The sequence below is a fragment of the Trachemys scripta genome, chromosome 1 (genome assembly GCF_013100865.1).
Source record: "Trachemys scripta elegans isolate TJP31775 chromosome 1, CAS_Tse_1.0, whole genome shotgun sequence".
NCBI classification, from domain to species: domain Eukaryota; kingdom Metazoa; phylum Chordata; order Testudines; family Emydidae; genus Trachemys; species Trachemys scripta.
This window is the reverse complement of record NC_048298.1, coordinates 156,150,103-156,275,576: the sequence shown is the minus strand read 5'-3', so window position 1 is coordinate 156,275,576 and position 125,474 is coordinate 156,150,103. Positions and strand designations below refer to the sequence as shown.

General features: G+C 43.3%; 1 protein-coding gene across 3 annotated transcripts; it reads right to left on the bottom strand.

Annotated features, from left to right (window-relative positions):
• Positions 1-17,403: 17,403 nt before the first annotated feature.
• Positions 17,404-116,915, bottom strand: BBX (BBX high mobility group box domain containing). Of its 3 annotated transcripts, none has more exons than XM_034790550.1 (14): positions 116,747-116,915; positions 115,962-116,204; positions 110,007-110,205; positions 89,031-89,098; positions 78,783-78,863; positions 75,895-75,975; positions 66,722-66,802; positions 62,415-62,495; positions 59,213-60,143; positions 58,045-58,183; positions 53,387-53,535; positions 30,047-30,244; positions 29,124-29,316; positions 17,404-18,367 (listed from the first exon to the last, which is right to left on the bottom strand). In XM_034790550.1, the coding sequence occupies exons 1-14, from the start codon at positions 116,906-116,908 to the stop codon at positions 18,280-18,282; spliced, it is 2,694 nt and encodes an 897-aa protein (XP_034646441.1). In that variant the 5' UTR covers positions 116,909-116,915; the 3' UTR covers positions 17,404-18,279. The 3 variants fall into 3 exon arrangements, with proteins under 3 accessions (XP_034646441.1, XP_034646450.1, XP_034646460.1); XM_034790559.1 differs by having other exon boundaries at positions 30,047-30,166; XM_034790569.1 differs by lacking the exon at positions 62,415-62,495.
• Positions 116,916-125,474: the final 8,559 nt, after the last annotated feature.

Below are 125,474 nucleotides of genomic sequence, written 5' to 3'. Positions count from 1 at the left end.
CTTTTAGATAAAAGCTACACCTTTAGAGGAAAGGTTGCTTGGAATCTCTCTGCTGATATGGCTAAGAATTGTCATAGACAGTCGGGTCCACCAAAGGGATATCTGAACAATGAGCGACGGGGTTATAAAAGGCACAAAAGGACAGTTACAAGCGCCCAACTGCCAGTGGAGCTGGGTGCAGAACTACCCCTTTGTGCCTTTGAAAATGTCACCCCAGATTTTTAATTCATCATTTAAAGAAGGAAACAAACGGAACATTTAAAGTTGCATTTATAAAAATGGTTACGATATTTATCTGGGGTTTGATCTTGCTGCTAGGTCCTGAAGTTAGCAGCTTGCTAATTTAGTAAAGTAGGGCATGCAAGACACTAGCTATTTCCTATACTGTTACAATATGGGATGCCTATTTAAAGATCTTGACCAGCTTCCTAATTCTCCATCTACCTTTGTATTCCATTAATCCAACAGCATATGTACACGGTTCCAGGATTCTGAGAAGAGTCTATTTAGATTTTCTTCACATATGAACACTTGCCAGCTACAAACCTGTTCAACATTTTTTTGGAGTAGAGCTTGTTGAAAAATGTAAAAAGAGTATTAAAAAAAAAAAGCTTGACAGTTGTGATGACAATTTTTTAAATCCATCATTTTGCATTTCTGAAACATTTTGACCAATCTATTAGGTGGCTGATAAACAGGAACAAAAAAAGTTTTCCAAAAAGTTATTGAAAATTCAAAAATTTTCAACCAGCTCTAGTTTGTAGTTGGCATAGTTTGATATTTCAAGGAGGGCTGATTTTGTTATTTTTAAACTAACCATATAAAATCCCCACACTATTCCCCAGCATGCTTTTTAAAGAACTCATAATCCTTTTTGAAAAAGATTTCAAACCACTCCACACAAGAGCCTTAAAGAGAGACACTCATAAGCTTCAAGGTGAGTGATCGCTGACAACTACTGACACTTGGAAGATATTTTGCTGCATAGAACATGTACAACATTTTCAAACTTAACCAAGTCAAAAGTTGGCCTCACTAACAGTTTTCATCAGCTGTTTGATAGAGGAATTAACATGATGATCTTACTAGTAATTAGCACCAAAGAACCGAAACAAACACAAAACCAAAAAAAACCCCAAATGCTATTTGTTGTATGGGATGCTGAATTGATTTATGAATGGTTGTGGGGATTAATTTACTTCTCACTACAAAAATCATTCATTATAATATCATTAATCAACCCTTACAATGACGTGGAAAGGCAAGTATATTTTGCAGAATTTAATCTGTGTGCCGTGCTTTTCTATACATGTTACTCCTGATTAACTGCGTGTGTGGATGCTCTTATTCTGGAATACTTAATCAGGTGTGTAGACAAGCCCTGAGATAGCATAATAATGGTATTTCGAAGTTATGGTCAGACACTATATATGTAAATATCTTGGTGTGACTGTAACTTGTCAACCAAGCAAATGAGCATGTATTTTTAATTAGTTACCATTCTGTATTCAAAACCTAATTCTGGTACCTCTTCCTCTGGCACTTCAATTTACAGCTTAACAATGACCTGTTATTTTAAACGGTACGTCTACACTACCTGCCAGATCAGCGGGTAGCGATCTATCTATTGGGGATCGATTTATAGCGTGCAGTGTAGACATGATAAATCGATCCCCGATCGCTCTCCCGTCGACTGCTGACCTCCAGCTCGGTGAGAGGCAGAAGCAAAGTCGACAGGGGAGCCGCGGTAATTGTCCCCGTGCTGTGAGGACGCGAGGTAAGTTGAACCAAGATACGTCGACTTCAGCTACGCTATTCTTTGAAAGGAAGAAAGTTAAACAAGCTTCCCCTTTTGTGATTTCTTAATAAACATTTTGGATAGTATGGTTTAGGCCCAGCGTGAAATGACCAGTACATGACAGAGCTAACAAATGGTTCTGGAAAAAAACAGAAGAGGCCAAATATATTGTTTCAGTGTACACTAATTACCACAACAGAACTTCAATTAAAAAATGGGCCAGATCCTCCCAGCTGGTGTACATTGGTGCAGATCCATGGAAATCTAGCAGAGCTATGCCAATTCACACCAGTTAAGGAGATGGTCCATTTCTCTCAGCAACAAGCCATTGGGAAATGGTGAGAAAGAACTTAAGCTCATCCTGAAGAAAATTGTTCAGTTTCTTGACTTCAGGGAATATTTTTAGGTTGATGCATGAGCAGAACTCAATATTTATTAGAGTTGCTTGTGTGTTTTGAGGAAGGTGGGGCAGAATAGATCCATGCAGCTTTAGTAATAATATCTGGCTATTACCTAGTGCTTTTCATCTTTAGGTCTCACAAAGAAAGTCAGAATTATCCCCCTTTTATAGATGGGGAAACTGAGGCACAGAGTGGTGAAATGACTTGCCCAAGGTCACCCAGCAGGTCAGTGACAGAGTCACAGATTGAATCTAGGTCTCCCAAGTCCCAATCCAGTGCTCAATCCACTAGACCACACTGCTTCCTTTTTGTTAATCTCTTTGGAATACTTGTCCTTTGTCAGCAACAGTGGGTGGAAAGATCACCAAACAGCATAAAGAAATATTGAGCCTGATGTTCAGAGTTGCTGAGCATCTCTGAAAGACCCTTAAAGGACCTGATCCTGCACCATTAAAGTCAATGGGAGTTTTGCCATCGATTTCAATGAGTGAGGGATCAAGCCCTTAATTGCCCAAGGAAAGAGGAGGAAGACATGGAAGGGGGCCTGACAATTTTTAAGCAAGGCCTGACATTCCTATCTTACAATGAACTATAAAATAATAAGCACTTCCATCTAGGAGAATCTGATTTCATAACGTAAATGGTGGCTCGAGCTGGGCTGTGAAGTTGACAGAGATGACAAATACCAAGAACTGATTTAAACAAAAAAAAAAGGCTTTAGTGAAAGTTGCTCTCGGAATGGCAATGGAATTTCAACAGCTTTTGTGATTTCTAGGACGTTATGGCAGCTGTGAGCTTCACGCATGTTAACATATCTCAGTGGAAGTGCAAAAGAGCAACGTTGCCAAGGGAATTCATTTCGTTTGGACACTACATGTGTAATTTTAAAACACCATCCATTGTTTTGTTTGCACCATTGATTTAATTGAACTTTGGAATTTTATCCAAACATAATAAAATATACTTAATATGTTAGTTCTCCCTTGTGTCCCCTGCAAATTATTGTTCCAGCTAATTGATGGGAATATTTTTCTTCTAACAAATATCAAAACATACACATTTTGGTCTCACTAAGAATATATTTTTATCCCATTATAGTTGGTTTTTAGATCCCAGAAGGAAACAGACTGTAAAGTTATGTACATGTGGAAAGGATAATGTACGTATGTTATACAATAGTATTTGGGTTTTTTAAAAATATAACTGCACTAATTATATGTCTGAATTATGCTATGAAAGGACTGCTTTCATTTTAGTTCTTATGCATTAGTGTGATATTATCAGTCCCATATATAAAGTATACAGCATTCACAAATGAGTTACATATATTGTTAAGCCATTTGGTAGACACTAGCTGCCTGAACATGCTTATGTGCTAATACAATTTTACAGATGATCTGAAGATTATTTGTATAATTACCAGGTGACAAAGTACAACAGTTTCTCTCACTCTATCACAAATATGTAATGTGCACTCAGTCTGCATGTGTGGAAAAGGGGGGAGGGGAGAGAGAGTCTTAAGAGTAACACAGCCATCCAAAACTCACACCAGTAAAAATTGCATACCACACCGAATGTATTCCATTAGGTTTCCACACACATGTTGTAAAAGAGTATTTGGTCATCCTGTTATCATATATATGGGGATATGGAACAAGAGATCCACATTTCCAAACCACATTTTCTCTGTGGAATGGGCTAATGCACATACACTTATTTGCAATTAGGCTGTTGTGTGAATGTCATGGAAAAATGTGTACAGGTACCTGTACTGTAGATGTATATGAGGCTTTTGTTCCAAAAATATTGGTAACCGAATAACATAATTTGTTTTATCTAGAAATGAAACTGGGTTACAGACAGAGGCCTCTGATAAAATAAAAAATAATAATAATAATATCGTCCCCATTTTAATGGTGGCTAAGAGGCATAAAGTGACTAGTAGAAGGTCACATACCAGGCCAATGGCCAAGCTGGGAACAGAAACCTGGTCTTCTGAGCACTATCCAGTATCCTATCCTCCCAACCATGCTGGGTACTACTCCCTTAATGACAACTTCTTTAGTTTTGATGTAGAGATAAGCCCTAATCTCAGATATTCCCAAATTTAGGAGAAATTCTATCTAGATTAAGAGCCCAATTTTATAGCTCAGCCCTATCTCAGGTTTTTGAAAGATAAACCACCCTACATAGAATGAGTCCTGCATTGTTGTCTGCCTAGATCAAGAGATGCTCTCTGCAACTTATTCATCTATTCTACAAGTTCCTTTCATTCCTATTAGAATACAGATTAGGCCTGCACAACTCGTAAAGTGGTGAGGGCCATATTACTCCAAAGAAAACAGCTGAGGGCCAACCCCCCCCCCGCGCCACCCGCCCCACGGAAACAACCCCTCCAGCGCTGCTGAAACACACCACCACCCCCCCAGTGCCACCTGCCCTGCGGAAACAAACCCTCCTTCTCTAGCGCCACCCCACCAAAACAGCAGTATTGAACCTTGGTAATTTGTTATAGCGGGCCCATAAGGTAGTATAATTAAGGTAAAAGAAAAATGTCTTTTTGCTAGAAGCAGAATAAGATCTTCCCCCACTTTGTAATCAATTGCCCTATTGAATGAATAAGGTGTGAACGAGGAAGGCGTGGAAGGCAGGCACCTCCAGACAGCTGCAACCCTTGTAGAGGGCAGGGCCGGCTCTAGGATTTTTGCTGCCCCAAGCAAAAAAATTTTGGCCGCCCCCCCCCCCTTTTTTTTCGTGCCCCTCTGCCCCCGCCCCAACTCCACCCCTTCCGAACCCCTTCCCCAAATTCCCAGCCCTGCATCCTCCCCTGGCATGCCGCATTCCCCCCCCATTGCTTCCTGCAGGCCCCCCATGACCTTCTGCCCTAGCTCACCTCTGCTCCGCCTGCTCCCCCGGGCATGCTGCCGCTCCGCTTCTCCCCCCTTCCTCTCAGGCAAGGGAGGGGGAAGAAGCGGAGCAGCGGTGTGTTCAGGGGAGCAGACAGAGCAGAGGTGAGCTAGGGTGGGGGGCGCAGGAAGTAACGGGGGGGTAGAGGAACCGCTCCCCACTCCAGCTCATCTCCGCTCCAACACCGCCGCCTCCCCCGAGTGCCCGCTACTCGGCTTCTCCTCCCTCCCTCCCTCCCAGCCTTGCTGCGTGAAATACTGGTTTTGCGCGCGGCAAGCCTGGGAGGGAGGGGGAAGAAGCAGAGCGGCGGCGGCGTGCTCAGGGGAGCAGGCAGAGCGGAGGCGAGCTGGGTCGGCAGGGGCACTTTTTCCCCACGCCCCGGAGTCAGTGCCTATGATGGCTGGCGCCAGAATGCCGCCCCTAGAAATGTGCCGCTCCAAGCACCTGCTTGTTTTGCTGGTGCCTGGAGCTGGCCCTGGGAGAGGGGATGGGAGCTAGACCAGATCAGTAGAACAGGTCAGCCACTGATTCGCCGCTTGCCTCCTTAGTCCCCCTCCCCTGGCTCGCCTACTCACTCCCCGCCACTGCCCAACCACTCGCCTACTCAGCCCCCCTCCTTCACCTGCCGCTTGCCTACTCACCCCCCCACGGGCTGCACAGTGAGCCCCCTACTCAACCCCCGCAGGCCACACAGTGAGCCCCCGCAGGCCGCATGATGTGCAGGCCTGATATAGAGGATTGCCTGTTGATCCACACGTAATAGGCAGTAAGGGAATCAACTTTTAAACCATGTCAATGTAATTCAATCTAAATACAAATTGGTTATTTTACTATAAAACACTGGCAAGAAGTGCACCTGCTGTGCTTTTAACTAATGCTAATTATAAAAATCATCTTGCTACTTGAGCCCAATGTCCTTGCTCCTGGAATAAGATTTTTAAGGCTATTTAGACACGACAGTTTTCTATGCAAAGCTATTTGCATCCTATTCTGAGGCATAGTACTAAATTCTGTTACTCAGGTGTCAAACCAGAGTAACTCTCCAGGTCAACAGAGGAGAGAATTTGACTTGATCTGCCCTTGATAGGTATGTATATACCATTAATGTTAAAGGGATATATTCATGTACAGAATATTTTCTCTGGTTTCTTTTTGCTATGCACAATACAGACTACAGCATAACGTGAAACCTGTATAAGAGACCACGCTTTTTAGGTCAGCTCAAAATATTCCCAAGTGTATGGCATACAAATCTGCTCCACCTTTATTAGGTCAGTTTTGTTAACCCAATCAATTTCTGTTGGTCCCTTGAATAGATTTGCTTAAAACTGGTTAATTAGCAATTTAAGGATGACCTCTCTTTTCTCTTCTGTTTCTACAGCACCCAGCACACCACAAATAATAAAGATAACCACTTAAAAAAATAAATCAACATATGGTAACAGTAACAGCCTAGTGGCATCTGAGATCTTCCAGTTATTACCTACATTTCTATTCCCTTAGAATAGAAAACAATGGGATTGGAGACCTCACCCATCGGGTAACTTCTGGCATGTGTGGACTCTTTAACGATTACCACTTTTCTGCCCCCCAGTTTGCAGTGGCGCTGTCATACGTGTCAATGGGAGCTGTGCTCACAGTTCTAGGGCGAGGTATAGCCCACTACTCTACCTCCCACTGTATATCCTGTGGGAACTTCACAATGTTCAGTTGTGGAAAACAGGGCAACACACAAGAAATTCCTGGCAATGTTACGCTATATTTGAAACACAAAGTATCATTAAAACACCAAGGAAATCTGTCTTAATGATCCTTGAACTGCCTAGGCAAGACCACTATGCGGAGTGTATCGATAACTTTGTACATTTGGTTTTAAATAAGGCTCTCTCTAACCCAGTCTCATTCCTAACATTAAGAAACGTAGGCCCAGGTGGTTGGCTGGAGTAAAGTGGCATAGCTTCACTGATTTGAATGCAGCTATATTCATTTACACCAGCTCAGGATCTGGCTCCTTGATCGATGTCATAAACATTTACCAAACAAAGGCATTCTTAAGGCTATCAGGAGTTTGTGGGTTTCACATTTAACTAAGCATCCTCCATATTTAACACGGTATCTTATTTTGATTTATGCATGAAAAATCAAGTAGTCGACCCCACTTAAAAAAAAAAAAATCTCATCATGGCAGAAACCGTACTCTACAGCATTAGAGTGAGTGAGGTTTAGGAGAACAATCATAGGCCAAAACTAAATGGTCAAACTGTTTACTTCTATCTATTCCTTTCCAAGGAAGATTATGCTGTCTACCAGCCCAGCGCAATATATTTTACAGAAGCCTGCTGTGCAGAGTTTGCATAAGCTGTAATTAAGTGCTTCACATAGTTAATGAAATATGTGAATGAATACATTTCTTAACTGCACTCTGGCCAGATGCTGAGTGCATATTTCATGGGGAAGCCTCACTGTAACTTGGAAACTGCACCACACCTCTTTCTGACATATAAATTATTGCCACGGGCACTAAAACAAACCACTGCAGCTGTTTTCCGACCACATACTAGCTTTAATTTCTCTCTTCTTTTAGAATCTGCTATGTCTAGCTCTTGAAATCAGAACCCCCAGGGGGAAAAATTGGCTACGATGGGGAATTTTCCCACTCTCTCACTTCTAATAAGAAACGCTGCTATTCCAGGAAGCAACCTATTTTCTTGATCTAATATGTAATTTCTGATCCAATGTTAGTGTGAACATCTTTGCACTTATATGCTCCGTCAGCAGTTCTCAAAGTGTGGTCTATGGAGACCTGGAAGGTCTTGTAGTACTGACTTTTCTCATTTCCAGCTGTCATTACTGGCTCTCTTTTGTAAAGAGCCTGGTCATCTGTAGGAGCAGCTGCAAAAAAGAAGATAGCCTGGCTGCACTAAGAAAAAAAAATGTTGCAGCGGTCACAGGAATGTTGCACTATCCTGAATGGGATTGTGACTAGAAGACTGGCAGAAGGGGTATTCGAGAGACACATCTCTTTATTAAGTAGTAATGAGCCTCACTGTGACAAAGCTTAATAACCCCTCTGCTGTGACAAATTTCATAAATTAGCATCCCTTCCTATTTCATGTTTACCCAAGGGAACATTTGGTGTTTGGTTGAGTCAACTCGAATTAGACTAGACAAAGCACTTCGAATGCAACTCAGGGAACAGTCTTTTATTGACAGAAGGCTGGACACCTAACACATTTTTCCGCCCTGTCTCCTTTCTGTGATGACAGAAATAATCTTTTGCAAACTCTGATTTTAAATCAGGGCAGATTACACCACAGGCATGTGCATACAGGTCATTTTAAAATGCCACTTAAAAACCCGGGTAAACAGTTTTGAGGAACTGAAAATTGCACTGGCCTCAGGTCCAAAGTTTACCATACAGTGTTTAGTCCTGGGCAAGTGCCAAAGAACTTGCTGGGTTAGTGACAGTTCCAAGATACAATATGTTGTGAAACAGGGCTAAAAATAAATACTTTAAACCATTGGGAAGCTGGGAGTACCAGCATTTCAGATAATTTAAACATTTGTTTCAAGTCCCTGAAGATCACATGCTTTATTGTTAAACATTTATATTACAGTTGTAATACCTACAGGCCTCAATTGGAATAGAAGTCCCACAGTAAACTTCTTGAGATTGTACAATCTGAGATACTAGACCTAAAACTTCAGATTAATTACCACGTTGTTTATTTTTAAACCCGTCAGTGGCAACATAATTTTAGCAGCCACTATCTTGATAACTCCTCAAGCCTAATGTTTTTCACCATATTAAGTCTTGGAATCCAAGTGTCGAATCATAACTCCAGCAGTCGGCTAGGCATGAGCAACTAAGCTCAAGTAGAAACTGAATGAAAAGGAAGAAACCTTTTGGTGGACCAGTACAAATGCTTTCAGTTCTGTTGTTTCTTAACACAAGTGCTGGACTAGAGATCAGAAAAAGAAGTTTCTATCCCTGAGTGTCAGAAAAAATAAACTGTTCATGATTATCAGCACTGGGATTCTCTTGAGGTTTGTTTTATCATATATTATTAACCAAGATAAATTCAAACAAACACTGTAATATTACCACAGAAATAACTGAATGGATGACAGAGAGGACAGTGTCAACTATTATTGGGTATTACTGGGAGTTTAACAGAAAAATTTCCCATGTCAGGTCACTAGGAAGTTATTTTGTGCTTAAACAATGGAGGAATGTCCTTCTTGCCTCACTTCAATACTTGAATACTTCCATGTGCACTCAAACCCTCTGTTCTTGCACACAAATAAGGACTGCAGACTGAGGTACCAATTTTGTTACATTCATTATATTTCAGACCAAATTCTATTCTCAAGTTCTCAAATGAAACCCACAAAAGGACCAGGAAACTTGAGCTGCTGTGGGGCCATCCCAGTTTGTGGAAAACAGGTTTTCTCCCTCAACCAGGCAGAGTATGGAGCCCTCCAAACCCACAGACATCCCAAGATCTACAGGGAAATCCAGCGAAGCACCTCCCTGTCACTTTAACCAGACCTTGCCAGAAACTGCCCTAAATTCCCACCCTTAAACCATGGAAGATGGTTTGGCACATGGAAGATGAATCAGGCAAGGTAATACTGACTACGTCAGCCTTGAATCTGCTGATTTTGAAAGGGAGGGATAATGCTGCTCAAATCCACCGAGCCTCAAAGAGGTTTCCATGGAATCTGAAGGAGGAGGATGCTACTGGAGCTAAAAAACCCCTCTAACCTCCTCCACCGCACCAGAAATTCCCCCACATTTATGGGCTTGCTACGCTTTTCCAGCCTCATGAGATTTTTTGTTAGCGTGATCTGGCCAAGGACGCTTAGATGGTTGGCTGCTCTTTAGGGTGCAGTGAGGAATGGGATTTCAAAGCAGGAAGCCCTGTAGAACTGTCAGTTTAATTTTACCGCTTGCTAGTTCCTGCCAAGCTCGCTACAGCTCTACCACTAGACTATATCACTGTTATTAGTCATCAGCTAACTTACTAGTCATTCAGTTGTGTCATTTCACACACAGAAACCTCACCGATTTCCGTCTCAGATTTTGGGCTGAGGAGAGGCTGAGTCACAAACTGTGCCTCCTCCCACACCAAGCAATATTTAGAGAGAAAGTCAGGGCTGCAAACCTACAGTCGAAAACAATTTCTTTGAAAATCCGAGGCCGATGGAAATTGGGAGATGTAGGCAGAATGTAATGTACTGGAGCAGAACACAAATGGAAGACCATAAGAAATATATGAGCAAAAACCATCTGGTCAATTATGTATACCTATAGGATAATTCTATAGGGAATATTTTAGAATCAGCACACTAGTTTCCTAATGAAGAGCAGACAAATTATTAAGCTATTTTAAGACATACAGTTAAAACTTTGTTTTTATAATGACTACTGACTAATGCAGGATGGGCAACATATTGACACAGAACATCGTCTTCTGTTAAACTTCACATTCAGCTTTTCAGACCAGATCCTCAGTTCTGACCTTGAGATGCCAGGCATAGCTCAGGAGACCATTCTGGCAACCGGGGATTGCCAGAGGATAGAGAAAACCTGACCACATCCTGTTTTATCTCCACCCAAGCACCTTGTACCAAAGGCTGGGAGTGGATTGAATAGGAGCCACTATGCTGACTCTATGCCTCTGAAGGATTCTCCAGCACAGGAGGAATCATGAAAAGCAGCCATAAAAGCAACACAACACAGCTTTAGCAGGACCAAGGATCTGGCCCTTTCAATTTTGGAATGCTTGAAGCTGAACATAAATATTTGAATGAGCGTTGCTGTCTCTTACACTGCGGAAGATGCAGCACAGTTTTACTATCGTGCATGTCATTATTCAGGTTTTCTTTGGTCTGAGAATGGAATTTGGTGTGAAATATAATGAAAGTAAATAAATTGTACCTCAGTCTGCAGTCCTTGCTCCCCTGAAGTTAATGGGATTTACAACAGCTGAAGATCTGACATACCTGTCTAGTCCTAATGGAAAGCCGTTAACAAAGGACAATTAGCTTAAATACATCAGAGTAAGTCTCAAAATTCTATTGTAACTGTTTAAAAACTCAAATTCTGATAGTTTCTGTGCCGGAAATGGTCCACAAAAGAAGTTCACACTGAATGGATTGTAGACTTGATATCTTACAGGTTTTATTTTTGAGAAAAAACACAAAACAAAACTTTGCGGCAAATATATAATGTATCTCATTTTGTTACAAAGTGCTAGTATCCTACTGAGGAATTGGTTATTCCATGATTTTTAGGCTGCTTATGGAATGCTCGCGTATATTTTTTGTATTCAAACTATGCTTTTTCCACTTGGAAAAAAAAATTCTGTTAGTTGCATATTAAAGAAATGGACAAATGGTGGGAAAATGGGTCAACGGTGTAGAGTGACAAAGGGACGTGTCTCTCTCAACTGACAACGTAAATGTAATGCCATGTAGCTGGCAAACACAAGGCAAGTGAGAGCTGGATTTCAGAAGAGGTCTTATGCACTTGGAGCCAGTTTAAAATAAGGGCTTTGTTACGTAAAGATGATTTCAATTAATTGTCTGTGGGCTGTAGATGAAATGTGCAACCAGGTGTGTAAGATGAAATCCAAGGAAGCAGAGATAGACGAAGGGCCTGTTTCTTCACTCTGCTACTCCAGTTTTACACTAGTGTATTTCTACTGAAATCAATGGTGCTTTGCCAGCATTAGCACACAGTAAGAGCCAGATCCAAAGCCTGTTGAGATCTGTAGGGGTCATTCCACTCATTTCAGTGGTGCTGGATTAGGGCCTAGAGTTTTAAAAACCAACTGGAAGCTCAGCTTGTCAAAATGAGCAGTCTCAACTACGCTGGTTTGGGCAGGTTTTCTGTGTAACAACCACCAATATTTAAAACACCACCACTCCCAGCCAACATATTTTCGATTGACTACTGGAGTAGTTACATTGTTTGTTTGTTTTAAAGAAAACAGAAATTATAGTATGCAGTTTGGACAATCTAGTTCAGTTTGTTTCTGAATAACCTGTTTTTTTCAGGGGGCTAAACAACATTCTGAATTTTAGTAGAATTCATTCACTACCAGACTAATAAATTACTCTATTCGTCACATTAAGGTAAACAAGCACAGGTGAAATATCAAAAAAGCTCAACTTTCTTAAAGTATTTATTTGCATCCATTAATTTAAAATGGGAAATTATTTACAAGTACATATTGGATAGCTAAAATAGAGTGAATATAAAGTAATCTATTTGAAAGGTTGTTTTCAAATATTTTATTCAGTTTCATGATCACAGTTAATGTACTTTAGCATGTTAGACACATGAATTAACATGTGCATTTTAAAAAATATCAAATTAGGTATAAGTTTTTGAAGAAAGGCATTTTATAAATGTGATTATTAACTTTAACGACACACATCTCAGAAGGCAAGAGCTCTATTAGACCACTGAATGGAAATAATTACTACAAAGCATGTTTACACCAAACTTTAGAGCAAATAAAGACAAATTATGGACCAGAAGTCAATGGAATTATGTGTAAGAATAAAGCTTGAAGGATCAGGCCCTATGAAAACAGACAATAGAAATTCAGTCATGTTTCAGCTCTTGATAGACTGAAAGACGTGATGGCCAAAGCAAACTCTGTTTAGGGGTAGGATTTTTTAATGTGGCTAAGTGAGTAGCTCAATGGGGTTTGTATTCCTTACTCACTTTAGACACTTTGAAAAATCTCATCCTACCATTTGATATGCAAGGGAAAGATTGAAACCTATGAAAATAAAGTTCATAAGACAGTGTGAGAAACCTCAGGCTGTCTTACAGTTGAACTCCCGAGTGTAAAATACCTAGTTCATACAGAAAAAGTTGCAGGTCACTGCTCCGCATTACATACATTTCTTTGGTCACTTTCAAAGTTCCAGCCACTGGTGTGAAGATGATTTGGGAGGGGATGGGGAAGGGGGATTGTTTTACTTCTGTGAGTAAAAAGGATAGGCTTATTTTAGGAGGCATGTTTAGGCAAGTAATTTCTATTACAGATTGTGAGGTAACACATCTTTTTCCACTGAAGCATACGGAGAGTTTCTACCTGGTACTTGATAACACAATCAGAATCCAGTAATTAGCAAATAATTCTCTGGAAAATCTTAATGAATGTTAGTATTTGTTTAAAGTCCAATGTGAATTAAGGCCCCAATTCACGGAAACATCCACAGTCATGACAGCACACAAACACATGCTTAACATTTAAGCATGTGCTGAAGAGTTTAGTAAGTTTGAGTTTACATACTTTGCAGAATTAGGGGATAAAATTGGCTCTCTCTGGATCGCTGCCTTAATGAGCTGCAGACAAGTTTAAGTACAGTGTGTCCTCTCTACACTCTTCTTCAAAGATATAAATTTAATTATTAGAAAATTTGCAAGACTAACTTGGTATTTAATTGAGAAGTGTAAACCTCACTGTGACTTTTTATTGGGGAATTGAGGGGAAGAGGCAAACTTCTCTGCCACCGCCTCAATGCATTAATTTACAGCTCTGTATGACCTGAAATGACTTCATGTTCTGACAGTTGTAGCTGACTCTTTCATACATGTACAAGGCAAAGAGAATCAATGCTGGAAATATTACAAAATGTGACAAAGATATCTAGAAACTCTACAATCTAACAAGCACAGGAAAGATTGTCTAATGGATAAAACATGGTTTATGACATATGAGTTGCACAATTATGTTTTCAGATGAAATCATGATATAGTGAATGTAACCCACTAAGTATTAAAAGCAGCTTTTGGATTACTGCATTTCCTTTGGGAATAATCTGAAGTTAATCACCTGATGAGCTCTACATTTTCTGTTGTCACAAAAACCATCTTATTGAACCAATAAGAGCTAAATGACAATGTCTGACAATCTATATGAATATGACACAAGTCAAAAGCATAATAGCTATATAAATAGTACAGCTTTCACTGTATATCTTGTGTTACACTGTTCCCTCTGTATAAATATTGTTCTTGGAAATAAAACATACCATGATATAAAAATGGCATTGATGGCTGAACAGATTACATTCCATTTAAAATGAAAATGGAAAGCAAATGGAAGTCAACTAAAGTAGCCTTTTAGTAGAGGAAGCCCTATTAAAATTAGCATTCATCAGGGGAGGTGCAGCCAACAATCACAATAGCATCATGCAAACCCAATGAATTATTTATCATCCTATTTTTTCTTTTACAGAATGTAAAGCCTTTTACCTCTCCTTTGTTGCCATAACTTCACTATGCTGAGAAGAGGCCTTCTTTTCTTTGACACCCTCTTAACTGTCTCACGTTTATGGCTTTAGAGCCTATTCCAGTATTTGTCCAGTAGCTAAATAGGCAGCACAGTTTAGAACTGGTTCACATTAATGCCTCATACTAAAAGATGTCCCCTTTATCATTAAAGATGTCATCCAGATTAATGTATGTCCTTATTCTGGGGCAAGTTACAACTCTCTTGGGTTTTGACATGGATGCAAAGTGGCAATACATAGAGTCAAAGACTGCACAGTGCCTACCAGTTTCATGCTACATAGACAGAGTGTCACTCAATTAAATAAGGGGGTAAAATGACAAAAAAGAGTTGAAATTTAAATACCAGCTCATATGGTTCTGTCAATCCCTTGTCCCTGCACCCAATGTTTATTTTCTATTTGAAAACTCATGCACTGACACTATAAACTGGGAATTGAAACTAACAAAAAATCCTTTGCTCATGACTTTGGGACACTGTATTAATATAAAAGAGCATTCAATCTTAAATAAATATATTCGATGTCTGGAATTACAGCACATTCAAGGGATAAATACTGCCATAATTACAACAGCATGATTTAATCTCCATACCGTTTTTGATCAATTTTGGTCTAATCTGGACTATAAAACAACATGGGGATCAGAACCTGCATCTCAAATGCTCTGCAGAACATTCTTCCTGTATTCATTTACAGTACTGAAACAATTAAAAAAACATTACAGTATTTTTCTCCCAGCTGCTTATGTCTGTAGCTTTAGCTACTATAATACACTTTGTATACCTCAAAACTACACATAAAATATCAAAGATCACCAAATAAATAAAAGCAAAAGAAAACTGGAACAGTACTGCATTTTACACTTGAGACAAGATTCCTCACTCCCAACAAGAATTCAGAGAGGACTGGGATAATTGCTTTTTGTTTTTTAAAAGAAAGATTTATACATAGGTTCAGATCCAGAAATTAAGTTTAAATGCAAAAATATCTACAGGTTTAGCTAAGTGAGAATGAGTTCAGTAATGAATGATACAACATAATTAGAATAAACAAAGCAGAAAAGCATCATATTTTGGTTTGCTTGAGATATACATAAGGTGCAACAATTTCTTCTCTAGAAGCATTTGTGGACATATGTCAATGGGTGAAAGTATTTGCTGAAGTACATACCACAGCAATCCGATTTTCCAGAATGAAAGCAACTGAAAATAATAAAAATTAAAAAACAAAAACAAACCCAATACAGTAAAATGTTGGTCTGAAATTTTCTTGTGCTAACAAATTTTGTTACCTGAAAATACTGCAACCCTTTCCAGTAGATTCAGGGAAAATTCTTGCTATTGAAATCAAGACATCACTCCGAGAACCAACAAAGGCAAATGCCTAATGAACTATAAAGCTTTGCAGGATTTCTGCTACTCTCAGTGCCTAACTGCTTAAAAATTAAGCATATCTACAAAAAGGTTTTTAAGTATCTGAAAACAGTCATATCCAGTAAATTGACCCAGCCCTAACCCCTCTCTAAGGAAAAGCAGATCAAGTAAGATTTTGATTCACATAGAAAAAAGTAATTTTTTTTTCTTTTAAAAAAGGTACCATTAATATACAGAAATATCTTAAGGAACAATACTGAAATTTAAATTGAAGAATGATGGGGTGCTCTGGCAAAAATATATCTATTCTACTGGGTTCTAGAGAAATAAGTTAGTACCATTGTCAAGGTGAATGGCCTGCACCATACAATATTTGGATTTCAGCTAATTATAATTTATAAAGTGGTCCAAAACGTCAACAGCCACCTCACTGTGACCCAACAGTTTTAAATGTTGACAGTTTTTCTGTTTTGTTAAAATAATTTAGAAAAGGTTAATAAAATTTTAATAAAAATATTGCCACATGCTACAATGGCATAATAAGGGGTTCTTTACCAGTCTCATTTCTACCTGAAGTTTAAAAAGCCTTTTAACTCTCTTATTACTATTAAAGTTTATTTCTTTTTTCTTCCCTTCCTCCAACATATCCTCCTCCAGCATCTTTGAGGGTGATATTTTACATGCATTTTAATCATATTTTCCAAGCTATCTGCTTTTTATCAATACGTCATCATTTGTTACAACTAGTGTGTTATGTTGTATAGCATTTCCCAACATTTAAACTGAAGATCTGCACTTATCTACAGCAACAAAAGGCTAAAATCTAGCAACTATTAATAGTTACTTTCCATATGGCTATTACATCAAATTAGAATTACAAATCCCTCCCCACCCCAAAAAAATACATCAATTCAGTCAAGTATAAATAAGAATGCCTGATAGAACCATGTAAACTCTCATTATTTAAAGACTTAATTCAAGAGCTTCAAACTCAACCTAATACTATCAAAACTTCAGCCAGTATGAAGAAGACTAATAGAAAGTTATTGCTGGGGTCCAATCTGGTCAATCTTTGTGCTATGACGCAAAACGTAGGGAAACATCTTGTGCTATGAAAGAAGTACCCTGTTGAATTTGTAGCTTCAGATTAATTTCTAGTAATCATTTTGCATCTGTTGGTAGGAAACAACCACCTGGCTTATGCAGTATTTTAAGTCAATATAGTGAAGATATAGTCCAAGTGATACACTTGGTGCTGGCTTTTGGGATGTATTTATGAGAGCAGAATACATAAAGAAAACAAAAGGACAGGAACTGGCAGGTGGATCTCTGCTTAATAGCCTAACTTTAGTCAAACATTATTCTTCAATCCTGGTTTTCTTGCATACAACTTACCACTTTACTAACACAAACTATAACTGGCTCTTTTTATACAATCTACAAAGCCAATTTAGATTGCGCATAGTAATTACAACAATTCCAGTGTCTGTCAAATGTAAAAGGTATGTATATCAGTGTGCATGTATACTGAAGTCATGTCTTCAAGGTTTTTAGAATAGTGAAGTAATACTAAGGTCACTTCTGAACAATGTATTTGTAGTACTTTTTTTTTGTTTACATGAGCATTTCACCCAGTCATTTAGACCTCTATGCAGAATAAAGGAACCCTCCAATGCATGAAAGACCAGTCCATAATCTGCAGTATTGTTCTTTCCCATATGCCACTCTCTTTTCTAATGCAAATCATTCTGGTTATTCAATGCTAAATTAAAAAAAACAAACAAACAACAAAAATCAAACACAGCCTGTCAGAATTTTTGCCAGTAAACTCTACCACTGTGGTAGCAAATATAAAAGTGCAGAACATCTGGACCACATGGTTGAGCAAACACCGCTAACAATGGTACATCTGTCCATGCTGCCTTATGTTCTCCAGAACAGGTTTTTAAATTCATTCTACAATATAAATGTAGGCATAACCTATTATATAAACCATCTTAGAACTTAAATCTTCATGTACAAAAATGACTAAGAATATCTAATAACTAGTGCAGTGCGTCAGTGTTTTTTTTGTTTTTTTTTGTATTTTTGTTTAGAATAACTAGGTATTATATGAAACTAGTTTCCATACCCTCTGGTTGATAGAAGAGATGCTGTGTGAGCTACTGTAAAGGCAGCCTTTTTCACACAAACCACCTATTTACTGTTTAAAAGCCTTCAATAGAAAGCAAGCTCCAGGATCATTCCATTTCTTTTCATTATTAGACAAATAACACCACCTTCCTAGATTCTGGGTTCCAATTGGAGGACTTGGCCCAAGTTGCTAACTTCTGGCTTCAAGTGAAATCTGGGCCACTCACAGCAAGAAGCACTTGTTTGCAGGTCTATATTTTCCATCATATGGACTGACTAGCTTCCCTTGGTAAAGACAAGGCTAGGATATTAGGTAAAGCACAATGTTTTACAATAAGGTAGAGCTTCACTGGTCGGCGCAGGAAATAAGCACCGGAGCCTGAGACATTTCTTTTGGCTGTCCGTCACGTGGGAGAGGCGCTGCCCTCTGACTTCTACAAAACAAAACAAAACAGAAAAACATCCATAATTATATGCAAAATGGTAGATTTTTGAGACTAGAAAGGATGAAACGCGTGGATGAAGTCATTTAATTGTCTTATTCTACAGAACCATAAACTGCTGCTGCTGTTGCACTAATACATTATCTATTTTGTGGCATGCTACAAGGAAATAGTCACGGAAAATGTCCTATGAAGCCAATGTGAAACAAATTTGAAGTCTTGATGGCATCTGAGTAGGCCACAGAAGCACAACAGAAAATACAGAGCTAAACAATAAATTACAAGCACACAGGGGCAGCCGTTTATATTGTGACACAGCTGGAGACCTGAGAAATAAAAGAATATTGATTACGTGTGGAAGAGAACGTAAACACACAAGGAGGCACATGTTGAAAATAAACACCAGCTCTGGATTTGAGTTACAGCAATATGGTGAAATACTCCCCTCATCCCATTTACACTTACTGCATTTCAGGAAGCAGTAAACAGCGCATCCAATGACTTGCAAGTGGCAAAGTATTTTGGTTCCTCTAGAATCTGCTGCCAACTTTTCATGACCAACTCCACGTTGTTTACTATATTTACGTTAGTTTGTACAGGATACCCCTGTACAGGACTTCGTAAAGACGAACTCCAAAAGAAGTCCATGTTCACTAGTATTATGTGCTGGCATTCAACGTAAATCGTGGAAGCAGATGGACTTTGGAGATTTCATTTGTAGTTCATCTTTTAAATTTGCACAGACAGCCCATCTCTGCATTTTAACTACAAAAATAGTGATGACTTCTGAGGGTAATGTAACACATCAAATATATATTAACAAAAGCTTTGGGCCCATGTGACCAAGTGCAACCCTGTATTCACACCCCACATACTTGTGTAATAATCTTTGCACAAAATATGCCCTGTGAGGTATAATTTGAAAACTAGTCATTCACTGGTCAATACTATCATGGTGAAATGTATGTAGCAACATTATAGGTAGAGTTATGAGTTCCCCATATGAGGTTGGTAGCACATGTTCAAACCCACATAGCCCTGATTAGGCAGCAGGTCTATCTTACACAAAGGAGCATGTGTTTACCTAAAGTGACTATATGTAGTAAACAGGGTCCTTGAGACAGCAAGAGGGAGATGAGGCAAATCTACATGTCAGCATACACAGGAGAGAAGAAAAAAGCATGGGTGCACCTTCACCCCCAGACTCCTGTCGCCTTCTTTACTGTTTGGATAAGCTTTGCTTTGAGAGGAAACCCTCAGAAGAATCCACTTCAAAGGGGGACTGGACTATAAAAATGAGGTGCAAAAACACACCAGGGAATCTCACTCTCTCTCTCATTCACCCAAGATGACAAAGGATACTCCTGGGGGAATTCTGTGCCACTGCGTGCGCTAGGGTAACCAGATGTCCCGATTTTATAGGGACAGTCCCGATTTTTGGGTCTTTTCCTTATATAGGCTCCTATTAACACCCCCCCCACCACCACCACCCCCATCCCGATTTTTTAGTCTTGCTGCCTGGTCACCCTAGCGTACACACATAATTCAAGTGCTGTGCATAATTTCCCTCTCCCCCCCCCCCAGAAAATAACTTCTACCCAGAAAGTTGTTGCAGTTCTGCCTTTTTCCCCACAAGAGGGTGCTGTGGCGCTAGAACAGAGCAGCCGCTCCCAGATAGCCCCAGCTACCACAGGAAAGAGAAAGGCTGCAGTGCCTTCTTCACAGCACCTCTCAGTCCAGGTCAGGAGACACGGGATATGGGGAGACGGACAGCATGAGCACATGGGGGGGCACAAACAGGGGTTCATAAGGGCTAGTGGAGGAGGACAGACAAGGGCAGGGGCTGAATGGGAGTGGAGGCACAGGGCCACGGGGGGAATGGAGTGCAGGGCCTCATGGGGGAAGTGAGGTGACTGAGTGGGTGCACAGAGACATGGGGACAGGGGCGGGGTGCAGGGACACATGGGGGAAGGAGGCCGCTATGCGATGGCATAGAGACACAAGGACAGGGGGAGGAGGTGCAGGGACACATGGGGGTGCAGGACACATAGGGATGGGCAGATGTGCCTGACTGAATTAGAGAGGCTAGAGGTCAGCCAGGGTCTGCATGGGGGAAGCTCCCTAAGAATCCCTCCTCCTGTCCCCTCCCCCAAAACCCTGTTCCATACTTTTCCACCCATATCCAACAACCCTCACACCCAAGCTCCTTCCCAGCAATTACTTCCCTCTCCCTCAGCTCCTCTCTTACCTGACTCCCCCAAGCCTTTGCACGGCTTCTGAGGGGTGCGGAAAATACGTTTCAGTAGTGTAGTTTAAATTAATTATTACTCAGAGTTCTGTATTAATATGTCTAGTAAGGAACCTGTCCAAAAATAATAAATAAAAAATCCCAAATCTCTTTTTGTTGTCTGTATTGTTACAGACATACTTCCTGACAGGTATTTTTAAATAAATTGCCAAAATAATTGAAACTGGTGTGATTATATTGTGTTATTTTGACAACTAAAATACACAGAATTTTTCAAATTTTAAAATATTGTGTGCAGAATTTTTAATATTTTGGTGCACAATTCCCTCCGGAGTAAAAGGAACCATCCTGATGGACTTTGGGAGGGGTTCTGACCAGAGAATTTGGTCAGCTCTGTTGCAGGGAACACGTGGTAAGGATTTTACCTTGAACCAAGTCTAACCTGTTAAGTTTTAGTTACTAGAAAGCATTTTATCTTTATTTCTCGTCATCATTTCTGACTTTAACACCTTATACCTGTACTCACTTCTGATATCTCTCTTTATCGTTAAATAAATTTGTTTCATTCTTTAATCAAAACTAATCCAGTGTTGTGTTTAAACTGAATTATCTGGTAACGCCAGTAAAAGTAGCACACTGTTATACATTGACCCCCTCGCAGGGGTCATGGACCTGTACTATCTGAACTGTTCAGGAGAGGACTGGATAGTGCACAACACACATTTTTGGGGAAAAAACCTGGAACTGGGAGTGTGTTAAGGCCATCCTGCAAACAATAACCAAGGCTGGTGGAAGCCAAAGTGTTGACTGGAGGGTGGCTGGCAGGCTGTAGCTATACACAGACACTCAGGGAGTGACCTGCATGCTGTTTGAGAGGCCCAGGTTGGGAGCTACAGCAGCAAAGCATTGGGAGGAACCCAAGGTTGCAGGGCAGGTGGTGACACAGACCATCACTGGTCTGGATTGCACCCCAGACTGTGACAGCCTCATTCTCCTTTTAAGTTACTTTACACCACTCTGGAAGCGTTAAGGTGCCTTAAAGTGGGAGTAGGTGCAGATGTGTTTTGCGCCCATTCTAAGGCACCTTAACACTGCCAGCATAAAGGAGAATTGGGTCCTTTGTATTTAGTAATGATATATGCTAGGTAAAGGAAGGTTACTGATCTTATAACAACTGGAGTTCTTCAATATGTGAGGTTCCTATGAGAATTCTCTGTGGGTGCGCAGTGTGACTCCTATTTGCACTTCTTGATATGACTGTCCCTTGAGGAGCCAGATGTCTAAATAGGATAATACATGATAGCATTAATGGCATAGATGTGCTGTCACTACAGACTTGACCTTTGTAAAAACCCGCGGGGCTGCTGAAAGGACAAAGTGGAGCACCTTCTATTGGAAATGGTCTCATGCACCATAGAACGCAGGTATCGCCGGTGCGCTGGGTGGATAGCGTGTCTTAAATCAAAAACTGCAAACTAGTCACCTTCATTCAGAGAGGGAATTATGACAGCCAGGGTAATCAGCCTGCATGCTGAGTGGTGGATGAAGACATTCAACTGCCTGAGGTCCAGGATGGGTCCACCCCTCCTCCTTTCTGGGCATTGGGAAGTATTTGGAATAAAAGCCCTTCCTCTTGCATTGAGAAGCTACTGGCTCTATAGCTGGTAGGTGGATTAGGGAGTCTACCTCCTGCCTGAGAAGCCTCTCATGAGAAGAATCCTTGCAGAGGAATGGTGAGGGAAGTTTTGGAAAAGGGGTAGACAGGAACTCAATTGTGTTGAGGTGGTGTCTAAGACCCATTTGTCCGTAGTTAAGTGCTGCCACATTGGAAGAAAACAGGCCAGGCGGCCACCAAAGGGGGTGGGGAAGACTGGTTGTGTGAGGACTGGTTGATGGCTCTTGATCGTCCCTCCAAATGACGGCTTGGTAGACAGCTGTGTCTGGAGAAGGAACAGTGGTGCAGTGTGTCTTGCACACTATGCCATCTGGCTCTTTCTCAGTGGCTCATTGGACTCCTGGGGATAGAGCAGCTGTGGGCTTGGCTGGTATCTATACTGTGGCAGCTTAGAATATTTTCTGTGATGTGCTGGGGTGTATATTCCAAAGGAATGCAGGGTGGCACCCGAGTCTTTAAGTGAGTGAAGTGATTCATCAGTTCTTTCAGTGAAAAGGTTGTTGCCTTTGAAGGGGATATCTACCACCACCCGTACATCCTTTGGGAAACCCAATGCCTGCAAGCAAGAAGCCCCTCTAGCAACCACTAAGATCGCCATGGAGTGAGAAGCTACGTCTGCTGCAATCAGTGAAGCCTGAATGGATTACCTGGCCTCTAGTTTTCCTTCATCTAGAATAGCTGGAATTGGGGCCTACATTCCTGGGGTAATTTACTGATGAACTCCGAGAGATTGTTACAGTTAATAACGTCATATTTCGATGTGGGTTCCTGGCAGTTTGCAACATGGAAGAGTGGAGTGGCTGGAGAAAAGCTCTTTCTGCCAAAGAGATCTAGTCTCTTGTCATCCTTGCCCGTACCATAGTGAAATGTATTTCACTCCATGACCACTTGGACAAGCACGGAGTTTTGGGTTTGGTTGCGAGAACAAATATTCTGTGCCCACAAAGGGAACAAAATACTTCTTTTCAACCTTCTTCGGGGTAGGAGCACAAGTGGCTGGTGTAACGTCTTGATGATATTTTTCAAGATTTACAGGTTGGTTCAGAAACGAGAGCTAAAGCTGGAAGCTTCTTCGCCTTCATTTATCCTTTTGATTGAGTTTTTCTCTCGAGACCTTTGCTCGAAAAATCACATGCTTTAATTATATCTTTGCAAGTCAAGGACTTGGACATTGTTACAGCTTCTTGACTGATGTACGCCATCTTAAATGTCTGAACCAGATTACAGAGGCTGATATTGATTCCCAAGTTAAGGCACCAGTATTATTGGGAAATAAGATGTTTGATTATTTGCAAGTCATCTACTCTGAGGAATATGACCCTGAGCAAGAGTACAAAATGAGTCACTGTCCAAGCCAGACCCCTGCTTGGTTTCGAGATCCTACTAATGCATTCCCAAAACAGAAATATTTGAAGAGATCTATGGATTTGAAGTGGAGAAAGTGCTCGCAGTTATGGCGCAGGAGATGGATCTAGCTTATAAGGAGATGAAACAAAAGATCCTTCCAGTTATCACGTGCCTGAAAGACCTCAACACAACAAAATGAGAAAATTTCACTTAAGCATTTCCTTTTTGCAAAGTGCAATCTTAACAGCTGGTGATGGAACGGACTCAGTCCAAGCACACGTTGAGAAGAATTTCTGAACAAATTTAGTTTGCATGAACTAATCAGACATTCATCTGGGCTCAAAAAGGGACTTTAAAATTTGTGGGCTGCCTTAATTAGCAAAGACAATCACTGTAACTTCTACAATAGGAGAACAAATCTTTAGCTGGATGAAACTGGTTAAAAAGGTGCCGAGATCTACCTCGAGTGGACTATTTGTTCTTTCTTGCTTGTGAAACGGACACAGTTGACTCCCTGCACATGGAGAAAATAACGGAAAAGTGGAGTGCAATTAAATTACGGAAAATTTCCCTTGATTTAAAAACATTTAAAGTAATTATTACTTGCCTGTTTTGTTGCTTCATCATAGGCTGCAGGATTTCTGGTTTAGTTAGCCTACAACCCTGACACTATTCAGTTACATTGTGGGAACAGTTTGGTAAATTTTTTAGACTTCACCCTCCCCCCCCAATTTGAGATCCTAATTGGTACCCCTTGTGTGCCAAATGTCATTCCAAAATTACCTCATTAATAGGGAGTGCCACGTTGGAGGGAGCCATTGACTACAGAACATTTAGGAGCTTGTGTATGGGATCCTGAATCTCTTTCAATGGGATCTAAAGGGTTTTAGCAATCCTCTGGAGAAGTTCTTGTTACTGCCTGTAAGCATCTGGAGGGGTTAGGAAGGGGTCATCCCTTCATCCAGAGATGATGCTGCCATCAGCAGATCCAGTGGAGCTGGCTGCTCCAATTCCTCTGGAAAGTGTTCTGCTGGTCGTGATTTCTGTCGAGAGCAGAGCCCCGTCTGGTCAAAGTCTGGGAGTCAATAGTAAGTGTCCCAAGCACTCCAGTATGGCCAATGGGCAGGATCACAGGGGTAGGGGCAGACCCCTTGGGGGGGTATCATTGATTGCTGTCATCAGGTATGGGTCCATCAGATGCAAGGGTCTCCAGAATGCTTTAGAAACCCTATCTGGGCTGATGCTCAGCATGGGGACTTGTCGGAACTGGAGGTATTGGCTCCTGCTCTTCCTCAGAGTACAAGGTGTCTGACTCAAATGGCAGAGGCATCAATACCATGTGTCTTATGGCAGCTCTCCAAGGCATATTCTGGTGAGTATGGAGCATCCCCAGCTCTGCTCATGGTCAGGACTGGTGAGTAATGGGTGGGGAGTGTAGTGACGTGTCTCACTCGCACCAGGTCCAACAGGATCAATGATTCCTGGTTCGTGTAAATTGTTACATCCTTGAGAAGGGTGTACACCAAGGTATGGCCGGAGGAAAACTGGCCAGAATCGTTGGTATGGGATCTGTCAATGCAGCCTGAGGTATGGTGTTATGAGGTACTGCTGGAGGCAGATGGCGAGTGCTCTTGACTGACTGTCCATATACACTTTCATGGCTGGTTTTGGGCCACTGGAAGCTCATGGTACTGTCAGTGCTGTCCCGTGTTCCCCATGAGCTCCAGGCACACCCACTCCAGGGCATGGAGTCTCACTTAGTCACGAGCAAAGGGGAGATGCCACCCTCTTCCTCAAGGACTTATGGGAAAATTCTGACTTCTTATGTGGGTGTTTCTCTCTACCCTCATTATGTTTCCTCTTAGAGGAGTTGTTGGGCCTACTTGAAGATGCTGGAGGGGCACTGGTGGGAGGTTCTGGTCGATGCGGCGGAGAGCAAGAGAATCCCAGATCAGACAAAAGCCTAATGGAGAGCTCCATCAGATGCCTGAACTCCTGGGACTGCCTGCTAGGAGGGGAAAAGGATTGACAGATGTCACATTCTGATGGCAGTAAAGGTTGCTCTCATGCAGGTCACTTACTGTAAGACCCAGTAGGCAAGGCAAGGCTTGAAGCATCAGACCTGGGGCTTAAGCACTCCAAACATTGGGGGAACAGGGGAACCCCCTGATCCCTGTTAAGTAACTACAACTTATAAATTGACTAACTATCAGAGAAAAATGATAATAAAAACTGTTTACAATACGTACAGGTTAAAGCCCAAGCAAGTTCGAAGGCTATGGACATAGGAAAGTCTCGTCTCAGACTGTGAGCGGTAGAAAGGAACTGACGAGTCAGTCGGTCTGTGCCAGCTCTTATGCCTACAGTTTGCAGCATGAGGAGGCACAGATATGGAATTTGGATACTGCTATGAAGAATTTCTGGTCCTGAGTGTTCAGAGTACATGCACACCCACAGTGAATACCCAAAAGAACCAGCACTCAAAAAAGATCTTAAGCTAGAGCCGATCGGAAGTGTTCAGATGAAAATACTCTGGCATTTTCCAACCAGCTCTAATTAGAGAAGAGGACTTGTTTTCCATAGCCTCTGGGGCTTTGTAAAATGAGTTAGTAACTAAATATAGGCAACCAAACAAAACATGTTAAACATGGTAACCTTCCTGTGATGTTCTTCCTACAACTCCCAGGTATCCACAAAGTACTTTACATACAAAGAAAAGGGCGGCGGCAGATACTCGCAGGACAGCATGGGGTATAAATCAGGGCAGAATCTGGCACAGCAAATCCAAGTCTGTATTTTGTCTTCAATTCTCCAGATTTGTAAGAGGCATTTGCTTAGTTTCTGTTAGAAACGAGATCCCAGGCATTGTTTCCACATGTGATTGGAAACTGAACAGCGATTTGTCCAACTACTACTACATCTACATGTCTGTTATTCAGACATAAGCGGGGTGAAAGTGAGCCGGTACAGGCCGATATGGCGTACCGGTAAGAAGCCGTTACCACCCCGTATGCAGCCCACAAGCGCAATGGCAGTGCTTTATCGTCCCTGTCCCTTTTGTCTCCCCTGTTGGCGGCCCTTTTAAATTTTTGCCACGGGCCCTTTTAAATTGCCGCCGGAGCCCTGAGCGGCAGGGGCCAGGCAGCACAGATGGGCTGGCTGAGGGATGCTGACCCCCCGGCGCCCCCCTTCCACCCAAGGCTTGGCCCCCGTACTGGTAAGTTTATTATTACTTTCACCCCTGACCATAGGTAATGTGTTACTTGGCATTGCTATTAGGGGAGAATAAATTGTGAACAAAATAAGAAAAAAAATGCCAACAAGTTGAAGTAGCCCAACATCACTTCAGAATAGGCACTGAAACAGTGAAAAAGGTGGGCAAGGAACTCTTGGACAAATTAAGGGAATGAATAAGACTGAACCAACTTGACCTCCTTTTCTCCAGTGTAAATCGAGGCATTACCCTGGAATCAGAGAAGTTTAGTTTACACCACTGTAACTGAGAATAGAATTTGATTCAGCATCTCTCCTGGTCTCTCTTTGGTCTTTCATATTGCTATACATGCAAGGAAGCAGAAGTTGTTTCACACCTTTGCTTTTGTTATTAATAGGGTTGTTTTCTGCAGGGCTGCGTGGAGAGACCAAGGATATCACTGTGTGAAAACTTTTCTTATGAGAAATGTCTTTTTAAAAGAAAATGACTTCTGCAGAAGATAGTTGATTGCAAAAAGACTTCAAAGACTTATCTGATTTTTGTTCTGTGCATGTGTGATTTTCCAAATCTCCTTGCAATAGTCAAATACACATAGCTGAATATTAAAACCAATTTTATTAACAAGGGGACTATTGGCCTGGCCCATGAGATTGTCCATACTGTTTATAAAGGTCAGCAGCTGGCAAGACTGTCAATGTCCTGACATGATTTCTTTGAGCAGATTTCTCATAAGAGTTCCTTGAGCACAGCTGGGAGCGTGTCCCTCAGCCCCATTATGGATAGGGCCCTACCAAATTCACGGCCAGGAAAAATGGGTCATAGTCCATGAAATCTGGTGTCCCCTCATGTGCTTTTACCCTATACTATACAGATTTCACGGGGGAGACCAGCATTTCTCAAATTGGGTGTCCTGCCCAAAAGGGAGTTGCAGGGGTGTCACAAGATTATTTTAGGGGTGTCACAGTATTGCCACCCTTACTTCTGGGTTGCCTTCAGAGCTGGGTGGTTGGAGAGCAGCAGCTGTTGGCCATGTGCCCAGCTCTGAAGCCAGCAGCCTGCCAGCAGCAGCACAAAAGTAAGCATGGCAATGCCATACCATGCCCCCTTTACTTCTGTGCTGCTGCCTTCAGAGCTAGATGGCCGGAGCGTGGCGGCTGTTGACAAACGGTCCAGCTCTGCAGGCAGCAGCGCAGAATTTAGGGTGGCAATACCATATCACGCCATCTTTACTTCTGTGCTGCTGCTGGCGGCAGCTCTGCCTTCAGAGCTTGGCTCCTGACCTGCAGTCACTGCTCTCCAGCTGCCCAGCTCTGAAGGCAGCGCTGCCGCCAGCAGCAGTGCAGAAGTAGGGGTAGCAGTACCGCAACCCCCTCCTTCCCCACAATAACCTTGCAACCCCCCCACACACAACTCCTTTTTGGGTCAGGACCCCTACAATTACAACACTGTGAAATTTTAGATTTAAATAGCTGAAATCATGAAATTTATAATTTTTAAAATCCTATGACAGTGAAATTGACCAAAATGGTCGGTGAATTTAGTAGGGCCCTAATTATGGAGGAAGCACTAATTAGGGCCCAGAATTCCCCACTTGCCTTCAGCAGCTGGGAAGGACAGGAGGTCCTCCTCCCAGACAGTAACCAGTGGCACTAAGAGAACCACAATGTGCCTGTGGCCTTTGACTGAGAAGAGACACTTCTGGCAGAAATCTCAGGCTAAACCTGACCAGCTGCAGCTAATTTGTTCTTTTGACTCCTGTGCTGCCGCTGTGTGGGAAGTGAAGGAAGGTCTGTTTGCCTTCACCACATCTTCAACCAAATCTCACAGGGCAGAACCGTTGTACGTGATGCAAAGCCTGGTTAATCTGAGCTGCTCTTCTCCGTGACAGCACAGAATGTTTGTATGTCTTGCAGACAAAAGCACTTGGATGTCCTCAGCACTGTCTGCTTCTGCCTTGCATTGCACAGTTGTGAGGGCACAAATGCCAAGCCTTCCCTGCTCCCGTCTCAGCAAGCCAGCGTTGCTCGCTGTGGTTCTCTTGGTGTATTATTAAAAGGCAATATCACTGGTAACTAAGCCAGTGAGCATTTCACCCTTCTAAAACAGGACAGTGCTATAAACTAAGCAGTCAAAAGAGAAGCAGTGGTGGAAAAAAATGACAAAACCAATTGTCTCAGGTGTTAAATCTTTCACATGCATTCTGGGTAAGAGGGCCGTAATGCAGAACCTTATCAGACAACGCAGGAATGCAGCATACACTGACCTGTGTACATTTTCCATTGCTGCTACTTCTGCTAGAGCAGCTAGGCTAAAGAATGCAGACACAGCTGGCATGCCTGGCGTAATACTATGAGTGTCCTCTGCTTCTGTGCTTCTTGAGCATTCGTCGTTGCAATCGGTCTCCGCACTTGATGTTTTTTGGAGACTACTCTGTGGTAGCTCCTTTGGTTTTTCCTCTATAACAAAAGAAAGAAAGTAAAACTTGCAGGCAGCGGGGCAACAAAGTCAGCTACAGCTGTGTACTGAACAGTGCTTAGTATAAAGATGTTAACATGCATTTTTCCATCATTAATTGAGACTTTATCATCTGTAATCTAAATTTACTACTGGGGCTCTCTGCCTCCCTCTAATGGATGACATAGAAGTTTATGCTATGCACTGTGATCTAACACATTTGGATTTTTTTGCTCAGCCAGTGGAAGCTAATGCTTTCAAAAATCCAGAGATCCCAAGTTCAATCCCCACTGGTGATGACCTACCTATGGACATCACATTACCCCTGTCTTTATATACACTACAGGGCCCAATTTCACATCCATTAACTGCACCCGCTATGCAGGCACAGTACCTTCGCTTTGCTGGACCTGTAGCATGTTACCTTAAGAGAGGTAAACTATGTTCCAGCACTCTCTCTGTGTGCCTCTCCACTCCTCATACAGAAGTTTAGAGAGACAGATTTTTTTCGACATCTAAAATTTTTATCCAACAGTAAATTGCCTATTTGGAGCTTATTGAGTCCCTAGATGGTATGACCCAATTGGTACCTGTTTTTATAGAATTATTTTTCCAGTACAGACTTATGACCTCTTCCCTACTAGGGATATGTTTCCCTACTAGTTTACTTATACCTCAGAACCACTCTCAATAATCTAGATTTATCATAAATTTAGACTCTCGTCTCCTTACCCTGAGCCCCTCCTGCTGGTGACACTCGGCCATCTGCTGTCCGAACAAGATGTGTGATCTTAGTTTTCCTCGCTTTCCTCTTCTGGCTACCAACCAAGGGTTCATGCAGCAGTGCTGGCTCTGGAGTATTTGGGACAGATACAGAAGTTTTATTCTTCCGTGCAGGCTCACTGGGGTTTTTGTCTTCTGCAAGTATGGCTGAAATGGGACAAGTCAGTTACAATTACAAGTCAAACGTAAAACACTAGAATTGCTAACTATACGCACATTCATATCTGTCTGCACATGACACTTACAATACTCACTAATGGGACTGCATGAAATTTGCAGGGCTCGAGTCATGGAAGTGTTTGTGAGCTGCACCTTGTGTTTTGGATTTGCAAGGAATAGTATTGGACCAATTCTTGCAGGTTTCTCTGAGGTTCAAGTTTCTATTGTTTTAAAAGGATCTAGCGAGTACAAACTGTGACAGACTGACAATATCCTGCAACATCCTGGACACACCTTGTGGAATTAAGAGAAACTTTACTGAATTAAGGCTAATACCTTTGGAGTCCATTATATTAAAAACATAATAGTGCATGTTATTGGGGAACTGTATGCAACTCCTCTAGGAGGGGGACCCTAATGTAATTTCTCTGATTTTTGGTCCTTTGAAGCCATCCCTTGAAGAGGTTCGCATATACTAGTTTAAAATGGATTCTCCAGGGGCCAAGAGACAGAAAAAGGATTTTTGGATAAATAGCCTGGTTTTAAACAGGCTCAGGGCCTTCTTCCTGATCCAGAAAATGGCCAGGCCATTAGGGTAGGGTTGGAAAGACTGGGCTTACGGAGGACCCATTAAACTGTGAGCTGAAACTGTAATGAACTTAACACCAGAAGGAAATTCTTTGGGTGGGGTTCTGAAGGACTGCTCCTGCCAGAGTCTATGTTAGTGTTGGGGGTTAACTCTGGTAAGCTTATTGGCATGCATGTAGGTCCCTTTTATTGTTCTCTGTAGCGCTTTTAGCTTAAGAATTAAACAGGCTTGCATAAGAAGTGCTGTGTGGCACTTTATAAGAGAAAGTTACTTATCTTAAAATAACTGTTCTTCAAGACATGTGGTTCCCTACCTGTATTCCACTGCAGGTATGTAAGTGTGCCATGCTTGGAGCTGGAGATTTTGAAAGCAGCATCCATTGGCCCGCATATGCACCCTGGCTCACCTTGTGTCTCAAATGCAGGGGATAAAGGGTGAGGTGGACTGACCACCCCTCCAGTTCCTTCTCTATCGCGAATCAGAGAAGATCTAAAGCATAGGGGAAGGAGAGGAGGGGTAGTGGAATACAGAGAGGGATCACGCATCTCGTAGAACCTCCAGTTACTATAAGGCAAGTAACCTTCTCTTCTTTGAGTGCTGGTCCCTATGCGAATTCCACTTTGGGCGATCGACAAGCAGTACTCAGAGAGGAGGAGCATGTGAGGTTGTAGACGGCAGAGTCGAACGAAGGACTGCCATTCCAAAAGATGCTGAGGAGTCCTGTACCAATGCATGGTGTCTTACAAATGTGTGGTTGGTGCTCCTCATAGATTCCTTGCAGATATCACGTAAAGGCACCTCTTGAAGAGATTCCATAGATGTTGCTTGCTCTTACCGCAAGAGGAGGAGGAAAGATTAGACAGCTGATAGCCGAGCAAAATAAAGCCAAAGATTCCTTTTGCAATTCTTTGAGAGGATATAGCCTGACGCCTGACCCCTGACCCTAAACTATGGCGACAAATAGTTTAGGAGACCTTCTGATTGTTTTTGTTCTCTGCAGGTAAAAGGCCTCTGAACATTGAGGGGGTGGAACCTCCTTTCCACTGGGGATGTGCATAGTTTTGGGAAGTAAGTGAATTGAGAGTGTAAACATAATGAAACTTTGTCCTTATGGAATATAGTATACGGAGGATTTGGTATTAGTGCTCCAAGCTCACCAACCCCCTTGGCTGAGGTGATAGCTACCAGGAATGAGACTTTCCGGGATGGGAGAGACATGGAGCAAGAAGCTAATGGTTCAAAAGGAGACTTTGTGAGTACTGAGAGAACAAAGTTAGAGTCCCATTGAGCATAGGCTTTTTTATAGGCAGAATGGTTCTGATTAGGCCTTTCTAGAATCTGCTACTCAGTGAGGTGCGTAAAGATCAAGTAGCCCTATGAAGGTGGATGGTATGCACTGATTGCTGCCAAATGGACCCATATGGTGCTGATAGTAGGTTTGTCTATCATTAAGAAAAGAATATAGTCCAGACGGAAAAGAATATCTGCAGCCTTTGGGGGTATAAGTCTTCGATGCACCCAGACAAAAAAAAGCTTCCACTAGGCTAGGTAACATTTTCTAGTGGAATCCTTGGAAAAGATTCTGTACAGCTTGAGAACATGATCACTCTAAAGATGACATCCAGCCAAAAACCAGGCTCTGAGATGAAGTGGACGTGGGTTGGTATGCTTGATCTTGTCATTCTCCAGGTTAGGAGATTGGGAAGAATGACTGGTGCCTGAAACAACATACATAGGAAGTTCAGGAACCAAAACTGTCTAGGCCAGTTTGGGGCAATGAGAATGACTTGTGCCCTGTCCGGCCAAATCTTGTGTAAAACCTGAGGCAGGGTGGTAGTGAAGGGAAGGCATAGTTCAGATGATCTGACCATGAAAAGAGTAGAGTAGGATGAGAAAACAGAAATTCTACCCCTCTGGCTGAGAGACTGTACGATTTCTCTGACCCCTTCTGGGGTAGGGGTCAGGCTGCTCTATCTGGCTCCAGGATGGCTCTGTTAATAAGGAGCGCTATTTGACTGGAGCGGGAAGACTGAAGGATGCCCAGAAGCTTGTGCCCCTCAAGAGGAATCTGCAGCTCTCCTGCAATTCTGCAAAGGACTTCCTGGAATTGATTATAGTTATCGGGGGTGGAAGGGATGGGACATTGGAGTTACTGCCTCATCTGGAGACTAAAATGGCAATCTCATCAGTTCTGGTGCAACTGCTGGATCCAGCACATATTCCTCATCCGAAGTGGGATCTGGGGGCAGCTCCGGCTGTTCTTTCATGGGGAGGGAAGAAGCGACTCCCTAGCAGATTGGGCTGACTCTGTGGGATGGTACTGGTTCCATAGCCTCCAGTATGGCCATTAGGATGGATTGAATGAGGGTTGTAGAGGTCCCCATGGCATGAGGTACCGACGGCTCTGAGGCAGGTGATGAGGTGGACGTTGAGCACAAGCTGGTCCAGCTCTTCTGACCAGGAAGGTGCGTCTTGGAGGAGGGAATAACGGTTCATCAGGCACTTCAGAATCTCCCGATGAGGAGAAAGCCAATTCTGGTTCCAATGGCGGAACTGATGGTGCCACTAGAGGGAAATAATAGCCTAAAGATGGAATGGGAGACAGACTCCTCCCATTCCCATTCTCTAGCTGGAGTAATAATCTCTCTCAAGGGGAAGGGACTTGATAGATGGGGAGACTCCGGGTCTGGGAGAGCGAAGAAGTCCTCAGGAGGAGCATAGGTCTTGGGTTTTCCTGGAGTGAGAGGGGTCCTGTCCACCCAAACCACCAGAGCCACTGTAGAAACAGTCAGTGCCACAGCTGTTGAAGACAAAGATGGTATCATGGGTAACCAATGCTCTTGGTGAATGGTCTTCACCAGTGTCAGGGGATCCTGGCGTTTGTGTTTGGGGGTACCGGAGGCACTGGTACCACTGAATCAGATCTGGTGCCAATGGAGTCCTAGACTTGTGGGCTTTCTTGTCATGCCTCTGAAACCTAGACTGTACTAAGTTCTCTTGGGCTGAATTTATAGACTTGCTCGGTTTAGGCGGGGCTGGATCCTACATCTTCAAAGTGGATTTGGAGGAAGACAGTCTCTTGCTTATGAGAATGCTCCCTGCTCTCCAGATAAGATCCCACAGAGGGAACTGTGAGGGCAGACTCTCTCGCTCCTGAGTCGGACCTCCTGGCAGAAGGCGCATTCCTTGCTGAGTTAGGCTGATGTATGGGGGTGGGGGGGAAGAGGGTGTACCCAGGCCTGGGTCTGATTGCGGCCTCATGGGCTTTTCCAGTAGGTGCTTTCTAAAGCTAAGTTCTTGTCCTTCCTGGGTACGGCTGGGGAATGAGTAGGAGATTCTGCATCTCACCACGATGTAGGCTTCTTTGATGCAGTACAAGCTGACTGAGAAGGCGTGCGGGCAGGAAGCACTAATTTTGAAGCCTGGAGTCCTGGACAAAAGTCCAGTATCCAACTAGGGATCCAGTGGGATGGGGGCGGGGGAAGGGGGAGGCGGGGAGACAGAAGGGGGCCTCTCCAGGTCTGGGAGACTTACTACTCATAACTCAAACTAGCAGATTAAAAAAACCCTATTTACAGATCTCTAAATATATTCACAGATAACGGAGAAAGCTGAAGCTTTGGAAACTGGAGGTTCTGACCCGGACCACACGGCGGTGAGAAGGAACCGGAGAAGTGGTTGGATCATTTGTCTCCTCGGTCAGAGGCACGAGGTGAGCCAGGGCATATGTGTGGACCAACAGACAATGCTTTCAAAATTCTCTGGCTCCAGGCACATGGCGCGCGCATGTGTACCCACCCTGAAATACACAGTGACCAGCACTCGCAGAACAATTACTCTGGTATTAGTCTCTGCCTAAGCAGACCTGCTTACTCTCTCTTCAGAGTCTCTTACTGTATATTCAGGGCTGGGACTGTGCTGCCTGAAATGCTCTGGTCAGAAGGGAGTGAGAGATGCATTTCCACTCAAGAGAGGTGACAGCCAGGGCAACTTGAAGCCTAGGGGGCCTTTTCTAGACTATAGAGGGGGGAGTACAGATGCTGTTGCCCTGAACTGTGACACAAACAGTGGGTGAAATCCTGGCACCACGGATATCAATGAAAATAGGATTTAACCCAGTATGTAAAAGACCCTAGACTAGGAGTGGCTAAGTGGTGGTGGTCAGAGGACTAAATGCAGCCCAAGGAATTATAAAAAGCAGCCCACTTCTGTGCTCATCTTAAAACAGAGGAACTTGGGTACCTGGACTCTGTAGACACAAATTTGTTACACTACTGGGCTTCTGGAAAGTCACCAATGTACTCACCCCCACTCCCCCAAACTCCTTTGTTTGGCAAAGTATGGAAACTGCTTGCAGTATGAGGACTACTTTGAGTTGTAATCTGCTATAGAAGTAATACAACATTTGCAAATTTGACACCATCAGATCAGGATTAAACAAAGACTGTGAATGGCTATCCAACTACAGAAGCAGTTTCTCCTCCCTTGGTGTTCACACCTCAACTGCTAGCAGAGCACCTCACCCTCCCTGATTAAACTAACCTCATTATCTCCATATTGATTTATACCTGCCTCTGGAGATTTCCATTACTTGCATCTGAAGAAGTGAGGTTCTTATCCATGAAAGCTTATGCTCCCAATACTTCTGTTAGTCTTAAAGGTGCCACAGGACCCTCTGTTGCTTTTTACAGACTCAGACTTACACGGCTACTCCTCTGATACTAACATAATACTTAGCACTCAGAGTGCTTTTTATCTTCAGAGTGAGTTACAAGCATTAACAAATCACCTCTGTGACTGGCTAAGGATAATCCCCACTTTACAGATAGGGAAACTGGAGGCAAAGATAAGTTAAATGACTTGCATAAAGTAAAAGTTTAAGGGAGTCAAAGCCACAATTAAAATGCTGGAGTTCCTGACTCACATTCTCAATCCACTCTCCCCACTTTGCTGTCTACCCCAATAGATAATATTGTTGCCTTTTAAAAATAGTAAATACACAAGTAAGGCAATGGTTAAAAGGAAGAAAAAAACAAGACAGATTAAAAGGTGAACACTTAAAAGAGAAATCAGATAAGGAATAAAATACTGTGATAGAAATAGTGTATACCTGAATACAGACTGTCTATGTTACGACGGCTACAGCAGCACAGTTATGGTACTGCAGCTGTGCCTCTAAGAGTTGTAATATAGACACTTTCTACATAGACAGAAGGGGATTTTCCATCTATGTACTTAAGCCACCTCTCAGAGGGTACATCTACACTACAGCGGGGAGTCGATTTAAGATACGCAAATTCAGCTACGTGAATAGCGTAGCTGAATTCGACGTATTACAGCCGACTTACCCCGTTGTGAGGACGGCGGCAAAATCGACTTCTGCCGCTTTTTGTCGGCGGCGCTTACTACCACCTCCGCTGGTGGAGTTAGAGCGCCGATTCGGGGATCGATTGTCGCGTCCCGACGGGACGCGATAAATCGATCCCCGAGAGGTCGATTTCTACCCGCCGATTCAGGCGGGTAGTATAGACCAGGCCTGAGAGGTGGTAGCTAGATTGACGTCAGAATTCTTCCGTTGACCTAGCTACGTCTACAGTGGGGGTTAACTATATCACATAGGACGCAATATTTTTCACTACCCTGAGCAATGTAACTAGGTCAATCTAGCTACAACCCATTTTTGTCTTTAAGTGGGAGATATCTTAATTTTTCTTTTATTAGTTAAGGGTGTGTATACTGTATGCATGTGTGCATTAGCACTTCTCAAGACCTCAGGGGAAATGCCAAGAAATAATCTCCAGATTTAGTTCACCCTAAAAAATGGTCTCCTAAAAATAATTCAGTCTGCATGCATGCTTCTAGATTGGTAAAAGCATATAGAGGCTCTCAGCTAACACTTCTGCTTATCAGATGCTGTTAGCCTCCATGCATCAGAAGTGTGGTGTTAAACTCTGGGCAGGAGATGGAGGAGGGGCAGGAAGCAGACCAACCACTACATGCAACAGTGAAATCTAGTGAATCTAGTAAATTTAGATTTAGTGAAATCTAAAGAGGAAGTTCCACCTGAGTCTGAAGACTCCACTTAAAAGAGTAACAATAATTTGGCTTTAATACTCAGATCAGGGGTTCTCGAACTTCATTGCACCACCACCTCCTTCTGACAATAAAAATTACTACACGACCCCAGGAGGGGGGAATCGAAGCCTGAGCCCACCCGAGCCCCACTGCCCCAGGCGGGAGGAGGAGAGGGCTGAAGCTGAAGCCCAAGGGCTTCAGCCCCAGGCAGGGGGCCTGTAACCTGAGTCCCAACACACAGGGCTTAAACCCTCAGGCTTTGACTTCGGGTGGTGGGGCTCGGGCTTTGGCCCCAGGCCTCAGCCAGTTTAAGCCAGCCTTGGCGACCCCATTAAAATGTTTGAGAACTGCTGACTTAGATATTCAACCAGATAAACAGATTACACTGCCATGGGCAAAATCATAACCAGGGTTTATAACTGACTCCAAAGGCTTGAGAACCAAACTGAAAGATCCACACAGCTATTTTTAATGCGCTAGCTCACGCTCCACTAACAAAAGTTTGTCCACTTGGGCTGGGAGGCTGGCTCCCAGGTGCAGTGTAGACATACCCTGAATGGACAGCCTCCTCTTTAGATGTCCTATTTTGGGCTTTATAAGGACTGATTATGTGTTAATCTGACGATTTAGTTGGAATTCAAAAGTGTAGCTAACACTTGGATTTGGTGACTTGATCTTAATTTGACCTTATTTTGACAATTGTATTGTTTAATCCTTAGTTTAGAGGAGTTTGTCGTGGTTTAATCTGAACAATATGTTTTCTTGATTTTATTTTTGATTGTTAGCTTGAATAAAAAGTATACAAATATACCGAGTCATATTGCTTTCAAACAATTTGGATCAGAACCACTAAGGATCCATGTAGGATGGGCTCCTCTTGAAAGTAACCCTTCAGTTCTCACAATACAAAATAATAAAAAATCCGAGAACTAAAAAAGTAAAAACCCAGAAAGGAGAAATAGGCAATGGTTATAACAGAGGAAGAACCAGAAAGAGGTTAAAAACCATAAGAAAATAGGCAAAGGTGAAGGTTAAACAAAAGAGAGTAAAACATGCTTAAGAAACTGTGCAAAGTTTAGGCACAGGGCTAAGTACACGATTCTCTCCCCATACAGTTCAATCCAAATCTGAACAGGTAAACATCAAGTGATCCATCCCATCACCCATTCCCAGCTTCTGGCAAACAGAGGCTAGGGATACCATCCCTGCCCAGCCTGGCTAATAGTCATTGATGGACTATCCTCTATGAACTTATCTAGCTCTTTTTTGAACCCTGTGATAGTCTTGGCCTTCACAACATCCTCTTGCAAAGAGTTCCACAGCTTGACTGTGTGTTGTGTGAAGAAATACTTACTTTTGTTTGTTTTAAATCTGCTGCCTATTAATTTCATTGGCTAACCCCTACTACTTGTGTTATGAGAAGGAATAAATATTTACTTTCTCCACACCAGTCATGATTTTATAGACCTCTATCATATCCCCCCTTAGTCGTCTCTTTTCTAAGCTGAAAAGTCCCAGTCTTATTAAATCTCCTCATATGGAAACTGTTCCATAACACTAATCATTTTTGTTGCCATTTTCTGTACCTTTCCCAATTCCAATACATCTTTTTTGAGATAGGGCGACCACATCTGCACGCTGTATTCAAGATGTGGGTGTACCATGGATTTATATAGTAGAATTATGATATTTTCTCTTATTATCAATCCCTTTTCAAATGATTTCCAACATTCTGTTAGCTTTTTTGACTGCTGCTGCACATTGAGTGGATGTTTTCAGAGAACTATCCACAATGACTCCAAGATCTCTTTCTTGAGAGGTAACAGCTAATTTAGACCCCATCATTTTATATGTATAGTTGGGATTATGTTTGCCAATGTGCACTACTTTGCATTTATCAACACTGAATTTCATCTGCCATTTTGTTGCCTAGCTCTACCCCCTTTACAGTGCAGTGGTTGGGAGTAATCCCTACCTTCCCCACAAGTACCCTCCTTACAGCTCACCTCTGCCACTGTGCCTACAAAGCACAGCTGGCTGATAGTGGCTGGGAAGCTGATGAGGTATTATCCTCCCCTTCTCCCACTCCCAATTCACTCCCAATTACTTAGCACCACTGTTTTATTGGAATTAAAAAAGAAATCTTTCACACCCAAAGAAGAAATAGCTTGTATTAGCAATACTGTGTACAACATGACTATGATGAGACAAAATCCAAATAGGTGCCCAGTGCAAAGAGGATCCATACATCCCACAATCCCACAGCTGCAGAATTCACCATGGAATTTATCCTTGCTGAAGAATTGTGCTCCAGGATTCACACTTGCATCCCCCTCCCCAAGCAGAATCTCCCCCTGGCCATGTGGGTTATAGAGCAGGGAGTGGGAGGGGGAGAGGAGGAGCAAGAGGTTCTCTGGGAGTGGGGCACAAAGAAACTGGGGCCCTGCAGGACCTACTGCCATAATATCAGGAGCAGGATAAAAATAGAATGGGTATTTATATATATATATATATATATATATATATATATATATATTGTATTTATATATGATATATAATAATAATAAAAAAAAAAAAGAAAGGCCTTCCGTGTTGCAAAAAACACGAACGCCCCGGCCAGCAGCCGCCACTCTCTGGCCACCCAGCTCTGAAGGAAGTGCCGCTGCCAGCACTGCCACAGTTACTTCTGCGCTGCTGCTGGCGGTGGTGCTGCCTTCAGAATTGAGCGGCCGGGGAGATCATGTTGTCTGCAGCACAGGAGGACTATTTTTTAAACCCCGTTCCCGTCTCACTATACCCACTCCAATTGCTTGTGCATTGTTTGTTGAATTTTATCCTGCTCCCACTATTACGGCAATGGGATCGCAGTTCTGCTACGGGGTAGAGCCCTTCCAAAAAACAAACAGTTTCAGATTACAGGTAATGAAAGGGGAGGCATGACAAATTCCATGAATGGGGGAAGGGGGGGGGGGAGGGCAACTGGAAATGCAGGAACCTTCCAACTTCTGAACACTACAGTGAAAACTGTAGTATGTTCTCTGACTTTCACTGTCCTGTGCGGATTGGTTGTTTGTGCCAACCCTTCTGCACCCTCCTTGGAGTCTCTTCTCCTCAGCTTCATTCTACACTTGTTCCTCTTATTCTTCTTATTCCTTTTCCTTCCATTTGCTTTCCAGTTAGCTGATCCCCTTCTAAGTAACCAACCCTTCACCCCAAAATAAAATAAAAGGAATCAACAGTACATTTGCTGCCCTTCCATTGTTCACTCTGCTTGTGTTCTACTTCCCCCCACCTTGTATCCATCCTATTTACACAATGCTGTCTCACTGTTTCCTTGTATTCCCCTGTCTGTATCTATATGTTTTTTTCTTGTCTTTTATTTAGATGGTCTTTTTATTCTGTGTTTGTACAGCACCTAGCACAATGGGGTTCCGGTCTATGACTGGTGCTCCCAGGAGCTACTGCATGACAACAAAACAACATCTATTATACAAACACCCACACTTTTCTAGCTCTCCTGGTTGCCAAGAAAACATTGAAAACATGAACGATGAGTGAAATGAAGCAGCATTTTCCACTGAGAGGTGTAAACTGCTCCATTCATCTCCATGGGATCTTAAATCTAAAACCTAAAGGCAAATGTTTACATTTCAATATGGCTAACTCTTTCACGACTTATTATTTTTAGCAGAAACATCCAGCTGAAGGTGATATCCCACAATCATAAACTACCTCCCATGCCTCCCCAGTGGCCAAAAGCCCCACCTGTCCCTGATCCACTTATCAAAATATCCAGTTTCCCCCATTTCCATTTTTTTATGCAGTTGCGTTTGTCAATACAAAAAATCTGTGACACAGAAAACGAGGCCAGCACAAATTAACAACATTTCATACCAAATTAAACTCAAGGGAAATTACTCATTATAATATTTGATTATTTACATTAAAAAAATAAGAGGTTTTTAATTAAAGCTGCTACAGATTTTCCAGTTTGCTACACCAGAACGATGCAGAATCCAGGGCCTTGCTGAAAAAAATTAGGCCCAGCTTGCCTAGGAATGCATGGAGCCTTTACTATTAAGGTCTGGATAGAATGGGTGAGATGGCATCATTTTATCCCAGGGCTGTAACTACACTGAATTTTTGCTTAACATTTCTCACTACTGCAATAGTACCAGTGCACTTCCACTGGACAAGGCGCCAGATTTTTAAGAATTGTCTATTCCTGCACAGAGCATGTCTAGGAGACACTGGTAAAAATGCCAATGGTTGCCAAAGCCCTGTCTACACTAGAACGCCCACCAGTAGAACTGGTGATACTACAATGGCAGGACATTTTAAAAAGCAGCTCAGGGTAGACTGGGCTAAGAGTGTGCCCATAATCACACAAAATTAAGACATCAATTATTTGCTCCCTGCCTGTACTGCTCTTGTGTGTTTCTTTGCTCAAACTATTTCCATTTCTGCTGGGATTCCAATATTTCCGGATAGAAACATAAGAGAAGACTAAGGGTAGGTCTACACTTACCTGGTAGTTCGGCGGCATGCAAATCCAACTTCTGGGTTCGACTTATCGCGTCTAGTCTGGACGCGATAAGTCGAACCCGGAAGTGCTCGCCGTCGACTGCGGTACTACAGCTCGGCGAGAGGAGTACGCGAAGTCGACGGGGGAGCCTGCCTGCCGCGTCTGGACCGTAGTTAGGTAACTTCGAACTAAGGTACTTTGAACTTCAGCTACGTTATTCACGTAGCTGAAGTTGCGTACCTTAGTTTGAATTGGGGGGTTAGTGTAGACCTGCCCTAAGTCTGCTGAGCTGTTCATCCAAAGATCTCCAAAAGACTTTACAAAAGGTGGGTAAAATTCTTTCTTATTTTGCACATGAGGAAGTTGAGGCACAGAGTCAGAATGACTTGGCTAAAGTCACACGGTGATCCAATGGCTGAGTTGGAAATAGAAGATAAAATTTTCAAAAGTGTCTAAGTGATTTAATCTCCTAAATTCCATTTGCAAAAGTGACTTAGGCACCCGGGACCAGATTTACAAAGGTATTTAGGTGATTGAAGCTACAAATAGGTGCCTAGTGGGATTTTCAAAATCCCCTAAAAGCAGGTGACTTCAATGGGCGTTACGCACTTAGTGCTTCCGTAAATCCCACTAGGCACCTATTTCCATCTTGGGTACCTAAATACCTTTGTAAATCTGGCCCTTAAGGGTCTGAGTTTCATTGAAAGTCAATGGGACTTAGAATCCGAAAATGCCCAACTCACTTCTGAAAATTTGACACAGAATCTAGATCCTCTTAATCCCAGTCCTGAATTCTAATCAGTACTTTATATCAGCAGCTTTCTATAACAGAATCACACAGTTCTTTCCCTGATGACCTTTATATGACAAATAAACAATGTTGTGAAGTTCCAAGTTTTCCTTACTTTAAGATGCAACCCTGCATGGAGCTAACCAATCTGGCCTCAGTCCAGCAAAACACATAAGCACATTCTTAATGTTTAAGCAGTGGGACTACTCACATGCTTAACTGTTAAGCACATGCTTATGTGTTTTCCTGGACTGGGGCCAGAGTGCTTAACAGCTGGCAGGATCGAGTCCTTTATTACAATGTGTATTTCATCTTGTATCAGAAAATTTTTAAAAATCAAAGTGCTTTTGAGCTTTGGAGGATTTTTTGTTTTTTGGTTGTAGATACGAAGATATATATTTTTTTAAACTCATATTTATTCAATGGTTCCCCTATTTTTTCTAATGAGGATTCAGCAAAACAGAAACATATTTCCTAGCAGATGACCTATACAACTCATTCATAATTTAGTCATGGTAATTTGAAAGGTACTCAGTAAGAACTCTACCTACATATTATACCAATACCCAGTCTCACATCCAGCCATTAAGAAAGGTACTTACTTCTTGTAAACAACCACCACAACATATACTTGTGCAAGTAAGTATATTGTTATATACCACTGACCACACAAAATTTCTTTATCACTGAATGCTTCACAGCTGGGTACAGTCTATGCATTCCAATATAGCACAAATAGGCCACACAGGTCACAATGCAGCACACAGGCACAATAACATCGGTGGATGTGACAGGGCAGGGAATGAAGAGGGGCACCATGGCCAAGCTCCAGGGAGAAGGATTAAGCACAGGGAAATGGGGAGAGTTGGGGAGTAGGATTTAAATTGCATTATCTGAGAAAGAGGGTTAGGAGTCAGACCAGAGGAGAGGGGGAGTCTTGCAATGGGATCATCTGAAGAGATTCAAGGAGTCAGTTAAATAAAAAGAGGGAGAGAGGCTGCTCCATGCAGCAGGGTCGATATGGGAGAAGAATCTCCGGTCCACTGGTGAAAGACCAAATGGGTATGGGAAGACAAGAGGAAAAAATTTAATCTAGTGAAAAATTTCGTCAACAGCTTGGACTTTGATTCTGCACAACTTGTTCACTTGCAAATTCCCATGGGAGTTTTGAGAGTGCTGGAAATGCAGGATCAGACCCAGAGAACAGAGACAGAAATGATTTTGGAGAGCTGGAGGGGCTGGGTGAAGGGAGGGGCAAATCCACAGTGGAACTTGAAGATTAGGAAGGTGATTTTCAACTGGATTCTGTAAAGAATAGGAAGCCAGTAAAGATTTCTGAAGATGGAGGGTTGGCGAGGGGGATATATTCCTGGGTACTGGTGTGGAAAAAAAGTCACATTTTGTAGAACTGAGACACAGGGAAATCATTAATGCAGGTGTTACTCCAGTCAAGAGGTAATAAGATGAGACAATATAGAAGAGTTTTGACAGAGGAGTATTCAAGACTGTGTTTGCTATAGGGAGGATGGAGACAGAAGCAGCCAACATTAGAAAGCTGAGGTAGGTGAAAGGAATTCAGGATCAATTTCAATAACTCAGCTCCTGGTTGTAGAGGGGAAGGTGAGATTTAAGCAGAGGAGGTGGAATGATCATTAGGGGAGGTCTTCAATTAATCAGCTTTTAAAAATATTGAAACGAAGGAAGATATTGCTAGAGCCAGAAGCTGGTGAAGTTGAAGCAGACAGAAAGTGAGGTAAGGGGCCAAAAGTGCGAAAGGGATACAGAATTGAGTATCCTCTGCATGGAAGCATTACCCAAGACTGAGTTCAGAGAGAAGGTGGCCAGAAGCCTTGACTGAGTAATGCACCAGTACCTTTTTCCGGAACCTTAAACTTCTCCTTTTTGTGCTTATATTTGTTGACAATTTTGTGGAATAAGTTCTTTTTCTGAGACTGGAATGAACCTACAGACAATATTAATAATAATATATTTTTAATTAGAAGTTTTTATACAACAAAACAATTATAGCATGTGGAATATAACTCCCTCTTTAATGACTACAGCATGCCACTTCATTTTACAATGTAGTGCCTGATCCAACACTCACAGGAGTTAATTGAAGCTTTCCATTGACCTCAGCGGGCATTGGATCATTCTCCTCGAACGTGAAAGAGAGATACCAGTTTAGTTTAAGAGAGTGAGGATGACAAGAAAAGTTGACTATGTAAAAATAGCCCCTTTTCCCTCCAAACATCTGCTCTCTGTGTATATCCAGAGTCAGAGCTCTTTGGTTTCGGTGACAATAAGTTTTTACTAATTGCAGAGCTAACGCAGCTCTGGGAGCTGGAGTCTCTCCTGGCTCACACATCATCCTCAGTTTTGACTGCAGAAACTTTATTACTTAGGATGGTGCCTGAACTGCTTGACCTACAAATATCTCAGGGAAGTTTGAGCACTGGCAGTTAGAAAAACATCTTTCTGACTGGTAAATAACATGAAAGTGGCCAAGACACAACAAACAAGTAACTCCTCCACTGCAATGCCATTTTTATGGAGTCACTTTTCAGAGCAAAAGTGCACTGTAAAGCATTACCTCCAAAAAAGTAGCAGGGAACCTAGTCTTCATGCTAGATTCACACTAGATATAGATTCTCATACCTACATGTAAAGATAAAAGCAGTATAATCAAGCAACAAACTTGGAAACTGTAAGGTGCTGATGTACTTTGGTTTGGGAAGTTCCTGTCATCAGCCAATTTTTTCAGTTTGATATGGTAGTTAGAAGTCACAATTGAAAAGTTATAGCACTATGCAAAAAAGGACAGTCCTCAGCTGGTACCCATCATGGGTAATTTTAGCTCAAGTCTGAACTAATTTAATTATAACTGGTTGATAAAAGTTAAATAACTTCAACAGAGTAGGCCAAATTAGTTACACAAGTTCAATCCTTCTTCAGTCCGTATGGCTGCATTCATATTACTGAGCACAGAATTTGGCCCGCTTTGCATTTTTTACCACAGCAAGCCAGATGCCAAAGTTACATGGGAAGTTATTCTAAGGTGAGCAAAAATGTTAAAGCTATTCTTATCTACAAGTTTATTTATATCCAACAACAAAAAAAGAGCAGACAAATCTGCTGTCTGTACTTGGACTTGTTATTAATCTATTGTAATGGTTAAAAGGGGCAGAAGTAACACCATAAATAGATTTAGTCAGCACCACGGAATTGTTTCAACCTTTGATTTTCCTGAAGGCCTGATTTTCTTTTACAGAATTTTATATTTGTCCTTTTAAGAGAGATGCCTTCATGTATAACACCACCACGTGCCATCCTACGCCTTATCCCCTGAGCGGGAAAGACCAGGAGCATTAGGGGTGCATAGGTAAGCACGATCCACGCACGTTTGTACAGAAAAGTGTAAACTCATGGCAGTTAACATACACCGAAGAGTGCAGAGCGGCGACAAGGAGAGTAGAAGAAAGCCTCAGAATGATGACACGACCCAAAGCAACAAAGAGCTGAGTGGAGCTGATGAGCAGCCGAGAAAAGTTGAGACGGGTTAAGCAAAGCCAGGCTTGGAAAAGCACAGGCAGGCGAAGGGAAAGTTGAGGGCTGAAATCCTGGCTCCCTGAAGTCAATGGCAAAAATCCCATTGACATCAGTGGGGTTAGGATTTCACCCTAAGGCTCCAGCAGGTCTGAATATTGGTGCAGGGCTCCATGCTAGCAGATCCCAATGAAGGGCCAAGCCCTAAAAGATGGGGAAAAAATGCATTTGGAATGACCAAAGGGGTGATTTCAGTTAGGAGGTTATCGGGATATGTGGCACATTCATAGAATCATGGAATATCAGGGTTGGAAGGGACCTCAGGAGGTCATCTAGTCCAACCCCCTGCTCAAAGCAGGACCAATCCCCTGACAGATTGTTGCCCCAGATCCCTAAATGGCCCCCTCAAGGATTGAACTCACAACACTGAGTTTAGCAGGCCAATGCTCAAACCACTGAGCTATCCCTCTCATTATAAAATAGTACAGAGGTTTATACTACTATACTCTAAATCTGCATCTTATACCAACACTGCATAGAAAAGTACAGCTCAGCAGTGTCAGAGAGATTGCTGAGCACTGGAGCAGATATTCTGCACAGAAGCAGTGACTAAGGAAGCCACAGAAATAGGTTATAGGCTTTACAAATATTACACAGAATGAAGAATGTGTTTTGTTTATGATCCTCTTTCTACCATCCCTTCTAAAGAGCTCATCACAACCAAACATTGAAACGACCCCCTCAATGGGTAGAGGTTTCATGAAAACTTCTGTTCTCAAATGGAAACTCAAGGTCATGGACTTCAGTGACAGGGAAAGGAAACTCTTCTCTGTCCCCTCATTCTGGGTTCTATTTTTCCCAAATAGTCACTAGAACATCCTTCAGTGGGGATCAAATGACTGAAGTGGAGCAAAAGCGAAAGCAGGTAATTTTTGTGACATACAGTCCCAAACTTTGGCCCAACAGTCAGAAAGTTTTGATTCTATGAAAAATTCCTTCTTCATGTTAATCTATTTAGTTGGTTGATGGGCTAATTACAGATGCAGTTTGTATTGCAGGTGAGTATATTAGCATGGGATTGACAATTACCTAGGGAGGTTGTGGAATCTCCATCATTGGAGGTTTTTAAGAATAGGTTAGACAAACACTTGTCAGGGATGGTCTTGATCATACTTAGTCCTGCTTTAGTGCAGGGGAAGGGACTAGATGACTTACTGAGGTCCCTTCCAGTCCTACATTTCTAAGATTCAATGAGTCTAAGAACCAAAGCTCTTGGATTGAAACACACAAACATGCAAGGAAGAAATACTAAGATGATGATACCAGGTCCAGACCTCAGGGTGCAAGTGTCACCCCTGTTATCAGTATCAGTAGAGGCCAAGGAACGAGCCAGTCATGGAGATCAAAGAATCTTTCACTCTTACAAGCTGTCCTTCTCGGTCAAAGTGCAGACTCCCTGGCCAGGGAAGGTTACACAGCGGCTGCTTGCTCCATGGAGAGAGAGTCTCTAGGGAGGTCAACCCAACTCCACCAGCTCTAAATTCACAAAAAATGTAAGGTTGAAAAAGCAAACCTTAAAAGCTTGCTTGTCTTGAAATGATTTTATACAAGAAAAACTTTTGAGAACTACTGGGCTACAATGGTTTACTTGTCATTTTTGTAATGCCTTCTTGGTTTTAAAGTAAATCCTTTCCCTGCAGATATTTCTCAGCAGTTAACATAATACTCCATTTTTCTTGGGTTTTTAATGTTGCAGCAGTTGCTACCATATGGGAACTGCTTGTAGTTTACTTCTCGGTCTGTCCAGTACGCTCCCTGATATCAGAAGGAATATGCGCCACTCAGGGATTAGTGAGAATTAGCTAGAAGCAGCTGGAGTAAAGTAGCAAGCAACAAAATGAACAGACTGTGCGTGACTAACTCTACAACACTTGTTCAAAATTTCATGGGTGGATTTAAAAAAAAAATTCTCCTCCAAAAAAAAAAATATATCAGAAGAATGGATCAAATGGCTAGCACAGTGTATTCCAACAAACGAGGCATATGTACTTGTCCTATTAAGTCTCCGGTCTCGTTTTACTAGTGCTAATAGAGTCTCTAAGGTTTCCCGCGGCAAAGCTCCCATCTCAGACATTTGTAAGGCAGGTTCCAGGAGCTCAGTTCAGATACCCATTTTCACTGAGCTGCATTACTATCCAGTTTAATTGCAACTTGCTTCAGCCCTGCTTTGGGGAGGGCTACTTACTGTGAGCTAAACGCCAAGAGTGCCAGAGCTGTGCAGAATAATTGGAGTTCTCCGAATATTTGTCTCTACACTTACCAATCTATTCTCTCTCCATTCCCAGCTATCTTTGGAGATTCAGAACTCAAGTGCTGTTTTTAAAGGCGTTGTCTGTGAACCATTTGGCGCATGGATAGCAGCACATGATCGCAAGGTAGACTTAGTGCCGAGCAGCTAAAAAGCAAGCGAAAGACTGTGGCTCCATGAAAGCAATGCTCCAAAGGAGCAATAACTTTATGGTGCTATTTCTTGATTGTACTCTGGAAATGCCGAGAGGCCTCAGCTGAGATCAGAGCCCCCTGGAGCTAGGCGCTGTGCAAACAGAATAAAAGACAATCCCTGTCTCAAATGAAAATATCTTGAATTGCCACTCTTCTATGCCCCTCAATAAGTAAGTTGGGTTATTTGGCACATAAAAATCATTTTTCAAAGTTCAAAAGAGAAATGATAACTACAGATTTTGCCCTACGTTTCTGTAGATATGTAAATTGGCAACTCATTGTAGATCAATGGCTTCTGCTTGATACGATGCCCCAGCGTACGTTCTGCTAAAGACGTCAATCACGAGTGATGAATTCTGGAGCAGGATGCTGTCTGTATGGGTTAAGCCTGTCTCTTTCCTCCAGTTCTCAGCAGTTTTATTATACCGTTGATATGTATGAAACAAAAATATTTAGGGTGAGATTTTCAAAACTAACTCCGTTCCCTTTGAAGTAAAATCTCCCACTGACATCAACTAGAACAGAAGTAGACCAACGTGGAATACTTTTGAAAATCTGTCCCTAAACATATTTTAGGAAACTGCTTCTTAAGGGAGAAAGTTCAGAGGTACCTTACCCATACACATAGCTTTCCTGCCCGGTGTCCTTCAGTGGGCGGGTGTAGTTAAATTGCAGAGCTGGAGGGGTGCAACACCAGGCAGAAAAGGCACCAGCTCATTAGGGATTGGCACTTGGGGCAAATGAAAGAAAGTGATTGGGGAAAAAAGCTAATTTGACTGATGTGCTGAATGCCCTGCTTATTCTGCTTGTTTTGATTATTCGACGCATCAGGCCTGAACTGCCTCTTGTTTAGACTGTTATAAATCAAACTCCATTTGAAGTTAACGGCTTTACAACAATACAAACTGATGTAACACCATTGTATTCAACTGAAACAAGCAATGCATGTGATTTCTTAAGTATTTAAGACATGATTAAGAAACAGTTACTTTTAAAAAAAATTTTACTTAAGAAAAAATGACATACAACCTCTCAATCTGTCATGTCCTGGCACCCTGGAAAATATTCTGTCACATTGAAGCCTACTTACTGAATTTTTAATGGCAGTTTATGGAGCACTGATCTGATACGGTGAAAGCTTCTCTAACTACTGGGCACTAAGAATACATGGGAAGTCTATTGTATGTGCTACAAATCTGTAGACATTTGTCCAGGAGAAAGGTAGTATGTTCTTAAACAAGTTTTCTCTGGCCTACATGCCGTCCTTAGGCATACGCAGCATACACGGTTGTGTAGGGCACCCAAAAATTTGGTGCACCACTGGGTCTTAGTGGCCACCCGCCCGCCACTTCCTATCCCTGTTCTGACCCTTCCTGCAGGCTCCCACCACAGCTGGCTGCTGCAGCCTGGTGAGTCTTCCTCAAGAGGGGATCTAGTACTTAAAAGTGAAAAAGGCTTCCAGCCTGCCAGACCTAGTGAAACACTGAAATTCTTAAAGAGCCATTCAAGTGGTAATGAAGCCATTTAACAGGCATTTGTCAACCCCCAGGTATATACTGTCAGTTTCTGAATTTACTGACCAAAATCAGTTGTGCATTACTATTAATATTTAGTCAGAACATGTTAGTCTACAGGACCTTAGTTTAAAATTTGCTTTAAAAATATTTCACTAGTGTGTTGCTGAAGATTATAAAATCACATCTCTAAAAAATCCTTGCATAGATTTTTAGATGCACAATCTGAGTATTTATCTTTAGCCTTAAATGCTTGGATCTTCAGACATATAGTTTTTAAAATAAATCCTTCAAAAGACCACCCTTATCTAAAATAAACATGCGAGCCTGGGCTGCCGTCGGGCATAGGGGCACCAGTTTAAGAATACTGCATAGGGCCCCCATAATTCCTAAGGACAGCCCTGCCGCCATGCTATCACTATTCCTTCTCATGTGTATCACAGTTAGACCTAGAGTCCTCAACTAAGACTGGAGCCCCATTGTGCTGGGTACTGTACAAACACACAGTAAGCAACAGTCCCGGATCTGATGAAGGGTCTATAACGACAAGACAGACAGAGCGTGGAAGGAGAACCAGAGGTACAGAGAAGTGAAGACAGCTGCACACAGTTGGTCAGTGGCAGAGGCAAGAATAGACTCTAGGTCTCCTAAGTCCCAATCCAGTGCCATATCCACTTGCCCAGTGGCTCTCAACCCTTCCAGACGACTGTACCGCTTTCAGGAGTCTGATTTCTCTTGCGTACCCCCAAGTTACACCTCACTTAAAAACTATGTGCTTACAAAATCAGACATAAACATACAAAAGTGTCACGGCACACTATTACTGACAAATGGCTTACTTTCTTATTTTTACCATATACTTATAAAATAAATCAATTGGAATATAAATATTGTATTTACATTTCAGTGTATAGTATATAGAGCAGTATAAACAAGTCATTGTCTGTATGAAATTTTAGTCGGTACTGACTTTGCTAGAGCTTTTTCTGTAGCCTGTTATAAAACTAGGCAAATATCTAGATGAGTTGATGTACCACCTGGAAGACCTCTGTGTACCCCCAGGGTATGCGTACCCTTGGAGGAAAACCCCTGGACTCGACCCATACTGCCTCTCCGATTCATTTGAAAAATGCTTGAGTTCTAACACAGGCAAAAAGTACCCCTCAGAACTATCTCTATAATTTTTGTAAGACTTTTCACTATACGTGCTGCACTTAATGTGCTTCTTTATTAGCAGCATGCACATGGGCCCCCTTCACAGACATGCACATCTGACAGTTTTTCAGGTCAATATTCGATAGCAACCTTTGTAGACGTAACAGTCTATATAGCAGGTCACCTATCTGGTCAGCTGTTAATGTAAAGGCAAGCTTGGAAAGCCCACAGTTGGTCTAGGCTCACTACATCTCAGGATAAGTTTGGGATCCAGCTTAACGAAGTTAGCCTTGGTGGGGCAGTTATCTTTTACACTGTTCAAATTCTCTTGCACACGGTTGGGTCCGGGTTGCTTCTTATCCCTGCCTCACATGATCTGCAGTATCCCAGAGTCCACTTCCAGCCAGTGTGGTCAACACTTGAACTACTCATCTCTGTTGATCTGATACATTTGTTGGCAGCACAATCACCGCTTAGAAGAGGTGACTGAAATTAGAAATTTCCATTCCTTGGGAACTTGCAACATTTCACGTTTTTGTTGTTGTTGTTCTGAATTGGAATGAAATGTGAAAAGTTTGAAATTTCCCACGAAATGAAATTTCTGAATTTTTTTTTGTTTCAGATCAAACGATTTTGAGACTTTTTTATATCTATATCTATATCTATATATATATCTTTTAATTGTATATAAATTTTAAATATACAAATCTGAAAACAAACTAAGTGTTCCATTCCCCTGTCGAAATGCTTCCCTTCAATTATTTCCCCCTCAGACAAAATTATGTCAAAATCAACATGTTCCTGGGTTTTGATTTTGTTGAATCGACGTTTTTCAATGGAACTATTGCTTTGATGGAAAATTTTTTACCAGCTCTACCTCTTGGTATCTCAGTGCCAGCCCACAATGAAGCTGTGCTGACTTATCCCAGCTGAGAATCTCACTCAATAGCTGCAAGTGAATTTAGTATTCATGGAAATGAGGAACTGTTAGCTGTGGCTTGGCCAGACACAAAGTATGTCTACACTTTGAGCTCGGGGTGTGATATCCAGCTCAAAGAGACACATCCAATAAAAACAAAGCTAGCTATACTACATACCCATTTGAGAACCTAGGCACGTACTTGGAGCAACTAGTTTGCCTCCTGTGCTCTATTTTTAGCACACTAGCTCGACTGGTGCTTGCATGAGTTTGTCTCCTCAAGCTGGGAATCACACCACTAGCTGGAAGTGTAAATGTACCCATGGGATAGGCAAGTGCTGCATAATCTTACCCAGAGGACTCTGCCAGCACTACTCATACCTGACCTGTTACATATCTGCAATTGTATTGCTGGCCTTCTCTTAAGACAAGAAACTGGAAAAATTCAAATTCAAATGTGCTTTGCAAAAATAGAGATGAGAATGAGACCAACTTACTAACAAAGCCAACGGCAGAATTCAACTTTTCACTATCTGACTATGGAACATATCCCACGATATCCAGACAAATGAGTATGTCAATAAAGCACTAAACAGTGTGTGCTGTTGCTAGAAATCAGGGAAGTTACTGCTGATTACCATCAATTAGCAGTTGGCTCCCAAAACGTGCTGCCTAATAAACCACCAGATTACTGTGCTGTAGAATTGGTTCATTTGTTCTGGGCTGGCTTGTAGATTTCTCAGATACAAACTATAGAGTTGCAATTAGCAACGATCAGGCCTCAGTAAATATTATGGACAATGGCTAATTTTGCCAGAACCTGCTCAGCCCCTCCCTACTTGCATAAATACAAAATCAATACTATATTGGGCACACTGTATAAACAACATCACAAACAGTTCTGTTCCATGTATTGTAATTTGGTTGCTCGCGATTCAGACAAACAGCACAAAACTACGTATGTCTGAATAAGGTGTTTAGATCTGCAAAAGTAGTCAGTTAGTGCCATCAACACAGTGATCAGGCAGTAAGCGTTATTCTCATTTTATCGGTGTATTCAGCATCTTGTTGCCTCAGCTCTTCAGAACAACAGAATTACTGGTAATCATTCCTCCTTTCCTGATGCATTTATATTCACATATAGTACCACAGGCTCAAAGAATTAGGCCTAATGGATACTCACCCACACTACACAAACCATGCACACATGACACAATTGGAAGTTTCTGCTCATGAGAGACTGAGTACTGGACTTACAAGGGTTTAGAACAGAGGCATTACTGCAGAAATGTTTTATTTCCAGAGTGAGAATATGTTAAATCAATGAATAAAAGGGAAAAAGGAAAAACAAAATCTGTGAAAGTCCTGGTGATAACCAACTTTGTCACAATGAAGAAAGCAACACTGACTCCACATTCCTCACATGTAGGCAAGCATGCTGAGGTAAGAAAATAACTCCTGAACCCAGCACAGCAGCTATTATGGATTACGAATGTACCTCAGAAAGCACCTTACCTTTGTTGGATTTTGGTTGTTCTGCTGGACAGCTTCCAACCTTCTTCTTTTTCCTGGGAACAGATACGCTTTTCCGGTCAAACGTAATGGGACTGTACTGAGGGAGGCTGTTGAATTTTTTTTCAAATTCTTCTTCCAATTTTGCTAAACTAAAGAAAGGAAGGGAAAAAACCAAAGTCAATCACATGGTTCACACAGATAAAGTTTAAAACAGGTTCTGGGTCGATAAGGTTCAGTGGTACTTTTATACCTGAACTCACCACAGTTAGGTCATTTTATATATACACTTTTTAAAAAATTGAATGATTGTGTTTGGCATTCAATCCTGATCTGTCACGTGAGGGAGATTAATCAATCAGAAAAGGAGGACAAAGAAACACTGAAAAAGAGTGGCACCAATATCAATGAGTAAATAATACTAGATTATGAACAAAGAGGTTTTCTGAAAAAGCCAACTCTTTTTTTTTTTTTTAAAGATTTGCTCCTTTTTATTTATAAAGGGCGCCTTTATGTTAAAGCTCTAATTGGTTTCTCACACACACACACACACACACACACACACACACACACAACCCTTTCCCCCCCCCGCCCAGGGCCGGCTCTGGCTTTTTTGCCGCCCCAGGCAAAAAAGCCTCCCACCTCCCTCCCCCCCAGCGCGGCCGGGGAGGGCACCAAGCCCGGCCGCAGGCCGCTCTCCCCGACCGGCCAGAGTGCCGGGGGGAGGGCGGCGAGCCTGCCGCGGCTCTGCTGGCGGCCGGAGCCCCGGGCGGAGAGCCCGGCCGGGGCTCCGCTCTCCTCGGTGGCCAGAGCGCCGGCGGGAGGGCAGAGTGCTGGCCGGGGCTCCGCTCTCCCTGGCGGCCAGAGGGCCGGGGGGAGGCCAGAGAGCCCAGCCGGGGCTCCGCTCTCCCCGGCGGCCGGAGCACCGCACCGCTCCCCTCCAGGTGCCGCCTCAAGCACAAGCTTGGTGGGTTGGTGCCTGGAGCCGGCCCTGCCCCCGCCAAAACTATAAGAAAAACAATTTACAAAAGCCAAGCAAGCAATAAACAACCAACCAAACTACACCTCTACCTTGATATAACGCTGTCCTCGGGAGCCAAAAAATCATATCGCGTTATAGGTGAAACGGCGTTATATCGAACTTGCTTTGATCCACCGGAGTTCGCAGTCTCCACTCCTCCCCCCCACCCCCCGGGGCACTGCTTTACCGCATTATATCCGAATTCATGTTATATCGGGTCGCATTATATCGGGGTAGAGGTGTACTTAATATACATAGCTCTTCAATAGGGCGTCTGGAAAGAACTGAGGGCATGGGGCTAGGGATGCAGCAGGATTGGATTGGCTGCTGCATTTATCTGGTGATATATTAATTATTTTATTACACAGAGCCAACTGCATGATACTTTAATTGCTTGTAAATGTATCTGTTGTTCAGTTGACTAGAGCTCCTGCACATATGTTCTCTGAGCTTGTGTGGTTTTTAATAACAAATCAATAAATTGGTGCTGACATGAGAAGTCTGAGTTTTCCTAGCTCTCTCTAATTCTCTTTGCTATGAAAGACCAGCAGACAATGAGGAGTTTGCAACCGAAGGCCCCGATCCCGTAATGACATTCACATAGGCAGACCCCTGCACTGGTACAGTGCCTGGGTCTACCTCTGCAGAGCTCATGACAGGACAGGAGCTAAGACAGACAAGACAAACATGGCATGTAACACTAGGGAGTTGCCAGTGGAGGAGGCGGTAGGGAAGATACCTGAATAGGGTTGCCAACTTTGTAATATTTAAAAACCGGACACTTCCCCCTAAAGCCCCCCGTTCGCTCCTCTTTCCCTGCTGCCCCCTGTTGCTCGTCCCCTCTTTCCCCCACCTCTGCCTGGATCAGGAGGGACTCACCTGCGGAGCAGGGGCTGGGAGTTGCAGCCACCTGACACAGATAGGAGGTGGCCCCAGCTAAGTAGGGGATGGTGCGGATGATGACTCAGTGCCTCCCTGCCTCCCCCACCCGCAGTAACCAGACTTTGAGTGTCTGGTCAGTAGATCTGACACTGTCAGGTCCCCTTTTCGACTGCACTTTCCGGTAAAAAAACCAGGCACCTGGCCACCCTATACCTGGAAGTAGTAGATTTTTAAAAGGATGAATATGAAGAAGGCAGAGGATACCTGGCAGACAAGAAGAGGGAGATTGTTCCCATGGTAATGGGCAAGTAATGCAAGAGAACGTACCAAATCTGAGTCTGGGACAAGAAGGAAGCTGCAAGGTGAGAGGGGTGGGAGGAACAAGGTGTGCTTGTGGCGGGGGAGGAAATAAGAGGAGAGATGTAGGTGGGAACAAGGTTATGCAGAGCCTTAAAGAGGGATGTTTAATATAGAGATCTGATCTACACTTAAAAATCAGATTGACCTAGCTATGCCATTCAGGGCTGTGAAAAATTTTGCACCCTGAGCATCGTAGTTAGGTTGACCTAACCCCCAGTGTAGAGACAGCTAGGTCAGTGGAAGGATTCTTTCCTCAACCTAGCTACCGTCTCTCAGAGAGGTGCACTAATTACATCGACAGAAAAACCCCTTCAGTCAACATAGGAAGCAACTACACTACAGAGCGACAGTGGTAGAGGTGCAGCACCACAGGTGTGCCGCTGTGGTGGAGACATGCCCATCATTTCTTGAACTTTTAGTAAAAATCTTAAATTCATGTATTATAAAGGTTTCTTCTATTAGAACTGGTTGAATAGTAGTAATGAATAACACTGGTGAGAGAGGAAATAAGTTATCCTCGCATACATATCTTCACTATCTAATCAGTTGTACAGATGGTAGCACAATATTTGTCAAATACATTATTCAAAACTGTTAACTGGCAAACACTGAATAAATTATTTGCATCTACATTTTTTAGATTAGTTGATGAGCTGTGGAATTCATCATCTTCTCAAACTGACCTAATGTTTTAATGTAATTAAATAAATGAAAAGCTGGTTAACTTTTTGATGGAACATTGTGTAGTACAAGAAGATCTTTACAAAATCTCCACATCACCGACTAGTACATTACGTACCGAGAATAATAAAAGTGCAGAGTTACTTTGCGTAGTGTATTCCAGGTAATAACACCACCTTGAGATTTTCAATATTTAATGTCTTTGCTATAAGTGCATTACCACTAAATTTCACATACACCATGTTATGAAAAATGTTACTATAAATCTACACAAAAGAAACCGATTAAAACTTTAAGCCTGAAATATGAAGAGAATCTATTCCCTTTAATCCAATTTATTCCCTCTGAATTCAGATAATTAGAAATATCCAAGGATTTGCAAACTATGAATGGCTAAGTAGATTTTTCACCACTATTACTGAAGTTAAGTAAATCTGTTAGTGCTATGAGGAGAATTGCTATTCATATTCCTGAGAGCCACTTCTGTGTAGATTTGCAAAAGCGTTAATTTTTAAAAATAATTAATAATTATTTCTCTACTGATTTATTCCACTGCCTTAACCTACTTATCTCCTATTCAAGTAGCAGGGGCGGCTCCAGGCACCAGCGCAGCAAGCGCGTGCCTGGGGCGGCAAGCCGCGGGGGGCGGCCTGCCGGTCACTGTGAGGGCGGCAGTCAGGTGGCCTTTGGCGGTGTGCCTGCGGGAGGTCCGTCAGTCCCACGGTTTCGGTGGCAAGCACGCCGAAGCCGCGGGACCGGCAGATCACCCGCAGAAATGCCGCCAAATCCGCGTGACCGCGGACTGCCCGCATGCACGCAGTTGAAGTCCGCCTGACTGCTGTGCTTGGGGCGGCAAAAAACAGAGCCGCCCCGTCAAGAAGTTGCCTCCTTGACTGAAAACCATTTACCCATTTACCCTATTCACTCCACTGCATTAGAACAACGGTTACAAAGGAAAATAACGACTTTTAGGTGCTATGAGTATAGAAATAATAAATAAGTGAAAGGAGCACTGTCAAATTATCTCCTTTTTTGGGGGTAAAAATTAACACTTTTTCCAGTTGATGAAGCGCTTACCTAGAACTTTAAATAATGTTTCTAATGTACTTTGAAAATTAAATTAACTCTCTACATCACCTCTTAGGTAGGTAAATACTGTTGTTCTTTTAGAAACATGGAAATAATTATTTGATTCTGATTTATATCAGTGTAAATCGTGAGTGATCACAATGGAATTAGATTGGTTTAATAATCAGTGAGACGACAGAATCAAGCCCAGAGAGGTAAGGACCGAGTGTTTCAGACACGCTCTCTAATTGCGAGTATCTAGCTTGAGACAGTTTGGGCCTAATTTACAGAGGTGGCAAACAACAGCTGTTCCCATTGGCTTTAACTGCAGTTGGGAGTGCTCAGCACCTTTAACAACCAGACCCCAAGTGTCTGAAACGTGGCACTGAAAAATCAGAGTCCGTTTTGACAATTTTGATCTCTGTGCCTTGCCTAAAGCTAAACCGAATCAGAGTCCAGACCTGGACACAGGAAGGTCTGGTTCCCGGTCCTGTGCCCTACATACAAGATTATCCTTTTTTTCAAGTGGAATGTGTACAGTTATCTACTTTTACTATGACAACCAAATCCATTCCTATGTAGCGTAAAATAGATTGGAAACAAATCCTGCTTGTGCAAAACTCTGTTCACGTGAGTTACATCAACTTACCCCAGAACAAATTCTTCCTTTGGCTTAGTTTTTTTCAGCTTTTTACTCCCACTCATCCCACTTTGGGAAAAGGCCCAGTTTTCTTCATTCCAGCATCCTTCATGGTCTGAGGAGTTGCCTTTTCCTGAGCTTCGTTTGCCTAGGAAAGGAAAAAGATTCTTACTTTCATCATGGAGTCTGTGTCACAGTGCACTGGACTTGCAAGGACCCTGTATATCAAGAGTCACTCAACAGTGCAACTTCTGCTGACCGACTCTTCACATGTTTCTAAAATGAGTTCTGTGCCAACTTGGGCTCTTAAGGGATAAGAAGATTAACTAGTAGCAACCAAATTTACCCATATTTACTACCTAAAAAGATCCCACGTTTGGAACCTTCTGCTAAACTGCAGGACCCCTACAGTGAGGATCTGCAGAGGTATAATGAATGAGAAAAGGTTTCACAGATTTAATCTAAAGCAAAAGTAACCTCAAGGGTTCTCTCTTCAATTTGGCTGTTCAGATTATCATCTTCGATTTGCTGCTCAGAGAAATGCTTTTAAATGCATCCTACTGAAAAGGTACATCACATATTTTAAACCCAAATTCATCTTTCCATTCAAATTCAAGGTTCTCTCACTGATTATTATCATCCACTTTTAACAACAGAGATGCTAAATTTGGAAACTGATGTCACATGCTAATCTCCCTACGTCTATCCTGAATGAATGAACTCCATACTGTTTCTAGATCCCTTCTCTATTATTCTGGTTGTGTACCTTATCTGGAGACCAGAATGCACACCAGAACGGAGTTTGAGACGCATCTACCTCTTCAAGGATTCAGAACTATGTCTAGAGACCAACAGCATTTCTTCATATAGGCAACTAATACTCCAATGTAGCTGGTCAGGGTTACATAAAAATGCAAGCCCTGCACAAACCAGCAGATTGGTCTGTTAACACATGTATTTTTAAAGTGAAATGTGCTTTAAAGACTATATTTTGCAATCAGATATGCAGTAAAGGGGAGGGAAATATGTCTACTAATTGAACCAAATAAATCACTGGTTGCGTTACAAGCCCGCACCTGATTCATGGCAGACCGAGAGAGATGCTGTTCAAACATAATATAAGACCTTTTGATTTCTTTTTCTCTTCCTCTGTAAATAAATAGCAAAAATCACCTACCTCTGTCCACATTGGCACGCAGGGACGTGAGCATGCCCTCTGACACCAGAGTCTTATAAAGAGCACCTTTGCAAGATCGCTCTGATTTCCTGGAGCCACAGGTTTCAATCTTTTTATTACAGTCACTGTCTGCTGTTTTGACCTGTCCAGGTAAACTGTGTGGTACCACATCCTCTGTTGGGGTCAATGGTTCTGCTTTTATGTTGTCAGGTACCTCACAAGGCGCCTCCGTATTGGCTGTAATGCTAAGAAAGTCGGGAGGCTTTGATTCTTTGGTGGTCTCCGAGGATTTCTCCTTTGATGCTCTCTTCTCTTTTGATTTCACTTTTTTCTTTGGTGACTTTGTGTCCAACACACTTCCCTTCATGTTTGAAGCAGGGCGGACCTTCTTCCGGGGGATTTCGACGAGTCTCTCGGCGCCCCAGTCACCTTTTGCAACTGCTTCGATAGTATAAATGACACTTTCAATGTCCGACTCAGAGGACTGCCTCTTTTTACAAGCCTTCTTGGGCATCGATTTTTCGTTTGTGTGCCGGTCCAGCTTATTTTTTTTCTTTTTCTTTTTGATCTTTTCTGGTTTGGTCAGCCCCAGGGTATTAAAGTCAGCAAGTGAAAGCTCTTGAGAATGGCATGTGTGATCCTTTGCACTGGTACTATTATTTATCTCTAAAGTACTGCTGTCTGCTGCCGGATCAATAAAGTGACTGCATTTTGTAACTTTCTCCAACTCTTCGGTTTTTGTCTTTTCGTCATTTTGATTTTTCACCACCTCAGATTCTTCCACTTTTACTTCCTGTGAGTTTTTCACGTTCACTTTCTCCAATTCTTTCACCTTCACTTCCTCTGGAGCTTCTGCTTTCACATCCACCGATGTTTCCACTTCCACCTTCCCAGGTTCTTTCACTTTTACCGCCTCTGATGCAAGGCACATCTAAAAAGTTTAAAACAACCAATCACCACCAATTAAATGCCCCGATCATTCAATTTATTTATTTTGATTTACATAAATACTAGAAAAGGGCACTCATCTAAGGCCCTGATTTAGGAAAGCAGCCCCCCACATTCCGGACAGAACTTTAAACATCTCCCCATTCGGGATAGTATGCTGTATGATCTCCAGGTTTGAGGAAGACGCCTGAATCAGGCTGTAGATGCCCTTGACATCCTTTGAAAATACACAAATACACCTCTACCCTGATATAACGCGACCTGATATAACACGAATTCGGATATAACGCGGTAAAGCAGCGCCCCGGGAGGGGCGGAGCTGCGCACTCCTGTGGATCAAAGCAAGTTCGATATAACGCGGTTTCACCTATAACGCGGTAAGATTTTTTGGCTCCCGAGGACAATGTTATATCGGGATAGAGGTGTAGTACCTAAATGTAGTGGTACAGTTCAATAGAACCCACCATTAGTAAACCAGGTAACTTACAAACTATTCCACCCCCTCCTTCTAATTCTGGTTCCTACTTTCAAAATGTCAGTGAATGAAGAATTTAACCAATTCTTGATACTATGATTTTTTCTTTATTCAATTGGCAAAACAAAGTAAAAAACCAAAACAAAAATCTTTACATTCCTCTTACGTAATACAGAAAAATCCTCTCAAATCACAAGCCTCTTCAACACAGAAATGTAAAGTGTTCCTACCTCGGAGCCAACCTTCCTGTGATACCAGTAATGGAGACTGAATCCCTCTATCGACCCACAGAACAGCTACTGTAAAGGACGCATTAAGTGCAAGCTTCTCTTAACTGTTCTCCCATTGGTCCTCAGCAGTGACAAAGTGATCAATGCAGGACCTGACAGGGTATTTCACAGTTTCCATGCCTTGGCTTCTGGGCTAAGGCTGCTAACAGGGGTAACCACAAGTGTCAGACCAATTTCCTCTGGGAAGATGTCCAAAACTTGAAGAGAAACACAAATCAAACCAAAACATACAAACAAATGACCACCAACTCCTTCAACAGAGGTCACCAAAAGAACCACTTGAAGGTAATAACTACTGACCTGGGCTGGATTTTAGCCATTGGCCTAGAAGTCTCCATACCTAGTACTAATTTACAAATCCCCTGGGCCTCCTATCACTATGAAACTGAACATTTTTTTTTCTCATACATCTTTTTAAATCACATAACCTATTTTACCTGCTTTACAGTTCAATAGGTCCTTTTAGTTAAATCTGTAGAAATTAGAGATCCTTTGGGTGCATGGTGACCAGATGTCCCAATTTTATAGGGACAGTCCCGATATTCGGGGCTTTTTCTTATGTTGGCATCTATTACCCCCCACCTCTGTCCCGATTTTTCATACTTGCTATCTGGTCACCCTATTTGGGTGACATGATTCTTTTTATTATTATTACTTTTGTCGAAGAAAACTTATCTCATGAGTTCAGATTTGGCTATAAGAAAGTATCTAAAAAAATCCTGGTAATAATCTCTCATAGTCTGTTTATTTAAATAAACTGAAATTTTTCAAGTCCCCTAAGAGGCTTGAAAAATCTCAATCTTTAAAATATCCTGTTCATGTGACAGCAACTCCATTTTTAACCCTTCTCTGCTCCATACCTTTTCTTCTAAAGCTTGTAACATAACCAGCAGAAAAGACTTTGGACTGCTTTAGCTGCATGGCTATGAAAGGGGCTTTGGGTGTTGGAGGCTATAAACTAACTCATGGCATGTGGTCTTACGATTTGGAAAAAAGAGAACTTTAAATGTTTCCACCCTGTAACTACTCCCAGAAGGACAGTCTGATGTCAGCTGCAACGTATCAGAACAAAGTTCCTCCAGAAGTCATACATGTATTCATCACTTTAAAATAACAATCTGCATGAGTGGAAATAAATGGAAGTGACTGAAGCCTTCTAAAACATATTTGAAATGACAATGCCCTGATTTGAATAAAACCCCAGAAGTGTTCATTTAAAATAATTTGAATACAAATCAGATAAGTCCTTTGCCATCATAGGTTCTGACTTTTTAACTGTTAACTCAGTAGCATTAAGAGCCTGTGCTTTAATGGCTAGTCTGGGGAAATCTTGACTCTTGGCACCCCAGTGATAATTAGTATTGTTGTTTATAGAAGCATAAATTATGACTGTGCCACTGTTCTGACTGTCAGACTTGGGCAATCAGCATTATTAGCGTCTCCTCCCCACTGCACCAGTGGTAATTAATCACCACTATTTTAATATTACCTCTGCCAACTGAAACAACGCTGACGTCCCACACTGCTTTGTTAAGTCAGGAGGGCCTGAATGGGATGTACTTGAGGAAATCTTAAGCAAAAAACAAAGAAGGAAAAAAACATTACTTCTCCAATACATCCTTCCTGTATGTTGAATTTAAAATTTTTACAAGGATGATTTTTCCTCCAGTGATACAGTCATAAACGTCCATATTGTGAGAAAAAATTTCATTCATGGTACATCCAAAGGGCTCATTGCTGGATTTTCCTCCTTATAAATAAGAAGCTAGTGCCCTCAGACAATGCCACTAAGGGTGATTTTCTACTTCTGGATTCTTATTAATCAGGGCATCATTTAGGAGAAGGCTGACATAAAGGACAAGTTCTCCTGCTCCAGTACATTGTCGTAACTCCGCTTGGAGTCAATGGAACTGCTCTGGTTTACACTAGTGAAGAATCTAGCCCAAACTCATTCTAAATGTACCTTTCCCCTTGCATCAGTTTAGTGCTTATCTTCAGTACTTCAAGGGAGCCTGAATAAGAAGTGTTGAGGAAGACTCTAAAACACAACCACTTTCTAAAACGTATTAGAGCACCAATCCAAGCCTCTCAACATTAGGCCTCAACATTCCTGTAAAGCCGTTATTTTTATACTCCAAGAACTCTGACACCGTCACTTAGGCTCTACACCAGTCTTGCAATGGGGGAAGGGGATGCACAGCTGCTTCAGAGGAATGAGGTGCAGAACTTGAGGGGGTAGTGAGCCTATCTCCAAACAACTCTGCACTCATTTTGGTCCTTCCATCTAACCCCACTGGAGCCATGAGAGTTACTTTAACAGGGACCCCCTCCCCCCCCAAATCACTACCATAGAAGGAAGAGAGACAGAGAGACCAAAAATATCCTACTGGGGGTCAATATCCTTGAGGAGGTTGCATTTTTTCACATAATCTCTTAATCATTCAGAATTATTCTTCAATGGCCCTGAGCTGTCAGCAGTTGAGGCTGCACAGCTCATAAACTATCTGTGGTAGAACCAGACTCCCTGCACTGAGTCACGGAGATACTGCAAATGCTCACTGCCTCCCTGACATGGATCTCCTCACCTTAGACTGGAAACAGGATAGAGAGTGATTCTGTAGAGATGTAGATCTCTATGGAACCCACGGCTGAACTGCATGGCTGTGGCCTTCCAAGCAGACACCAGATTGTAGCCCTAAAAGTAGTTGCTTCAACTACTACTAGAGCTTACACTAAGATATTTGGCCCACTTTTAAATATATTTTTGGCACTGTTTGCATAATACTGACAAAAATCAATCTAAAAGGAGAGAGAGATGAAGTGGTGAGTTTGATTCTAATCCATACAAATAAAAAAGAGTGGGGGGAAATGCAGGTATGGTCAAACCTGAACTAGCTATTGGGCGCCGACAATGGGATCCCAGAGTCCGGTGATGGGTCCCCAGAGCTTAGGGTTCACTGTGGGTGGGGAGTGGGAAGCCTGCTCCTCTCTAGCACACAGCACATGATCTTTGGATTACAATGGTGCGATGCAAATGCCTGCCAAATGAACTTGCAATTCTGGGGTTCACTCCAGGGGTCTGAACACGGCATGTTAGGGCAGCTTCAAATTAATGCCTGATCTGCTCACCCAGTAGTCATTAAAGAATTAAGAAATTCAAAAGTTAAACAGAACCTCTCATATTTTATGTGTCCAACTGGGATCAGGTGTCACAGAGAACACAAAGCCAAAACCATACCAAAAAACCTATCAGAGGGGTAGCCGTGTTAGTCTGAATCTGTAAAAAGCAACAGAGGGTCCTGTGGCACCTTTAAGACTAACAGAAGTATTGGGAGCACAAGCTTTCATGGGTAAGAACCTCACTTCTTCAGATGCAAGAAGTCTTGCATCTGAAGAAGTGAGGTTCTTACCCAAGAAGGCTTATGCTCCCAATACTTCTGATAGTCTTAAAGGTGCCACAGGACCCTCTGTTGCTTTTAACAAAAAACCTATGTGAGCTTTTCATAGGCTAGCTGATTCTTGAAGGGAACTTGGGCCCAGCATCACCTGTAACAGACCAGTGACCCTCACAGCTGATCAGCTAGGAATCAGATGGCCTTGTTTATCGGGTAGACTCAGGAGAAGGGTAGCTCCCAGGCAGATGGCCTGGAGGAGGACTGAGGAGGGTTGCGGGAGGGAGACTATCTGGCCTCTGTGACTGGCCCTGGAGGAAGGGAGATTCCCAGAGGGGAAAAGCCCGGACAGTCAGCTCTCTCTGTAGGAGAGTGGAAAAGAACGGACTGTGGAGCCCAGGAAGGGCAGAAGACCTTTTGTTTATGTTGATCTTGGGACTATTTACTACGTTTGCTACCAGCACCTCACTAGGTGGTGCCTGGGGGACGGGTCACTTGCAGGTTTACACTAGTGTAAATGGTGGATCCTCTGTAACTTGCAGTCTTTAAAACATGATTTGCGGACATCAGTAACTCAGCCAGAGGTTAGGGGTCTATTACAGACGTGGGTGGGTGAGGGTCTGTGGCCTGCAATGTGCAGTAGGTCAGACTAGATGATCATGATGGTCTCCTCTGGCCTAAAGTATGTAAGAGTTTCCCCAGAAGATTAGTGCAAAAATAGAGGCATGGTGAATAGTGCTGTAGTGGCCACAAGGGCAGGCTTTTCAGGCTGACTCAGCCAGAGCTAATATGCTGCATCTTAAGAAGGATGTGTGCAGAATGTCTGCCGTGTTTTTATTAATTTAAGTTGAAGCCTGTACCTTACATTTAGTTTGTATATTAAATTAGGTTTGTATGGAGAAAACTCCTGGATATTTGTTTCAGATCCAAGTTTCTCACTGCCAGACTCAGTCTCCTCTTCTGCTTCAATTGTGCTACAACTCTGCACTCCTGTGGGCAAGCATATGGATTTTCCTATGACCCCTAGGGATTTGTTTCTTAAGAGGTGCCAGACCTTCACCTAGTGGTGATATGCAAACATCAGGCCCGATTCAACAGTGTTACTCCAGTGCCGTGTTGGTGTTACTCCAGTGAAGTTAGGCTCACTATTATTAAAGGGGTACAACATTAAGATGACGTACAGAATGCTGCCTAATAACAAAGGAAGGGAATAGTTCAACACATTTCTAGTGTTCACTAGCTTTTTTGGCTTGTTTTCAGAGCGGCAAAGGTCACATCCCCCTACAGATCACTAGCTCCTGCTAACTGTGATCACCCTAGCATGCACCCTGCTGGCAATGTAGCACACACACACTAATGAACTCTGCTTGAGCCTGGGGACTGCCTAAAGGGTAAGGCAAATCTCTTCTTTTCACTCATGCATGTTTCTTTAAAATGTATCTTTCTAATATCCTTATTTTTTAACCAAGAAGGCACAAAACATTACTGTTATGCAGTCAGGGGAAAAAAACCCACTCTACGTGGGTCCAAATTCTATAGTTTTTTCAATGGTTCAAGATTCTAGATTTCTCTTCAATAGAATGAGTGTTGGGATGCCACTGGATGAGAGTCAGCGAACCATTTTGGGCACTGAAATCTGCAAGCTGTGGTCTTGCATAGTAAACAAAAATGATTAATGAACAATATGCTGAAATGTTCACTTTTCCTTATTTATTTGAGGGACCCCCAGCACACATCCTTTAATTTGTAAATTATCGACATATTAAAAACAACATAACCAAGCCAAAAGTCAAGGGGATGGGGTATGTTTTATCAACAACAAACAAGCTGACATTTCAGATGCATCAGGACTTCCAGTAGGGTCTGGGACACCTAAATCTCAGCTAGTTTATTTATCACTACCAAATACTCACATGGTAATTTTAATCTTGGATACTGATTGCAGCCCCCACTGTTTATATAGACCCTCACATTCCTCAAAACCTGCTTCTTGCTTCCTAAATTGGGTCACATCACCCATGTGTAAGTCCTATTCAAGTCACATACTGAAGTGTGACTACATACTTTTCTGAATCAGGACCCTGGTATCCGCAGTGACCAATCATCTACACCTTCTCTTGCCGTACCTGTTGTCCTGAATGGTGTTTTTGTCCGAGCTGTACTGTAAGTTCTCCAGGGCAGGAATCTGATCCTGCTTTCTAAGGGACCATTTACATTTACAACATAAATGAATTAAAAAAAGGTAAGCCGTAGGTATCCCCAATGACAGCATCATTATTTGAGTTAGTATTCAGGCTACCTTGTTGCTAACGGTAAGTTTGGTGCTAGACTAACTTGTGTAGCCCATGCGTTTTGGGAAAAATCTGCACACATATTCACATCGTGATGGTAACAGGAACCTTACCTCTGCCAGCTGGAAGAGTGCTGACTTCCCACAATGCTTTACAGGCTCAGGACTCCCCAGCTGTGAAGTATTTGATGAGATCTACATTTTGAATAAACAGAAGAGAGAACATTTCAGGGTTACTGGGGACGGGGATGTGGGGGGAGGCTGATTGTCCCTCAGCTTCTCTTGGGATATTGCAGACAGTCAGTATAAACACAGAACCCCAAGTTAGGAAAGCATCCCTATTCAGGAAGACCTTAAGCATGTGCTGAAGTTCCATGAAAGTCAACAGGACAAAGTGTGTGTATAAGTTTTTTCCTGAATCAGGACCTAGGTGAGTAACCACATTTTTTATTGGATTTGTAACCTCCAATTAGATGACACATGCTGGCCAGGCAGGTTTTTCTACATCACTTGTCTTAAGTGATCACCTAAGGGACCACAAAAAAAAAACCATCTGCTACTTAGCAGAGGTGGGTCTTTTGCTAAAGTATAAAGTTATACTGGAAACATTGGGGAATTTTTCTGTGTGGTTACTTAAAGCAGAGTATTATTTGTATGAGATGGGTGCAGCCTTCAATGTATTCCTTAAAGGCAGGGGTTGGCAACCTTTCAGAAGTGGTGTGCCGAGTCTTCATTTATTCACTCTAATTTAAGGTTTCGCGTGCCAGTAATACATTTTAATGTTTTTAGAAGGTCTCTTTCTCTAAGTCTATAATATATAACTAAACTACTGTTGTATGTAAAGTAAATAAGGTTTTTAAAATGTTTAAGAAGCTTCATTTAAAATTAAATTAAAATGCAGAGCTCCCCGGACCGGTGGCCAGGACCCAGGCAGTGTGAGTGCCACTGAAAATCAGCTCGCCTACCGCCTTTGGCACGCATGCCATAGGTTGCCTACCCCTTTGGCACGCATGCCATAGGTTGCTTTAAAGTTAAACAGAAGCTTTCAGTAAGTAAAGTTTTCTGGATCAATAAGGTCTTATTTGCCCTTTTACATAGACACTGCTATGCCTGCCTTAGCAGATGCCTAGTGGGCCACTTCACAGAAGTACCTTAATCTGCCTGTTGTTACTGGTGGCACAGCAAAGAGAGCATTTTAACCTAATGGCAGTCACACTGCTCAGAGAGCATCAGCGTAGCAGTTCATTGTGCTGTCCCAATCTTGGCTTTGTAGAATTAAATGGTATTGTTTGGAATGAGAGACTCCATCCCTTAACACTGGTTTTTCAGGGCACAGGTGTTCCTGAGACAGTTTCTTCATAACACATTTATATTCACAGTCTTTTGGGATATACAAGGCCACTCTAATTTTTGTTTGCAGGTTTGTCCACCCTTAGGTCTAAATGTGTTTTTATATCACATTTTTCCTTTGGAATAGATTACTTTACTTTGCGGTTTCAAGGGGATACACTGGAATTAAAACATCACCACCCATTTTATTGCCACTCATTCACCATACGCCTATGTTTAAAATACACAGGAACATTATTTTTGTTTAATATTTATTAATAGTTATTACTTCTATTACAGTAGCTCCTGGTGGTCCAATCAAAACTGGGTCTCTGTTGTGTGAGGCATTATATAGCCTATATAGCCCGCCCCAAAGAGCTTCCAGTCTAAAACCTGATCCTCCAATGAGCTCCATAGAGGCAGACTCCTTAAGTACACAGAGCCCCATTATAGTCAACGAGGGAGTGTACTCGGTGATCCCCTGGCACAGATTGGCTTGCAGGATCTGGGCCTTAGTTTCTTTCATTTCTATTCTATAGTAACTTACATGATACAAATATTAACCACAAGGCAGATCTCCTCAATTCAACATCAAAGCTACAGAGGGGTCTGGAAAAGTAACTCCATGTTGCTTAAACAGAACATGAGCTCACGCAGAGGCATGTTCTGATTTTTGACACCACACATGCAAACCAAACAGAGTGGAAATACGTCATTAATTGTGATGTGGACATTCACAACCAAATGATGGCAGAGCTGTTGTTACAGTTTTACAACGTGGGAGGAGAAGTCAACATATTAGTTTAGCGTGAAATACACTCAACAGCTTTGAGAACAAACTGCAGGAAACACAGCAAGCTTAGAATTTACCACAGAGAAGATGTTTGCTGGGCTTGGGAGGTGACAGAAGGATCAAACAGCTCCCAATTACGATTTCAAATTTTACTCTCTTCTCATTAAATGCAATCTTCTAGTTTTAACAGAATTATCAGTATCTACCACACCTTGCTAATTTCCATTCACCTCAAGCATGAATGGCTAGTTCTTATAAACAGGGTTGGCTTCGGATCCCACAAACACACTTATTTTTAGGATCATGTTACTATCTCAGAGTTCTTCTACAATAATTGCCAATATTTTAGCTACTATTAATGGCATGGGCTGTATGTTATGCCATAGCATATACTTTTTGTTGCCTATGGCGTATAGGGCAACTCAGACATTTAGTAAAATGTTAAGGCCTTAACTAACACTAATATTATAAGTATATTTACATATTTTATATAATAATAATTTATATAGGAAGATTATGGCTTTTTCCTAAACTTGGAGTTGGGAGAGAGGGGGGATAGAGAATCAGCCATTGTGTATACAAATATCATGCCTCTAGATCAACCCCTAATTCGCAGGTGTTTTGCCTCTAATTGCTAGATTAAAATATTTTGCACAAAACCCAAACAAAATGTAAAGAGTTGTCGCTAAGTCTATTGCATGTGGGTCAATGAAGCTACACGGGATGCATTCTGCCCCAAGCGTTTGCGTGTCCTGACTGCAAGCAGGGTGAGGGAATAGAAAGGGAAATTATACATTGCTGCAACAAGAGTACTAGCCTGCACTTGTTTTGAAGTTAGTCTAGAGAAAAGCTTTAGTAGAGCAGCTAAAAGAAGAGTACTGATTTTTGAGGTGATTAGCCTGATGATTTTATTCCCATCGTTCCTTTTGTTGTTTAATAAAAGATGAGAATTTAGTTAAGTAAACCCAAGGGGAGCTCGCGAGTCTTCACTACACAGCGTTCATCACCATCTGTTCTCATTTGCCAAACAGATTCAACAGGCCCCAAGAGCAAGTCTTTCCATCTGCTCCTTTTCCCTCACCTGGAAAGAAGGAGAAGAGCAACCAGCAGCACATGGCCAGAGAACTCTCCAAGAACCACCAGCAAGTGCACCTCAAACCATTGTCCACTGATCAACCTCTGGCCTAGATCACGACCTTCCATGGAAAACCCCATGGAGAGACAAAATTTAAGAACATAAGAATGGCCATATTGGGTCAGACCAAAGGTCCATCCAGCCCAGTATCCTGTCTACTGACAGTGACCAATGCCAGGCAGGGAGTGAATCTAATAGGTAACGATCAAGTGATCTCTCTCCTGCCAGCCATCTCCACCCTCTGACAAACAGAGGCTCGGGACACCATTCCTTACCCATCCTAGCTAATAGCCATTAATGGACTTAACCTCCATGAATTTATCTAGTTCTCTTTTAAACCCTGTTCTAGTCCTAGCCTTTACAACCTCCTCAGGCAAGGAGTTCCACAGGTTGACTGTGCGCTGCGTGAAAAAGAACTTCCTTTTATTTGTTTTAAACCTGCTGCCCATTGATTTCATTTGATGGCCCCTAGTTCTTATATTATGGAAACAAGTACATAACTTTTCCTTATTCACTTTCTCCACACCACTCATGATTTTATATACCTCTATCATATCCCCCTTTAGTCTCCTCTTTTCCAAGCTGAAAAGTTCTAGCGTCTTTAATCTCTCCTCATATGAGATCAATTCCAAACCCCTAATCATTTTAGTTGCCCTTCTCTGAACCTTTTCTAATTCCAGTATACCTTTTTTGAGATGAGGAGACCACATCTGTACGTAGTATTCAAGATGTGGGCGTACTATGGATTTATATAAGAGCAATAAGATATTCTCTGTCTTATTCTCTATCCCTTTTTTAATGATTCCTAACATCCTGTTTGCTTTTTTTACTTCAAGCAGTCAGGACCACTACAGGGTGAGCAGGGGCCTGGGTCCTTAACTCAATATCACCACCAGATCTTTTGGACTTTCCTATGGATTTTTAAACATCTCTATGGCATCTGCACGCATAACCAGATAATGCTGCACTACTCGTAGGGCTCTCGTCCCCTGTTGTGGCCGGTCAAGAACAGGCAGGCCTGATTAGCCCTATCATCAGTTTTAATTGAAAAATATAGCACTTGGTGAAAACAAGAAGGTGAAAGGCATACTGGGACTCTCAGGAAGAAAGAATGCCATGGTATATAATGAGCTGTCTATGAGTGACAGGGGAATTCTATTCCTGGGGCAAAGGATGGCCATTATAAGTGACCCATCTACTTGATGGGATCACTCTTTTCACAAAGAGTCAGTCTTATCCACTCCTGCTGTGAAGGGAATAAAGAGAAAGTGAACATATGAGGAACACCCAGTCAGAACAAAACGCTATCTGGGACGGCTGCCAAGAATCCCCAGGCACACTGGCTCACAATGCTTTTCACAGGACTATTCCACTACTGGTTAAATATCTACTTTCACTCTTTTTTTTTAAGTGGCACTGTACATTGCTCATTGCAGTATGCTGCAAACTGCTTACCATAACTCAGCTTACTAATGGCAGCAATGCATTAATAGACCGGCCACAGGAAGAAGTGGCAAAGCAAGGAATGGGACTTTTGTCAAGTGTGACAAAGATGCCCTGTGTGAATGAAAGTCCTGTATTAGAAAAAAGCAGAAGCAGAGCTAACAGCAGAAAGAAGGGCTTAAATAGGGTTACCATATGTCCGGTTTTTCCCGGACATGTCCGGCTTTTTGGTAATCAAACCCCCGTCCAGGGGGAACTGCCAAAAAGCCGAACATGTCCAGGAAAAATACCGCCGGCCGGGCACTTCCCCTCCCGCAGCTGCTGTGCTCCCTACCTTGACTCTTCTACTCTGTTTAAAGCCGAGCTGCCCGAGCGCTATTGGCTTCGGGCAGCCCCCATGCTTCCGGACCCTGAGCCACCGGCCAGGCACTTCCCCTCCCGGGCTCTGGCTGCTGTGCTCCTCCCCTGACTCTTCAGCTCTGTTTAAGAGCCGAGCTGCCCGAGCGCTACTGGCTTCGGGCAGCCCCCTTGCCTCCGGACCCCAGCTGCTGGCCGGGCACTTCCCCTCCCGAAGCCGGTAGAGTCAGGGGAGGAGCACAGCAGCCGGAGCCCGGGAGGGGAAGTGCCTGGCCGGGGGTGCAGGGTCCAGAGGCATGGGGGCTGCCCGAAGCCCGAGCACTACCAGCTTCACGATTTGCCAGCCAGCCTCCAGACCCTGCACCCCCAGCTGGGTGCTTCCCCTCCCGTGCTCCAGCTGTGCTGGGGAAGCGCCGGCCGGGGGCACAGGGTCTGGGGGCTGACCGGCAAACCGTGAAGCCGGTAGCGCTCGGGCAGCCCTTTTCGCGTGGCTGGGAGGGAGGAGGGGGAATGCGGGGCGCTCAGGGGAGGGCGCAGAGTTAGGGCGGGGACTTTGGGGAAGGGGCGGGGCCAAATTTTTTTTATTTTTTAAATATGGTAACTAACTTAAAGAGATAGTACAGATTGCTGTGTGTTTCCCCCTGGAACAACCTAGATGAAATCAGGCTGCATACCACCTCCCCAGTGCTGTGCAGCAAGAGGTTAGTCACTGCAGTTAGCATTGCAATGATGTTGGCATGACACCAAGGGAGTAACCCTTGGTGAACAAAGGTTCTTGGTGCTGAAGTGTTTTTATGACCCTGATCAGATTTGAAGTAAATTATTGTCCTAAACTTCAGAGACAATGCCAGCCTGGAACAGACATTCTTCTCTTCCAACCTAAAATAAGTCCTAGCTACATGTAGCAGAGTAAGGAAAGGTTTTAACATTTCCAATAGAAAAAACAGATCCTATATTTAAAAACTCCCCCTTTCAAATTAACCAATAAAATGCACCTTCCAAGTTCCCCTGACTTCTACTGTTTCACACAACGTCTTCAGCATACTGAGTGAACTAGCTGGGCATAAGTAGGTGCATCATTAAACGCACTTACAGTACCTTCCTACAGGAAAGCTAGGAAACATTAATACATTTTTATAGAGGTTCTGTGAAATCCTAAAATCAGAGATATAATCATCTATTAACTTCTTTAGGATGGTTTGATAATTCTGTAGGCAGGTGATCATATTTTGTTCAGTTCTACAGGTGGTTGTTAATAGAGTCATTTGGATAGCACACAAACGACGGTAGAGATTTTAATAGCTGACGAGGGGATTTAGCTACACAACTCAATTGTGATATTCACATTTACAGGAGTTGTGTATCCAAATTCTGGCGCTAGTTTCAAAAGTCTCACCCTGTGGCTTCATCCTATTGAATTCTATAGGCTTTTTCCATGAGGGTTGCCCAATCTGATTTATAACCATTCACGAAAAACATTTAGTACATCTGGAACCTTCACTGCTACTGTACATTCATGCTATTGTGTGTCTTGCCAGAATACTGCTATTCAGACATTTTCTGGCCCGTTAATGGTTACCTGCAAATTATTGTTTTACACTTAGATCTCTTGTCAGTAATGATGTGTCCTGAATGCCCATCATAGCCAGGCAATTATTTTTAATTATCTTAAAGCTTAACACAAAGGAAGACACAGGGCTGGATTATGCCCAAGCCCATATGAGAACAAAGGGCGATGAGTAGGGAGTACGGGGGTTCCTGGATCCCATAATGCACCCGTGCAGGGCCAGGCACAATCCCAGTTCTTATGCTCAAAGAACAGAGACTACAAACACCTAGCTCCACGAGCAATACTAGACTCCCCAAAGTATAGTGGAAGGAGGTAGGACCACAGTATTAAATACATTCAACATATTCCTACAGCTGAGGGAACTCTGTTAAAATTATCCGTAGGTCACCATAATGTACACATTCAAGTACAGGTGGCAGGAAAAAAAAAAAAAAAAAAAAAAAGCAGCAGCAGCTCTAGCGACACGTTGAAGGTATTTTTGGATACATCGTCTAACGTGCTTTATTTACTGATCCACTATGGCATTATGTGGTGTCATAACTATAAAGGGAAGGGTAATAGCTGTCCTGTGTACAGTACTATAAATCCCTCCTGGCCAGAGACTCCAAAATCCTTTTCCCTGTAAAGGGTTAAGAAGCTCAGGTAACCTGGCTGGCATCTGACCTAAAGGACCAATAAGGGGACAAGATACTTTCAAATCTTGGGGGGGGAAGGCTTTTGTTTGTGTTCTTTGTTTGGGAGTGTGTTCGTTCTCGGGGACTGAGAGGGACCAGACATCAATCCAGGTTCTCCACATCTTTCTAAGCAAGTCTCTCCTATTTCAAACTTGTAAGTAAATAGCCAGGCAAGGCGTGTTAGTTTTCCTTTGTTTTCTCAACTTGTAAATGTACCTTTTACTAGAGTGTTTATCTTTGTTTGCTGTACTTTGAACCTAAGACTAGAGGGGAGTCCTCTGAGCTCTTTAAGTTTGATTACCCTGTAAGATTAATTTCCATACTGATTTTACAGAGATGATTTTTACCTTTTTCTTTAATTAAAAGCCTTCTTTTTAAGAACCTGATTGATTTTTCCTTGTTCAAGATCCAAGGGGTGGATCCTGACTCACCAGGAGTTGGTGGGAGGAAGGAGGGGGAATGGTTAATTTCTCCCTGTTGTAGATCCCAAGGGGGGTTGGAACTGATTCACCAGGAGTTGGTGGGAGGAAGGAGGGGAATGGTTAATTTCCCCTTGTTTTAAATCCAAGGGGTTGGATTTGTTTTCACCAGGGATTTGGTGAAGGTTTTTCAAGGTTTCCCAGGGAGGGAATCCATTGAAAATGGTGGCAGCCGAACCAGAGCTAATCTGGTAATTAAGCTTAGAAGTTTTTCACGCAGGCCCCTACATTTGTACCCTAAAGTTCAAAGTGGGGATCTCAGTCCTGACATGTGGCCTTGTAACTCTTGAGATTTGTTTGCTCTGCTCTGCATCTCTCTATTTCTAAGGTGTATGCTTCCCGCCTGCAGAGGCAGCTGTCATTCTGCAAGCTGCTGCAGCTCCTTACAAAGGGGAAGCATGCAGCCACTTTCCATCATCCTCCGTTTGTTGCTTCCCTTGATCTAAAATAAGAGGCCCTTTGGAATGAAAGTCTGCGGCTCTTCTTTGGTATGGAAAGACACATAATATCCCTGACTTCACTGCTTTCGTGTATGTGGGGCTCTGGTGTTATGTGCGGTGTGTTAGAATAACAAGCCTACCTCTCCCTGGATCACTGGTTACTACGCCAACATTCTTCCCCAGCAGAAGGCTCAAATCAATTCTGTTATGCTGCTGGGAATTTACTGCTTGTTCCTTTCGCTGCTACCGATGTAACCACCTGGTGTAACCCACATGCTTTATACTGCAGCATTTTAATTTGTTTCTCTTGTGGAGGAGGAGACAGGCGGTGGGGGATGAGGAGACATGAATCTTATCCAGATACTCTGTCTCTCTGCACAGATGCAGAGAACAGGGCAGGGCAACTCAGGTGGAAGGATCCAGGTACTTCCAGAATGGGGTGGAAGAGTTACCAGATATGCTCAGTAGCTGTTCTGAGACTATAGGAATTTTTTTCATTGTGGTCACCACACCTGACAGGTCATACCCTTGTCACCCTCTGAAGGCTGAGCCAATCGGAGTGGAAAGGGTGGGGGAAGATTATAGAGGAGTTAAAAACAGCCCTGTAGACTCAGCAGCTGATGGATACAGGACCAAAAGATGTGTCTGCTGTGAGGGATGAGTCCCTTTCCTTTTGCCACTTTGGATACGGGGCAGGGCTATTCTAGCTGTATTTACTAGGGAAGGCTAATGTTTGGTCCACCATGGTGTGTTTTGTGGGCATAAACAGAGAGCTGGTAGGGGATCATTTGTTACCCCTACATGCTACAGAGCCTGTGGACCTACATTTAGCTACATATTACCTAACTGCTCTAAACTTGGATTCTATCTGAGCTAGAGAGAGAGAAAATGGGGTAACATTTCAGCCAAGAGTTAAGTTGAGGTGCAGGAAGAAGGTAAGTGAACAGTTATACAGAATATTGCCTGTACAGCTCCATCCTCCCACTACACTTGCAAAGGCTGATCAGTCATAATTAACAATATCCTTTCCTCTCTCCCACTTAAAAAAAATAGTTAAGTTGTTATACCTCCGCAAACTGAAACAGTGCTGACTCCTCTGTTTGTTTTGCAGCCGCCGGGGCATCAGGTTGTGATGGGCTTGAAGAGAGCTGGAGGGAAAAACAATTATTTTGTATATAATCATCTCTAGCTTCAACATTCTACACTTCTAATACCGAAATGTACAAAGACTCCCTGTATCCAAGACCATGCAGATAACTGTACTGTCAAGAGTACTTGGCTTTCCTAAGGGGCTAATAAAAGGTAAACTGTGAGGAATAATTACATCACTTTCACTATTAAAATCACCGTGAGAATGAATACAACATAATAGATTTTTAAAGAGCTTTTCCTGCTTCACCGAATAGTCAAAATAAAAAAGTACCACCACCTCATGTTTCAGAGTTCAGTGAAAGGGGTATTTCACTGCAGTATGCTGGCATTTAAAAAGCACAATAAACCACTTAGTTTGGAATGTGTGTGGATGCAGACATTGTAACAGCTGCACAAAACCAAAGCAAGGCACTGGATAAATGCCAGTAGCCATAGCCATAGATGCTGTACTTTGTAATCGGAATTTCTGATTAACATTGGGTTTGTATAGCGATTTATTTTCTACTGCCACAAATGCCTGCAATGTAACCAGAAGCATGTTTTAATTTTCCAAGGAAATTAAAACAGGCCAACAAATAGGCATCTGAGATGAAACATATATGAGTAGCTTCCAACTTGCTCACCTTACAAAAGATGGATGTGCAGATGTGGCAGTGGATTGGCACCCTACCCTGCCACTGGGTAAGGAAAAGCCAATGGGATTTAGTAGGTCGTCACAGGGCCTCAGCATAACCATAACTACAGCACCTAACAAAATGCTGCACAACGTCCCTCCGGCCCACGGCATTGCAAAATGAACAAATGCAATCAGTAAGTGAGCTGTGATTTCCCCTATGTTACCAGGACTTACCAGGAAACTCCAAGCAAAAGGCCATTAAAAAAAAAAGATGGAGTAGAGTGATTTTCGCTGTTTTGTAGGAATTGTGCAAATGCTACGATAGAAATATTGGATGATGAATATTTATTTATTATCCCCACAACCACCACCACGGACACTGGATTTTTAAGGTGGTGGTAAGTGATCTTATTACTGGCTGGCAAACTGAGTTTCCCCTCCCCTCGAAAGTGAAGCCATTAGCTTTTAAAAATTCAATATTATACATTTTATTCTGGCTGTTATCTTTCCTGATACATTAAGGATCTGTCTATTCATGTATTTCAGGAGTTTTGAGATCTTAGCTTGAAACCTTGGGTTTTGTGGATTGAAGTTAAGATATGAGCATTCATTTATTTTGGGGGTGCAGGAAGAGAGGGAAACATTATTAGCACTAAAAGACAGGAGGCTCAGATCCACAGCTGGTGTAAATTGGCAAAGCTTGATTATCTTCAGTGGAGCTAGAGTGATTTAGACCAGCTAAGGATATGGCCCCAGTGCGTCTGCTTTAACTAAATGTCTTTGCTTATGGGTTTAGATTAGCCCTTATGTGTCATCCGCCTCCCTCCCCCCGAGCTGTACGGAACTTAGCCACACAACGCCCCCTACAGTTCTCAAGATTTCCACAGCTCACACGTGTGTGTGATTTCATTATTTACAATCATTTTAACAAATCAGAAAAACATTGTATGAACTCAAATGAGCCACGGATGTTCAGTGAGGGCTGAAGTTCTTTGGGACCGGTGTACTGTTCATCAAAGACATTTGCAGCATATAGCATCTACTGCAGATGTTCCAATATATGCCCTACATACCAAACAACAGCAGCTGCAGAACGTTTGAAGAGTTTGGTTCAACTGAATACTCAGCCTAATAGCCTTATATTGGTAGCTCACATTTCCTGCTGTTTTATATTTTTGAAAAATAACAGATTCATCTCCAGGCATGCAAAAAGATACATTTTAAAAATAGTGCTTAACCGAATATCAAAACTGAAATGAGAAGAAAATTTCACCCTGCAACAAATCCATGAATGTACCAATCCTTTGGTGCTGGGCTAGGATATATGCCAAGTTTAAGCCCAAACGGGAACTTTGTTGCCAAACTACAATATCCTGAAAATTGGGAGTTTCTAACAAACTCCAGGTGATCATTAACCTGAGACCCTTCCTGGCTGTTAGCAAAAGAGAGCCCGCTTTATTGACAGACTCTCAAAGGACTTAAACAAGTCCAAGAAGTCAAGTGAAGTCATCCTCTGGAGTCAAATTGCCATATGTGAAGCCAAAAGGAAGCGCTGCTGGTATGTAATGAAAGGAGTCAGGGAAAGGGATATATAGTACAAAGTCTGCCTTCTAGGACAGTTGAAAATTCAGGACCTTATCCACACAAGACTTACTCTGTCCTCAGTGGGACTACTCACAAGTCTATAGTGACTGAGGCGTATAAGACTTTCCAGGAATGGGCCTGGAGTGTTTGGTCAGCTCTGTGGCTGTAGAATAAAGGAAGACTGTGGAGCATCCACAGGGCTGTCAGAAGCAATACAATCACTTTTGACTGAGTCAACTGCTAAAATGATTACACTGGCTCAGACATATCATTTAACTATACAGAACTCTATCAAACCCTTGGCTTGTAAGTAAAGAGCCGTGTCAGCTAAGGCTATTCCTGCACCACATCGAACCGAATGCTTCTTTGAACACTATTACAGTGCTGTGTTTAGGGTTTCCATCATGCGCTATATACACTTTTCTGCAGCTCAAGTCTGGCTTCCCCAACTGGCTTCCCCATAAATAACAGGAATGGAGGGAGGGAAGCATGTAGCTGAAAACATTTGAGTCGAGGCTCGTCTTCTTCAGCTAAAGGGTTTGGGATTTCTTTAAAAAAAAAAAAATTGTGGAAAAAATCATCCTGTTACTTTTGGAAACTCACCTCTGCAAACTGGAACAATGGTGACTTCTGACATGCTTCAGTAGAATTAGATGCATCAGACTGGCAAGTACTTGAGGAAACCTGAAACAGTGATGACAGGGAATAAAACATCAATGACGTGCCAATAAAGACAGCAGCAATATCTAGTAACAAGAAATACGGTGCAGCAGCACCAACAGCATTCAGAAACACTGTTTAACAGAAGATGGACAGCCTGATGTTTCATAATCCTGAATACACAGAAGTGAATGGAAATAAAGATGAGGTCAGTACTATAGAATCCTTTTTAATACACCTCACAATGGTTTAAACAGCAGTTAGGCCCAAAATATGACGTTTGGTTTTGATTTTAAACTTCACAGAAGGTTTTATGAAACCAAATATTAAAAGGACAGTCTCAAATTAAAAATACATATGACTTGTGTTGGTCACACTACACCTCCTATTTGAAAATTTGTTATGGAGAAAAAGTTAGATTATTCCAAAAGCAAAAACACAACCCACACCATTTCAAAAACTGATTAAGTATGCTAAGTGACAAAAGTGTATTTACTTATAACATTAAAAAAACAACCAACTTCTTAAAAGCAAGAAAATGAATAGTTAAAGGACATCATAAGTCTTGAATTGCTCACATAACAAAGACATGGTATGGAATTTTTAAGAGTGCTTAAGTGACTTAGGACCACTTAGAACTTTCCACTGAAATTCACTTAACACAAAACAAGCTAACAAAAATAGAACATTTAAAACACTATGCTGTGGGTCAGAATAAAGGCTATTGTGATTGAATATGCATTACTTGGTACTTGATTTTCAAAAGCATTTAAGTGACTTAGGAGAACAAGTCCCATTTAAAGGATAATATTAAGTACGAAATATATTTATTTTTTCAGGGTGAAGAGTTATAGTTGCTGTCTCAGGAGACTTGTATTTTCAGCTTAATAGAAGTGCGTAGCATTGCACGGAAAATTATGTACATGGACCTTTTGGAAGCTGATCAACAGCCAATCAAAAGTGAGGAGGCTCTGTGGAATTGTGGGTATGTGCGTGCACACACACACACACACACACACACACACACAAAATGAAGGATCTAGGGATCCTCCCCCACAGAATTTTTAAATGCCAGATTAAATCTTCTTAATGCAGGAAATTGCAAGTATTTTATAAACAAACAAGACAATTTCCTGGGCATTTATCTTAAATTCTTCACCACAATACATTTGCCAATGGCAATTAGTAACAAATGCTGTACACCAAAACACGGAGGGCCCCAAATGCCCTTGTTGATTTGCCAGATACAAATAGTCGTGTGTCCCCCCCATGTACTGGTTGGTAATTTTTGAATTGGAGGTGAGGGGGGACTGCTGGTTGTATTGTTCTATAATTGCATTTTAAATGTGGTGCTGAGACCCCTCAAGCAGTGTGCTTTTTGGGGGGGCTCATATTATGCATAAGCTGAAAAACTGACCCACCAGCAGCTTACGTGGTGTGACTCAGGAGTTTACAAGCTAAGGATGTACACTTGTGAGAATACACGTGTCTGTCATCTATAAGCACAGGGATTCATTAAAACAACCAGGACGAGAAAAGGCACCAGAACGTCCGGTTGTTCTTCTCGGAGATTGCTCCTGCAAGCTACTCATTGCAGCCGAGGCACAGATAGAAGTTACCGCCAAAGAATTTGCTACTTGGGATTCTGATCTCACCCTGCTGCTGCTGATCTCTCGACTCATTAGCCTCCTATGTACACTTATGGACTACTTTGTCCTGGAAGATGATCAATGCAATTCATATGCCACAAGTGAATGAGATTCTACACAAGCAGCCCCACAAGGCTACCTTGACACCCTCCTGCCACCTCTCCTCAAAAAAGTTATCCCCCCTTAAACAAAACACCATTCCTGAGTGTTGTATCTGTATTCCAACAAAATCTCACCAAACAGCAATTTGCTATTCTGCACAGTTACTTTTCACAGTTACTGCACAGTCTAGCATCAGTGGGTTCACCAAATACCGCATAGTACACTTGCTAGTATACGACAGATTATCATAAATAATTGGAACTTAATTATAATCATCACAATGACCGAAAAAGATACATTTGTGATGCACACGCCTTGCCGTTTCACTCAGTCCATTAATTTCAGGCCATTGCATTGATGGGGAGTTTGCAAAGAGTAAAGAGTCCTCAGGATTTGTCCCTTACCTATTAAATTGATAAAATTCAGTCATCTACCATGGTGCCCCAGCCACTAGTGAAGTTTGATTGTAATAAACAACTGTGGAATATCAGTATGAAAATCTCCTAAGGGCTTAATTTTGCCTTTCAAGCAGAGCTCCACATGTGGGGCAGTGTGAAGCCCCCAGCAGAAGTTCCAGGAAGTATGGTGCCTCAGAACTCCGCTGGCCAGTTTGCAAGGGGGGAGAGGTCCTGCTGCACAGCTCCTTTTCCCAACCATTTGGGGTGGTGAGCATGGCTAGCCCCATGTAGGACCAAGGCTGCAAATGTGCTCTGTTCCTGGGAGGGCATGCAAAGGGACAGAAATGAAGAGGTTCCTTGTCACCCCACACTTACGCCCACTGTGGTGCAGGAGGCCAGGCAGAATCTCTGGCCTGATGCTGTTTGCGCTACTCTACAAAAACACAATAATTACTGAAAAGTAACTGTTGAAGGTTGTGGAATAACCGTGGTTGTAGACAATCAAGCCCAGACTGATACTCATCTTGCAGGGTCGATTTAGGCATAATTAAAATCAATTAAAGTAATTAAAAACCAAGTCTGATTTTTTTCCCCTTGAAATCCCCTAAGAATGTGTTCTTTACAAAATTCTGTTAAATATCCCTCCCCCCCAGAAATCATTTAGCCCCAAGCCAAGAACAGTTTTTCCAAATTCAGGATCAGCTGTACAGATATGAATTTGGAACTGCAGCAATGAAAGAGTCTAAGACCACGGCAAAGACTTACACATGAGTAGCCCTGCTAAGTTCAATGTTGAAGTACGTACTTAGGTCTTTGGTCATGGCCTAGAAGGGTCATAGTGATCTCTAATGCCACTATAAGTAGAAATCGTCTACTTTTGTTGGTTGTTCCTCTTTTGTCCACTCCAGCTTGGTACCAGATTCCTCTCAGCAACACACAACTGACATTGGACCATCACTCATGACTTATACCCCAGGTAATGTGGCCCTTTGTAGTTATCAATTGAGCCTAGAGCTCAACATCCAGCCCCTACACAGCACAATCCAGCCCTTCTACCTGAAGCAGAAGAGAAGCATTCTTATACTTTACACATATATTCTCACTTCTCCCCACATCTTTCCTGGCCGAAAGTAAAAGAGAGGAATAAAGAAATTGCAGTGATTGGCACCTTATAAATATCTTAGACTGCTACAAGATTAGATTATGACTGAGGGCAGTGGGAATAATGAGAGTAAAATTGCAGCACTGCTGCTCCGAGGAACTTCTCTGAAGTAACTCACTGAAGCCACTAGGTGTTGCTGTAAGTCTAATAAAAAACACATTAACAGGAAAACGGGATATTATCTATGGGATGTCAGATTTGATACAAGAGGCATTTCCCATGGAGACAAGCCAACATATCCTGAAGCTCTTTCTGATTCTGTTGTTCCCATGATGTGTTTTGCTGCATTTCATGTTCTGTTCTTCTAACAAAATAGCAGAATCAGACAACACAAGTAAAACAACATCTAAAATAGGAGCAGCACAAGGTAATTTAAAAAAACGGTTACCTACCTTTTTGTAACTTGTTCTTCAAGAGGTGTTGCTCATGTCCATTCAATTTTAGGTGTGTGCACGTCCATGTGCACGGTCGTCAGAGATTTTTGCATTAGTGGTATCCATAGAGCTGGCTGTGGTGTCCCCTTGAGTGGTATATTAGGTGCTGCCGGCCCTACGCCCTCTCAGTTCCTTCTTGCCAGCAACTCCGACAGAGGGGTAGAAGGGCGGGTAATGGAATGTACATGAGCAACACATCTCAAAGAACAACAGTTACGAAAAGGTAGGTAACCATTTTTTCTTCTTTGAGTGCTTGATCATGTTGATTCCATTTTAGGTGACTCACAAGCAGTATCCACGGAGGTAGGATCAGAATTCACAATCTAGTGGCTTGCAGTACTGCTCTACCAAAGCCAGCATCGTTCTGGGCCTGCTGGGTAAGTGCGTAATGGGATGTGAATGTGTGGACGAACGACCAGGTGGCCACCCCACAGATTTCCTTGTTAGGTACTTGGGCCAGGAAAGCTGTCAAAGAGGCTTGCGCCCTGGTTGAGTGCAGGGTGTCAATCACTGGAGGTGGCACCTTCACCTGATCATAGCAGCAGCAAATGCAGTAGTGATCCAAGAAGAAATTCTTTGAGCGGACACTGGATGACTTTTCATCAACTTGCGAATGGCTTGGTCTCTTCAATGTACAAAGTTAGCGCCCTCCTGACGTCCAGGGAATGCAATCTAAGCTCTTCCTCTGACTTATGCAGCTTTGGAAAAAAGACAGGCAAGTAGATGTCCTGGCCTGTATGAACACCTTGGGCAGGAAAGCAGGGCAGATGACCCTATCAGGGGTTGGGACCCCCTGTTGCTCCCAGGAGTCAGAGGTAGGTCCCTGGGTAGACTAGGGGATCCGACTGCAGCAGTACCTCCGATCAGCTCTGGTGCGAGCACATGGCCTGACATGGTCCTTTGCCCAAAGCCTCCTTTTTCTGTAGTGCTGGCGGGCCCGTCGACTTTGACTGCTTCTTAGGCACTCGGGATGGGGAACGATGTCAGGTGGACTCTGGTGCCAGCGGTGTGCTGTGCGCCGATGCCAAGGTGCTGGGCGTGGAGTCCAACCGAGAGGACTCCGAGGTAGGGCCAAGCGCAGCCTCCATGAGGAGGGCCCTCAAGCGGATATCCCGCTCCTTCCGAGTTCGAGGGCAAAAGTTTTTTGCAGATCCTGCACTTATTCTTTCTGTGGGACTCCCCCAAACACTTTAAACAGCTCTCGTGGGGGTCACTAATGGGCATCAGACAGCTGCACAATGAACAAGGCTTAAAGCCACGGAAACAGGGCATGCCCCACTCTAAGGCGAAGTCCCAGCCAGGACTCTAACTCCTAAACAACTATTCTAACACTTAATGGTCTAACTAAGTACCTATGAACTAACAACAAAGGAGACAGAACAATGGACTGTAAGAACTGCTAACGCTCCTGCAATGTAGGACAAGGCGCTCTGACCAACTGTCACGGGTGGTAAGAAGGAACTGAGAGGGCGTAGGGTTGGCAGCGCCTAATATACCAAGGCATGAGCACGGCACTCATCGGGGTGCTACAGCTGACTCTCCGGATATTGCGAAGGCAAAAATCTCCGACGACTTCGCACACCTAAAATGGAACTAACATGAGCAAGCACTTGAAGAACAAGTTCAATGGCTATTAGCCAGGATGGGCAGGGATGGTGTCCCGAGCCTCTGTTTGCCAGAAGCTGGGAATGGGAGATGGGGGGGAGGGATAGCTCAGTGGTTTGAGCATTGGCCTGCTAAACCCAGGGTTGAGAGTTCAATCCTTGAGGGGGCCATATAGGGATCTGGGGCAAAAATCTATCTGGCGATTGATCCTGCTTTGAGCAGGGGGTTGGACTAGATGACCTCCTGAGGTCCCTTCTAACCCTGATAATCTATGATTACCCGTTCTGTTCATTCCTTCTGGGGCACCTGGCATTGGCCACTGTCAGAAGACAGGATACTGGGCTAGATGGACCTTTGGTCTGACCCAGTATGGCCACTCTTATGTTCTAACTTTTCCCCTTTGTTTTAAGAGATGACAGAGGAGAAGTCTACATCAACATTTAGCATAACTGATGCAATCTATCTGGGGGCCTAGTGCAAGTTAATTGCTCATGTAAATTACTAATTTTCTCATTAAACCTCTTTTGTTGTGTCCACCTTTAAGTTCTCCTGACCACCTGTCTAATAAGCTCAATCTTGTGTTTAGAAACTGTGTTGGTCAGGAAAACTGAATTTTCTTAACAGAGTGGAAAACAGAGTGTAGTTGGTTGAACAATTACAAAATCAGGGATGTAGCTGGCAGTATGATGACCATAGGGATGGTGGCATAAACCTCAGACCTTCTGTGCAAATGCCACTGTTGAGTTCTCTTTTTCCCTTCCTCTACTGATACATATAGACATTGTTCCCACCCATTCACAGCTTTTGCAACTATAAGTAACACTTGGTACCTCATTTAATGTAGCTTTAACACGGAAGTTAATGTATGTCAAATAATTGACTGAGGCTCAACAGATATGTATCGTTATATCCCTGTTAATCCTCAAGAAATGTATGTTCTTACTAATAAAACTAGTGCTCTCTCGCTCCTTTACTTTAGATTTAATAAGTAGCAAAATGAAGTATTTTAACCCACATAGCTACACTTGTTCCTAATCCCAGGGTCTATTACCATCTTGGGTGGGGTTTTCACACCATGCACCCTTGGCCAAACACACCAACAGTGATGACACTGCTATGCCTAGCACTCCCCAGAGGATTCTGGGAAGGGTTAACTGAGATGATTCTTGTGAATACACCCCATGCTGAGCTCATGTTACATAATAGGAGATCTGCAGTTTCATTTCCACCTCTCAGCCCCCTGCTTCAGAAGCAGAGTCGAGCTGCTTGGACTGGAGACAGAGTGTAAACGCCGGCATTTAAAAGGGTTTTGCAAAGGACAATTATCCAAATTACTGATCCCTGCGAGCTGCTAGGTCCCCAGTCAGGGGAAGGCTGTGTGCGCATTCTGGTGAAGTATAGCACTCACACACCATGTTATAAATCTTAACTAATTGTCACAACAGCCTTGTAAGTGCATCTCTGGACTGTAATGACTTAGCAGGACTTTCTCTACAATTGTTCCTCCTGGCTGCTGGGGGTTGCCCTGGCGCCTGGCAACAGAACCGAAAGCAAGAAGACTCTCTTTCCTGACAGGGACAGGAGCTTTTGCGGGAGAGAGAGAAGAGGAGCCTGAGTGGGAAGGGAGACAGAGGCAGGGAGGGAGAAGGGCAGATAAAGACGACCATTAGAGTTGACATTGCTACAGTCCCCCCTGGTCCTGAAGCTCAGCATTCCTTTGCCATCTAGCAAATAGCTATCAAACTCATTGGTAAGACTACGTTTTAGTCACAGGTGTTTTTAGTAAAAATCAAGAACAGGTCACGGGCAGTAAACAAAAATTCACGGCCCAAGACTTTTACTAAAAATACCAGTGAATAAAACTTGGGTGGTGTGGCAATGTGCTGGTGCTGTGTGTGGGGGGGGGGGGGGGGGGGAGGAGGATAAAAATATTTTCCCTGATCCGTGGCCAAAGATAATTTTATATACTTTTTGGAATAGGGATTTATGCCACAGGTCCAAATGTTCAAATCTGGGCATCAAAAATCTCACTCATGATATACAATACTCATAATGCCCCTGTTGGGCCTATTTGAGCCACTAAATGCACAATTTGGGCCCTCAAATGTACCCTAAATAGCAACCAATCTACTGAAACCTACAGAGAAATGGAAAAACATTTTTTATTTACTGAAGTCTTATGTAAGTGCAAAATATTTGTATTACAGTGAATGAACTATAAAGTATTTATACCTGCTGCGCATAACACAGAGCCCTAATTAACAGGAATAGACTATAATATCTTGAACATATGCTAGCACTTGTAGCCCTTTCAAGATCAAAATTTACATATGACCAATGTAATTGTATTATTATTAAATATTTACATTGCTGTAGCTCTCAAAGGCCCAGGTCAGGAAAGGTTCGGAGTTGTGCCAGGCACTATCATAGAATCATAGAATATCAGGGTTGGAAGGGACCTCAGGAGGTCATCTAGTCCAACCCCCCTGCTCAAAGCAGGACCAATTCCCAACTAAATCATCCCAGCCAGGGCTTTGTCAAGCCTGACCTTAAAAACCTCTAAGGAAGGAGATTCCATCACCTCCCTAGGTAACCCATTTCAGTGCTTCACGACCCCCCTAGTGAAAAAGTTTTGCCTAATATCCAACCTAAACCTCCCCCACTGCAACTTGAGACCATTACTCCTTGTTCTGTCATCTGGTACCACTGAGAACAGTCTAGATCCATCCTCTTTGGAACCTCCTTTCAGGTAGTTGAATGCAGCTATCAAATCCCCCCTCATTCTTCTCTTCTGCAGATAAATAATCCCACTTCCCTCAGCCTCTCTTCATAAGTCATGTGCTCCAGCACCCTAAATCATTTTTGTTGCCCTCTGCTGGACTCTTTCCAATTTATCCACATCCTTCTTGTAGTGTGGGGCCCAAAACTGGACACAGTACTCCAGATGAGGCCTCACCAATGCCGAATAGAGGGGAATGATTATGTCCCTCGATCTGCTGGCAATGCCCCTACTTATACAGCCCAAAATGCCGTTAGCCTTCTTGGCAACAAGGGCACACTGTCGACTCATATCCAGCTTCTCATCCACTGTAACCCCTAGGTCCTTTTCTGCAGAACCGCTGCCTAGCCACTCGGTCCCTAGTCTGTAGCAGTGCATAGGATTCTTCTGTCCTAAGTGCAGGACTCTGCACCTGTCCTTGTTGAACCTCATCAGATTTCTTTTGGCCCAATCCTCTAATTTGTCTAGGTCGCTCTGTATTCTGTCCCCATCCTCCAGCATATCTACCACTCCTCCCAGTTAAGTGTCATCTGCAAACTTGCTGAGGGTGCAATCCACGCCATCCTCCAGATCATTAATGAAGATATTGAACAAAACCGGCCCCAGGACTGACCCTTGGGGCATTCCGCTTGATAGCGGCTGCCAACTAGACATGGAGCCATTGATCATTACCCGTTGAGCCCGATGATCTAGCCAGCTTTCTATCCACCTTATAGTCCATTCATCCAGCCCATACTTCTTTAACTTGCTGGCAAGAATAGTGTGGGAGACCATATCAAAACCTTTGCTAAAGTCAAGGAATAACACGTCCACTGCTTTCCTCTCATCCACAGAGCCAGTTATCTCCTCATAGAAGGCAATTAGGTTAATCAGGCATGACTTGCCCTGGGTGAATCCATGCTGACTGTTCCTGATCACTTTCCTCTCCTCTAAGTGCTTCAAAGTTGATTCCTTGAGGACCTGCTCCAGGGACTGAGGTGAGGCTGTCTGGCCTGTAGCTCCCCGGATCCTCCTCCTTCCCTTTTTTAAAGATGGGCACTACATTAGCCTTTTTCCACTCATCCGGGACCTCCCTTGATCACCATGAGTTTTCAAAGATAATGGCCAATGGCTCTGCAATCACATCTGCCAACTCCTTTAGCACCTTTGGATGCAGCGCATCCGGCCCCATGGACGTGTGCTTGTCCAGCTTTTCTAAATAGTCCTGAACCACTTCTTTCTCCACATATGGCTGGTTACCTCCTCCCCATGCTGTGCTGCCCAGTGCAGTAGTCTGGGAGCTGACCTTGTTTGTGAAGACAGAGGCAAAAAAAGCATTAAGTACATTAGCTTTTTCCACATCCTCTGTCACTAGGTTGCCTCCCCCATTCAGTAAGGGGTCCACTCTTTCCTTGACCTTCTTCTTGTTGCTAACATACCTGTAGAAACCCTTCTTGTTACTCTTAACATCTCTTGCTAGCTGCAACTCCAAGTGTGATTTGACCTTCCTGATTTCACTCCTGTATGCCTGAGCAATATATTTATACTCCCCCCGGTCATTTGTCCAATCTTCCACTTATTATAAGCTTCTTTTTTGTGTTTAAGATCAGCAAGGATTTCACTGTTAAGCCAAGCTGGTCGCCTGCCATATTTACTATTCTTTCTACACATTGGGATGGTTTGTTCCTGCAACCTCAATAAGGATTCTTTAAAATATCGTCAGCTCTCCTGGACTCCTATACAAACAGACAAGCCAAGATGGTCCCTTCCCTGAAGAGCTTGCAATCCTTCCAGTACTTCTGGTTTTGACAACAATCTCTTAATGGGGAGATATAAGGGGTCTCATATCACTGAAGTCATTCAGTGAAATTATATTGCTACAGTACAGAAGACACACCAAAATTAGGCCTAAAGTGTGTTCATTGGTTTGAGGAGAGTCATGCTGCTCAGACATGGGTGCCATCAAATGTTGGCTAAGATGTATACTACATTAATGTAATAATACCTACAAATATTCCTCTTAAGCACTCCTGCTAACTGATTGGTTGGGGACAAGGGAGGAGAGAGAGTGATAGTTACTTACTTCTTGTGCAGTCAGAGCATGTTCCCCTGCTAAAAGCAGCATACTCAGGCCTCCCATCTGCGTAGGATCTGTTCAAGAGTAAAACAAATATTAAGTGTCAGAAGGGTAGCCGTGTTAGTCTGAATCTGTAAAAAGCAACAGAGGGTCCTGTGGCACCTTTAAGATAAACAGAAGTATTGGAGCATAAGCTTTCGTGGGTGAATGCCCACTTCATCAGACACAAGTAAAGGGGTCTCATATCACTGAAGTCTGATGAAGTGGGCATTCACCCACGAAAGCTTATGCTCCAATACTTCTGTTAGTCTTAAAGGTGCCACAGGACCCTCTGTTACAAATATTAAGGTGATTCATCTGCAAGCTGAAAGAAATTACTGTGTGCATTGAAAAACCTCAAAAGGCTACTTGTCACAGATACTCCAAAGCAAGATGCCACAAAGCCAGCCCAAGAGAATCACAAATAACCATTTCTATATACCCTCTGGGATAGACATTCAAAGCCGTTTGAGGGATTTGACAGGATGTGTGTGCTTAACTCCCCTTGGTGTGGCATTACAATTTTACTACCACAGGTTCCAAGCACTACAGTGATGGATATCTTTAAAACAGCAAGTGTGATGATCTCATACCAAACATACACAGAACAGCGCTAATATCACAAATATTTACAATGGAACTGGAAGCTCAAAATGGGGGGGTAATCCTCCCACAGCTACAGAACAAGGAAAGAGGAGGGACCGCATCAGAGATGAAGCTTCCTTTTAACAAAAGGGAAGCATGTTTGCTTTTTACTTATTTTTAAACTAGAGCTGAATTTAGTGTTCAAGCATGCCAGGCTGACAGTGCTGAAGAACGTAGCCCTCTATTTATCCACGGCACCAGTACAGCACAGGCATTTAGTTGGGCAACCTGCCCACATGTCACCCAGCCAATACAATATTAGGTAGAGTTAAAGTAATCTTAATAAATAAATGTCTGGTGTTGACATTGCAATGAACAGTGACACCGTGTACTCACAATACTAGCATTTTTTACTATTATTACTAATAATTGATATTAGAGTAGTGCAAACAGGCTCCATTGAAGATCAAGGCCCTTCTATGCAAGGTGCTGTACAAACACATAGTAAGACAATTTGTGGCCTAAAGAACTCACAAGACAGACCAAGTGGGAGAGAGAGAAAACAATTATCCTCATTTTTCAGATGAGGTACGTCTACACTCAGCCCGGGCTCTGACTCGGGTTTCAGCCCAAGCCCCCCTTCCATTCACACACAAATCAAAATCAGCCTGACTCAGGTCAGCAAGCACTCAGGACCTGGGTCCTAGGACCCATGCTAGGGGGATGGGCCAGAGTCCGAGTTCTGCTATGTATTAGGTTTAAGCCCTGACATTCTGCAGTGTGGACAGAGGTCAAGTTACAGACCCAAGTCAGAAGGCCTGCATAGTGCAGTATGGATGCATTAGCATGACTGTGAGTCCTGGATCTAGCAATTTTAATCCCAGATCTACAATGCAGCATGGATGCTGAAGCAATGGCTTGAAAACACCGAGTCCACAAGCCCAGGCCCCACAGACTTTGGGCTACAATGCACTGTAGATATACCCTGAGACATGGAGAGATTAAATTACTTTCCCAAGATCACACAAGCTGTCTGTGGCGGAGATGGGTATCGAGCCCACTCTCCTAAGTTCCCATCCATTGTCTTAATCACACAACCATTTTTCCTCTCTAAACTTTAATGGCTACATTCATAGGGTTAAGTATTTTTATACTGCTTTTAAACATGAGCAAACAGAGGCTCAGAGAACCTAGCAATTTGCCCCAGGTCACCCACTGAGTTAGCAGGTGAAGAGGGACAAGCTGACTCTCAATGACTGAAGAACACTGCCTGATGCCAGAGAGACTCACTCCAGGCACCACGTTGGTGCAGAATTAATTTTCTGCCTTACCACAATGAGCACTGCGAGGAGCCTTTTTCCAGTTTCCCATTTCATTTCTCATGGGGGAAAAAAAATAAAGCTTAATGAGGCCAAATATGGGTTTAAAGTCTTATGAGTAGTGAGAAGAAAGATAAAATAATCCTCAAAGAGGAAATACATTGGCTTGGTGCAGGGTTTGTAAGAAGCAGTGAACGGAAAAAACTCTGGAGGCAAAAGGTAGGGAGGGGACGAAGGGGAAATCAGTCACATGACAGAAGTATCGTCTTGTCAGGCCAAGCTATCCGGTTCTAAAAGCCCGCCTCACCAGAAAAGTAATCCAACTGCAATAACAGGCAGCAGTTCTTGTCCTTCCTGTCGGGGAACACCAAAGCAAAGGAATGGGGCAATTCAGCGGGTGGAGGGGGAATGGCATCCTTCAAATACAGAATGATGATGTGCGTGATAGCCTGGTCCAAACCCTTTCCCCATTTCCAAGCATTTTCTTTTCCAAAAGAAGGTCTTGTTTGTCTTCCCTTTAAATGAGCACCTTCTTAATTATAGGGTAAGATTAAGGGTTTCATTTTAAAGTGTTACTGTAGTTGCAACAGACACTAAAACCATGTATTTAAAAATAAAAATCAAAAGGAGAAAAAATGACAGCTTAGTGGAAAGTGAAAGTTTAATTTGGTGCTTAAGCAACTAAAGAATAGTCGTGCTGCAGCTGAAGCAGAGAGCTAGAGGTTGGATAGCTGCTCTTGATGAGGACAAAAATGCTGCTACCAAGGTTTCAGATTGCAAAATAAAATAACAAAAGGGAAAAATAAGATTTGTGTGATAACACACTGCATTATGTTTATACCCTCTTGTGCTTAAGTGTTACTTAGGGATCTAAGAACAAACTAAGAAAGATAAATAGTTTAAAATGGTAAATGCTATTTTAAAATTATTTACAGGTATTCAACAATAAAGAAGATCTCTCTCTCTCTCTCTCTCGTTATCGGCTTATTCAGAAAAGAATATTAAATGTTAATAGTATAATGGAAGTTGATTTGTGACCTTAACTACAGCTTTCTTTCTTGCTAAAGCTAACAACATGAGTATCACTTTGTTTGAAAATGATGGATTTTATTACTACTGGATTATAAAAAGACAGAACACTGCAAGAAATGTCCATGCAAGAGACACACTGTACAGAATGTCTGCCTACTGAATGCATTTAAGCTTTGCCTTATGCCCTATAAGTAGGGCCCTACCAAATTCACGGCCATGAAAAAGCATGTCAAGGACTGTGAAAACTGGTCTTTTATGTGCTTTTACTCTATACTATATAGATTTAACGGGGGAGACCAGCGTTTCTCAAACTGGGGGCCCTGACCCAAAGGAGAGTTGCAGGGGGTTATAAGGTTATTTTTTTGGGGGGGGTGTCAGGGTATTGCCACCCTTACTTCTGCACTGCCTTCAGAGCTGGGCGGCTGGGGAGTGGCCACTGCTGACTGAGGGCCAAGCTCTGCAGGCATCAGTGCATAAGTTAGGGTGGCAATACCGTACCATGCCATTCATACTTCTGCGCTGCTGCTGGCAGGGGCTCTGCCTTCAGAGCTGGGATCCCAGCCAGCAGCCGCCGCTCTCCAGCTGCCGAGCTCTGAAGGCAGTGCCACTGCCGGCAGCAGCGCAGAAATAAGGGTAGCAATACCACAACCCCCCCTACAATAACCTTGTCCCCCCCAACTCCTAAATAGCTGAAATCATGAAATTTATGATTTTCCAGTTGATATAGCAACACTGAGGCCTTTCATGATTCAGTGATGTGAACTTCTCCATTGTGAACACGTAGTACTTTCATAGACTACTTTTGTACCGGTGGAACATCTGCTTTTCACTAGTGGGGTGCAACTGTGACATGAGCAGAAACCCTACCAACTTAATCTGTGACCCACAGACTGAAGTACACTGTTCCTAGACAACATAAAAACATTGTGCTCTTTACAAAAGGAGGGTAGTCTGGTGACTAAGACACTGGCCTGGAACTCAACACATCTGGGAGCATTAATGTACTATTCAAATTCCCCCCTCCCCCAGTCATCCAATTGTGTTGTTTTGGATATATTTACTTCATTCATTTCTACTAAACAAATGAGGAGGTTACTCACCCTGTGCAGTAACTGACGTTCTTTGAGATGAGTGTCCCTGAGGGTGCTCCACTCCAGGTGTCGGTGCGTCCCTACACCTTCACTCGGAGCTTTTTAACAGCAGTACTCGTACCAGTCGTGCACGCGCAGAGCCTGCCCCCCCACTCTGAGTGTACCTTAATAGTATGCATGCACGACCGGTCTCCTCAGTTCCTTCTCTACAATGGAGGCTACCCCAACTCTGAAGTAGAGGGGAGGAGGGTGAGTAGTGGAGCACCCACAGGAACACTCATCTCAAAGAATGTCAGACACTGCACAGGGTGAGTAACCTCCTCCTCTTCTTCGAGAGATGTCCCTGTGGGTGCTTCACTCCAGGTGACTTAAAAGCAGTGTACCTCAAGGAGGTAGGGACTTCGGATTTGGTAGGAATGCAGTAGATAATACTGCTCTGCCTAATCATGTATCAGAGAGAGGGCCTTGAGTAAGGGCATAATGCTTAACAAATGTGTGTTTAGAAATTCAAGTGGCCACTTTACAGATGTCAGCCAGAGGAACTTTGCATAGAAAAGCCACGGAGGTAGCCACAGATCTAGTGGAGTGAGTTCTGATGCCGGCTGGAGGCGTAACTTTCTTTATCTGATAGCACAGTCGGATATACTCAGAAATCCAGTTTGAAAGTCTCTGGGTAGAAATAGGTGTCCCTATGGAGCGCTCCGCAATGGAGACAAAGAGTCTAGAAGAGTTCCTAAAGGGCTTGGTTCTATCCAAATAGAAGGACAAAGCCTTGTGTACATCTAACATATGCATTGTGGATTCAAAAGAGTTTGCATGTGGTTTAGGAAAGAAGGTTGGTAGGTGTATCGGCTTATTGATGTGGAATGACGAATGCACCTTTGGAAGAAATTTGGGGTGTAGTCAGAGGGTAACTTTGTCCTTAAAAAATAGTGTATAAGGTGGGTCTGCCTTGAGAGCTGCTATTTCTCCTGCACATCTGAAGGAGGTGATTGCCACTTAGGGCTTGGCTACACTGGCACTTTATACTGCAATAAAGCCTCCCAGAGCGCTTTACCTTACTCCCCGTTCACACTGGCAAGGCACGTAGAGAGCTCTGACTCCCTAGCTAGAGCGCTCCTGGTACTCCACCTCCACGAGAGGGATAACGGCTGTTGCGTATTGGCTGAGACGCCCCAGGGCCAGTGTGAATGAGGACTTACGTTACAGCGCTCTGACTGACCTCCGGAAACATCCCATAATCCCCTTAAGTCAAGTGGCCTCTCTTCTCTTTGTTGTGAAATCGGCTGAGGAATACGGAAGTGCCTTTTCAGAGCTCTGTTTCAGACAGCGGCTGCTTATCTGCAACGGGGCAAAGCAAACGTTTACTGAGTGAGAGACAGGGGGGTTAGGGGGATCTGAACTTACAAGACAGTGTGCTGACACACTCTCAGCACTGCAACCCCCCCCCATACAAACAACACACTCCACCCCACCCCCCTCATTTGAAAAACATGTTGCAGCCACTTGAACGCTGGGATAGCTGCCCATAATCCACCACTCCTAATGCCGCTGCAAATGCCGCAAGTGTGGCCATGCCAGTGTGCTTGCAGCTGTCAGTGTGGACAGACTGGAGCGCTTTCCCTAGTGTGCTCTCCGAAGGCTGGTTTAACCCAAAGCGCTTTACAGCTGCAAGTGTAGCCAAACCCTAAGAATGCTGTTTTCATAGAGAGGTGTAAGAAGGATCAAGTGACTAGAGGCCCGAATGGTTGTTGAGTTAAGTAGGATAATACTAAATGAAGGTTCCATGGAGGAGTAGGAGGTTTAATGTCCGGGTATAGGGATTGGAGTCCTTTGAGAAAATGTCTGGTGATTGGATGAGCAAACACAGAGGTATCGTCAATCTTGTCATGAAAAGTTGTAATAGCAGCTAAGTGGACTTTGATGGAGCTGAAAGAAAGGCCAGATTGCTTAAGATCTAATAAGTAGTTAAGTATGGGCGGAAGAAGTGCAGAAGTAGGAGCAAGTTGTTTAGTTGAGCACCATTGTGTGAATCGCTTCCACCTTTGGAGATATGTTGTGCGAGTAGATTGTGTTTTGCTATGTAGGAGCACTCTTTGAACCTGCTCAGAGCATGCTAGTTCATTTTGGGAGAACCATGTAGGAACCAAGCTTTGAGGTGAAGCATGGACAGGTTGGGGTGCAGAAATTGGCCGTGTTGCTGTGATAGGAGGTTCGGAGTGAGAGGCAACGAAATCGGTGGGCGAATTGACATTCTGGTGAGGAACACAAACCACGGTTGTCTGGGTCACGACGGGGCAATCAGAATTACCGTAGCACAATCTGTTCGTATCTTTGTCAGAACTCTGTGGAGAGCCAGTATTGGGGGGGAGGGAGGGAGAAGCATACCTTAGCTTACATGAGCTCAGGAACACATCTCCTAAGGAATGTTTGCCCAATCCCGCTCTGGAGCAAAATTCGGGATATTTCTTGTTCTTCGCAGTCGTGAAGAGGTCCAGGGTTGGATATCCCCAAACGCGGAATATATTGCGTATGATCGTGTCATTTATCTCTCATTTGTAATCCCAGGGAAAATGTCTGCTTAGTTCGTCTGCGGTGATATTCAGGGCCCTGGGAAGATAGGCGGCTGATATCCGGATGTTGTTCATGAGGCACCAATTTCAAAGCTTCACGGCTTCCGTGCAAAGCAAGTGAGATTGAGCCCCTCCCTGCCTGTTGACATAGAACATGCATGCGATGTTGTCTGTCATTATCCGAACATGTTGGTTCTGAATGAATGGGAGGAAGTGACGGCGGGCATTGCGTATGGCTCGCGGTTCTAGGATGTTTATGTGTAGGGAGGCTTCGGTGGAAGAACATAGCCCTGGGCTGTGTGGTGGGACATGTGTGCTCTCCATCCCGTGAGGGATGCATCGGTAGTCATTATGAGTGATGGGGAGTCCTGGAGAAAAGGGACTCCTGAGCAGAGGTTGGAAGGAACCGTCCACCATTGGTGGGAGTCTTTGACTCTGAAGGGTATGGATAGAGGATTGTTTACAGCATGTATGTTCGGTCTGTAAACCGTGGCCAATCAAGTTTGGAAGCACCTCATGTATAGGCATGCATTTTTGAACACAAAAGTACACGAGGCCACGTGGCCTAATCGTTGTAGGCAGTCTCGTGCAGTGACCTGGGGACTGTTGCGAGTTTTGTAACCAGGAGTTTTATGGTGTTGAAATGATCGAGCGGGAGAGACGCTATTCCCATTCTGGAATCGAGACGCACTCCTATGAACTCCAGTTGTTGGGTAGGAGATAAGGTGGATTTGTTTTTGTTTATTTGTAGGACAAGGGAAAGGAAGCAAGCGACTGTAAGCTGTGTGGATCCAAGAGCTTCATCGAGTGTTGAGGCTCTGAGGAGACAATCGTCGAGATAAGGAAATATTATAACCCCGTTTCCTGAGGTGGGCAGTAACCACGTCTAGGAGTTTGGAGAAAACTCGGAGGGCGGTAGATAGGCCGAAGGGCAACAGTCTGTATTAAAAATGTGTTGAATCAAGGATAAAACAAAGAAAACATCTATGGGCTGGGTGAATAGTCACATGAAAATAGGCGTCCTGTAGGTCGAGGACTGAAAACCAATCGCCCTGCTCCAGCGCTGGGATTATGGTGGTGAGGGTAACCATTTTGAACTTTTGCTTCTTGATAAATTTGATAAGCCTGAGGTCAAGGATCGGTTGCCATCCCCTGGTTTTCTTTTCTGTTAAGAAGTAACGGGAATAGAAATCTTACCCTCTGTGTTGTTCCACTGATTTCCACTGCCCCCAATTGAAGGAGATGTTGTAGTTCTTGGAGGAGGAGTTGCTCATGAGAGGGGTCTCTGAAGAGGGACAGGGAGGGTGGCGGGGAATAGGAAAGGGATGGAATAGCCAACTGTGACAACCTCTAAAGCCCACTTGTCGGTAGTAATATTTTGCCACTGATAGAAGAATGGGCATAGGCAGTGACCAAAAATAGGGGCAGGCGGTGTAAGCGCTGAAGTGGGAATATTGTTTACTATACCCTTGACCAAGGCTTCAAATTTGCGTATTGGTCTGAGGGGGTTGAGATGCTGCCAAGGAGTTGGGAAAGCGGCGTTGGTATCTGGCTCTCTGGTGTTGCTGTTGCTCGTGAGATCTATGGAATTGCTGGGTGTATGTGGGGTAGTGTGGTCGCTGGTAACAGTGATATCTATATTGTTGCCTTCTGGTAGTAGGGATTTGAATTCCTAACGACCGGAGAGTTGCCCTGGAGTCCTTCATGGAGTGGAGTACGTCATTTGTGGTGGAGGCGAACAGTTTGTCACCGTCGAAGGGGAGATTCTCAGTGGTACTCTGGACCTTCCGGGGAAAGGAAGAGGACGAGAGCCATGACCTTTGGCGCATCACAACTGCTGTGGCAGTGGACTGTACCACAGTACTGGCCACATCAAGGGCAGCTTGAAGAGCAGCGCGGGAGATGATTTGTCCCTCGGAAACTATGGCTGTAAATTGTTGTTTCTTTTCTTCTGGAATGTGATCAATAAAGTCCATGAATTTATTGTAATTTTTGTGGTTGTTTTGCTAGAACGGCTGTATAATTAGCAATGTGAAACTGCAATGTGGAAGAAGCATATACCTTACGGCCGAGCAGATCTAATCGCTTACTGTCCTTGTCAGAAGAGGTGGAGCGGAGAAACTGGTGTTTGTTCTTTTGGTTAACTGCGCCTACTACCAGCAAGTTTGGTGCTGGGTGAGTAAACAGGAATTCCGAGCCCTTGGAAGGAATAAAGTACTTTTGGTCCGCTCTCTTACAGGTAGGCAGGCTTGCAGCCGGATGGCCTTGGCAGGTTCTAAAAGGGCTGCGTTGATAGGTAATGCAATTCCAGAAAAAGAAAAGGGCTGCAGGATGTCGGTTAGCTCATGCTGCTGTTCAGGGACTCCCTCCAGGTTAATTCGTAGCTCATTGACAACTCTATTAAAGAGGTCTTGAAATTTTGAGAAGTTGTCCGAAGACATCAGGGGAGGAGGAAGCAATGCTTCATCAGGCGGAAAAGACGGTTACTCACCGTTGTAACTGTTGTTCTTCGAGATGTGTTGCTCATATCCATTCCAATTAGGTGTGCGCGCGCTGCGTGCACGATCGTCGGAGAATTTTCTACCCTAGCAACACCGGCGGGTCGGCTGTGGAGCCCCCTAGAGTGGCGCCTTCATGGTGCTGGATATATACCCCAGCCGACCCGGCGCCCCCTCAGTTCCTTCTTGCCGGCTACTCCGACAGTGGGGACGGAGGGCGGGTTTGGAATGGATATGAGCAACACATCTCGAAGAACAACAGTTACAACAGTGAGTAACCGTCTTTTCTTCTTCGAGTGCTTGCTCATATCGATTCCAATTAGGTGACTCCCAAGCCCAACTTAGGTGGTGGGGTCGGAGTGAGACATTGCTGTGTGCAAAACCGCTGATCCGAATGCAGCATCGTCCCTGGACTGCTGCACTAGTGCATAGTGAGCTGTAAATGTGTGGACTGATGACCAAACTGCAGCTCTACAAATGTCCTGGATTGGAACTTGAGCCAGGAAAGCAGTCGAGGAAGCTTGGGCCCTCGTGGAATGAGCGGTGAGGGGTGGTGTCGAGACACCTGCCAGGTCATAGCAAGTCCGGATGCAAGACGTGATCCAGGAGGATAGGCGTTGTGAGGAGACCGGTAAGCCTTTCATTCGGTCGGCCACCGCAACAAAGAGTTGCGTCGTCTTTCTAAAGTGTCTTGTGCGGTCAATATAGAAAGCCAGGGCCCTGCGTACGTCCAGAGAATGCAAACGTTGATCCTGGCGATTAGCATGTGGCTTAGGCTGAAAGACCGGGAGAAATATATCCTGGTTGATGTGAAACGGAGAAACCACCTTAGGAAGAAAGGCAGGATGTGGACGAAGCTGCACTTTATCCTTATGGAAAACTGTGTAAGGGGGCTCGGATGTAAGCGCCCTGAGTTCAGAAACGCGCCTTGCTGAGGTGATGGCTACGAGGAAGGCTGTCTTCCAGGATAGGTACAAAAGTGAACAGGTGGCCAGTGGCTCGAATGGAGGACCTGTGAGCTTGGAGAGAACCAGGTTGAGATCCCACGTCGGAACAGGTTGACGCTGTTGTGGGTACATCCGGTCCAAGCCCTTGAGGAACCTAACGACCATCGGGTTAGAGAATACCGAGGACGCGAGTTCCCCTGGGTGAAAAGCCGATATGGTGGCCAGGTGAACTCTAATTGAAGATATCGCCAAACCTTGCTGTTTTAGGGAGAGGAGATATTCCAATATGAGAGGAATAGGTGCCTGCAACGGGGACATGGCTCGTTGTTCGCACCAACAGGAGAACCGCTTCCACTTGGCCAAGTACGTGGTCCGTGTTGAAGGCTTCCTACTGCTCAGCAGAATCTGTTGGACAGAGTGCGAGCATTGCTGCTCAGCCTGGGTGAACCATGGAGCAACCACGCCGTGAGGTGGAGCGATTGCAGGTCGGGGTGACGCAGTCGGCCGTGGTCCTGAGATATGAGATCTGGACATAATGGGAGCGGGATCGGTGTCTGAACCGAGAGCTCTAACAATGTGGTGTACCAGTGTTGTCTCGGCCACGCTGGAGCGACCAGAATTACTTGTGCCTGGTCTCTGCGCAATTTGAGTAGCACCTTGTGGACCAGAGGAAATGGAGGGAAGGCATAAAACAGGTGGTCTTTCCAGGGGAGGAGAAACGCATCCGAGAGAGAGCCCGGAGCTCGTCCTTGTAGGGAGCAGAACACGTGGCACTTTCTGTTGGCTCGAGATGCAAACAGGTCTACCTGGGGAAACCCCCACTTCTGGAAAACGGAATATATGATGTCCGGACGGACAGACCACTCGTGCGTCTGAAAGGACCTGCTGAGTCGGTCCGCTAAAGTGTTCTGGACTCCAGGGAGGAACGATGCCGTGAGATGGATTGAGTGGGCGATGCAGAAGTCCCATAGGCGAATCGCCTCTTGGCATAGAGTCGACGAACGTGCTCCTCCTTGCCTGTTGATGTAAAACATGGCCGTGGTGTTGTCGATGAGAACTAACACACAGCGGCCACGTAGGAGATTGAGAAATGCCTGGCACGCCAGGCGCACCGCCATCAGCTCCCGAACATTGATGTGCAGGGCTAGCTGGGATGCAGTCCACAGGCCCTGGGTATGGTGTTCGTTGAGATGGGCACCCCAACCCAGCGATGATGCGTCTGTGACCAGGTGCAGAGAAGGTTGTGGGGCGTGAAATGGCATCCCCTCGCAAACCACATTGTGATCTAGCCACCAGGTGAGGGAGGTCAGGACCGAGTTCGGGACCGTGACCACCATGTTCAGGCTGTCCCGATGTGGGCGGTATACCGATGACACCCAGGTCTGGAGTGGGTGAAGCCGAAGTCTGGCATGCCTGGTTATGTACGTGCAAGAAGCCATGTGACCCAGCAGGGCAAGGCATGACCTCACCGTGGTAGTTGGGAAGGCCCTGAGCCCTTGAATGAAGCACGTGATGGTATGGAAGCGATTGTCTGGTAGGACAGCTTGTGCACGTCCGGAGTCCAGGACTGCGCCGATAAATTCTATTCTCTGGGTAGGCTCTAGAGTGGATTTGTCCTTGTTGAGTAGGATGCCCAACTCGTTGAATGTGTGCACTATTATGTGGACGTGAGCTGGAACTTGCTCTTTGGTGCGACCGCGTACCAACCAGTCGTCTAGGTACGGGAACACCTGAATCCCTTGTCGACGAAGGTACGCTGCCACAACAGCCATACATTTCGTAAACACTCTTGGGGCCGAGGATAGGCCGAAGGGAAGGACTGCAAACTGATAGTGCACCTTGCTCACCACGAATCGCAGGAAGCGTCTGTGAGGTGGGTAAATTGCAATATGAAAGTATGCGTCTTTCATGTCGAGGGCGGCGAACCAGTCTCCAGGATCGAGGGAAGGAATAATGGCCCCTAAAGAGACCATGCGGAACTTCAACTTTACTATAAATTTGTTGAGTCCGCGCAAGTCTAAGATGGGTCTTAGACCCCCTTTGGACTTGGGGATCAGGAAGTAACGGGAATAAAATCCCCTGCCCCTTAACTCTACTGGAACCTCCTCTATGGCCCCCATAGAAAGGAGCGTGGAAACCTCCTGTATAAGAAGTTGCTCGTGAGAAGGGTCCCTGAAGAGGGACGGGGAAGGGGGGTGGGAGGGGGGGAATGAAGAAAACTGGATAGCGTATCCCCTCTCCACCGTGCGAAGGACCCAACGGTCCGAGGTTATAAGGGACCAAGCACGATGGAAGTGAGAGAGGCGATCCCGAAAGGAGGAGGCTGGATCCTGGGGGATGACTGGGGCGCCGTCCTCGACCGCACCTTCAAAAGTTCTGTCTGGGGCCTGAGGGTGGCCTTGGTGGCCCTTGGTTCTGACCGGGTTGATGGCCGGTCCACCTTCTTCTACCACCTCGCCCCCGCCTCCGGGCAGAGTCCTGTCTCTGACGAGGTGCGGGGGGGTAGAAGCGCTGAGGCTGAGGCCTAAATGGCCTGCGCTGAGGACCCGCAACGTGCATCCTCAAGGAGCGCATGATTGTTCTGGAGTCCTTGAGGCTCTGCAGGCGAGAGTCCGTCTTATCGGAGAACAACCCATGTCCCTCAAAGGGCAAATCCTGCAGGGTTTGTTGCAACTCAGGGGGCAAACCCGAAACCTGGAGCCAGGAGGTCCTTCGCATAGCGATACCTGACGCCAGGGTTCTCGCAGCCGAGTCCGCTATATCTAAGGAGGCTTGTAAGGAGGTCCGAGCCACCTTCTTACCTTCCTCGACTAAGGCCCCGAACTCTTCCCTGGAGTCTTGGGGAATCAATTCCTTGAACCTCCCCATAGAGTTCCAGGAATTAAAGCTATAACGGCTCAGGAGCGCCTGTTGGTTAGCCGCTCTGAGTTGTAACCCTCCGGCTGAATAAACTTTACGGCCAAACAAATCGAGGCGCTTAGCCTCCTTCGATTTGGGCGCTGCGGCCTGTTGTCCGTGGCGCTCCCTTGCATTCACCGATGACACCACCAGTGAACACGGCTGTGGATGAGTATACAGGTACTCATAGTCCTTTGAGGGGACAAAGTACTTTCTCTCCACCCCTCTGGCTGTGGGTGGAATAGAGGCAGGAGTTTGCCATATCGTAGTGGTGTTAGCCTGGATCGTGCGGATCAGGGGCAACGCCACTCTGGATGGGACATCCGCCGAGAGGATATTTACAATGGGGTCCTGCACCTCCACTATCTCCTCCGCCTGAAGGTCCATATTACGGGCCACCCTACATAAGAGGTCCTGATGAGCCCGAAGATCTATCGGGGGTGGACCTGTGCACGACGTGCCCGCCACTGCCTCATCTGGAGAGGAAGAGGAAGACGCCTCAGGTGGTAAGGGATCCAAGGGTGGGTCCTGGTCTCCCTGTTCCTGGGACGGAGCATCACCTGCCCCTGGGTCCAGGACGTCAGGTGGTGCGGGCACGGAAGCCTCCATGCCCCCTGGAGGAGGGCGAGAGATGGTGGACTCTGGGGCCTTTCTGTCAGAGTGTCCCGAGCGAGAGGCTGAAGTTAGTGGAGCCCCTTGCGATTGGTGGTACGCCCACGGGGTCCAGAATGACCAGTGAGAGGGGCCGTGAGCAGGGTCCTCTGCTAACTCCTGCCAGTGGCCCATATCTTGTTCCTCGGTTTGCCCCTGAGGGGGGTATGCCAATCTCGATGCGTCCTCAGAGGAGCGAGACACCGATCTCTATGGCCATGGCGGTGCCGACTGCGCCGAGATGATCCCCGTGGGCTACGGTGCCGCACGGTGCCGGTCTGGAGATGCTCTATCTCTGTGCGGTGCCGGCGATCGGTGCCGAGATCGCGATCGGTGCCGATGACCGCGCCAGTGCCGGGAGTCGGACCTGGACCTGGACGGCGACCTCGAGTAGGCCCGGTGCCGGGAGCGAGCCCTCGACGTTGAGCGTCGATCGTAACGGTGCCGAGAACTACGTCTCGATGTTGACCGGTACCGGCGATCATAGCGGTGCCGGGACGTAGAACGGTGCCGCAACGATGATCTTAGCCGCGAGTACGACCGGTGCCGAGGTGATATACGGCGCCGGGACTGCGAGCGGCGTGGGGACCTGCTTCGGGACCTGGAACGGTGCCGTGGTTCCAGTCCCTGCGATGGAGGGCGCATCAAGGCAGGTTTCCCCCTGGACTGAACCGGACGAATCAACGGCGCCGACAGTGCCGGTGGTTGGGGCGGTGCCGGCTCCGTGAGAGCGATCAAGTCTCTCGCCGTCGTGAAGGTCTCTGGGGTCGACGGGAGACACTGTATCACCGCCGGTCGCGGTGGTGATCCTGTCTGCACCGGACTCAACGGCTTCGGAGTCGGAGTCGACGGTGCCGGAGGCACCTGTTTTTGGTGCTCCACAGGCGGACGCGGCTCTACCCCCGGCGCCGGGGGAGCAGGCGTCTTCGGTACGGCAGTCCCCTGCGTCTTATGGGATTTTTTATGTCCCGGCGATAATGATCGGCGCCGAGGCACTTGCTGTGGGTGCGGTGCCGACGGGGTCCGGTGCCGTGGAGGCTTGTCCGACGCCACTCGCGGAGTCGGAATAGTCGGTGCCGCCGGGGCACTGCGCACCGAGGTGCTTGGTGCCGGGGCTTGACGCGCCGATGGAGCGTCCGGGCTAAGTGCCGCCTCCATAAGGAGTTGCCGAAGCCGAAAGTCCCGCTCCTTCTTGGTTCTTGGTCTGAAGGCCTTACAGATCTTACACTTATCTGTCTGATGGGACTCCCCCAGGCACTTCAGACACGAGTCGTGCGGGTCACTTGTTGGCATAGGCTTAGCGCAGGACGCGCACTGTTTGAAGCCGGGAGCCTTGGGCATGAGCCCGGCCACGTGCCGGGGGAAAAAGGGGGAGAACAACCCCCTTAATCCCCTTTAGCTATACAACAACTATTAATAAAGTGATTTAAACAACTATCTAACTATATACAACTAGAACTATAACTATCAATAAACGGAATAAGCTAGGGAGAGTGGAGAACAGCTACGCCGCGCTCCACAGTTCCAACGACCGTCAGGGGCGGTAAGAAGGAACTGAGGGGGCGCCGGGTCGGCTGGGGTATATATCCAGCGCCATGAAGGCGCCACTCTAGGGGGCTCCACAGCCGACCCGCCGGTGTTGCTAGGGTAGAAAATTCTCCGACGATCGTGCACGTGGCGCGCGCACACCTAATTGGAATCGATATGAGCAAGCACTCGAAGAAGAACAACTGGTTCTACCAGGTTAGAGGCAGGCCGTGCTTGCTCTTACGGTTGTGACAGGGCTGCCTGGTGTCTGGAGTCAGTGGCAGGGTCGTCAGCTGGTGGTACCAAGCCGATCTCACACCTAGCTGCACTGGTACAACTAGTGTGGTCCTGAGTATAAGGAGCCAATGGAGCCCAATATTGCCACTGTGGTGGGAAGGGCATGGGTGGTGCCATCCAGGGGTTCACACACCATGGGGCAGGACCCTCGGAGTAGGTAGGGCCGGCTCCAGGTTTTCTGCCACCCCAAGCGGCAAAAAAGCCGCAGCAGCGCGATTGCGCTGTTCCACTCTTTGGCGGCAGGTCCTTCGCTCCAAGAGGGACTGAGGGACCTGCCGCCGAATTACCACTGCAGACCCAGACGTGCCACCCCGATAGCGGCCGGAGTGCCGCCCCGTGGTATTGGCCACCCCAAGCACCTGCTTCTTTAGCTGGTGCCTGGAGCCAGCCCTGGGAGTAGGACAGGCAGCTTTTCTATGACCTCTCTTGATTGGGGTCTGTGGAAGGGAGATCTGATAAGGTGAAAATTCTCCCTGCAGCCCAGATTCCTCATCACTGGAGGAAAGCTGTGCGGAACTTACCTGAGTGTCCGGAGAGAAGTAGGTGTTAAGTAGGGGTGATTGCAAGATAGGTGACACCAGGAGGTCCCTCGAGTGTGTGAATTGCTGTGCCGCAGCGCCTCTGTGAGGGGAGGGCTGAGCGAGAGGAATTTGTTGTGAGGAGGGATTCCTCTGCACTGGTGTACTGAGCGTTCTGTCACTGCTGGCTAGCTCAAAGGCTGGCGGTGTTGGGAGAGCTAGTATGCGTCGGCACCGCTTCCATTGTGGTGCCGAACGGTGCCGTGTGAGAGGCAGGCAACTGAAAGCCTGAAGCCTCAGCACCGGAGGTTAACGTGACTCCCGCAGCCGCAGGAGGGTTTCACACAGCGCTGGAGGAGCCCGGCACATCAAAGGGACTCAGCCGGGGGAGCGCAGGGAGGGAAGCAGTACCCAGAGAAGGCTTGTCCCTGTGAATACCCTTTGCGGGTGAGAGAGACTGATTTTTTTTGAAGTTTTCTTTTGTCTCTTTGAAGCAGGGGGGCTGCAGTGTACAGCAGAGTCAGAGCCTGGGTCTGAGGCTGGTCCGAGAGATTTTTGCAGCAGGAGTAGTTTTAACCGCAGCTCCCTGTCTTTGCGTGCCCAGGATTTCAACTTGCTGCAGTGGGCATTTTGGGGGGATGTGGGACTCCCCCAAACATTTAATCCATTTAGAGTGGCCATCTGAAAGAGGGATGGCATCATTACAGTTAGAGCAGCGCTTAAAACCCGGAGAGCCAGGCATGTCGGAAGCAGCTGTGCTGACAGGAACAAAAAAAAATTAATTAATTAATTAATTAATTTTTTTTGAAGAGAAGAGAAGGGCAAAGAGTACCTAACTAATACTGGTAAGCTAAACTAAGAGGGAAAAAAGTTGAACAAGGGAGAGAAGAAATTCTCTAACGAGTCTGCTGAGCTCCGTCTCAGGCCGAGGACGGTAGAGAAGGAACTGAGGAGACTGGTCGCGCATGCGCACTATTAAGGTACACTCAGAGCGAAGGGGCAAGCTCTGCGTGTGCGCGACCAGTATGAGTACTGCTGTAAAAATCTCCGAGCGAAGGCACAGGGACGTGCCAACACCTGGAGTGGAGCACCCACAGGGACATCTCTCGAAGAAGAACTATGCTTAACTTTATTCACACAAGTAGCCTGCTCACATGAGCAGAGGTAAGCACAGGCATAATTAATTGCAGCATTAGGACCGGGAATTGTAAAGCCTTCCTATTATTGTTTATAGATGACTGTTTCCTCTAGGGAAGATGGTGGATCCTTTTCATTCAATGTATCAGATCCTGCCAGAAATCTAGTGATTGTTTTGTTGCCCAGTTTTAACTCCGTCTGCATAGATTGACTACCTTCACTTTAAATGCCTAGCCTTAATTTTTCCGGGTTGCTTACGGCTCTTACAGGACCTTGCAAAGGGAATTAAAACCAATAGTAAAAGGTTCTATAGCCATATAAATAAAAAGAAAACAAAGAAAGAAGAAGTGGGACTGCTAAACACTGAGGATGGAGTGGAGGTTAAGGATAATCTAGGCATGCCCAATATCTAAACAAATACTTTGCCTCAGTCTTTAATGAGGCTAATGAGGAGCTTATGGATAATGGTAGGATGACAAATGGGAATGAGGATATGGAGGTAGATATTACCACATCCGAGGTACAAGCCAAACTCGAACAGCTTAATAGGACTAAATCAGGGGGCCCAGATAATCTTCATCCAAGAATATTAAAGGAACTGGCACATGAAATTGCAAGCCCATTAGCAAGAATTTTTAATGAATCTGTAAACTCAGGGATTGTACCGTACGACTGTAGAATTGCTAACATAGTTCCTATTTTTAAGAAAGGGAAAAAAAAGTGATCCGAATAACTATAGGCCTGTTAGTTTGACATCTGTAGTATGCAAGGTCTTGGAAAATTTTTTGAAGGAGAAAGTAGTTAAGGACATTGAGGTCAATGGTAATTGGGACAAAATACAACATGGTTTTACAAAAGGTAGATCGTGCCAAACCAACCTGATCTCCTTCTTTGAGAAGGTAACAGATTTTTTAGACAAAGGAAACACAGTGGATCTAATTTACTTCAATTTCAGTAAGGCATTTGATACGGTTCCACATGAGGAATTATTAGCTAAATTTGAAAAGATGGGGGATCAATATGAAAATTGAAAGGTGGATAAGGAACTGGTTAAAGAGGAGACTACAACAGGTCATACTGAAAGGTCAACTGTCAGGCTGGAAGGAGGTTACTACTGGAGTTCCTCAGAGATCGGTTTTGGGACCAATCTTAATCTTTTTATTATTGACCTTGGCACAAAAAGTGGGAATGTGCTAATAAAGTTTGCGGATGACACAAAGCTGGGAGGTATTGCTAATACAGAGAAGGACCAGGATATCATACAGGAAGATCTGGATGACCTTGTAAACTGGAGTAATAGTAATAGGATGAAATTTAATAGCGAAAAGTGCAAGGTCATGCATTTAGGGATTAATAACAAGAATTTAGGTTATAAATTGGGGACACATCAATTGGAAGTAACAGAGGAGGAGAAGGACCTCAGAGTATTGGTTGATCACAGGATGACTATGAGCCGCCAATGTGATATGGCCGTTAAAAAAGCTAATGCAGTCTTGGGATGCATCAGGCGAGGTATTTCCAGTAAAGATAAGGAGGTGTTAGTACCATTATACAAGGCACCAGTGAGACCTCATCTGGAATATTGTGTGCAGTTCTGGTCTCCCATGTTTGGGAAGGATGAATTCAAACTGGAACAGGTACAGAGAAGGGCTACTAGGATGATCCGAGGAATGGAAAACCTATCTTATGAAAGGAGACTCAAAGAGTTTGGCTTGTCTAGCCTAACCAAAAGAAGGCTGAGGGGAGATATGATTGCTCCTTATAAATATATCAGAGGGATAAATATCAGGGAGGGGGAGGAATTATTTAACCTTAGTACCAATGTGGACACAAGAACAAATTGATATAAACTGGACATTAGGAAGTTTAGACTTGAAATTAGACTAAGGTTTCTAAGCATTAGAGGAACAGCCTTCCAAGGGGAGTAGTGGGGGCAAAAGACATATCTGGCTTCAAGACTAAGCTTGATAAGTTTATGGAGAGGATGGTATGATGGGATAGCTTAATTTTGGCAATTAATTGATCTTTGATTATTAGCAGGTAAATATGCCCAATGGTCTGTGACGGGATGTTAGATGGGGTGGGATCTGAGTTACTACAGAGAATTCTTTCCTGGGTGTTGGCTGGTGAATCTTGCCCACATGCTCAGGGTTTAGCTGATCGCCATATTTGGGGTCAGGAAGGAATTTTCCTCCAGGGCAGATTGGCAGAGGCCCTGGAGGTTTTTCGCCAGCCTCTGCAGCGTGGGGCACAGGTCACTTGCTGGAGGATTCTCTGCACCTTGAGGTCTTTAAACCACGATTTGAGGACTTCAGTAACTCAGGCATAGGTTAGGGGTTTGTTACAGGAGTGGGTGGGTGAGATTCTGTGGCCTGCATTGTGCAGGAGGTCAGACTAGATGATCATAATGGTCCCTTCTGACCTTAAAGTCTATGGCTTGGTCTACACTACCCCCCTAATTCGAACTAAGGTACGCAACTTCAGCTACGTGAATAACGTAGCTGAAGTTCGAAGTACCTTAGTTCGAATTAGTTCGAACTTACCTTGGTCCACACTCGGCAGGCAGGCTCCCCCGTCGACTCCGCGGTACTCCTCTCGGCGAGCTGGAGTATCGCAGTCGACGGCGAGCACTTCCGGGTTCGACTTATCACGTCCAGACTAGATGCGATAAGTCGAACCCAGAAGTTCGATTTCCAGCCGTCGAACTACCGGGTAAGTGTAGCCAAGGCCTATGAGTCTATGAGCTCTGTTTATACTAAAGGATACTGTAGGGGTTTATTGTGAACAGGGGGGAGGTGGTTACACTCATGAGGAATAAGCCATGCAAGCTGCTGATCACGTAATCTCAAGAACATTTAAAGATGGTTAACGTTATTCTTCTGATGTTAAAAGCAGAATGGAACCAAGGGATTTACAGTATCTGATGCTGGGCTCCCACATAACAAGCATCACACATTAGGTAGCTTTGTAGCATGACAAACTTCATTTTGAAATACATTTCACACTTCCTTCATGCTGAGGAGCGATTTCATTATGGGAACTCAGACCACTAGGTTGGGCAAAAATGGATACAAGCTTTTTATCCTTTCAATCCCATCCCACACACAAAGTTCCCCTACCCCTTTGTCTGTAAGCTCTCCAGGGCAGAGAGCCTGTCTTATCTGTCACACACAGAGCACAGGCTAAACAAGTTTGAAATGTTTTGTAACATCCTGTGTAAATGTTGACTTCAACAAAAGTGAGGGAGGGGAGAAAAAGAGGTTGTTTAATTCCCTCTAAATCACTTGCAGTCTGTGCCAGTTTTAGGTTTTCAAGTTGCCAATAGTCAAGCACATTAGAGCCTGTATTAATCAAAGACCTGATCCTGAAAGTTCTGACCACTCTGCTTGTTAAAAACTCCAAGTTTTTTTTTAGTAGTTACCAGTGTATCATTTCTGTTGACATGAGATTGATAAACATAGCACAGTGCCACATGAAATTACAGAAAGAAAATGCATACAATCAATAGTATAATTTTTTGATGTATAGTGAAAAGATCTAGTTCTAACTAACTAATGGTGGGCAAGAGCTGCAAAATTTGTATCCAGACCAAAAACTGCCCCACTTTTAGATGTTGTCAGATCTCTGGCCCTGATTTACGATAGAGCTTATGTGCTTAAATCCATCTCTACTCAAAACACCTAAGCACAGGCTTCAGTGTGGTCCTAAACAGGGGCGCTTCCCTGAATGACGGTCTATAATTGTAACATGGAATGGAGAACATGGAATTATAACAGGAGAAAGCTAGTCTTATTGTCTTTCAGGATAGACTCTCTTAATGCCATCAGTGACAGCGACAATACTCACAGGAAACAAGGACATAAAGCTCACCTGCCATTCCAAAGTTCAGCTGAGGCATTTCTTCATTCTTTGCCACTTTCTTGGGACTTGGTAAATCTTTTGCAGATTCTGGTGGGAATGCCCATAGCTTTTTTCTGTTTGTAACAGTGGATGACTGGGTTTTCACAGGTTTGTTTGTTGTAGGGCACCACTTGTAGCCAGGATTTGCCTTCATAAATGCATCTTTGTACTAGACAGGAAAGGAAAAAATAAGTGGTAAGGAAAATATTCATATCAGACATGGCAATCTGATATGTATAGGACAATGGGAGAGCACCCTGCTCACTAGAGTGTTCAATTCAGCAGATAGTCTTTTATGCTCTTACTTGTGGAGTTTCATCAAAGGTCTTAGTCATATCTCTAACCTGTGCTTTGAGTTCACTCTGACCACCAAGCCAAACCTAAAAGATTAAGTTATTAAACAGTAGGATTTAAAAATAGCAAGAGTTTTCCCTCTCCTTACTGGTTATCTGTAGCTTGATAATAAACCATTTGGAGATAAATGTGGCAAGATTTCATGGCTCCTTGCTCTGCACACACTTTTTCGGGGGGTGGGGGGGTGGGGGGGGGGGGGGAGAAGCAGGGGAAGATGACAACTTTGTATTTTACAATATTTTAGTTATATTCTTTTCTTTTCAAAGCCAGGTATATTCATGAGGAAATAAACTGTTACTTACAGATACTGTCTCATTTTCTGTGACAGTGCATCTGATACTTTGCTCCGAGCTCATAATCAGAATTTACCACCACGCATAGCGATCTTTAGCATTAGAATACACTGTGGCTGTTTGAAAACTTTCTATGGCCTTGAACACTCAAAGCATGTGCAGTACCATGTGCTCCAGTCATTCATGTGACATCAGTCCAACCACTTTTCGCACAAAAGCACTGAATTTCCTTTAAAAAATATTGCACACAAACAAAACTAAAGAAAATAAATCCTTTGGCTACTGATGGAAACAGGTAATAAATGTTTTGAAAACCACGTCCTCTAAAAGATACTCCAGTGCTTTCCCAGATCAATATCCATGTGAATTGCAAAACCCTGTGTGCTTTGTGGCAGTATTATCATTGCATGCGTGTCTCTTATACTTTCATTTCCATCTTAATCTATCAACTGTCATTGTCAGCCTCCAGATTATAGCATTGATATAGATGATTCACCTCAGAAAAACAAAAATACTATGTGAATACATTGTGTGAAGTTCTATTTTTATTTATTTGTAGGCTTTCCTATAAATAATTTGTAGGTGCTGCTGACTCACATATTCTCTCTCTGTATATCTTGAATGGGGATCACGTATTAGATTGGAAAATTAAAGACTGTGGCACCTCCTCCCTTTTTTTTTTTTAATTCAGCTTGAAGAGTTCATTTTATAGTGAATGTGCATCACATGAAAATAGCATCATCAAGGGAAGAAACAAACACACACACACACACACACACACACGAAGAAACAGCTTTACTTTCTATTGTTAGAACATCAAGCCCACTCATGAATCAGTTTTCCTGCTCACACAGTTAAAAGCACAGAGTCCCCAATAGCACTAAAGTATATAACACCACAGGATCATAATACATAACCTACTCATATTATTGTATTACTAAACTCCTGGCTATTGCTTAATTACCATTCATTTTTAACTATTCGTAATGATTTGGGAGGCCAAGCAGGATCTGAATGTGTCCTGACAGATGCTTAATTCTTTTCTTAAAAATAATAAACATTTTTAAAACAAAATAAAAATAAAAATAGATGGCTCCAGGCAGCACTGTAACTGGTATGGCTATTCATAGCACAGGATGTTTTCTTGAGCGAGGGCCTAGTCATTAGTTGTTTAATGACTGCAAGCACCTCTTGGAAGAAGCATTAAAAATTTCCATCAGTGCTCTCTTGCTGGCTTTCAGTCAGCCATGTATTGCCAACACCAAGCATTCAAAATTCACAAATCCGGGGTGACACGGATACACAGACACTCAAAGAAAAAAAAAAAAGAGAAAAAAAAAGAATCATGAGATTGATTTAAAATAATAAAATCTGGGTCTCTATTTCCCTCCTGGAATTTGAGCCTTCAAAATCTGTGGTTTTGGGAAGATGGATGGTCTAGTGGTTAAGGTGCTGGCCTGGCATGTGGGAAACCTGGGTTTAATTCGCTGCTTTGCCATGGACTTCCTGAGTGAACTTGGGCAAGTCACTTAGCCTCTTGTGCCTTATTTCCCCATCTGCAAAATGGGGATAACAACACTTCCCTACCTCACAGTGAGGATCAAAATATTGTGAAGGGCTTTGAGATCTACTGATGAAAATATAGGCAATTATTATTATATTGTTGTTTCCAGCTTTTCTCTGAAAACATGAACGCTAGAAATTTCACACACACACACACACACACACACACACACACACTCTTTTTTTAAAGTAATATTCTCACAAATCACATGAATCCAGGAGCTTGGACTTTCCAAAAAACACCAAGAGTTTTGGCAACACTGTGAAGGACATGGTTTACATGCATGTCATGGTCCACATCTCTCCCAGCATATCTAGCAAAACTCCATTGGTGAAGGCATAATATTTGTCTCTTCTCAATTTGATGCTGCTTCCAAAGCAGCCGCAAAACAAGGTCTGAGTTTAAGCTTGTCTGTGAAATAGCTGAAAGAGTCCTCACAGTGAGAAGTGTTCAAATCTGTTGCTGAGTGGCAACAGTCTGTATTCATCAGGCTGTTCACCACAGGAAAGAGGCCAAACAATTCTGCTGGCCCAGATATTGTGGATTCAAAGACATATTTTAAAATTAACTGTTTTCCAACAAGGCTTTAGCACTAATGCCCTTTCTGTTTTTTTTAAAAAGCTATTTGAAAAATTCTAGCCCAAATATAAAAGGAGCAGTGAGGAGGCATTCTTAAGAGGTGAACTCTATCCCTTTCGTGCATTCAGGTAATTAAAATAGACAAACATATTTATGTACAATTCAAGTTATAAGTGACTGGGGAATAAGGACTACCTTTACTGAGGAGAAAATGGCTCTTTCACTCTAAACTATAATGGTAATAAATGGCAGTGAGCACATGTGGATCTGCCAGAAGTATTTAGCAGCTATTGAGCTTTTGCCCTTGTGCAATAAAAGTTTCATAGTTTAAGTTGAAGCTGACCTACAAAGGTTACAGGATACAAATCAAAAGCCTGCCGTCACTCACGCTGAAGACAATAGCAGAACTTCCACTGACTTCCATGTTTTAAACTAACAAAAATTCCATGTACTCTCAGAATTGTTGGCTAAGATTTTTAAAACTGGGGGCCAGATTTTCAAAGGTACTTGGGAACCTAAAGATTCAGATAGGCTCTTCTGAAATACCCAGTAGGTGCCTCAGTTCATTAGACACCTAATTCCCATAGAAAGGCAATGAGAGTTAGGCACTCAGTCTGCTTAAGAGCTTTGAAAATCCCATTAGGAACCTACCTGCACCTTTAAGTGCCTGAACACCTTTGACAATCTGGCCTTGGTGCCTACAGCTAGATTTCGAAGTTCACGTTTAGGTACCTATATAAATGACCTGATTTTCAAAATTGCTTACGTCCATGAGAATTGCTGGGTGCTCAGCACTTCTGAGGAAATTCAGAACACTTATTAGATGCCTAACTTTAGGCATCCAATTTTGAAAGCTTGACCATTTGCAGTACAAATCTTGAGATCTGCTGACAGCAATGGTGGAATACCACCACAGTGAAAAGCTTTTATGAAATATTTCAAATAATAATTTTCTGAAATGTGTCAGTTAGTTTAGATGGCTTAATAATTAGAAAAAAAATTGCAATATGAAAGTAATTTTATTCTTTCCTCTTATTGGTGGCCACCTGCTAGCCTGTAAATTGCCTGTCTTTAGGAAAAGGCAAACAACATTTTTTAACAGGTTTGTGTTACCCCACTTGAGAATCCCCACAACAAACCCAAGCACTAAATAATATGAAGTAATACAGTTCAAAATGAGGTTTCAGTTGATTATGTTTATTTTATAATGTGAGCCTGATTATGAAGAGGTACTAAAGATATTCAGTTGTAGACTATTGTTGCTAATTATTATTGTTGTACTGAACAACTGTTTGAAGAATAAAAATTATATGCTTTATATCTTCTACACATTCTTGGAACTCATTTTAATGATCTGAACTCCCTTGGATATATTGTTTCTCTTCAATAGCGAATGCACAATGTGTTCTTAAAGCCAAGAAAAACTAAATCATTACAGGAACAGTGACATATAATAGTATGATTAATAGTTCCAGATCTGTCACTTCTCATGAGTTATGCAATTATTCCCCTCCCAACCCTTACTAAATAAAAGTTTCTTTCAGCAAGAGAAAGTATTAAAAAAAGAAAGAAAGAAGTACATTAGATTTACTTATTTTGAAAAAAAAAAAAGAGTAAAAAAAACTTTCCTCTTTCCTTTTTTCAATATGTGTATTATATCTCTTCTCTGACTTTTTCTTAATTTTTAAAAGCACTGCCTAATTTAAAGTGGGAAGGTAAAATAAATTAGGAACTGCAATAACAGGAACAAACCCATAGTTCATCTAACTCAGTTCCCTGTCACAGACTGTGAACAATACTGGGTGCTTCAGAAATTGTTTACATCTGCTTTCTATTTTTTTTTATTTATAAAGTATGTCTATGCCATGTACAGTGCTTACTATTTCTGAACATATCCCAAGACAGAAGCTCCAGAAATAAGCAGATCTCCAGAGATCCACATGATCTAATACAGCTCCCTCAAGATATCCAAACTTCATGTGTGTTTGGAAACAGAAAGAAATGATCCTAAATAATATGCACAGGTTATGAATAATTGTCTCCTTAATTGTCCTAAGAATAGCTCTGTCTCAGGCTCCATCTACCGCTTATTCTACAGTCCATGAGCTCAGACATAGTGTTCTTCTTTTTCATTGCCCCAGCAGTTGCCTTGTTTGATGTCGAACTCCATAGTTCTCCATACAATCCATGTTAAACAATTAATTACTATCTTCTGTTTTGGGCTAAGAAGTCTATCCTATATAACTGGCTACAGACAAACCCACTCCAACGTCAGCACTTGAAATCTTTTTGGGACCAATTTACTCGGCAAGTTATTCCCACAGAAAACCTCACATTTAAACTGTGAGATAAAACAGACATTTTATGAAATGAGGGCCTTCTCACGGGATTCCCAGATAAGGGAATTTGATGACATATTGTTCACGGATTCAGGGACTGGATTCTGCAATAGCAACACTTGCCACCTGATCAATTACACACCAGAGAGAAAACAATGAATACACAAAGTGAACAGTTCATGAACCACTGGCAGCTTAAAAATTATTTGGCAAAACTATTTGGTGAACAATGATTTTATTAGCAAAGGAAAAAAATGGGCTATGTTTTTGGAATTTTTGGTTCAACAAGGATTGTTTAACAGGCTCTATTACCAATAGGAAAAGCACAGTTCAAGATAATGTCATCTATCAGTACTGTTGATTAACATGGACTGGACTTTTAATTATGCCTTCACTGGGCACATTCCTGCCACGCCTTTCTGAATGGACGATGACATGCCATTTACATGCTAGCATCATATGAATGCTGTATCATGAGCTCTATATCCAGTGCATTCAGAAGATTACCAAGGGCAGGATAGTTTGGATACAAACAGACTGCTTCCCTTGCACTCTGATTCAAAATAACACGAGCATTAGTGACAGTAACACACACCAACAAACGTAAAATTAAAGCACTGTACAAAACCACAGGGCACAGAGTCTTACTTCAGAAAATGGCACTTCAGAGAATTTCTGATACACCATGTGACACATTTATATCATGTTAAATGCTAAGACATTATAATGCACAGAAGAAAAGACATTTACAGCACAAATTCAGTTGACAACCACCCACAATTGGGATAGTACATACCTCCTTGGCCATGTCAGTGTATTTCTGCTTTTCTTTCGGGTCTAGAACAGCCCACCAATCTGCCAATATCTTGGTAGCACCACGATTGTCCAGACGGGGGTGTTCCTGCCGCACAAGGGAGCGATGACGTTTGCAAAATAAAAGAAATGCGTTCATTGGCCTGCGGGCTCGCTGCTCTGAGGATTCATCATCTTCTGTTTCATCAGCATCGTGCTCTAGACCTTCAGCTCCAAGAAGTTGGACCTATTAGCACCAAAAGAGAAATGTTAAAAAAAATAAATCCGTCAATAAAACATGGATAAGCGTCACCCATTATATTAAAATTTGTGCATGCATATATATAACTAAGACAATGATACGCACACGGCCTTCCTAAAATATGTCTACAGAAAAAGCTTGTTCAAGACAAAGTTTCACTCAAACTCTCTTCCCAGACTTGAGCTCATCCTGTTGAGTTACCTTGACTATACCTTTGGTAAACTTCTTAATTTGAATAATTAAACATATACACTGAAATTTTAAGTTTCCTCAGCCTACTATAAATCCACTCTGATGTTCTTTGTTTCCTCACAGTTTAATAAAAGATAAAATGAGTGCTAACCCAAAATCCAAAACACATAAATATCCTCAAATACGTCACACATTTCTAACCACACCCAAGAAAGTTATCATTTTATCAGCCATTCTCCTGACTCTCAATGATCCACTCAAAGATCTTTACTGGACTGCCTCTCAACACAAATGGAGTAATGCTAAGGGCTTATCTTTTGGAAGGGACAGACTACCTTATCGATATCTTCTTCTTCCTCTTCTTCCTCCTCCTCTTCAGAAAAGTCAAGGATTTTCTTTGCAAGTAGTGGATGCCACTGAAGACACTTTCTCTTTGGTCGTTTCCCAGTTCCCTCTCCTTCTGTTGAATGATCCTTATTCCGATTACTGCCTTTCATTACTGTGACCTGCCATGCAAAAATAGACACAAAAGTAATTTTACCAAATTCATACAGATCACTTATGTATGTTAAGCATAAATGATCATCCTGTAAAGAGCTGAACAAACTAATACCCAATTCAGAGGTTTATCAAATACAAGATTCTCAATTTTTTTTACAACACATATATGGACATTTAATTTAATAAGTTATTAATATGGCATTATGAGAACTCGCTGTGGATGAATCCTTTCTTGTCTTAACACTCCCTTTTAGCTACCAGATCCACCCGTGACATCCAGATTATGACTACGTAATAATGGAGACACTAGCCCTATCTAGCTCTCAAACACACTCTTGCCCAATCTACAGTTCAAAGTATTCACACTTCACCAGCTAAGTGAATCAGCAAGAGGCTTCAAGCTTCTCCCAAGCCTGTCTACTGCAGTGTTTCATATTTTGTCAAGCCAGGAAATCCCTCCTTTTAGGACCAGAACATCTTGCTAGCCACTCATCTGCAAATCATGCACTTATATTTAGCAATGATGATTTTTAATCCTGTGACACCAAGAACCAGGATTTCCCCAGTGCCATTCTCAAGTGCAGCAGAGAAATCCGACTCCAAATCCTAAAGGGATGAATTATGAATTTGAAGCAAACAACAAGCAATTACACTAAAAACATTTTCAAAGTGCTTGTCTACATGAACATGTACACAATACAAACCCCCCTGAAAGAATGAAGTGCACACCCACACAGTAGAGATCATATTTATCCACCACTCTTGCATATTTGTATTTCATATTAAATGTCTCAGATCTGTTTTTATTGAAATACATAATTATTGAATGTTAACATCCAATTTAAGGTGCTGCTTATAAGATCTGATAACCAGGTGCATCTTGAAATAAGGCATAATATCCCTCCATGCACACTGGATACAAATCAATGATTCTTTTTTGAAAAAAAAAAATCAGATTTTGTTTTAAATTGTTTTTTATTTCATAATTCAAATAATAAGTTTTTCTTTTTGAAAAATACACCAGTTTAAAATGAAGTCTGAATTTAATACGTTAAGGCCTAAATTTATTATAATCTCTTAAAACATTTATATAAAAATAAATATACTGTATCCATGACCCTCTACCAAAACCTCAAAGTTAAAAGCTGCTTTTCTATATAAAGAAAGACTCAGGGGGAAAACATCTAATTTTTAAAGTCAAGCTTTATAAATATGGCACAATAGTTCATGTAATACACTAAGGCTAGTTTTGTTTATTAAAAATAAATTTTGTATGCTGGTTTGTGTGTTTAATTAAATCCCAGTTGCCATCCTAACACAGCTTGACAGAAATCATGAGCTAAAAGTTAATAATCTACTAAATAAGCAATATATCATTCACAATTTTCTAACATACTAAAAATGTAAAATTAATAAGAAAATATTAAAGCTATATAATTGCTCAAATAATTATATATAGTTATAGTGTACCTTCCTAGGTAGCCAAAAAAATTAAAAAAAAAGTACCAAATCTACTATAAAGGCTGTATTTAGTTATATGTTTTAATGGTTATATCAACCAATGAAAATGCACCTTTCTTTAGAAAATAACTGATGAAAATAACAAATGAAAAGTTGATTAAAATCAATTATTTAAATTGCCTTGGTTTAACTCAATCCACCCTTCCTCCGTGTATCCACAATAAGAGTTAGCAATTATTTATGGAACTTTTTTGGTTTGTTCATTTGCATCCTTTTGTTAACATGACATTAACATACAGTGCCTAGAGTCAAAGATTATACTGATGGTAACCAGAAAAAACACATAGGAAAACGAGTTAATCTAGACAATGGATAACGTATATAGCCTATAAAAATATCTGTGGAAGATTTTGAAAGGCTAATGGTCATCTCTCAGTGGCAAGCTAACAATAATGGCCAAATCTTGGTCCCAATGGAAATTTCATCATTAACTTCAAATAGGACAAGGGTTTGGCTATTGGGAAAGATGTATAATCATTTAAGGGCAGGAAGGCAACATGGTGAAGATGCTGCTTTTGGAACGTAACTGCAGAACTATGACTTTTTAGTTCTAGGCCAGGGGTGGGCAAACTATGGCTCGTGGGCCACATCCGGCCCGCGGGACCATCCTGTCCGGTCCCCAAGCTCCTGGCCCGGGAGGCTAGCCCCTGGCCCCTCCCCCGCAACCTTAACTCGCTCACGCCGCTGCTGGCGCAATGCTCTGGGCGGCGGGGCTGTGAGCTCCTGGGGCAGCACAGCTGCAGAGCCCGGCCTGACCCGGTCTCTGTGCTATGCGGTGGAGGCAGTGTGGCCCAGCTCCAGGCAGGCAGCACGGCTGTAGCGCTGCCAGCCACCGGCGATCCAGGCAGTGCGGTAAGAGGGCAGGAAGCGGGGGGGGGGGGGGGGGAGTGTTGGATAGAGGACAGGGGAGTTTGGGGTGGTGGTCAGGAGGCGGGGGTGTGGATGGTGGTCGGGTGGAAACGGGGTTGAATGGGGGGAGAGGTCCCGGGGGGGGCAGTCAGGAAGGAGGGGGTGTTGAATAGGCTGGCAGGGGGCAGTTAGGGGCAGGGGTTCCAGGGGCAGTCAGGAGACAGGGAGAAAGGGTGGTTGGATGGGGCAGGGGTCCCCGGGGGCCGTCAGGAATGAGAAGAGGGGTTGGATGGGGCCAAATTACATTTTCCATTCCAAACACAATTTTTAGTTATTAATATTGTGCCAGATTCTCAGCCCCAGCTCTGTCCCCCTTTGCATAAGGGTACATAATTTGGCTGCCTCTGAGCAGTTGAGAAATTCCTTGTTGGGGGAAACTTACTTGCACAAAAATTGCCAAGCCCCTCTCCACTACACCAATTCTCTACTGACACATGGTCGGAAAGCATCCATAAACAGATTTCATAGGTTAGAGCAGCCTAACTTATATCTGGGTCAGAGCACTTGAGAATCAGGGAGCCACAACAGAATACAGGTTGGCACAGTAAAAGAATCCAATGCAGTATTTTCAAGATAGAACTTTCCATGCATCATCTCATCCAAGACGTGTTTTTTGTTAAAGTTTGGGCAATATCCTTTTGTTCACTTAAGAATTACATGAGGGTAGAGGGGGTAGGGGGAGATGACATAAGCCACTTGCCCCATATGATCAAAGTTTCACTGGGGAACACGCACGCCAAAGGTCAGAAGCTACCACAAGAAGTTCTAACTTGCGTAATTTCAATAGTCCTCAATGAAAAAGGAAAAAAATCAACTTCAAAAGAAGTTGGTTCAGTAATTTTAGAACTGGGAACATGTGTACCATTTTGATAATTTCACACATGTGCATTCGAATTGTTATTCGTTCCTTTCTCCACATTAACACATCAGGGACCCCTTCAGTTCTGGATGCTTCAGAACTTAGCAACTTTCCCATAAGATACTTATTTTATTGTTGTGTGTATCATCTTGATTTCCCATTAATGCTAATTTAAGACCTGCTTTTCATGTCAGTTATTTCACTGATAATTATCTGTAACCAATACTTCTTTTAAAATTATATTACCGGCACTATAGAAGTCTCATTACTATTTCAAAAATCAAGTTTAACAGGCAGTTTTCTGCTCCCCTGAGTTTTAAAGAGGATTAAGATAAATCTTCACAAAAGATAAGTAATCCCACAGCATGTTTTAGAAGTATTCTCAATTATATCTGAAAATGTATCCAGCAAGTAGTTTTGGAAAAGGCAAGTGAAAACAGGACCTGAGCACTAGCCATTTCTAAAATCCGTAAGGGATTCATGTCGTGATCTTTATTTATTATTGTCCCTTGCTCACAAATGATTGTTTATATTTTCCCTATATATAGGCCAAACATTAAGTACCTAACTATTCCTTAAAAACAATTAACTGAATTGTGTACTCATTGTTCTGCACATTACTGAATGGGTAAAAATGAATATTCAGCTTCCTGGAATTTAGTTACAATAATTAGGGTTTTTTTTTTAAATTGTGATATATTTTACCCTTGCAGTCATTATGATGCATCTATTATGAGACTCTCAATAAGGCAGCTACCAGCTCACCATAACAAGGGAACAAGAATCTCAGGTCTGTGGTACCAAAATCAATCAAACCCCTGGATATTAGAGAGGTAGATCTCTTTAGAGAGACACACATGGTCTCTCCTCCATCGAGGCTGGAGTAGTCTCTGATAGGGCCTGAGCCTATACCCCTTAAGTCAATGGGACTTCTGCCATGATTTCAGTGGGAGAAGGATCAGGGCCACAACAAGGCCAGCTTTCAATCTTCCCTCTAACTTAGCAGCAGGGCAAGGAAACCAAACAAAATGCCCTCATGAAGTATGCAAAACTATATCCTGTGCCATCAAGACACATTCCCCTCCCACCAACTTTGAGGAAAATCACAGGAGGCATTTTCAAGCTATTTGGATCACTCTTTTGTAATGTTTTAGCTTTTCTGATTTTTTTTTTAGGGGAGGGGGGAGCTCATTTTATTTTACATAATCTTTGCTCTACACATTTCACAGTAGTTTTAATTTGTTGGTGTCTATTGAGAATGATCCCTTGTACTTTCTTCTCCTGGCAGAAGTCTCTCACAACAGGAAGGCCAGAGAATTCCATAGGTGGATGTAAATGTTGTATAGAAAGGATATCAGCCTCTACCAAATTCTATAAGACTTTTCTTTTGCAGACTGAAGCTGAGAGACCATATGCTGAACATTTTCCTTTTGAATAGGTTCTCTCTCCATTCTCCCCATGTGCTCCACAGATACAGTATACTCATAATGACATATAGTCACAGTTAGTAAATTACTAAGGCCTTGGCTACACTTACCCGGTAGTTCGACGGCTGGAAATCGAACTTCTGGGTTCGACTTATCGCATCTACTCTGGACGTGATAAGTCGAACCCGGAAGTGCTCGCCGTCGACTGCGGTACTCCAGCTCGCCGAGAGGAGTACCGCGGAGTCGACGGGGGAGCCTGCCTGCCGCGTGTGGACCAAGGTAAGTTCGAACTAATTCGAACTAAGGTACTTCGAACTTCAGCTACGTTATTTACGTAGCTGAAGTTGCGTACCTTAGTTCGAATTAGGGGGGTAGTGTAGACCAAGCCTAAGGGTTGCTTAACACGACAGCAAAAAATACCTCTAATCCACATGAACTTAATATTTCCCTATTTTTTCCTTTCAAGTTCTTGGCTACTTACAGTATTACCACACTGGATAAAATCCAGTTAAAGTTCAAATGAACACATAAATAAGTTAATGGTATCTTGTACTATACTACCATTGCTTACTTATTGATTAAGTGAACATTAATGGAATTCATTTAGTTGAATCTTTAGGCTCTTATGTTTATCCTTTTTTCTTAATATATAATCAATAGCATAGTAGCTGATTGTTTCCTACACAGGGAATTGATCATGTACAAATAAACATAGCCAGATCTAATGGAAAGTTTACACTGACTACAAATGACATTTCTATGTTCTTCACTCAGCTCTATACACATATGGTGATGATACACACTAAGGGCAATGATCTCAGCTCCGGATGCAAAACTATTAATAGGTCTCCAATAACCATTCCACACTGCCATCAATAGTAGTATAAAAAACGCTCTCTTAACTCCACCTCGCCACAACACCTCATGGGAAAATCACAAAAGGTAATGAGGTGCCTGCAAAATTAGCATGGCCACTGTTGCATTTGTAATTCATCTTGGAAGAGAAGGCACACTCTACATAAGAAGAAAAAGTCAGGGCTGGCAAGCCTCTCTACGGCTAACTTTTTGGAGAGATGGTTGGGGATCCAGGCTCTCACCCTGCAAGGACTTGTACACATGCTTAACTTTACCCTCTGAGTAGTGCCACTGAAAGCATCAGGATTACTCATGGTGTGGCATGCTAAGCACATGCAAGAGTCTTTACAGGACTGAACTCTTAGTCTTGCAATCCCATAAGGGTAACAAAAGAACAGTTACATTAATATACATTGCACAGAACTGCAACTCTCGTAAGTGCAATTTATGAAGTACATCACATCAGGAGAGGTATCAACTCTCCTATAATCTCAGTAGAGCTAAATGGTATCTTCCAATCTGTCTGAGATGGACAGTCTAAATAAAAAGATGATAATATAGATAAACAAGATAATTTTTAAAGCAGCGTTACTATGAAAAGAGAAAAGGAAATTGAAACAAATTCACAAGCTTGTTAAATTACAAGCAATTGTCAGGTACATGCTCAATAAAGAATTGATACAAAAGTAGAAGAAAGAAGAGTTATGTTCCAAAATATTGGACAAAGTATGGTAGCCTTGATTAAAATGAATCATACGTGCTGTATAACATCAGCAGACGATTCTTGTCAAAGCTTATGTTCCAGATCCACTGACAACAGAGATACCTCCAGGGTGATTGTTTACAAGTACCTTTCATGCAGAGATACAGATGAGATGTGAAAGAGAAATTTTACCAATAGAATTGTTGTCAAAATATTTTTTCAGCCTTTTCCTGCTGGCTATCTTTTTATTTTTTGTTGCTGGAAACACAATATTCTCTATACACCCAATGCAGGCTTTCAGCAGAAAAATGTAATGAACTGTAAAAATGTAAATTTTTTTTTGGGCGGGTAGGGATTGTTTTTGGTTTTTACACATATTTTTTTTTTTCAAATTTAGTTATAGAATTAGATGCAAATTTTCATCTTTAAAAATTCAACCCCCCCAAACTGTTTTATTGTGCCTTCTCTCTGACATCTACTTCCGCCCTCCCTCTTCCTATGTTCCTAGATTCTTTACAAAACAGTACGTAAAAATAAGACCAATTCCATGGTCTTAACTTTGAGAACATTGATAGTTGCCTGCATAATTTCTTAACCTTACATGTTGCATTAACACTAATGGAGCACCTACAAAATTATACATTTATGGTGTTGATCATCAAAGTCTTTCCTAATGTTTAATTACTTGTAAAGACATTTGTAAAGTATTTATACGGTCTCTACACCAATAAGCTTGGCAAAATTCAAGGTTTTTTTGTTTGTAATTTCAATATATAATGTCTATGTTTATTTTCAAGCATTTCTTTTTATCAATTTAAATTTCTACAGTTGCAGGGAGATGTCAAACAATTATGTAATGACAGACTGTGAATCAAAATGAAGCTTTATAATTGTTAAAACACAAATTGTCAACATCACATATCAACATATACAAAGTAAATATCCCTATATCAAACCCCTAGAAGTTCTCAGACAGCATTTCTCTTACTTTGCCTATCTGTAAATTTTTATCATCAATCAATATTTCCTGACATTTACTGATAAAAATCGAACCTTTCCAAGCCTACAAAAAGACAGTTACCTTTTCCGTATCTGGTGTTCTTCGAGATGTGTTGTTCATGTCTATTCAACTTAGGTGTGTGTGCTCGCCACATGCACTGGTGCTGGAAGTTTTTCCCTTAGCAGTATCTGTAGGGGACTGGCTCTGGCGCCCTCTGAAGTGGCACGCACATGCCACAGTATAATGGGCGTCACCGGTTCCCTCCACCCTTAGTTCCTTCTTGCTGGAATCTCCGACAGTGGGGAAGGAAGGTGGGTTGCGGAATGGACATAAGCAACACATCTCGAAGAACAACGGTTATGGAAAAGGTAACTGTCTTTTCTTCTTCGAGTGATTGCTCATGTCCATTCAACTTAGGTGACTTCCAAGCAGTACCCCTCGGAGGTGGGTAGGAGTTCACAGATGCGTAGATTGCAACACATCTCTGCCAAACCCAGCATCGTCCCTGGCCTGCTGAGTGATGGCGTAGTGGGCCGTGAACATGTGCACCAAGGACCACGCCACGGCTCGACAGATATCCTGGATCGGGAAGTGTGCCAGGAAGGCCGCCGAAGATGCCTGCGTTCTGGGGGCTCTGACGATCGGCGGCGGAGGGACTCCCGCCAACTCATAGCCGGTCTGAATGCAAGAGGTGATCCAGTTAGAAATTCTCTGCGTGGACACCAGGAGGCCCTTTATCCTATCAGAGATGAAAAGCTGAGTCGACTTACAGGAAGGCTTTGTCCGATCTAGGTAGAAAACCAGGGCCCTCCTTACATCCAAAGGGTGAAGGTGCCTCTCTTCACTAGTTTTATGGGGCTTAGGGCAGAAGACCGGAAGGAAGATGTCTACTTTCCACATGAGCCAGGACACTACCTTGGGAAGGAAGGCTGGGTGGGGACGGAGCTGGACCGTGTCCTTATAGAAGACTGTGTACGGCGGTTCTGAGGTCAGGGCTCGCAGCTCAGGGACTCGCCTTGCCGACATCACTGACACCAGGAAAGCGATCTTCTACAATTGATGAGACAGGTAGCACGAGGCCAAAGGCTCAAAGGGCAGGCCCGTGAGCCTCGACAAAACCAAGTTCAGATCCCACTGAGGGGCCGCGGACCGAACTTGAGGAAAAAGTCTCTCGAAGCCTCTGAGGAACCTGACTTTCATGTCATGGGAGAACACCATCTGCCCCTGGATTGGCAGATGAAAGGCAGAAATGGCTGCCAGATGCACCCTGATAGAGGAGTGCGCCAGG

Bases quoted from the DNA above. Each gene is read 5' to 3' on its own strand.
- BBX (XM_034790550.1), bottom strand. From the start codon at position 116,908: ATGAAAGGCAGTAATCGGAATAAGGATCATTCAACAGAAGGAGAGGGA. The intron at 78,864-89,030 runs GTAAGTAACTAT...TCACTGTTTCAG, and splicing joins ATGCTCTGACTGCACAAGAA to GTTTCCTCAAGTACTTGCCA. The intron at 30,245-53,386 runs GTAAGGTGCTTT...GTCCCATTTCAG, and splicing joins ACAACCAAAATCCAACAAAG to CCATACTTGCAGAAGACAAA.